The sequence below is a fragment of the Hyaena hyaena genome, unplaced genomic scaffold (genome assembly GCF_003009895.1).
Source record: "Hyaena hyaena isolate Hyena2069 unplaced genomic scaffold, ASM300989v1 scaffold_296, whole genome shotgun sequence".
Lineage (NCBI taxonomy): Eukaryota > Metazoa > Chordata > Mammalia > Carnivora > Hyaenidae > Hyaena > Hyaena hyaena.
This window is the reverse complement of record NW_024080931.1, coordinates 1,199,787-1,321,812: the sequence shown is the minus strand read 5'-3', so window position 1 is coordinate 1,321,812 and position 122,026 is coordinate 1,199,787. Positions and strand designations below refer to the sequence as shown.

General features: G+C 60.0%; 5 protein-coding genes, 2 long non-coding RNA genes and 1 other non-coding gene across 10 annotated transcripts in view; 3 read left to right on the top strand and 5 right to left on the bottom strand.

Moving 5' to 3' along the window:
- Window positions 1-5,639: 5,639 nt before the first annotated feature.
- Window positions 5,640-18,484, bottom strand: DAPK3 (death associated protein kinase 3). Of its 2 annotated transcripts, none has more exons than XM_039247640.1 (9): window positions 18,378-18,484; window positions 17,357-17,513; window positions 11,048-11,408; window positions 10,702-10,831; window positions 10,523-10,571; window positions 9,931-9,957; window positions 8,257-8,409; window positions 7,563-7,608; window positions 5,640-7,173 (listed from the first exon to the last, which is right to left on the bottom strand). In XM_039247640.1, exons 2-9 carry the CDS (start codon window positions 17,416-17,418, stop codon window positions 6,637-6,639), a joined length of 1,365 nt encoding a protein of 454 aa, XP_039103571.1. In that variant the 5' UTR covers window positions 17,419-17,513; window positions 18,378-18,484; the 3' UTR covers window positions 5,640-6,636. The 2 variants fall into 2 exon arrangements, with proteins under 2 accessions (XP_039103571.1, XP_039103572.1); XM_039247641.1 differs by lacking the exon at window positions 18,378-18,484 and adding an exon at window positions 18,161-18,246.
- A 3,453-nt stretch (window positions 18,485-21,937) lies between these two features.
- Window positions 21,938-30,722, bottom strand: EEF2 (eukaryotic translation elongation factor 2). Its single transcript, XM_039247566.1, has 15 exons — window positions 30,636-30,722; window positions 29,404-29,618; window positions 28,373-28,554; window positions 28,082-28,293; window positions 27,390-27,568; window positions 27,124-27,229; window positions 26,514-26,627; window positions 26,172-26,310; window positions 25,833-26,028; window positions 25,076-25,334; window positions 24,582-24,689; window positions 23,861-24,214; window positions 23,385-23,567; window positions 23,160-23,292; window positions 21,938-22,654 (listed from the first exon to the last, which is right to left on the bottom strand). Exons 1-15 carry the CDS (start codon window positions 30,636-30,638, stop codon window positions 22,461-22,463), a joined length of 2,577 nt encoding a protein of 858 aa, XP_039103497.1. The 5' UTR covers window positions 30,639-30,722; the 3' UTR covers window positions 21,938-22,460.
- LOC120242122 lies at window positions 27,645-27,709 on the bottom strand. Its single transcript, XR_005531015.1, has one exon. It is a non-coding gene; the product is annotated as a small nucleolar RNA SNORD37 (small nucleolar RNA).
- An 18,722-nt stretch (window positions 30,723-49,444) lies between the features above and the next one.
- On the top strand, window positions 49,445-71,610 carry PIAS4 (protein inhibitor of activated STAT 4). The gene is made up of 11 exons (XM_039247613.1): window positions 49,445-49,550; window positions 54,257-54,683; window positions 64,744-64,828; window positions 65,546-65,587; window positions 65,871-65,961; window positions 66,065-66,193; window positions 66,288-66,393; window positions 68,281-68,354; window positions 68,433-68,593; window positions 70,877-71,007; window positions 71,120-71,610. Exons 1-11 carry the CDS (start codon window positions 49,524-49,526, stop codon window positions 71,392-71,394), a joined length of 1,548 nt encoding a protein of 515 aa, XP_039103544.1. The 5' UTR covers window positions 49,445-49,523; the 3' UTR covers window positions 71,395-71,610.
- A 7,358-nt stretch (window positions 71,611-78,968) lies between these two features.
- ZBTB7A (zinc finger and BTB domain containing 7A) lies at window positions 78,969-93,732 on the bottom strand. Of its 2 annotated transcripts, none has more exons than XM_039247575.1 (3): window positions 93,587-93,732; window positions 83,050-84,323; window positions 78,969-79,537 (listed from the first exon to the last, which is right to left on the bottom strand). In XM_039247575.1, exons 2-3 carry the CDS (start codon window positions 84,306-84,308, stop codon window positions 79,039-79,041), a joined length of 1,758 nt encoding a protein of 585 aa, XP_039103506.1. In that variant the 5' UTR covers window positions 84,309-84,323; window positions 93,587-93,732; the 3' UTR covers window positions 78,969-79,038. The 2 variants fall into 2 exon arrangements, with proteins under 2 accessions (XP_039103506.1, XP_039103507.1); XM_039247576.1 differs by lacking the exon at window positions 93,587-93,732 and adding an exon at window positions 92,323-92,503.
- A 4,171-nt stretch (window positions 93,733-97,903) lies between these two features.
- Window positions 97,904-99,469, top strand: LOC120242115. Its single transcript, XR_005531013.1, has 3 exons — window positions 97,904-98,028; window positions 98,560-98,704; window positions 99,431-99,469. It is a non-coding gene; the product is annotated as an uncharacterized LOC120242115 (long non-coding RNA).
- Window positions 99,470-104,322: 4,853 nt separating this feature from the next.
- Window positions 104,323-111,920, top strand: LOC120242087. The gene is made up of 5 exons (XR_005531011.1): window positions 104,323-104,411; window positions 105,555-105,668; window positions 110,387-110,515; window positions 110,932-111,207; window positions 111,660-111,920. It is a non-coding gene; the product is annotated as an uncharacterized LOC120242087 (long non-coding RNA).
- Window positions 111,921-112,369: 449 nt separating this feature from the next.
- The window catches only part of MAP2K2 (mitogen-activated protein kinase kinase 2), a 19,527-nt gene continuing 9,870 nt past the window's right edge, over window positions 112,370-122,026 (bottom strand). The window contains exons 4-11 of the mRNA XM_039247593.1: window positions 119,366-119,443; window positions 118,904-118,955; window positions 118,691-118,815; window positions 117,914-118,127; window positions 116,165-116,229; window positions 115,178-115,239; window positions 114,146-114,191; window positions 112,370-112,597 (exon numbers count right to left, since the gene is read on the bottom strand). Of these exons, the coding sequence (XP_039103524.1) occupies window positions 112,487-112,597; window positions 114,146-114,191; window positions 115,178-115,239; window positions 116,165-116,229; window positions 117,914-118,127; window positions 118,691-118,815; window positions 118,904-118,955; window positions 119,366-119,443 (753 nt within the window). The 3' untranslated portion in view covers window positions 112,370-112,486. The remainder of the gene's footprint in view (window positions 112,598-114,145; window positions 114,192-115,177; window positions 115,240-116,164; window positions 116,230-117,913; window positions 118,128-118,690; window positions 118,816-118,903; window positions 118,956-119,365; window positions 119,444-122,026) is intronic.

Here is a 122,026-nt window from a genome sequence, read left to right as displayed (position 1 = left end):
GAGACAGGATCTAACTCAGGAATAGCCCGAAGAGGTGTGGGGGGCAGGGCGTGCGCAAGGTGCCCGGAGCCGTCCCTCGTGCAGGCCACCAGCCCGTGGCCCTCGGGACTTCCCAGAAGTCACCCCATCACATAAGCGCAGGTGTGGCTGACGGGCTCGTTACAAACAGCAAAAGGCACTGCTTGCTTTATCCCTCGGACCTGGTCGCCGGGAAGACCATTGTAACGGAAGATTCTCCCTCCCGTCGCCTGGAGGCCCCAAGGGCTTAGGACCGGTGTGTCAGGGAGCCAGATGGGGACCAAGTGCTCCTCTCCCGTCACATGTCACATAGCACGTACTAGGAACAAGAGCCCGTGCCCGTGTCCCCAAGGGAGAGACTGAGGCAGGGAGAGGTGACGGGGCTCGCCCAGGGTCACGGTCACACAGGACGGTCGGGGGCTGTATGGGGCCTCCAGTGCAGGTACAGGGTGAGGTGCACACAGGCTGCTGGGGACAGGAAGGTGTCCGTCCTGGCGCTGGCTTCGCTGGGCAGCACAGGGGCACGGCTGAGGTGGGGGGCACACCCTACCAGGGCTCTGATCACCCTAGGGGGTTTCTTGAAACCTCATTCATACCTTCATCCATACATTCATTCACTCATTCTTCATTCATTCATTCATATATACACTCATTCATTCACTCATTTGTTCATTCACCCATTCATTTGTTCACTCACTCATTTGTTCACTCATTCATTCACTCATTTGTTCATTCATGCATTCATTCATTCACTCATTCATTCACTCACTCCTTCATTCACTCATTCACCTGCTGGCACTCAGGGGTCCTCCAGGGTCCTGCTCCCAGCCTAGTGGGGAAGCTTGACCCCTGGGGACCAGGAGGAGAGGCCAGGTCCTGTCCTGGAAGGAAGGGTCCCCTCTGATCCGAGACCCAATGCAGAAGCAGCAGGGAGCTGGCCAGCGGGCGGACAGCCCAGCCCAGGCAAAGGCCCCAGGGGCCGGGCCAGCAGCAGTGGCTGTTCCAGTGGGACCTGAGCTCACTGAGGCCCCAGCCACACTCTCTCTTTCCCAAATTTACATCAGTGGCACTTAGTACATTCGCAACGATGTGGCAACCATCAGTACTATCTAGTTCCAGAACATTCCATCTCCAGCAGAGGGAAGCCCTATCCCCATGGGCAGCTCCCCAGGCCCTGGCACCCACGTACCTACCTTCTGTGTCTGTGGGTTTGCCCCTTCCGGACCTTTCCCTTAGAGGAGGAGGGAGTCCTGGCACGAAGGCACCGTCACAACACGACCCGCACGGGGTCTGGGGGCCTGGCTGGGAGCAGGTGGGACGGGTGGAGTCCTGGCCTCAGTTGCAGCTCACCCCTGTTCACCGCCGGAGGGGACCCAGCACATGGCCACGTCACCGCGAGACACAGGTGCATTCTGGGGTCGCCTGGCCCGGGGCAGGGGGCTACTGGCTCTGTCCTGTGTAGGACGAGGGGAATCAGGGAGAAGGGCCAGCCCCCCACTTTGCCTCTTCCTCCTCCTCACCGCCCTCTTTCCCGGGGACAGGCCCCCAAGCTTCCTGGGACAGTTTCGAGCCCTGAGGCTGTGTCTCACTTCTCAGGGGGCTGCGTGCGGAGACGAGACGGTTTGGGGCTGACTTTTCGTTTTCTCTCACAAGGGGGCGCTGAAGGCCTCGGGGGCTGACGGAGCATCTCGGGCTGGCAGGTGGCTGTCCAGAGGCCGTCTCCCCCCCCTCCCCCCCCCCCCCCCCCCCCCCCCCGGTATGAACAGCAGCACCTCGTGTGCGGGAGCCTGACAGCCATGGCTTGGCCGGCCCAGCCCTTCTCCCAGCACCTGCTCCCGACCACAGGGAGGTGGCGTGTTGGCCAAGAGCCGGAGCCCAATGGGGTGGCTCCCACTCACCCCCCCCTGCAGCCTCAGAATCGGTCCAACAAGCCAATCACATCCCCCGCCCCCGCCAGAACCAGGGCCGCCGCCGCCTCCCGCAGCCCCCGTGCCTCACTGTGTCCCCGAGCGTGCCCCCCTGAGTGGCCTGTGGCCCCATCTGCCCAGTGTCACGTGTCAGTTTGGCCACCACCCCTCCGACCCACGGCCAGACTCCCACCCTCTCTCACGGGGTGACAGGGAGTTGATTCAAACACAAGCCACTGACCCAATGGCTCTGGGGCCATCAGTCCAGCCACAGCCCACACTTCCGTCCCCACACCAGCCCGCTGGCCTTGACACCTGGCCTGGCTGACGACCCCCGGGGTTTTCTGCGTGGTCACCCCCAGCCGCCTGCCCGGCCCCACTCGGTAAGAGAGAGGGGGGTCTCTGGACGGCCCTGGGTGGAAACAAAACTGAAGTCCCCCGCCTTGCTCCGGGGGCAAGTCAGGCCGCTGCACCCCCGCACTGGGGCGCTGCCCTCCACAGGGACCCCCACGGCAAATCTGCTCAACAGGAGTCGCAGAGGCGTCCCCACCGCAGGACATCGCTGGGCAAGGCGGCAACCGGGCTTGCTCCACCCTGCGTATGCGCCTCCCCCCTACCCCGGGCCCTGGGGCCCCTCCTCTGCCCCGCCCAGGGTGCCAGCCCCTCCTGACCCTCTTCTCTGCTGCCCAGCGGCCTCTGCCCACCCACTGCCCGCCGTGCCGCATCCTGAAGGTGGGAACCAGATGGGCCATGTTCTGGGGGGCCAGCGAGACGGGGCCTCAGGCGAGGGCCAGACGGCAACGAAGTCTCCACCCGGGCACATCTCTGCCTGAGGGGGCCGAGGGGACCGAGGGGGCACAAACCGACTCGAGAGGCTCAAGGAACCATCAGCCCCAGCCCCGTGATCGTTTCCAGGCGTGGCCCGAACCAGCGACCTCACAGGTGCTTTAAACAACAGAAAGTGAGGCCCCAAGTCGGAAATCCAGGCCAGGGATGGGGGGTGGGGGGTGGGCCCATCTGGCTCCAGAGGACCCTCCTTGCAGCCTCTCCCGGCTCCTGGCGTGGCCTCAGCATCCGCGCCCTGGTCGCAGGTGCCGGCTCCGACCTCTCCGCCCTCACATGGTCAGCTCGGCTCCCTGAGTGTCTTCACGTGGCCTTCTTGCCCGGGCACCTGTTGCTGGGTCACCTGTCCGACCCCACCTATTGTGTCTGTGCAGACCTCGTCCTCAGCGAGGCTCCCGCCCCACGCTCCAGGGCTTCGCTCCTGCTCCTGGGGGGACACACTGCAGCCCACGGTAGCCATGCTGTGTGTATCCCCCCCCCCCCGTCTGCCAGCGGGCCCCGGGGTTCCCCCGCTGCTGACTGGGATCTAACCAGAACGTTCTGTTGTCTCCTTCCACCACCGTGTGTGGAGCCCTCTCATGAAGGGGACCTAACACCCCGCCCGGGGTCAGGGCTCAGCCCCACAGGCCTTCCCTGTCCCAAGTCCAAGTCCTGTCCTCCTGACTGGTTTTCAAACTGGGGCCCCCACCACCCCTCCTCCCCTCCTCGGGTTCAGTAATTTGCTAGCACAGCTCACAGGGAAATAGTTTGCATACTAGATCAACTACTTATGTTTTTAACGCTTCTTTAATTTTGAGAGAGAGACAGAGACAGAGAAAGAACAAGGGAGGGGCAGAGAGAGAGAGGGAGACACAGAATCTGAAGCAGCTCCAGGCTCCAAGCTGTCAGCACAGAGCCCGATGTGGGGCTCAAACCCACGAACCGTGAGATCATGACCTGAGCTGACGTCGGACGCTCAACCGACTGAGCCACCCAGGCGCCCAAACACACACAAGATTTAAACCCTTCCCTTCAATGAACTTCACACACTGCAGCCAAACTTGGAGCCAACCTATGGGCAGGTCTGGCTGGACTCCTGCCTGTGGGGGGAATGGGACCCAAGGCCCCCATAGCCCATCCCCCCAAACCACTTCAGGAAGCCGCATGACGACACCCGTACTTTGCACAGAGAACAGCCAGACGGCAGGGAGCCCTCACCCACCCGGTGGTCCACACTCCTCAGCAGAAGGAAGGTGATGGCCCAGCACACACACTTGTCCCAATCACAACCCCTCTGGGAAAAGGGGACGAAAGCGTGGCTAGTAGACAGTGGCCCCTCACACGCCGATGAGTCATCCAGTAACCCCACAAGTAGTTGTACTTCATCCTCCTCAGTGCATCTGTCAGCTACCACTGCGTAACAAAGGACCACAAGCAGTGGCTTAGCACACACATGGTACCTCCAGTCTCTGTGGGTCAGGAGTCCAGACATGGCTCACCGGGTCTGCTGCTCAGCACCACCCGGGAGGCCGCAATCCGGGTGCCAGCCAGGGCTGGGTTTTACCTGCCATCTCCACTGGGGAAGGGTCCGCGTCTAGGGCCACTCACGCGGTTGGTGGGCTTGCCACCTAGGCCACCAGCTGACCTCCATCGCCTCCACTGCGTTCTGGTGGTTGGAACCCACTTCTGGGCCAGCCCACCCTCAAGGACCGGCAGCAGGGAGCTGCGATCCCAGGGGCCATCTCGGCGCCTGCCAGCCAAGGTCAGGGTTGAGAACCATTAGCCCCGCACTGCCTGCTAAGTGCTTGCGTGGGCTGGACGCCCTGGCTAGGGGTGCTGTGACCCCAGAGTAGATCCCTGTGCCCTCGAACAGTAGAATGAGGCACGGGGCTGGGCGGCCCTCCCCAGGTAGGAGACGCTGGGAATCTAGGCCTGCAGCACAGCGGACCCTGGACAAGGTGAATTTTGGTTCCTACGTAGTCTTAGAGAGTACTCCCCCCTCTCCCACTCAAGACAGACCCCTCCACCTTCCACAGAACTCTCCAGGCGCCCGCCATGGTGCCCAGAACAGGTGAGAGCTGCTCAGCACTGGCTGGACGGTTCCATCCTCCGGTCCCTGCTCCCCCTGGGGGTCTGGAGGCACCTGGTGCCACGCGCAGACAGGTGCCGCCGACTGACCTTACATACACCCTCCCACAACCCGCTCTTTGCCACGTGACATATGGGGTCGTGCTGCTCAGTCATCATCTTGAACCCTAAAGGGCCAGGCTGGGTCCTGGGCTGGACGAGTCGGCCACAAGGACAGTCAGGGACGAATGGGGGAGACCCGACTGGGGGCTGAGCAGGCAGCAAGCCGGAATTTACAGAAATGCCAAAACTTGAGGTTGTTAACCACAAAGGGACTAAAAAGGAAAAATGGTAAGTCGGATCTCAATTTTTTTTTTTTTAAAGTAAAAACAGGACACAGCTGAGGAGAAACGTGCACCTCGGTGTACGGAAGGAACCAGGTAATGGAAGGATGGGGCACCACTGAACTCAGACCCCTGGCTCCTGGGAAGAAAGTAAAAGGATCTTCTCCTTGGAACCATGTTCTAGACCCAGAGGCCACACCGAGTGGACGGGGTGGCCGCTATGCCGGGGTCTACGCGCTGGGATGCAGCAGCATCTGAGGCCACACGGGGCACTGAAGACCCCTCTGACTTCACACTGCCTGTCTGGAAGCTTCCATTACAAGCAAGACCCGCCAACCCCCAAGATCAGGGCAGCCTCCGCAGCCCCCTCTTCCCAAAGAGCAGGGGGCAGCAGTGGAGGGGCGGAGACGCAAGGGCCGGGCAGTGGGTGGCCACGGGCTGGCCGCCCAGCCCGGGCCTGAGCACACAACACAGCCACGCGTGGGAGAAGTGGGGCTTTATTTCCTTGAGGCTTGCAGCAGAGATATGCGGGCGCAATGCGCAGAGCTCGAGGATGGGTGCACAGTGGGTCCCACCCCAGCCCGGGGGGAGGGCGCTTGCCAGACCCCACAGCCGTGTCCGGAGGTCCTGGCCAGTCCCAGTGGGTTCCTGCTGCACCCACCCAGGACGGCCTCTGTCCAGCACTCGCTTAACGCAACCTGCAGAGCACGCCGGCCAGGGGCCCTGGTTTTGGGGAGCCTGGGCCTTGGCCACTTTCCCTGGGATGCGCCGCTGCTGGAGGGCGGCACCTGGTGGCGGGCGGTGGCACGGCCCGCGGCGCCCCCTCCACCCTCTGTGGTCCAGGCAGCAGGGCGCCTCAGGGGCTCGCGGGACGCAGGGGCACTGGGCCTTCGCAGCGCGTTCTGGGGCGGCTACTCCTCAGTTGGGAAAGCGGCGCTGGGAGCGCGAGGCAAGGGTGTGACCGGGGCTGTGTGGGCCATCGTGGGCAGCCGGTGACAGGCGCCGCGGAGGAAGGAGCTCCTGACCCGGCACCGGGGCTCCCTGGGCCTCAGAGAGGGACAGACACAGCTTCTGATCGGGGTCCCATGTCCAGCCACACCCTCCCTCGCCGACCGCTCCACACCGACGCCTCGAGGGCTAGGTCATTTCCTAGCTCGGGCTCTGGAGCTCAGCCTGGGGGCGCAGTGAGGGCCGGGCCTGGGTCAGAGGCCGTCTCCACCGCTGGCCCCGCGGGGGCTGCCGCGGCCCGAGAAGAGGCGGGGCCTTGCTGTCCCGCAGAGGCAGGCGGGGCCCCTGCAGGTCCAAGCCCCGGGCGCTGGCTTTGCACGCAGGGGCCGCTCCCCACCGCCCGTCCGGCTCTGTCCCCGGTGCCCACCGATCGCGGGGCTCACGGGGCTCCCCAGGGGACGCTGACTGGGAAGCCGGGGACGGAGGGGCTCTGCCGGGGAAGGCGGCCTCGGCGCGGGCCCCCCACCGGCCTAGCGGAGGCCGCACTCCAGCGCCTGCAGCTTCTCCTGCTCCATGGCGCGCACCAGATCCTGCACGAAGCGCATCTCGGACGCCACCTGCTTGGCCAGGGCCTCGTAGCGGTTCTCCAGGCGGCTGAAGCGGCGCTTGAGCCCGCTGGCCCCCAGCAGGGCGCCCTGGGCCTCCTCCTGCGCCTGGCGCTGCAGCGCCTCGGTCTTGTGCAGCTCCTGGCGCAGCCGCCGCAGGTCCTGGCCGATGCTCTCGTTCTCCTCCCGGTACCAGGCCTCCTTCTCCTCGTAGATGGCCGTCAGCGCCTCGATGTCCTCGTGGAACAGGCGCCGGCTGTGCTCCAGGCCGCGCAGGCCCTCCTCGGCCGCCGCCACCTCCTCCAGCACCTTGGAGAAGCGCTCGAAGCTGACGTACGAGTTGTTGGGCGGCATGCTCGAGTGCGACTTGATGGTGTACTCCTTGAGGCGCGCCGTCTTCAGGCGCCGCCGCTCCGGCTTCCGGCCGCCGTCCTCCCGCCGCACGTTGCGCCGCCGGATGGCCTGCGGCGGGAGAGGCGGGGCCTGGGGCGGGGCCCGCATAGCTACCCCCCCCCCCACAGCCACGCCCTTTCACGGGCGCCAGGCCTAGTTCTGGCACTTTCCTGCTAGTGGCGGAGCTCATTGGCCGTGCCAGAACCCCCAGAGAAGAAAAGGCGGACTCTCTGGCCCTTTATACCGACAGGTCACCCAGTTCTGGAAGTTTCTGTGGGAGGGAGCCCTGCCGTGTGCAGAGGGGCTGAGGACCCCGCCGGGTATCAGAGGGAGATGGCTCCAACACCATCTCAATGCACACCCCTCTCGCCCGCCCCACCCCCCTGGGGACCCTGACCCCACACTCAGGCCTTGTCACGCCTCCCAACCCCGAGAGGGGGGAGCCCCGCCCACCTCACCTTGATCCAGGAATGTTCCAGGCTCTGGGCGATAGTCATTCTTCTCCTGGAAGAGACGGCCCACCCTGGTTAGGCCCACACACACCAAGTGGCCCCGCCTCCCACGAGGCTGTCGGGGAGAACGGAACAGGCAAGGGGTTTTCCAGGCCCTCCCCTCGCAGCTGGGCTCCCTGCACCCACCTGCGGCGCCTCACAGACTCTGGGCCCCTGGGGACTCCCCTCCAGCCCAGGGGCAAGTCCCTGAAATGACCCTGAAGGTGCCAGCACCCTCAAGGGCATCTGCTCCGCACAGCCAGCGAGGGGCCTGCCGCTCCGGGCTCCCCATGCTTTCTGAGCGGTTCTGTTAACGAGGGCCCACAGGAGAGACGAGGCAGGGGCAGGAACGGGCGGCCCGGCCAGGGGAGGACTCTGACCGAGAGGAGCACTTCTCTGGGAATGAGGGCTCGTGAAGCCAGAAGCTTTAGGTTCTCCCTTGGAGAACCCCGGGAGCCTGGAACTGCACACAACACCTTTCTTAAACGTCGACAACGAATCCACACTCCTAAGGACACAGCGGGGACTGAGCTGAGCTGTCCCCTGGTCCAGTGCCAGGCGGTGCCCGACTCCCAGAGACGAGGAGGGGGGCAGCATGAGGATGTGCTCTCGGGGACCTCGGCCTCCCCCGCCCACCCCTCTGCCCGGCCCGCGCTCCTACTTGGGGTCTTTGACGAGCAGCCGGCGGATGAAGTCCTTGGCCAGCTCGCTGGTGTTGCTGAAATACTCCTCGTCGAAGTCGTAGTTCACGGCCGAGATGTTGGTCAGCGTCTCCTGCTTCGTCTCCCCCAGGAACGGGGAGGCGCCGCTCAAGCTGGAAGTCAGACGGTCAGGGCTCAGCGGCTCCTGCACTCGCCCCGCGACACCCACCCCGACACCCACCCCGGGGGCGGCCGCAGAGGAAACCGGATGCGGGGCTCCGCCCCGTCCCCCGCCGTGCACCCACATTACCCTGGAACCTCCAGGCACCCGGCCCCTAGCCTCCAGCCAGCAGGCGCAAACGCTTCGTGCCCAGCCTCCGTCGGGGACTAAAAGGAGTGGGCGGCGGTCTCTAAGGAGGCTCAGAGCCTGTACCCCAAATGTCGAGTGACTACAGAGGGCTGGCGAGCTCCCGGGGGGAATGCCACATCCGCACGCGGCCAGGGCGCCCGGCACCAGAGACCACACAGGACGCCCTGGGGCTCTGGGTGGGTGGCACTGTGACCGACAGTAAGAAGTACACAGCTGGGGGCACCTGGTTGCCTCGGTCAGTCAGGCTCAGTCAGGCGTCTGACTCTTGATTTCAGCTCAGGTCGTGATCTCACCGTCGTGAGATCGAGCCCCAAGTTGGGCTCTGTGCTAACACAGTGTAGATTAGATTTTCTCTCTCCCTCTCTCTCTGCCCCTCAGGTGCTCGTACTCTTTCTCCCTCCCTCAGAATTAACTTAAAAAAAAAAAAAAAAAAAGAGGGGCGCCTGGTGGCTTAGTCGGTTAAGCGTCCGACTTTCGCTTAGGTCATGATCTCGCGGTTCGCGGGTTCGGGCCCCGCGTCGGGCTCTGTGCTGACTGCCAGCTCAGAGCCTGGAGCCTGTTTCAGTCTGTGACTCCCTCTCTCTCTGACCCTCCCCTGCTCACGCTGTCTCTCTCTCTCTCCTAGAAATAAATAAAACATTAAAAAAAAGAAGAAAAGAAAGATGCCAACATCAGGGGTGACTGGGTGAGGGGCATAGAAACTGCACTCTTTTTGCAACTGTTTCATTAAGTCTGATCTTTCTTCAATATTTAAGAAACTAATAAAAAAACCATCTTAAGGAAACTTCAGGGGGCGCCTGGGTGGCTCAGTCGGTTAAGCGTCCGACTTTGGCTCAGGTCATGGTCTCACGGTTCATGGGTTCGAGCTGTGCGCACAGCTCAGAGCCTAGAGCTGCTTCAGATTCTGTGATTCCCTCTCTCTCTGCCCCTCCCCTGTTCACAATGTCTCTCTCTTTCTCAGAAATAAATGAAACATTAAAAAAAATTAAAAAGGAAAAGAAAGGCACCTTCAGGGTGGATTGCTGTGCCACCTGACAAGGGAAGGGAACACAGGAGGTGCTTGCCCGGCGCAGGGGGAGGTGAGGACAACCCAACCGTGGCACCAAGGGACTGAGGGTAGAAGCCCCTTCTGTGCAGAGCAGGGAGGGAGGGCACACAGAGTCCGGTCCCCACTCAGGCCGCACCAGGGGGCGTAGGACCTTCTGAACTCACACTTTTCCCTCCTGCACAAATTCAATCACCCATCCAGCCACCCACCCTCCCGCCCAGCGTGCCGCCCCAGCAGGGCCCCCAGAGAAGCAGGAAGCACGGCGCAGGCACTCACAGGATGTAGGTGATGACGCCAATGCTCCTGGAGAGAACACACGAGAAGGACAATCAGCTCGGCGGGGGCGGTCAGCACCCGGATTCCCAGACTCTCTCAACAGCCCAGGATGCAGAGCCCGCGGCCCACTCTCCGTCCAGGACCTGCCAGGCCTCCACTGAGGGCGCCCCCTCTCCCGCGCTGGGGCCTCAGGGGGAGGTGACCTGAGCTCAACTGCCCACACCACCTATCGAGGCTCAAACTGGGGAGGGCAGGGAGGGAACGTGGAGGGCAAATGTGGCCTCGGAGGCGGGCTGGCAAACTTTCTAAGAACGGTGAGGCAGCCAACGTTTCAGGCTCTGAGGCTCCCAGCCTGTTTTTATTTTTGACAATGGCTTGAAAACAAGAAAACCGCTCAGGGCTCACAGACCTACCCCAGCCTCTGGGCCATCTTTTGCTGAGCCCTATTCTTAGGCAACTGTCTGTCCCGCCCGCAGCCAACAGTGGCATTCCCCCCACCCAGGACAGGCCACACCCCCGCCTGCGGCTGGCTGGGGGTTTCGGGGGCTTTGTCCCGGGGGCTGTGCCGGCACCCCCACTCCCTGCCACTCACCACATGTCGGCCTCCAGACCCAGGGGCTCATAGTTGACAATCTCCGGGGCTGCAGGGACAGGGAGACACGGTGCGGGGTCAGACGCTGGTGCACCTGAGGCGGCACCAGGGACAGGGCCACAGGGAGGGAGTGGCACAGCCCGCCCGCATGGGGCCCCCGGGGCCACGCAGAGCCGTACCCACGAACTCAGGGGTGCCGAAGATGTTCTTGAACTCATTCCCCGCTTCGATCTTGTGGGCGATGCCGAAGTCGATGAGCTTGATGCGCGGGTTGGGCACGTTCTTGTCCAACAGCATGATGTTCTCCGGCTGGGGGCGGAGGAGGGCGCTGATGTCCCGCCGGCCTCGCGTCCTCCCCCACCTCCCAGGCCGGGGCCGGGCGGCCCGCGGGCGGCAGCAGGCCGCACTCCCACTCAGGGCTAAGAGCCGGAGCCCCTTCCTGGACTCCGGGGCTCACCAGCCCCCCCAGGTACCCCCCTCCACCCCCAGGCTCCCCTGCCCCCCTCCAGTCCCCCCCCAGCTCACCTTGAGGTCAAAGTGGGCGATGCGCTTGGAGTGCAGGTAGTGGACGCCGTCTAGGATCTGCTTGAGGAACTGGGTGGCCTCGTCCTCCGTAAGCGACTCTTTCTCTGCCAGGAAGTCGAAGAGCTCCCCGCCCGAGACCAGCTCCAGGATGAGCACCACGTCCGTCTTGTTCTCGAAGATGTCGTGCAGCGTGATGATGTTGGGGTGCCGGATCTCCCGCAGGATGTTCACCTCCCGCTCGATCTCCTCCCGGCTGACCCCCCGGCGGCTGGACGACAGGCGGCGCTTCTTGATGAACTTGGCCGCGTACTCCTTCCCGGTGCCCTTCTGCCGGCACTTCCGCACAATGGCAAACTGGCCACTACGGGGACAGAGGAGTGAGCGGGTCCCGCGAGGGGGACTGGGAAGGGGGCAGGAAGGATGCAGGCTTCCAGAACCTTCTGGGACAGCACCTCCCAGCCCCGCCCCTCCAGGAGTCCACACCGCAGGTGCATCTGAGCACCACAGAAGGGAGGGACACAGCTCGGGGTATGGAAGGGGCGGGATCCACCAAGACCCAGGAGAAAGCGGTGACAGGAAGACATGCTGAGGACCTGCTCGGGGGGCCGATGCCGCTTAGATGCGTGGGCAGGGGGCCAAGGGCTCGCACCCGCCACGCACCACCCCGTACGCCACGTGTGTCGGAGGGCAGAGCGTCGGGGCGGCCAGGAGGGATCTTTATTTTCATGTGATACAATTCTATATGGTTTTGACTTTCTGGCCTATTTCATCATTTTTAAAAATCTAAGAAAAAAGAAATAAGCCACTGACTTCAAAGGAGCTTCTTGCACAACTGGCCGAGTAGAAGGAGCGCACCCATTTCCAAACTGACAGAGAGGGGACAGAGGACGGGAGCCCACGTCTGCAGAAACAGGCTGGTGGTTCCCTGAGAGGTTAAGCACCGTTTCCACGCGCCTCGGCAATTCCGCCAAGTGTCCACCCAGGACAAATGACAGCACGAATCCACCGAGAAGCGTGAACACAAATCTTCCACCAGCAGGATTCACAAGAGCCTAAAGGAGGAAACAACCAAGGGTCCATCGATACATGAATGGACACAGTGTGTCCACCGCGCACATCCCTCAGGTGCGTCCACCGCGCACGCACACGTCCCTCGTCCGCGAGCAGGAGCGAGGCGCCCACACCTGCTGCCCCGTGGACGGACCCTGAACACACGACACTCAGGGAGGGAACCAGACATGAGAGGCCACGCAGGGTGTGAGTCCACGTGCGTGACGCGTCCAGCACAGGCTCATCCACAGAGGGAGGGGGCTTGTGGGTGCTGGGGTGGGGGAGGATGGAGTGACTGCTGATGGGGATAGGGCTTCTTTTTAGGGTGCTGGAATGTTCTGGAATTTAGAGTGATGGTTGTAAAAGCCTGTGAATACACTAAGGATCACTAACTTGTACACTTGAAGTGGCTGAACTGTACCCTATGTGACTTACATCTCGAGACAGCTGTTGCTAAAAGAGACAGGAAGCCTATTTAGCGCCCTCCGGGGAGCTGTCCAATGTCCGGATTCTTTCGCTATCCAGGAACTTAGTTATATTAACTTACTTTAACTCAAGTGCTGACTGAAACAGGCCAGACAGTAAATATTTTTAGCCTTACGAGCCATGTGGTTTCTGTCATAATTCTTGTGTGTTTTTACAACCTTTTAAAAAAATAAAGAACCGTTCCAGGCTCCCAGGCAGGCAGGACCACACTCGGCTAGGGCCAGATTTGGCCCAGAGGCCATAGTTTGCTGACTCCATGTCAGCGGGGACTGATTCCAAGACAGACAGAAAACTTCACAGCACCTGCAGCTCAAGAGAAAGGAGGCTGTGTGAGACCTCAGGACCCGCGGAGAGAGGGAGGAGGAAGGACGGGCTGGCCACGCAGAACGACCCTGAGGACAGACAGACGTTGGGGCGCCCTTGCCAAGCCAACGGGGACCTCAAGAAAGCCGAGGGACCCAACTGGGTTTGTCCGGTAACGGGACCTACCCACGGTGGCGTCTCAGATGTGCTCCGCACACACGCAATTGGAAGATGGGCAGGTTCAAGGTGGGCCAGTGGGAGATGCAAAATTATTAATAACACGGAGGGCTGAACAACAGTCCCTCCAAAGACGCCCGAGTCCAGGCCCTCAGACCCCGTAAGTACAGCAGGGACTCGCAGGAGGGAGCATGTCCAGGCCCCCGAGGCGGGGGTGACCCTGGGTGCCCGGGGAGCCCAGGGTCCCCACAAGGTCCTCACAAGAGGGAGGCAGAGGGTCAGAGGCAGAGAGATGGGTGGACCCCGCGTTGCTGGCCAGGGATGTGGCGCCTCTGGAAGCCAGAAAAGGGGGGAGACAGGGCTCCCGGGGGCACCAGGCCCATGTTACACCCCCGACTCCCAGACCTTGCAGACTATCAATGACTGGAATCATGGCAAGTTGTTACAGTGCTGAGAGGAGACAAACGCTAATCTGAAAGCCAAGTGCACAGGTCAGCCGAGAAAGGCAGTGTTTCCGATCAGGCCTCACCCCCTCCATCGGCCACACGGTGCCCTGGGGACATCATGCTCCTGCCCCCTTCACGTCTCCACTAAGCACCCCCCCCACCTGCACCGGCCCAGCCTAATCCTCTGCCCAACGCCCCTCTGTCCCACAACCGCCCCCCATGGTAATGACATTGAACGCCGAACGTTCACCACAGGCCACCAGCGCTGTGCTAAGCGCTGGACATGTGGCCTCATTTTCAAATGTAAGGATTGTTTTTCCCTGTCTTATTTTTTTTATCTTAAGAGAAACTGTGAGCAGAGGAGGGGCGGGGGGAAGTGGGGAAGAGAGAGGGAGGGGGAGGGAGGGCGGGGAGAAAGGAGGGAGGAAGGGCGAACCCCAAGCAGGTTCCATTGGCAGCACAGAGCCTAATGTGGGGCTCGAACCCACAAACTGTGAGATCATGACCTGAGCCACAACCAATCTGGAAGCTTAACCGACTGAGGCACCTGGGCACCCTCCCCGCTGTACTGAAGCTGGGCCAACAGATGAAGATGAGTCAGGCAAGGATCAGGGAACAGGAGGGAAGACAGTATCAAAAGGTGAACCGTGTCCCCCAAAAATCCATGTTTCAGTCCCAACCCCCCAGCACGTCAGAATGGGACTATCCAGGGACAAGGTCTTTATAAAGAGATGATTAAGTTGAAATGAGCTCATAGTGGGGCGCCTGGGTGGCTCAGCGGTTAAGTGTCCAACTTTAGCTCAGGTCATGATCTCATCATTCACAAGTTCGAGCCCTGAGTCAGGCTCTGTGCTGACAGCTCAGAGCCTGGAACCTACTTCAGATTCTGTGTCTCCCTCTCTCTGCTCCTCCCCTGCTCGCTCTCTGTCTCTCTCAGAAATAAACATTAAAAAATTTAAAAAAATTAAAAAAAAAAAAAAGAGCTCAGAGGAGTGGGCCTGAATCCAATCTGACTGGTGTCCTCATAAGAGGGGAGTAGGACAGATGCACAGACGGACTGACAGCCCTGTGAGGCCATAGGGAGAGACACCTCGGAGGAAGCAGCCTGCCGACGCCTTGACCTTTGGACCCAGGCCTCCAGTGCTGGGAGAGCACGACTCTGCTGTTCCAGGCCCCCAGCCCGGCCCCCTGTGCTGTGGCAGCGCGAGCCGGAGGGCTACACACACTCTCCACGAGGCAGAGGCCAGAGCGACATCCACCCACAGACGAGGTTATTTCCCAAGACCGTCGACGCGAACTTCAGCTGGGAAGGAGGAATCCCTCAGCCCCTCCCCAACACACACACACACACCTGCCACACACACACACACCTGCCCCCCCCCCCACACACACACAAACTGCTTCCGGGTCATCCGGCCCCGTGGCCCCTGGGACAAGAAAGCGCAGCCTTGCTGTTTCCACGGCCCTTGTCCCCATGGCGATGCCGGGCAGCGAATTCCCCAAGCCCGTCAGCAAGGAGACCCGGAAGAAAGACCAAGAAGACCACAGTGTGCTGCGGACCCCGCCCTGAAACCCAGCCTGCGGTGGCAGGCGGCTTCAGGGGTGCAAGTCGGCAGAGGGCAGGGTGCTGTCGCGGGCACAAGGACGCACACTCTTCCCAACGTGCGGGGCCCCACGTCGCTGGGACGCTAAATGGGCCCATCCTGGGGTCGGCAGGCGGGAGCCGAACGCCCACCTCTGGATCCAACCCGCCTGGGCTCTGCAGCCAGCAGGCCCCGGTCTCCAGGCTCGAAGCCCACATGGCCACTTCTGGTCCCCACGGCCTTGGGTAAGTGGCTTCCCTCCTCTCAGCCTCCACTTCTGTGTGAAGTGGGGACGATAACGGCGCCAGCTTGTAAGCGACATCTGTAACTTACACAAACTGCACCATAGCCTGCGCAGCATCCTGTGCATTTAATCCTTCACTTCACGGATCTCCGAGAACGTTCTGGATCATTACGTGCCGCAGGGCCATCCCAGATGACAGGCACCAGCCATACGGTGGCCAGCACGCTGGTCCAAATGGAGACGGGGGGTGTAGCAGGGTGGGCTCAGTTGGTTGAGGTTCTGACTCTCGACTTTGGCTCAGGTCACCATATCCCGGTTTGTAAGATCGAGCCCCGTGTCCAGCTCTGCGCTGGCAGCGTGGGGCCTGCCTGGGATTCTGTTTCTCCTCCCCTTCCACCCTTCCTCTTCCAAAATAAACAAACATTTTAAATAAACAACTGAAATGTGTTGTCAGCTTATATCAACACACCAGATTTCAAAAGCTTCATATAAAGAAAAGTGGTAGGGGCGCCTGGGTGGCTCAGTTGGTTAAGCGTCCGACTTCGGCTCAGGTCATGATCTCACGGTTCATGGGTTCGAGCCCCGTGTTGGGCTCTGTGCTCACAGCTAGCTCAGAGCCTGGAGCCTGCTTTGGATTGTGTCTCTCTCTCTGACCCTCCCTTGCTCACGCTGTCTCTTTTTTTCTCCCTCTCTCAGAAAAAAAAGCAAGAACAAAAACATTAAGAAAAGTGGTAGAATTTTTCCTTTGTCCTTTTTATTGCACAAGCAAAAAGGTAAATACTTCAGTCTACTGGGTTAAATAAAATGTATTAAAATTATTAAAATGGACACAGCTACTGTCAAATTTCAGTACACTTCCTAGGTGTTGAACATTATACAGACTGCCTGGCTCTATTTTTTTTTTTAATGTTTTTAATTGTTTTTGAGAGAGAAAGAGACAGAGTGCAAGCAGGGGAGGGTCAGAGAGAGGAGAATTGGAAGACAGGCTCCAAGAGACGCAGGACTCGAACTCACAAACCAGGAGATCGTTACCTAAACTGAAGTTAGATGCTTAACTGACTGAGCCCCAGGCTCCCCTGCCTGGCTCTCTGTTAACGGCTGCATAATATTCCACCCACGGATATAGCGGTTGGTAGCAGTCACTGACGAGGCTTCCCATCCTCTGTTCATATAAATCCTTACACCAACTATCCTACACACCTACACATTCCCACTGAGTTAACTCCTAACGGTGGGGAAACGGTGGATTAAGGGGACTATACATAGGACATTTGCGACTCTTTCCAAGCCACCCTCCAGAGGAGGTCCTAACATGTTTTCAATGCTAAAGAATGACGTTTGCAAGGAGGGAGAGGGAGGGGGGAGCTCCATTTCTACCACTCTGTTAAGAAAATTCCTAAAGGAGGGACTTCAGAATCCCAAATGAGCCTGAAACACTTTCCCAGCCAAGGCCTGATGCACGACTCAGTTATTTACATTCCCTTTTGGTGACATCATGGGGCTGGTCAGCAGCAAACTCACCAAATAAGGTTGGAGACTCCGGGAAGGGAAAAAAAAAAAAAAAAAAAGGATGGTGCCCAGCTAGTCTGAGGCAGGGGTGCTCCCGGGGGGGACAGGAAATCAGCTGCCTGGGTGGAATGGGAAGCCGCCGCTCTTTCCCACAAGAATGCTAAACAATTGGCAGGCGTGTGGGCCCAGACAGAGGCCTCATCGGTCACCTCCCTCAAGAAAGGATTAAATAGAGGGACCGACCTTTACCACCTACCGCTCTCACGCCCCGTTAGGTGCTCCATGTGTTTAACTCTATTTTTTCCCGAAAGAAAGGCAGAGGGAGTGTTGGAGCAAGAATTTGCAGACAGGGCCACCCGACCCCAGAGCCTAAATTCCTTCTGCCAGCACATGACAGTGACTCATTCCGTCTTGGAGAGCGGGACGGGGGACCGGCGAGGAGAAGGCATCCAGAAAGCCCCTCAAGGCCTCCCTCCCGTCCCTGAAGCCCCCCGCACAGTGGCCTGCTCACCTGCCCAGCTCCTCCCCCATCTCATAGTAGTCTTCCACGTCTTCCTGCCTGAAAGTTGACATGGTGGTGGGCCAGCCTTCCGGTGCCTTCCCCTCCAGTGAAAGCCCAGCCGCTGAAGGCTGGGGACACGATCTCGGGGAGTCCCCCAGCTGTGACCCTGGAGGAGCCATGGAAATAGGGAAGAGGTGAGATGCCAGCCATTTCTCCTAGGGAAGAACAACCACTCCTCCCCCCCAAGATAAGTTCCACGCTCCTCACAAAGGGCACATGCATGTGGCGGGCGGGGTACTTTCCTGTGTTGGCACACTCATACACCCCCACCCCCCAGGCCCATGCCTCTGGCTCCCCACACACTGCCCCAGCCTCTCTCCCTCCTGGGCTTCTCCCAACCTGCTCAGCCAAAGCCCCCCTACATTCCTGGCAGTTCCCCCACTCTCACACCCCCAAACCCGGAGGCTCCTCACTTGCCCAACTTGCTAAGGTGCTCCAGTCCCAACACCCACCTCCCTGCCTATCAGCGACCGCAACCCCTCCTCGTCCTCACCCGTTGACCCCCAAACCCCCTGACCTCCACAGATCTAAGCCCCTCCGGGGCGGTGTGCTTGTCCCTAGTCCTGAATTCCTCAGGAACCGAACAAGACAAGCCCCTGCAAGCCCCCTACCCGCCCCTGCCCCCCGCTGACGTCCACCGCCCCAAGGAGACTCGCTCTTGCCGCCCCTCCAAGGCATCCCTCCGGGTACCAGAGGCCCCCTGGCCCGTCTCCCGGCCACATGTGAATCTCCTCCGTCGGTCTCTCCCCTAACCTTGCACACGCTCTGGGGCAGGCCCCTCCAAGGTCTCTCCCAGCCCCGACGACCCCGCTCCAGCGTCCTCCCCAGGCCGCCACGCCCCTCGCGAGCCGGGACCCAGCTCTTTCCCCGGCCCGCTTATCCCAGGAGTCTCCGGACTCCCCCAAGTGACCCCCGAAGCGCCGCCTCGGCCTCCCCCGCCCGCCGGCCACGGGCCGCGCCCGCTCCGCACCGTCCGCGGTTCCGCGCCCCGGGCCGGCCCTCTGCCGCGCTGGCCACCGCCGCCCTCTGCAGCCCAGCCGCCGCGGCCGCCGGGACGCGCCGACCCGCGTGACGTCACCGCGTCCGCCGGCGCCCGCCGTTGGGAGGCGTGGCCCGTCGCCCATTGGTCGGTGCGCCCGCCGCTCGTGACGCCCCTCCCCGCCCGCTAGCGTCCGGTCCCCCGAACCCGGATGCCGCTTCGCCACTGGCCGCCGGGTTCGCCGTCATGCAGCTCATTGGCTGGAGCGGACGTCGGTCACATTTAGGAAGTTGGAAGGCCAACTTCCGGCCCCAGGGCCGCCCCACCCGCTGTCCTCTGACCCGGGTCCTGAAGCTGAGGCGAGATGCTAAGCTCCTCGATCCCTCTCGTCTTCCTGCCCTTCGTTGAGCACAAGATACGCGAATGAAGGCCCAGCTCCCGCAAGGCCGCTCCTGGGGTGGACCTCCCGAGGCCGCTTTAGCTCCCGAATTGCAGCTTCCTTCTCTGTAAAATGTTACCCCCTTTCCTCCAAATACATAAAAATGCAAGATCGGTCGGGTGTGGCCGGTCATGCGATTCTTTTGACTCCCGATGTCTCCAGATAGGTGATAAAACAGCCAGTTAGTATGAGCCAGTCAACAATCCTAGGAGGTAAAGTGTATTACTATTTCCCCCATTCTGCATACGGGGAAGCTGAGACCCAGAGAGGTTAAGTAACCCACCCAAAGCCACACAGCTAGTAAATAGCATGGCTGACGTTCATTCCCGGAAAGACCCGAACCCAAAGCCACTGCAGATGCCATATGACAAAAGATCAAGTCTTTTGACTTTCACCAACCATCCTGACCGCATGGCACACCAGCCTCTCCCGATGTAATCGTTACATCCTACAGTAGTCTGGTACACCAACAGTAACACGTCATCATAGCCACGTCCACACTATTCAGATTTGTCTTCCCTAATGTCCTTTTTCTGTCTCAGAATCCCATCCAGGATCCCACGTGGCATTTAGTCCTTAGGGTCCTCTAGGCTATGAGAGCTTCTCACACTTTCCTGTTTTGAGGACTTTGGTGGCAGTTTCAGGGAGTACTGATCAAGTATTTTGTAGAATGTCCCTCAACTGGATTTGTCTGATGGTGTTCTTACACATGGGGTGATGGGTTTTAGGGAGGAAGACCACAGAGGTCAAGTGCCCTTCCCATGACACCCTATCAAGGGTCCAGAATATCAACATGATGTCACTGTTGATGTTGACCTTGGTTACCTGATCAGGTAGCTCCAGAATATTTCTCTGGTTCCCATAGTATATTCTTTGGGAGTTACGCACAGCCCATACTTCATGAGTTGGGACATTTTTTTTTTTTTTTTCCTAGGAGAGAGACAGCGTGAGCAGCGGAGGGTCAGAGAAAGAGGGAGTCACAGACTGAAGCAGGCTCCAGGCTCTGAGCTGGCAGTCAGCACAGAGCCCGACGCGGGGCTTGAACCCACGAACCGCGAGATCATGACCTAAGCGAGAAAGTCGGACTCTTAACCGACTAAGCCACCCAGGCGCCCCGGGACATCATTTTTCTTAAAAGAAAAACCTGACAAACTATAGTAAATTAGACTTGAGTTTGTGGAAGACATTTTCTCAAAAATGAACAAATCAAGCTCTCTGGGGCAGCTGGGTGGCTCAGCTGGATTGAGTCTGACTCTTGGGGCAGCTGGGTGGCTCAGTGAGTTAAGTGTCCGACTTCGGCTCAAGTCACGATCTCATGGTTCATGGGTTCGAGCCTTGTGTTGGGCTCTGAGCTGACAACTAGCTCAGAGCCTGGAGATAGTCTTTGGATTCTGTGTCTCCCTCTCTCTCAGAAATAAAACACGAAAGAAAAGTTACAAGCGTCCAACTCTTGATTTTGGCTCAGGTCATGATCTCACGGTTCGCAGGTCTAAGCCCCACGTCAGGGTCCATGCTGGCAGTGCAGAGCCTGCTTGGGACTCTCTCAGTAAATAAACTTAAAAAGAAATCAAACCTGTCACTTCAAGGGAAACAAGGGGCAGTATCTTGCCAATGGTAAGCTTTTAAGCTCTAAACTTGTTTCCTGATACATCAGCACTTCTCTGATGAAATCGCTGTTAACAAATGTGACCTTTTAATTTTTTTTGTTTTGTTTGTGAGAGAAAGACAAGAAAGGGAGCAGGGGAGGGGCAGAGAGGGAGGGAGACAGGCGCTGCCCTGTCAGCACAGAGCGGAAGCAGGGCTCAAGCTTGTGGAACTGTGAGATCATGACCTGAGGCAAAGTCAGAGGTTTACCCAGGCTCCCCGTTTAAAAATTTCTAAACATGGTAAATTACCAGTAGATAAAACCCAATTAAATAAAAAGGCCTTTGGGATCGTCAATAATGTTTTGGAGTGTGCAGGAGTCCTGAGACCAGAGAGGTTAAGTACCTGACCTAGAGCAACGAGAATAACACAAGGTCAGTAACAAGACAAATCTACACAGCCACACAATGTAATGGGTCAGCCCCTGCAAATGGAATGGGTATCTGACAGAAAATGCACAAAGTGGGGTTACCAAGTACCACAGGTGGCCTAGTTGTTTCTCATCGACTTTAAAGACTTCAGTTCTCAATTTACCATAGTCCTATCTTTGACAAAATTACTGGATTATTAAAAATGTGCAAAACTAAATGCCACGTGTTTCCTCGACTGGATCCTGAAACACAAGCACCACCAGATGGGCCACCACACTTAGTACAACTTTTCTGTAAAATGTGAACTTATTCAAAAACAAGCTTAGTTTCCTAAAGAGCACAAAATACTTGTATGCCTATCAAGCAAGGTTAGGTCTTGACATCCGCATTTCCCAGCGCGGATGACCTTCTGGTCATTCGATGCTGGGGGTCGGAGACCAGAGCAGTGCCCTCCCCTGCGGTCATGACATTGTCATCCCCGGCTCCTTCGAAGTGCTGAAGGGAGTCCCCTACACGGTGAAACACACGAAACGCCACCGCAAACTCCCACACATCCCCCCCCAGGGCTGCATCACGGTTGAAATGTTTGGGTGTTTGGGACGGTCCTTAAGCCAGCGAAAGGCACGAACTAGATGTTAATCCTCCACTGCCTAGAAGTTCACATCACATTTAAGGTTAAGTCTAATGCCCAATGTTAACTTTTCTGATAACCAGCTGGCTGGGTAAGACAACCCACCTGGCAGCTGACGGTTCTGTGACTCCCCCTCACGGACGGTCTAGTCCGAGCCACCATGATCGAGAAGGCACCTCCACAGAAGCAGACTTGCAAGCTTACAAACTTGGGGCCCATTTCCAGCACCAGCAGGGACAAAGGGGGGTGGCTGTCCCTCTGCACAGCCCAGTTGAACTGCCACCATCATGGTGGGTCCCGCCAGACAACAGGTGTGAGCAGGAGCCATGTGTGACTGCTGGCGGGGCCTCCGCATCTGGGCCCGGCCTCCCAAAGGGTACTTCAAGGTCAGGTGCAACCTTCAGCGTTGCAGCACTTGGAAGCCCGCCGCAGGCTGGCTGGACAAGAAAGTCACATGGACACACAGTCACCACCATATCGAATTTATTATTCCAATGGCACTGATACAGCTGGGGGCGCTCACGGTGGCACCGCACGCACCTTCCTGCCTCCTATTTTCTGTCCACAGAAGACGGTCTCCCCGCTTGTCCTTCCCCCTTTTCTGGGGAAAACCCACTACGGGCCATTTACCCAAATAAACCTCTTAATGCGTTAATTTCGTATTTTTTGGACATTTGAGTTTCTGAAATGGAAAAAAAACCCTGTTGAGTCCCACCCGCCTCCCCACCCCCAGCGGCCAAGCCTGTCCCGGCTGCCAGGGCATCTCCGTAGCCTCAGAAATCCTGAAATAAATACCGGAGGAAACGGCATCAAGCGTTCACGTTGAGCGATGGCACGGAGTGAGCCCCAGAACCGCCAGGTGGTCACTGGACAGTCTCGAGGTGTTGTGGACAATGCGAGGGCCGCTGTGGTCGATGTCAGCCGAGTGCAGGGGCTGTGCTGAGTCCCACGGGGGGTGGGGGGTGGGGGGGGGCTGCCAGGAGGGCAGCCTACAATTTGTCCAGGAAGTTGTCCAGAGCGGGGATGCCCTCCTTCAGGCCCTTGCGCTTACGCGTCTCGGCCACCACCTGGCTGGGACGGCTGGTGTTGTCAAAGGGATCCCCAGGCAGGATCTGCCAGTGATCAAAGACGCACTGGGGGAAGGCCTGGCCACCGGTGTTGGACCTCAGGTCAGCGGTGAAGCCTGTGGGGAGGGACAGGGCTCACCAGCTCACTCCAGAAACCGGCTCCTGCTGCCTCAGCAGCCAAGCCTGAGGGGACGGTGGGCACGCAGAGGTAACGAAGCCCAGCCACCCTGACCAGTTGAACTGCCGTTTAAGACCGTGCCTGTATGTGCCCCGGGCCTTGCACTATAGACCACTGCTAGGAAAGCAAACCACGCAGGCCACTACTGGGCCTCCACTGCTTGCCCACGGGCTGAACATGAGCTACAGCCCACCCGCTTGCTAACCTTGATCTGAACAGGTCACCAGATCGCATGTCTTCCTCCCCCAGAAATCCACCAGCTCTACATGGTGAGCAGACTACCTTCCCCCACAACTGTTCTAAGCCACCTCCAAACGGGCCATGGTTTGCACTCCATCAGGGCCTCTCAGACCTGCTCTAGGCCTTGCTAGAGGCAAAACCAGGCTGCCCGCAGACCCGTGGGCACTGCCCGGCACCAGCTGGCCGTCCCCAGCCCCACTCACCGAAGGACTCGTTCACAGGGAGATAGGCCTTCACGACAAACATGGGAGTGCCAGCCACCTGGGACTCCTCAAAGACGTGACCCCGCTTCCTGTTCAGGACACCATAGATGCCACCAACCACTTGCTCAGGACACTGTCAGGAAAGAAAGACTGTTTTTCAAGCATCTATTGAGTAAAACAAGACCCAGAAACGCCAAAGGAGCAGCCTCCACCCCCACCCCCAACCTGAATCTCCACAAGGTAGATGGGCTCCATGAGGCGGGGCTGGGCAGTCAGCACGCTGGCATAGAGGCAGCGCCGGGCGGTGGGGATGATCTGGCCGCCGCCGCGGTGGATGGCGTCCGCGTGCAAGGTCACGTCATGGACATCAAAGCGCACACCCCGCATGTTCTCTTCGCACAGGGCTCCCTGCAGAAAATGGCGAGAGCACCATCAAGGTCCCGCACCTACTGACCCTTTCGCTCTACAACAAGGGATAACGCAGCTCTGTGCCAATGCCCAAGGCCCCACCCCCAACATAAAGTGTCACACTACCCTACTTGGCCTGCCTAGGACGCTCCTCCCAGAAGGTAAGACTCCAAGCCTCACTTCCCCTCACGGAACACGTGACTCCCAATTCCCATTAGGTGTGAGCCTCGCTGGCCCGAGAACCCCACAGCGAACTGATCTGTCACCAGCCAGACAGTAAGGCGGCCCCGCACCTCTTTGGTGGCCCACTGGAAGCCAGCGACCACGCTGTCCTTGATCTCGTTGAGGTACTGCACGCCCTTGGTGATGTCCGTGAGGACGTTGGGGCCGGTGCCATCGGGCCCAAAGCACCAGATCTTGCGCGCCTCGGCCACGTCCCACTCGTACTTCTCGGCCAGGTAGCGGGCACGCTGCTTGAGCTCCTGGCGGGCCGACACCTCGCCCTTGTCGATGTCCTCGGCCAGGCCGTCGGGGAAGGGCCGCGCCTTCATGTACAGCCGGTTGTGCTTGTTCGGGGACTTGGACAGGCAGAGCACGTTCGACTCCTCGCTGACCGTCTCCCGGTAGGACACCACGGGGTCGGATTTCTGCCGGAGGAGCAGGAGGGTCAGGCCGGCCTCCGGGAACCAGGGGCCGCCCGCGAGGGACATCCAGACGCCCTTCCTGCAACAGGACTCGTGAGCGTCTCTCACACACGTGCGAGCTCAGGTCCTTGCGAAAGCAGAGCACCAGCAGCCGGGCTCGTGTTCACTAGCTTTCAGGAAGCACACCCCTCACGCCCCACCCTCCGGGGCGCGGAAAGCCTACACAGATGCCGCTGTGAACCTTGCAATTCACCCGCCAGGAACACGTCAAGGAAAAGGGAATGGAACGGCCGACCGGCAGAGCGCAGCCTGAACCCCGCACGACGCGACCGCTGGCTGCCCGCCGTGTCGGGACAACAGGCCTCCGCACCTTGATGGGGATGCACGCGTGGTCCTCCTCCAGGTCCTTCAGGCAGATCTCAAGGTGCAGCTCGCCAGCCCCCGCGATGATGTGCTCCCCCGACTCCTCGATGATGCACTGCAACCGATGGAGGGAGAGTCAGACCCCGACACTGACCCCAGGACACTCGGGGAGCCCAAGAAGTCCTAGGCTGACGGGCGGAAAGCAGGTTCCAGATATGCTCCCCGGCTGGAGACGGACCCCCAGAACTGAGGTCTTCAGGGAGGTAGGCTCCCGGAAAACAGCAAGAGCCCCCAGGCGCTTCGCTGGTTCTCAGCCTCAATCTTCTGGAATGACCTACCGTAGAGCCACACCACAGAGACCTCAGCAGCCTGAGACAGAAGTGGACGCGCACTGACTCTCAAGTACTTGCAACCCCGACTTGGCGTTTGGCCTCAATACACACACACCAGAAACTAACCGCTCCCACGAGGAGCGCTGCCTCTGCCAGGGCGCCCACCCACCTGCACCATGGGGTCCGACTTGGCCAGGCGCTTCAGGCCCTCCACCAGCTTGGGCAGGTCGGCCGGGTTCTTGGCCTCCACAGCGACCCGGACAACAGGGCTCACGCTGAACTTCATCACACGCATGTTGTGGGCGTGCTCAAAGGTGGTGATGGTGCCCGTCTTCACCAGGAACTGGTCCACACCCACCAGGCCCACAATGTTCCCACAAGGCACATCTTCGATGGGCTCCACGTAACGGCCCATCATCAGGATTGTTCTGGGGGAGACACCATCAGTGCCTCAGATCTCCTGCCATCTGAGCCCGTGGCCTGTCCACCCCCAGGGCCTGAGACCCACCAACTTCAGGACACTGAATCCTATTGGGACACCAACTTGCTCGTTCCTACCTCCCCCGGTTTAGGGCACCACACCCAGCCCAGGGCTGTCAAACGTCAGACCTGAGAGCCAAAGGAGCAGAGGCATGGGGACCCCAGGCCGCTGGCGGGACAGAGGGGCTGGGTCTTCCCCCTCCCCTTAGGTGCAGTGCTGGCGCAGACGCTACCACCAGGGAGGCCCCTAGAGGCCTCGCCAGCTCTCCAGGCACCAGCCCAAACTGTGGCACAGGCGTGTCCGAGGCAGAACGAGGGCTCTGCCCGCTGCGTCTGGAGCAGCCCATCAGCTTCACCAGTTCCTTCACCCTCTTGGGGCCGGAACACCTTCCGTCAGCCTATCGCAGGGCAGGGGGCCCGCAGAGGGCCGAATGGCAGCCCCTCACCTCTGGATGGGCTTCAGGTATAGGTCCTCCTTCTTCCCAGGCGTGTAGTTGGGCCCCATGATCCTGACCTTCAGGCCAGTAGACACAAGCCCCGAAAATACACGGCCGAAAGCATAAAACCGACCTTTGTCGGAGGTCGGCACCATTTTGGAAATGTACATCATAAGGGGGCCTTTGGGGTCACAGCTTTTAATGCCTGAAAAAGAAGAATCCCGAGAGTGTGTGTGACTCCCTTACCGCCACCATCCCAGAACCCTGACGCTGTGAGTGGCAAGGACCATCACCCCCAGCCACTTAGCCCCAGGCTGCTCCAGCCCTACGCTGGGGGACGTCCCGTACCCATGGCTGCCTCGTCATCCGGGGGCCCCTCGTACAGGAGCTCGCAGCGGTACTTCTGGGCTGTCACGGGGGAAGGCAGGTGGATGGTGATCATCTGCAGCAGGGCGTCCCCAGCAGGCAGCCAGCGGCGCATCACAGCCTATGGAAGGGGACAGGAGGCTCTAGATTGGTCCCTGCCCTCAGGATCCCGGGCTGAAAGTGGGTCTCAACTGGCTCAGGTGCGAGGCTGCCCCTCCCAGAGCAAGACCAACAGCGCAGGCCTCCACCTGCCCTGCCGAGGTGGGGCTGTGGTGTAGGTGTAGGTGTGGACGTGGTGTGGGTGGGACGCCCACCCACACTTGCCTTCAGAAGTGGTTTGCCTTCTTTATCTTTGTCCTCGCTGTCCAGCTTGATGTCCAGCTTCTCAATGAGTTTCGCGGTCTCCTCCTTCTTGAAATTCATGATCGCGACAAATACCTAACGTGCCAAAACACGGTTGGTTTGGAAACACGCTGGGAAGCCCGAGGCTTCTTCCTGCCACACAAACCAGAGCCTCACACAAGGCACGGGCAGTCCTGCAAAGTCCCACAGCACAGTCCCGGGAAAAGCAGAAAGGGCGATCACAAAACGCAAATCTGCTCTTCTGTGCCACAGATGTGTCCTAATTCACCCTCCACTCCCTAAACCAACAAAGCCCAAGCTGTCTCCTGTCTCCTACCTCTACACCCCCAGCCAGGGAGGTGAGCTCCCCTCCACCAGGAATGTCCGTGGCTTGCTTATCAGGGACCCCAGGGCCTGAACCTCTACCACTGTGCCCTCACCCTCCTCTGGCAGCCACCCTCCGGCCTGGCTGTGCCCAGCCCCAGACACCCCATCACCTGCCACAGCAGGTCGGGGAGCAGGTCCCCCAGGAGCCACCAGCCCCATGGACAGCCCAGGGGGTGCACATCTACGAAAACTCTCGGCTACTCACTTTGAAGATAGGGTCCAAGATGAGCTGGCAAAATGTCCGGGGCAGCTTCTTGCCATCAGGGCTGGTGGCTGACTTGCTGAATTTACCGTTGGCTGGATCGAAATACCTGGCAGATGAGACTCAGCTCAACCACAGCAGGACCCAGGGGGTGGGGAGGGTACCATCATGCAGGAGCCCACTCAACCCCCTCCCCACTGCCACCCAGGGACCCCCACCAGGCAAGCAGGGTGCTGCAGACGCCCCTGCTCCTCGCACGAGGCGCTCACCGGTCACCCCACAGCTTCTTCATCATGTCCTCCACCTTCTTGGCCCGCTCAGCAGGCCCCAGCTGGCCCTCGCCCTTGGCCGCAAACTTGGCCACATACATCTCTGCAAACTGCTTCAGGGTGAAGGCCCAACCGTGCAGTCCAGACCCAAAGCCAACAGTGCCAAGTACAGGGTCGATCTGCAAGGGCGAAAGGAGACAAAGCTGTGAGTGGAAACAGGTGGACAGAAAGCACAAAGGCCCCCCCCGCGGTGGGCCTCAGACATCAGATTTCTTCAGTAGCCATCAGGTCAAAGTGAAGAAATTTCAGTCATCATTGACAGGACCCAGCTCTGCTCATGGCCTTGGGGGCGGGGCAGACTCAAACCCGTGTCTACACAGAGAACAAACCACCCTACAGCTTCTCCACAAGTCACTGAGTGCAGCAGGAAGTTGGTTTCAGAAATGGTCCACCCCGTTCTTAGTTACCCTAACGCTCCTGGCCAGCCCACTGTCAGAGATGGCAAGAATCCAAGGCCCCCTAGACTCAACAGCACTTCCAGGGCCTGCAACCCCCCCCCCCCCGGAACAGTCACAGCCCCCACAACAGAAGGACCACGGCTCCCCCAGCAAGAGGTGGGATGAAGTACTGGGAACACAGGCAGACAGCAAGCCGGCCGAAGAACCCTGCATCTCAGCGGGCACACAACGCACCATGATGTTGCCCATGGGGCCGCTCTCGCCCTCCCCGTAGGTGGAAATGATGACGTTGACGTTCTCGACGATGCGCTGGAAAGTCTGGTAGAGCTCCTCTGGCTCCAGCTGCAGCTCAAGCAGGGCGCGGTCCATTTTGTTCATCATCAGCACGGGCTTGATGCGCTCGGCAATGGCCTGCCGCAGCACCGTCTCTGTCTGCACGCACACACCTGGGGACCAGTGGCCCAGTCAGCCAGGACCAGGACGGCCCCACGCTCCAAACCACACGTGAGGGAGTCCACTACTTACCAGACACACAGTCCACCACCACCAAGGCACCGTCGGTGACACGGAGGGCGGCGGTCACCTCCGAGGAGAAGTCTACGTGCCCAGGTGAGTCGATGAGGTTGATGAGAAAGCCAGAGCCATCCTTGCTCTGCTTGATAAAGTTCAAGTCGTTCTCCGAAAGCTCATAGAAAAGGGAGATGGCCCTAAGAGACCAGGGCAGGTTGAGATGGAGGGAAGCCACATCTACACCGCCCTCCCCATGACCCCTGGACTAAGGCCCAGGTTCCCTGACTAGGAGAGTCAGCAGAGCTTTCTTAATCCCTACGGGAATTCCTCATAAGTTAAGAAACCAGGTTCAAATCTAGAAAACGCGCTGCAATTTGTTTCCTCTCCCCCAATCACTCCTCCCTGGAGACTCCAGCCCCCCCCACACAGACGCCATCGCCCTCTACCAAGGAGGCCCGGCTCCCTAGTACCTGCTTTAAAGACCAACTCCTAGGGACCTCCCCATCCAGTCCCCTCTTCCTGGTTACTCCCAGGCTCAGCAACCCAGACTCCAAACATGGGCCAGGTGACCCCAGACCACCTTTCACTCTCTGCACCATCCACTCACAGCTGACACATTAAGTCCCAGAACCAACGCCCCAGAAACACCTCACAAATCACCAACTAATGACAGGCGGCGATCATGGGTAGTTTGCTCTGGGGCTCACTATGGACATCTAGGGCCACAAAGTCACTGGGGAGCCCTATGCAAAGCAGGTGGTGACAGCATGATCATCCAGAACCACCTGCCAGGACTTGACCAGGCAGCACCTGGAAATGAGGAAGCCCAGGGGCAAGCCCCTTCCTCTCTGATACTCCCCAGTCCCATCACCGACCTGTCACACTGGCTGCAGCCTCCCCTAGCTGGGAACCTCATTCTCCCTCGTCAATACCCAGCCCCCAGGGTGTTCATGTCATCCCCTAGCGGCCTTGGGGACAGGCTGGGGCCTGCTGTCCAGTCCGCCCCCCGCGGACCTGGGTGAGCACTGCCACCCCCCCCTCCTCACGTTGACTTGATGGTGATGCATCGCTCTTGCTCGTCCTTCCGGGTGTCAGTGAAGCGGGTCTCCCCAGCGCGGGCGGAGGCGATGATGCCAGCCTTGCACACCAGCGAGTCCGTCAGCGTGGACTTGCCATGGTCCACATGGGCGATGACAGACATGTTTCGGATGTTGGCCTTCTTGTCCATGATGGCCCGGATCTGATCTACTGTGAAGTTCACCTGAGGGGTGGGGAGAGGGAGGCTCAGGACGGCCTTGGGACTTCAATCAATTGTGACCTGGAGACCTCGGCCAAGAGTGAGCTGGATCTGGGTCAGCCCCAACTACCACCCGGACTGCGGTCTCTGTGCTGACGCCCTCCTAAAAACGCCACCTGCCCAGGTCCCAAAACCAAGCTCTGCTTATCACTTACAAGCAACGACTCCTAACGAGGGCTGCACAAGCAACAACAGATTTCCTGTAGCCGGGATGGACCCATCAGAAGGCTCCGCAGCCCCAGGAAGCCAAGGGGGAGACAATACTCCCCTCAAAACCCCAGCCCTGTACCGCGGGAGTCCTCCCAAGCGTCCCCCAAAGGGCATCTTTGAGATCCAAGGTCACCCGTGCACCTGGCGGTCAGACAGGGCCCCCCGCCCCTTGGGGTTTCCACCCACACCTCCCCCGGGACGCGGACAGCAAGCTCAGCCCCAGCAGACGCCAGCCTCCATTTCCCGGCTCTGTCAGCCTTTCACAGTCGAGACGCGCGGGGAGAGCAAGCCACCGAGCCAATGTCACACAGGCGTTAGGGGAGCTTTCAAGAGGTCGTCTTCAGCTCTCCCCGCTGTCCCACCTGCCTGCCACCCACGGCACCCGACGGAAAGCCAACTCGAGCTCGCGACCCGCAGGTTACATAAGGCGGCTCCCCTCGCCCCGCCGCACACAGCGCCCGCCATTACAGCGTCTGCCACATCATCATTACCCTCTCCGCTCCCCCCGCCCTCCCCCGCGCCCCGACTCGGCCCCAGATCCAGCCCGACCCGGGGTCCCGCGAGGCGGCGGCACCCCCCGGAAGCGCAGAAGGGGCTCAGCGAACGGCACGACGCGTAGACATGGCGGCGGCCGCTTTCCTGACCCGGGGCCCGCCGGCGCCGCCATGTCTCCCCCAGGTCCGGGCGACCCCAGTGCCCCAAACCCAGGAGCGCCGGTCCCGCGGAGGCCCCGCTGCCGTTCTGGGCCACCAGCCCGACGGCGTAGCTTACCATGGTGGCGGATGGCGGTGGATTCTCCCAAGCAGATCCGAGCGGGGCGAGTCGCGCCGAGGATGGCGGCGACGACGGCGGAAGAGAACGTTGACGTCAACACCCGACCTTTTATAGGCAGAAGCCGGTTGGGCGGATCATCTGACCGCGCTGCGGGGGCGGGGCGAGAAGGAACGCCCTGCGCAGGCGCAAGGAAGCACTCCTCCGGTTAACCCTTCAAACGCGGGTGCGGCTGCCAGAGTTCTCGGGGGCGGTGGTCTACCGGAGCTGGGCGTGAGCCTCCGGAATGCGATACTCAGGTGATAAAAGCGAAGAGCACCGTTTTAGCTGAGACTATTAATCGTGGTAACTATATCGGCTTGCGAAATGTCAAGCACTTCTGCTAAAAGCACTTAACAATGTGAAATGGGTCTGTGGATTGTACACGAGTCAGTTTTCTGGTTCGCTATTATGTAAGACGATGCCACTTGGGGGAAGGTGGAGGAAGGATACTCGGGGCCCCCAGTACTATTTTTGCGACTATGTGCCTATAATTATTTCAAAATAAAAACGTTTTTTGAAGGCAGGTATTAATTCATCATGAATTCCACCACTTTACCCGTTCGTACACTAGGTACTCGGATTTTTCTGTGCCTCTTTTTCTTCATCTGTAAAATGGGGTAATCACTACTAACTCACTGGGGGAGAGTAAGATTGACTACATACGTTCAAAGGGATTAGCACCGTGCCTGACACAGCACTCAATACATGTCAGCTATTTTAATTAGCTGTTATTGCTATTAATACAACATTTATTTCAAGGGCTTCGTTTGCTATGTCTCAGGCATGGGGCTCAACGCATTCCAGATGTAATCTCATTTTCTATTTCATTTCCTCTCTAGCGGGAGGTGCATAAGACTATTTTGCGTTTGTGTCCTAATCTGACCCTAACAAACTATTGCATTTCAGATCTTTGGCTCGAGGGAACAAACTGAATTCCATTCATTATCTTTATCCTTTATAAAGAGCCAAGCCCAATGCCTGGTATATAGTAGGCTCTTAGTATTTCTTATATCATCCATGAATGATATTTTCATTAGCACAAATAAACCCCCTGAGGAAAATCTTCCTACTCCCACGCTGTCAAAAGAAGAGGGATTACACTGCTTTTCCTCGGCTGGTAGAAGGGGAGATAAGCATCTGCAAAAAAAAACAATGCAAGTTGGAATCTGAACTCTGAGCCCGTGCACTCCTTCCCAGGAATGTTGTACGCATTTTGCTTGTAAAGCGTTGTCCAGTCCTGATTGCATTTACCCGAGGGTCAATCGGGGTCTTTAAACACCTACATCTGTGTTCATGACACGTTTTGATGTTAATTCTACAAGGCAAGTGCATGCGCCATTTGAAGGACACGTTTTCAGCACATGGGTCTCCAGTTTCCCTTTCTTGATAAATTTCAATCTTAAATGTATTGCGCACCCACTGTGTACTGGGCTCCGTATTAGGCACTTCGCAGCTCGCCCTTGCACGTTTGAGCATTTCAGAGATGAAAAGCAAAGGTTTTCGTTAAGGGGGGTTCAATTTGCTCTCAAGTGAACAGAATGCTTATTACGAAAATTTATGAAGAAGCGGGGGAGAGTGTAAGGAGAATAGTGAGATTGAAGCCCTTCCTCCGCTGTCACTCTTCATGGGGAGGGGTTCAGCCCCACAGCTGCCGGGATGGGACCAGGTGCCGTACCTGTCCCCACCGCTATTCCCAGACCCACGTCTAGCAGAAGCCTGGGGGAAGTACCGGGCTTCAGCAGAGAGCAAAAGCAGCTCCAGCCAGGTTCAGGGTCTGCAGTAATAAATACAGGCCGAGGTAAAGGGCGGGGAAGAACCATGAGAAAAAAGTCACCTCTGCAGGGAGGCTCAGCTGCGCATGCGCCAGCCAAGCCATCTGTACCTCCAGGAGGCGACGGCAGCGGCCCCTGCTGCCCAGCACCCGCCATTGCACGTCCCTCGTATCTGCCTTTTGATGCACTCGGATCGCTTATAGAATGCCATTCACCGCCCTTTAAATTAATTATTTCACTTAATCTTCCTCACACTCTGAGCTTTGACTGAGCTCCTTTGTGCTGAAGATAATTGACGCTCAGAGAAGTTAAAGGATTCGATCAAAGTCTCTCGGCTGATAAGAGAAGAACGCATTGACTGGTATATATGTACATATACTGATATATATATATGTGTATATACGTATATACACACATATACTGGAAGGTTCTTCAGCCTCAGGAAGGAAGGACAGCCAGCCACCTGCCACCACGTGGATGGACCTGAAGGACACCGGGAGCAGCGACAGAAGCCAGACACAGATGCACACATCCTGCATGACCCCACTCACAAGAGGTCCCTAGAGGAGTCCCGTCCTCAGAGACAGAGTAGACCATGGGAGCCCTGGGGAGGGGCGGCCACCCAGGGGGCAGGGAGTCAGTGTTTCATGAGGACGGAGTCTCAGTTTGGGGAGATGAAGAGTTCTGGAGACAATGAAGGGGTGACTGCACGACAGTGTGAGTGTGCTTAATGCTGCTGAGCTGTGCGCTTGGAAATAGTTGAGAGGGTGAATTTCATGTTATGTGAATTTTACCACCATAATTAAAAAAGGTAGAGTTTAATCAGGGAGCAATTCTGCCCCCTACATTGCCTGGATGTGTTTCAGATGTGGTTAAACTGAGGCCAGGCATCATGAGTTTAAATTTTCTTTCTTTCTTTCTTTCTTTCTTTCTTTCTTTCTTTCTTTCTTTCTTTCTTTCTTTCTTTCTTCCTTCCTTCCTTCCTTCCTTCCTTCCTTCCTTCCTTCCTTCCTTTCTTCCTTTCTTTCTTTCTTTCTTTCTTTCTTTCTTTCTTGAGAATACAAACAGAAGAAGGGCAGAGAGAGAGGGTAGAGAATTCCAGGCAGGCTCCACACGATCAGTGTAGAGCCCAATGCGGGATTCGAACCCATGAACCGTGAGATCAGGCCCTGAACCCAAATCAAAAGTCACTCAACTGACTGAGCCACCCAGGTGCCCCAAGATTAAATTCTCGTCCTGCCTTCACCGGCTGTATGATCTTGGGCATGTTACTTAACCTCTCTGAGCTCCAGATTTTGCATGGAAAATACTGAATACAGAACCTATTTTATTTTATTTTTTTAAATTTTTTTAATGTTTTATTTATTTCTAGGAGAGAGAGAGAGACAGCGTGAGCAGGAGAGGGTCAGAGAGAGGAGTCACAGACTCCGAAACAGGCTCCAGGCTCTGAGCTGGCAGTCAGTACAGAGCCCGACGCGGGGCTCGAACCCACGAACCGCGAGATCATGACCTAAGCAAAAGTCGGACGCTTAACCGACTAAGCCACCCAGGCGCCCCAGAGCCTATTTTATCAACGGTTCTTGTGAGGCTTGAAGAAAATAATGGCTGGTATATGGTATTTCTGTCTTAAATAGTTTACTCCTAGCTTGGGCTGAATTGCGTTGCATCCCCCCCCCATTCATATACTGAGTCCTAACCCCCAGTGCCTCAGAATTTGATTGTATTTGGAGATGGGGGTTTTTAAGGAGGTAACGAAGTTGAAATGAGGTCATCGCAGTGGGCTCTGATCCAATGTGACACCAGTGTTATTAGTGACACTGGGACACAGACGGGCCCAGAGCCAACCCTGTGAGGACACGGCAAGAAGTCCGCCATCTGCAAGCCCACAGAGAAGCCTCGGGAAAACCAGCCCTGCCAATCCCTCGATCTCGACTTCCAGCCTCCACAACTGGGAGACAGTGAACATCTGGGTTTATTTCAATATTTGTTAATTTTGGAGAGAATGCGCCTGCGCATAAGCAGAGTAGGGGCGTGGGGAGGGGGACAGAGGATCTGAAGCAGGCTCTGCACTGACGGCCGAGTCCAACACGGGGCTCGAACTCACAAGCTGCTTGCGAGACCATGACCCGAGCCAAAGTCGGACACTCAACCGACTGAGCCACGCAGGCGCCCAGGTGTCTGTCGTGTAAGCCCGGCAGTGTGTGGGGTTTTGCGAGGCCACAGCAAATGAACGCAGCTCCCATTATGGGACAGAAGCCCTAGACTTTATGCTCCACCTACTCCTTCTACAAGCATTTATTAGCACCTAACGGCTGTTGGGCAGCGCTGGAACCAGTAATAGGAAAGTGGATTGTTCCCGCCAGCATAACATTTAAGAGGGCGCAAAAAACCTCTGTCGCCGGGTGAATATTTTAACATGACTTTTTTTTTTTTTTAAATACCACTTAAAAAAAGAAAAACAAGGGCTCCTGGGCAGCTCAGTCGGTTAAGTGTCCGACTCTTGGTTTCAGCTCAGGTCATGATCTCACGGTTCATGAGTTCGAGCCCCACATTGGGCTCTGTGCTGACAGCTCAGAGCCTGAGGCCTGCTTCAGATTCTATGCCCCGCCCCCCTCTTTCTCTCTGCTCCTCGCCCTCACATTCTGTCTCTTTCTCTCTCTCAAAAATAAATACACATTGAAAAAATATTTGCGAGTAAAACATCAGAATGAATACAAAGAAGGCCATGATGAACAAGGCATCAAATTTCTTTTTATCATTTTAAATTATTTGTTTGTTTATCTATTTAGAGAGCACACAGGTGTGCCCAGAAGTGGGGGAGGGACAGAGCGAGAGAGAATCCCGACCAGGCTCTGCGCTGTCAGCACAGAGCCGGATGCAGGGCTCGATCCCACGACAGGACCGGAGTTACAGGCTTTTTCCTTCTGCCTGGGGTCCCGCATGGTTGCAAACAGCTCTTCAGTGGCCTCAAGCTGCCTTCCAGTCCTGGGAACACAGTGTTGCAGCACACTGAGCAGAAGCAGCCTTAGGCCGACTTGTGCTGCCCTCCAGGGAGGGTCGAGCAAGCAGGTTTAGGGAAGCCTGGCGAGGCTCTGGTGAGAACAATAGCTCTGGGAAACACCCATGGCCAAGGTCCCCGAACTAGGCGGAGGCTTTAAGGAAAAGACAGACGTGCTTCTCCCCTGCAGAGGGGTTTTGCCATGGCCGCCACCCCAGTTTACAGAGGCTTAAACCGACAATCCAGTCCGGGAGGGCAAGTAAAAGACTAGTCTTGTCTGGGGCTTCAAACACGCCCTGAAGGACTGGATCATAGCCCCAGGCAAACTGTTTTGCCTTTCTGTGTTTTTAAGCTGTCCCTAGGACCTCCAGCCCGGGCTTTCCAGGGCCTCACCCCTCCCCACCCACAAATACACCATCCTACTCCCTCTTTTTCCCTCCCTCAGGTGTAAGGCAAAGAGTCCCTGGCTTGGGGGAGCTGATTGGCTGGTGGAGGAAATAGTCAAATATTTGCACAAATTGAAACCTTTCTCGTTGGGCTGGGAGGGAGAGAGAGACTGAGCAAAGAAGAAGGGAGAACAGGTTGAGGGCTAGGATCTAGCCCCAGGGCATGAGGGAGGGCTGCCTGGAGGAGGTGATTCAAACTCTTCCGTGAAAGATGAGAAAGTTTCCAATGAGCAGAAGTGCAGAGTGTGGTCTAGGGAGAGGGAACAGCGAATCCAAAGGCCCTGACGTGGCAGGTGCACGGGCAGAAACAATGAAAGTCAGTGGCTCTAACCATGCGACCGAGAGGGTGGCTTCGGCTGGGCTGGCCAGGCATGACTCCTGGACAGCAGAAATGGGTAACTTTTTCTTAAAGGGCCAAGTAGGAAGCATTTCAGCTTTTTGGGCCCCACAGCTTCTCAGCTCTGCCGTGGTTGCTCATAAGCCTGCGCAGACTCACTACAAGAAAGGGCATGGCTGGGTTCCAATAAAACTTTTATCCTGAAATTTGACTTTCACACAACTTTCTTTTTTTTTTTTAAACGTTTATTTATTGTTGAGACAGAGAGAGCATGAGCTGGGGAGGGGCAGAGAGAGAGAGAGAGGGAGACACAGAATCTGAAACAGGCTCCAGGCTCTGAGCTGTCAGCACAGAGCCTGACATGGGGCTCAAACCCATGGATCGTGAGATCATGACCTGAGCTGAAGTTGGACGCTTAACCGACTGAGCCACCTGGGCGCCCCACTTTCATACAACTTTCAAAAGACACGGAATGTAGGGGCACCTGGGTGGCTCAGTCAATCCAAGTGTCCGACTTTGGTTCAGATCATGATCTCAAGGTTCGTGAGTTCAAGCCCCGCAATGGATTCTGCACTGTCAATGGGGAGCCTGCTTGGGATTCTCTCTCTCTGCCCCTCCCCCACTCGCTCAACTGTGGGCACTCACTCTCTCTGTCTCTCTCAAAATAAAGAAATAAACTTAAAAAAGACACGATCTATGATTCTTTTCATTCCTCCCCCCAACCATTTATGAATGTAAAAACCATTCTTAGCTCCTGGGGCATATAAAACCAGACAGGAGGGTGGATCGGGCCACGAGCTGCAGTTTGCCACCTCCTTGCACTAGGAGAAGGGTGGCCCTATAATTTATCACCCAAAGAAGAACACCTTATATTGGCAAAGTTGTGCTTGAAGTGTAACCGATATACAGAAAGGGCGTGAATCAAATGTAAAGAACAATGACTTTCAGAAACTTGACAGGCCACGGTAATCAACATGGAGATTAAAATGCAGATCGTGGGGCGCCTGAGTGGCTTAGTCGGTTAAGCGTCCGACTTTTGCATGGGTCATGATCTCGCGGTTCGTGGGTTCGTGCCCCGCGTCGGGCTCTGTGCTGTCAGCTCAGAGCCTGGAGCCTATTTCGGAGTCTGTGTCTCCCTCTCTCTCTGACCCTCCCCTGCTCGCGCTGTCTCTCTCTCTCTCTCCTAGAAATAAATAAAAAAATATTTAAAAAAAAAATGCAGATTGTGCCCAGAAATGCCTGGTGCTTCTTCCAGTCCCTGCCACCTCAAATAAACCGCATCCTGTCCTCCAACCACAGAGATGGGGGGCTCGCTATTTGTGAATTTTGTATACCTTGAGTCACGCAGCAGTGTGGTCTTTCCTCCGTGCTCTATTCTTCTCTTGCGACCCTGGTACAATGTATTTTTCTGTGTCCCTGTTGGTGGGCATTTGAGCTGTTTCCAGTTTGGGGCAGTTTCGACTAACGCTGCTCTGGAACATTCTAGCACATGTCCCAACAGCATTTCTGTTGGGGACGTCCCTTGGAGGGGAGTTGCTGAGTCATACAGCCATGCCTGATTTCATGTTCAGGGGACGCATCCCTTTGCCAAAGTGCAAACCAGGATGTTTTGAAAGTAAAGGGAATCCTAATTTAATCACACCAGAATCATGTTGTGAACTAGGCTTTCGGGGGCCCCTGGGAGGCACGCGTTTCCTTCCCCCAGAGAATCGGCTCCTGAATCTTCACAGTGTTGAGATTCAGGAAAAAAACCTATATGCGATCTTTTTATTTTGTTTTGTTTTAATAATATGCCCTGGGGGCACCTGGCTGGCTCACTCAGAGGAGCATGTGACTCTTGATCTTCTGGTCCTGGGTTCTAGTCCCACATTGGACATAGAAATTAATATAAATAAAAAATAACTACATAGATAAGTAAATAAAGAGATGCATAAGGAAATAAAATGCCCCACATTTTCCTGATGTGAATGATATTCATCTCTCGTGCACATCTCGAGCGGGCGCCTAGACACTGACCGAGGCGCTGGGGACACACAACAAGCATCCCTACCCTGGTAGGGCTTGTACGCTGTTGGGGGGGGGGAGGGAGAGGCGTGAATGCATGAACACAGTGTACGGTGCCCCTCGGATGGTGAGACAGCTGTGAAGGAACTAGGATCAGGGGCTGGGTGCAGGGGGGTCGATGTCAATACGTATTTTATGTGTATGAGGAGATACCAAGGCAGAGATCTGAAGATCAGGGAGAGAGCAATGTGGGTGCCTGAGGGAAAGGCATTCCAGGTAGGAAGAACACGTGCAAAAGCCCTGGGGCAGGACCGGGGCCTGGAGGCCCGAAGGAAAAGTAGGGAAGTGGGGAAGCCCCGTGCCTGGAGCAGAGTGAGGGAGAGGGTGGGAGGGGGGAGGGGAGGGGAGGGGAGGGAGGGAATGGGGCAGGTCACGCAGGACCTGGGGGCTGCTGAGGATTCGGGCTTTTACCCGAGGTGACTTTGGAGCCCCGGAGGACTGCAAGCAACAGAGGGCGGAGTCTGACTCGCGTGCTCACAGGCGCCCTCTGGTGGCCCCCGCGGGGAGGACGAACGGGGGCGGGGCGCAGGCAGCAGTGGGCCCTGGGCTGGTCCAGGCAGGGGAAGCTGGGGGCTGAGGATAAACAGGGGCGGGTGCGGTCCGGCCACACACGGGAATATTATTATGCCTTAGAGAGGAGTGAAGGGCTGACACGTGCTACAGTGTGGATGGACCTGAAAAACACAGTGCTCAGGGGCGCCTGGGTGGCTCAGTCAGTGAATCATTGAGATCAGGTCAGATCTCACAGTTGTGAGTTCGAGCCCCGCGTCGGGCTCTGTGCTGACAGCTCGGAGCCTGGAATCTGCTTCGGATTCTGTGTTCCTCTCTCTGTTCGCCTCCCCTGCTCGTGCTGTCTCTCTCTCCCTCCCTCTCTCTCTCTCGAAATAAAAAAGTAAACATTAAAAATTTTTTAAAATTAAAAGAAAACATGATGCTCAATGGCAGAAGCAACATAAAGTTCGTGTAGCGTATGACTCGCTTTATAAGAAGCATCCAGAACAGACAAATCCACAGAGATAGAAAGTGAGTTTCTCTGGGATTTCTTTTGGGGATGATAGAAATGTTTTAAAATCAGAATGTGATGATGTGAGAACTCATTATTCACGTAGACACCTTGATTCTATGTCCTTCGCTCCATCCCCTCTGCCCCCACCCTGCTCCAGGAGGGCGTCATCCCTTACCTGGCAATCCCCTCCTCCCTGCTCTGCTGCCTCCACTGTGCTCCCCACAATCCATCTCCACAGCTGCCCAAGGGATCTTCGTAAACACAAATCCCACCTTGCTCCACGTGCCAGTTAATTTTCTGCGTCCCTTTTCACTGGGCCATGGTGCCATATTTTGCCCAGCATTATTCTAGATGTTTCTGTGAAAGTGTTTTTGGATGAGATTAACACTTAAGGCAGCGGACTGTTATTGTGTTTGTTTTAAGCAGGCTCCACGCTCAGTCTGGAGCCCAACCCAATGTGGGGCTTAAATGCATGACTCCAAGATCCAGACCAGAACTTAGATCAACAGTTGGACACTTAACCAACTGAGCCACCCAGGCACCTCAAAGTCAGTGGACTGTTTAGTAAAGCAGGTTGCCCTCCCTAACATGGTGGGCCTCATCCAATCAGTGGAAGGCCTCAATAAATCAAAAAGATTGACGTCCCCCAAGCAACAGGAATTCCACCAGCACATGGTCTTTGGACCTGTCATTTTAGCTCTTCTTGCAGATTTTGGACTTGCACTTGCCACAGTTGCTTAAATAAACTCCTTAAAGTAAATCTTCCCTCCTTCTCTCCCTCCCCCTTTCTCTCTGTCTATACATATATGTAAATATGTGTGTCCTTCTATACATGCACAGACACACATGTGTATGCAAATGCACACGTACAGTGTATGTGCATATATGTACGTGTGTGCGCAAACATGCATATATTACATATATACCTGCACGTATGTACTAGTGTGTACGTGTAGTGTATTTTACTTAGCACATGCTGCACGTATATAGCCCGTATTATACTCTATATATATCACATCTGTAAAATACATATATAACGTATATGTTGCCATCAAGATCTCAAGATTTTTCTTTTTGCTTCATCCCCCCTAGAGTATTGCCTTCACCCTCAGAGCGCAAGATGGTGCACCGCGTGTCCATGTTGCATCCAATAGGAAGAGGGGGAGAGGACAAGGGAAAGGAAGTGTACATATCACTACCGTCATTGGCCAGAATTTAGTCACATGACCAAACCTAGCTGTAAAGGAATCTGGGAAATGTAGTCTTTATTCTGGGAGGCTGTCCCCAGCTTACAATAGGAAGTCTTTTTTTTTTTTTTTTTAATAGGAAGTCTTACTACTGGCAGAGAGAACAGGTATCGGGGCACAGTTCATCTTTACCACCCTGTGATAATGCTAAGAATTCGGTGAGTCTTGCCACCTCTTGGAACACCCAGCAGAAATTTTTCTGCAAATCACACATTTCCTAATTTACCAGTGCAGGGCTTGGGACATATACGAGAATTCATCTCTGTGGAATACATTCCTAAAAGTGAAATTGCCTGGCCAAATCGTATGGCTACTTTTACTTTTAAATAGCAATGTGAATGTCTAGGGGCGCCTGGGTGGGTCAGTGGGTTAAGTGTCCGACTCTTGATTTCAGCTCAGCTCATGATCTCACAGTTGTGAGACTGAGCCCCCTGTCAGGCTCCACGCTGAGCTGACAGCACAGAGCCTGTTGCATAATCCCTTCAAGGTTATTTTGTCCTTTCTCAATTAGTGGTATAAGAATACATCACAATTCTAGGGGCACCTGGGTGGTTCAGTCAGGTAAGCCTCCGACTTGGGATCAGGCGGTTGGATGATCTTGCAGTTTGTGGGTTTGAGCCCTGCATCGGGCTCTGTGCTGACAGATTCTGTGTGTGTGTGTCTCTCTCTCTGTACTCTCTTGGTCTTTTTCAAAAATAAATAAACATTAAAAATTTTTAAAAAATGAATTCATCAGAATTCTAGGGGCACCTGGGTGGCTTAGTCAGTTAAGCATCTGACTTTGGCTCAGATTTCATGGTTCATGTGTTCAAGCCCCGCGTCGGGATCTGTGCTGATAGTTCAGGGCCTGGAGTCTGCTTTGGATTCTGTGTCTCCCTCTCTCTCTGCCCCTCCCCTGCTCTCTCTCTCAAAAATAAATAAACATTTAAAAAAATTTTTTAAAGGATACATCACAATTCTGGAGTGCTTACTGAGTCCCAGGCAATGGGCTAGGTGTCCGGCAGCACTACAGTCATCCATGAAGCAGATGCTGTTGTGGTGGCCATTTACAGGTGCTGTTCGGAGATGGCCACAGCAATCCTCACGCCCTGGCAGCCAAGCTCGCCTTTCAGGGGCCCCCACCCACATTGAATAGGGCTGAGCTTCGATACCCACGGGATACTGTGAAGATAGTTGAGAGTGACTTCTGAGGCTTGATGAGAAAAGACAGTGTGGGTCCCTCCTTGCTCCAGCTCTGGGATCACCCACTTGGGAAAGCCAGCTGCCATGTTGTGGGGAGGCTCAACCAGCACTGTGGACAGATCCACTGTGAGGAACCACCTTGGAAGCAGACCATCCATGCCCAGTCAAGCCTTCAGATGATACTAGCTCTGTTCAACATCCCATCTACAATCTCACGAGAGACCCTCAGCCAGAACCACCCGGCTATGCTGCCCCCAAATTCCTGACCCACAGAAATGGGGTGGGATAACAAATATTGACTGTTACTTTCAGCTGCCAAATTTTGGGAATATTCGTTACACAGCTGTTGGTAACTGATACATAATTTCCTTCCTCTTTCGTGGCTGAAGAAAATGAGGCTCTGACAAGTTAAGTAATCTGCCCAGAGTCAAATAGAACACAGGTCCTAAAGTTGGTATTCAAACCCAGGATAGCAGGTCTGGAGGTTTGCTTTTCCACCATACAGATAGGAACATGGTTTACCAAACCGACCCTGTACAGTTGAGCAATTTGCTTATTTACAGATGGCCACATGTAAATAAAAATTTACAGTTGTAAATACATATGCTGTAATGAATATTCAGGTGTGTATCTTTTTATGCATTACTTTTCCTAGAGTGACCCTGACAAGTCACTTCACTGCTCTTGACCTCCATTTTCTCATCTGTACATTGGAATCGATACTACTGGTACCTATTTCATGGGGTTCTCTTGAGGGCGAAATGACGTAACATATCTTAGGTGCTTAACGCAGGGCTCAGCACCTAATAAATATTAGCCAGTATCATTATTACCACCATCATCATCATTGTTATTCCCTGGGGAAGCGGCATTGGTGTATCAAAGGTTAATTAACTTCCTTTTGCCGGAAGACAATCAACTCAGCCATTTTACACATTGGCTCATTGAAATGTTATCATCTTCTCTTTCCTCTCTCTTTTTTTTTTTTTTTTTTTAATAAAATACTAAGGGCGCCTGGGTGGCTCAGTCAGATAAGCGTCTGACTTTGGCTCAGGTCATGAGCTCATGGTTCAAGTTCGAGCCCTGCATCAGGTTCTGCGCTGAAAGTGTGGAGCCTGCTAGGGATTTTCACTTTCTCCTCTCTCTCTACTTCTCCCCTGCTTGTATTTTCTCTCTCAAAATAAATAAATAAAAACTTAAAAAAAGAAAGGCAGAGATCATTTTTTTCTTTTTTATACTTAAAAATATATAATAAAATGTACATAACCCAAAATGTACGATCAATTCTAATCCATTAGTCAATATGTCTGTGTAAAATCCAGCATCACACTGTTTTTTTTTTAAATGTGGTTTTTTGCTTTTTGTTTTTTTTCTAGGAGAGAGAGAGACAGCGTGAGCAGGGGAGGGTCAGAGAGAGAGGGAGTGACAGACTCTGAAACAGGCTCCAGGCTCCGAGCTGGCAGTCAGCACAGAGCCCGACGCGGGGCTCGAACCCACGAACCGCGAGATCATGACCCAAGCGAAAGTCGGACGCTTAACTGACTAAGCCACCCAGGCGCCCCAGCACCACACTGTTTTAATCACATACCTTTATAGTACATTTTTTAAATTTAATTTTTTTTAACTTTTTAAAATGTTGGGGCCCCTGGGTGGCTTAGTTGGTTAAGCGTCCGACTTTCGCTTGGGTCATGATCTCGCGGTTCGTGGGTTCAAGCCCCGCGTCGGGCTCTGTGCTGACTGCCAGCTCGGAGCCTGGAGCCTGTTTCAGAGTCTGTCACTCCCTCTCTCTCTGACCCCCCCCTGCTCACGCTGTCTCTCTCTCTCCTAGAAATAAATAAAACATTAAAAAAATTATAAAATGTTTATTTCCAAGAGAGAAAGAGAATGAGCAAGTGTGAGCAGGGGAGGAGCAGAGAGAGAGGGAGACACAGAATCTGAAACAGGCTCCAGGATCTGAGCTGTCAGTACAGAGCCCAATGTGGGGCTCGAACCCACTAACCGTGAGATCATGACCTGAGCCGAAGTCGGACACTCAACCCACTGAGCCCCCCAGGCGCCCCTACAGTAAATTTGAAATCAGGAAATGTGAGTCCGCAAATCCATTCTTTTTGTTTGTTTGCTTTTGTAAAGATTGTATTGGCTGTTTGGGGTTCCTTGAGATTCAATATTAATTTTAGGATGGATTTTTCTCTCTGCAAAGAAAGTTGTTGGGATTTTAACAGGGATTGCATTCAATCTGTAGATTAATCATTTTGGGCAGTATTGAAATTTTAATAATATTAAGTCAGGCACACACAAGGAACAGGAGAAAATATTTGAAAACCATGTATCTGATGGAAGGTTATTGTCCACCATATATAATGAACTCCTACAGCCCAACAACATAAAACACAAACAACCCCATTAAAAAGGGGACAGAACAGGGGCGCCTGGGTGGCTTAGTCGGTTAAGCGTCCGACTTCAGCTCAGGTCATGATCTCGCGGTTCGTGGGTTCGAGCCCCGCGTCGGGCTCTGTGCTGACTGCCAGCTCAGAGCCTCGAGCCTGTTTCAGTCTGTGACTCCCTCTCTCTCTGACCCTCCCCTGCTCATGCTCTCTCTCTCTCCTAGAAATAAAAAAAAAGGGGGGTGGATAGAACAAAAGACTTGAACAGATATTTCTCCAAAAAAGATATACATATGGCCAATAAACGCATGAAGAGATGAGAAACTTGGCTATGAATGTTTAGGAAATGCAAACCAAAACCCCAGTGAGATACTACATCATCTCCATTAGGATGGCTATCGTTAAAACAAAAAGAAATAGGGGCGCCTCGGTGCTCAGTCGGTTAAACGTTCAACTCTTGGTCTGGGCTCTGGTCATGACCTCACGGTTCGTGGGTTCGAGCCCTTCCATCAGGGCTAACGGCATGGAGCCTGCCTGGGATTCTCTCTCTCACTGCCCCTCCCCTGCTCTCTCTGTCTTTCAAAATAAATAAATGTAAAATAATTTTAAAAATTTAAAACAAGGGGCGCCTGGGTAGCTTAGTCGGTTAAGCGTCCGACTTTCGCTTAGGTCATGATCTCGCGGTTCGTGGGTTCGAGCCCCGCGTCGGGCTCTGTGCTGACTGCCAGCTCAGAGCCTGGAGCCTGTTTCGGTCTGTGACTCCCTCTCTCTCTGACCCTCCCCTGCTCACGCTCTCTCTCTCTCTCTCCTAGAAATAAATAAAAACATTTTAAAAAAGATAAAAAATAAAAAATAAAAATTTAAAACAAAATGAAACAAAAAGCAGAAAGTAGCACGTGTTGTTGAAGATACAGAGAATCAGAGCCTTTGTGCACTGTTGACGGGGATGCAGCAAACAGTGAGGCAGCTCCTTCTAAGTTAAACACAGAGCTACCCCATGACCAACAATTCCGCCTCTGGGTATTTACCCAAAAGAGTTGAAAGCGTGTTCTCAAAGAGCTATTTGTACATCTGTGTTCATACCAGAATTATTCAAAATAGCCAAGACGTGGAAGCAACCCAAGTGTCCATCGAGGGAAGAATAGACAAACAATCTGTGGTCTATCCGTACAACAGAATATGATCCAGCCTGGAAACGGAAGGACATTCTAGCACCTGCTACAACATGGATGGACCTGGGGGACGTCACGCTCATCAAATAAGCCAGACAAGGGGCGCCTGTGGGGCTCAGTCAGTTAAACATCTGACTCTAGCTCAGGTCATGATCTCACAGTTCGTGGGTTCGAGCCCCGTGTCAGGCTCTGTGCTGACAGCTCAGAGCCTGGAGCTGCTTCGGATCCTGTGTCTCCCTCCCTCTCTGCCCCTCCCCTGCTCACGCTCTGTCTCTCTCTCTCTCTCTCTCTCAAATATAAACAAACATTGAAAAACAATTTTTTTTAATTAAACATGTTTTAACAGTGACAATGGTACCTTTTACGTGTTGTGTATTTTATCACGATTAGAAATTAAGGAAGAAAAAGAAAAAATGAATGGACGGAAAGATGAGGGAGAGAGGGAGAGAGGATGAGCCAAACCTTGCCTCAACTGTTTCCATACACAGCCCTTGAGCTGAAGATAGTTTCTTTTTTAAATGTTTGAAGAAAACAAAAGCATAATTCATAACCCATGAAATGACATCAAATTCAAATGTCATTATTAATAAAGTTTTATTGGCACAGAGCCATGCCTGTTTACGTATAGTCCATAGCCGATTCTGCCCCGGGATGGCGGAGCTGACTGGTTACTAGAGGCACTGTATGCAGGTTACAAACCCAAATGTATTTATCATCTTGACCTTTATGGAAAATGTTTGCTCACCCATGACCCAAAACAGTGTCTGGCATTTAGGAGGTGCTCAGTGTACGGAGAGCTTATTATTAAATGTCTTATGGAAGCATCTGACATGGTTTATGACGCTCGTCTTGGGAGACGATCGAACCAGGGTTGTTTCTGCCCTCTGCCCAAATCAGGCTGGTTCCCTTCTCTAAGCCTGGGTTTCTGCAGCAGGAACAGGAATGTGCAAAGAGCTTCATCCGTTCTGGGAGAGCAAGGGCACAGCAGCCTTAGCTACTGATTGTCACCGTCCCTCGTGAATCCACGCCCCAGCCTCAACAATGAGCGATTCACAGTCCATTCCGTTTCGTCTACTCTCCTCCCTCACCGCCCGCTCGCTCTTATTTTACAGCATAACTTGTATCATGTCTTCTGTAAATATGCCCAAAGTATTTTTCAAAAAGACTATTCTGATTTTTTTTTTATGCCAAAAGAGTGGTTTTATTAAAGCATGGGACAGTACCCACGGGCAGAAAGAGGTGCTCTGTTTTTTAAATTTTTTAAACATTTATGTATTTTCTGAGTGACAGAGACAGTATGAGTAGGGGAGGGGCAGAGAGAGAGAGAGGGAGACACAGAATCCGCTCTCAGCTGTCAGCACAGAGCCCGATGTGGGGCTCGAACTCACCAACTGTGAGCTCATGACCTGAGCTGAAGTTGGATGCCAAACCAACCGAGCCCCTCAGGCGCCCCCAAAGACTATTCTTCAAACTCAGCCATCACACCACGATCGCGCCTTAAACCTTCAGAACCATAATGGTTGTTAAGAACCTACAAGTATGATCAGATTTCATAGCACTATAGCCCCCCCCACCGCCCATGCCAGTAAAAGTACATGTAAAATCTGGAGAAATCTGAACGTGTACCTGGCTGATTGTGTTGTATGTACCAGTATTGCTTTACTGGTTTTGACGACACACAGTGTTTACAGAAGTTGTTATCGTTGGGAGAAGCTGGGTGAAGGTTACCCAAAGCTCACTGCACTATCTTTGCAATTTCTTGCAAATCTGAAAACTGTTTCAAAAATTTCAAAATTGTAATGAAAATTAAACCCTGTAAAATTAGGGTTTGAGCGAGAAGTGAGGTCACATGCAATTGCAGAGTTAGACTCTACCTTGACTTAAACATTTTGGTACTTTTGTCATCATGGATTTTTTTCTGCATTCTTATTTTTTTTAATGTTTATTTTTTTATTTCGAGAGGGGGAGGGAGAGAGAGTGCACGCGTAGGCAGAGCCAGAATCCTAAGCAGGCTCCACGCTGTCAGAACAGAGGCCAATCAGGGCCTTGATCGGTGAGCTCACAGCCTGAGCAGAAATCAAGAATGGATGTTCAAGGGGTGCCTGGGTGGCTCAGTAGGTTAAGCTACCGGCTTCGGCTCAGGTCACGATCTCACGGTTCATGGGTTGGAGCCCCGTGTCAGACTCTGTGCTGACCTCTAGCTCAGAGCCTGGAGCCTGTTTCAGATTCTGTGTCTCCCTCTCTCTCTGACCCTCCCCTGCTCACGCAGTCTCTCTCTCTCTCCCTCTCTCTCTTTCTTAGGAAAAAAAAAAAGAATGGATGTTCAAGCAATTGAGCCACCCAGGTACCCCTTTTTCATTCTTCTTCTTCACTTTTTGTGATTTTTTTAATGTTTTTTTTTTTAATTTATTTCTAGGACAGAGAGAGAGAGAGAGAGCGTGAGCAGGGGAGGGTCAGAGAGAGAGGGAGTCACAGACTGAGCTGGCAGTCAGCACAGAGCCCGACGCGGGGCTCGAACCCACAAACCGTGAGATCATGACCTAAGCGAAAGTCAGACGCTTAACCGACTAAGCCACCCAGGCGCCCCATCACATTCTTATTATTTTTAAAAATCACAATAACATATTTAATAACTGAGTGATTTGGGATGCTTCCTTAAATTTCCNCAGAGCCCGACGCGGGGCTCGAACCCACAAACCGTGAGATCATGACCTAAGCGAAAGTCAGACGCTTAACCGACTAAGCCACCCAGGCGCCCCTGTGATTTTTTTTTTTAAAGAGAGAGAGCACAAGCAGGAAAGAGGGGCAGAGGGGAAAAGGGAGACAGAGAGAGAAGAGAGAATCTCAACCAGGTTCCACACTCAGCAAGGAGCTTGGGGGCTTGATCCCAGGACTCTGGGATCATAACCAGAGCAGAAATCAAGAGTCAGTTGTTCAACTACCCAGTCACTCAGGTGCCTCGCATTTAAAAAAAATTTTTTTTTAACGGTTATTTACTTTTGAGAGACAGAGTGTGAGCAGGGGAGGGTCAGAGAGAGAGGGAGACACAGAATCCGAAGCAGCTCCAGGCTCTGAGCTGTCAGCACAGAGCCCGACGCGAGGCTCAAATTCATGAACCGCGAGATCATGACCTGAGCCACCCAGGCGCCCCATCACATTCTTATTATTTTTAAAAATCACAATAACATATTTAATAACTGAGTGATTTGGGATGCTTCCTTAAATTTCCCTTCATTCCTGCCCCGAGAATCACGAACTCAAGGTATGAGCCTTGGAACATACGTTTTTGGAATTTATTTTTATTTTTATTATTTTAAGACTAAGTAAACTTAACCTCTAAGGTGGGGCTGGAACTCACGAGTCCAACACCCAGAGTCTCACGCTCTCCCGGCACAGCCAGCTGGGCGCCCTGGGAACACACAGTTTTGCTCTCTGGCCTCCCGCTTTTAACACAACCAAGTTTAAGCTGCGCTGTCCCGGGCGCTGGGGAGCCGAGGAGGGCTCTAGAGCAGGGGAGGCTCCAGTTGGCGCAGATTCCAAAGGTTACTGTGGGTGGGAAGGCGGGACCTGCGGGAGGGTCGCTAGCAGGGGCGGAGCAGCGCGGGCTGCAGGGAAGTGGGGGGTGGAGAGGGGGTGCAGTTGGCCCTTCGCGGGTCCCGGGCCAGCAGGGGAGCGTCGCGCCCCCTCGTCCCCGGCCGCGCCAGGCCCCGGATGTGCCGCACGCGGGGCGCCTGGCCGCCGGGGCCGCGCCGTGGGGGCGACACCGGGCGCCCTCCTGCAGGCGCCGGCAGCCGCTGCGCCTGGCGCACCCGTCCGCTCCCCCGAGGCCGCCGGGCTTCAGGGCTCGCACCTGGCGTCCGCCCCGCGCGGGGCCGCGGCACCTGGCGGCATTGTTGTCGCCTCCGGCCCCTCCCACCCACCTTCTCTCCCCAGACAGGACCCAGCACTGAACCCCACCTGCGCAGGGCCTGTATCCCTTTAAGAAGCCAGACGCCGCCAGGGGTGGGCGTGGTTGCCGCGGGCGAAGGGAGGGTGGCGGCGTCGGGCCTCCCTGATTGGCCCGAGGCCCGGGCGGCGGTCGCAGGCGCCTGCGCACTGCGAGGCACTGCGCGCCGGCCGTGGGGGAGGAGGGCGCGCGGGTGTTAATTGGCCGCCATGGCGGCCCCGCCCGCGAGTGGCGGGCGGTCACGTGACGCGACGGCTGGGGGCTCCCGGCGCGGGGGACGCTGGTGGCCAAGATGGCGGCGGAGCTGGTGGAGGCCAAAGTGAGTGAGCGGCGGCGGCGCCGGCCCGGGCGGGCGGGAGAGGGGGCGGGGGCCGGGCGGCGGGCGGAGGTCTGCGCCTTCCGCCTGGGGCCCCACCGCGCGGCCCGCTCGCGGTTCGCTGCCCAGCCCCCTCGCCCGCCCCTGGCCCTGGCGCGCCGGGTGCGGGCGGGGGGCGGGGAGGCCGGGGGCGGGGCCCCCCAAACCTTGCCCCAGCTTTCGGGCTGGGGCAAGGTTCCCGGGCTTGAGGCGGGGTCGCCCCCCAACTAGCCCAAGGTTAGGGTGCAGTCTTCCTAAGCACAGGGACAGGGCCGCGCCTCCCAGCTAGAGGCACAGTCTCCCGGATAGCATGACGGGCTGGGCTGCTTGTCCCCTCTTCTCCCTGAGCCGGGGTCCTACTCTTTGGCCTGGGGTGGGGGTGTCTTCGCCTCTCCGCTCCCCTCGGCACCGAGGGCTGGCATCTGGGTCTCAGCCTCCCCGCCCTGCAGACCAGCTGGGGTTGGCGACTCCCTGGTAAGAAGAGCCCTTTGACCCAGCCGCCACCGTTTCCACCATCCGGGTTGATGACCCAGGGTCTTGAAGCGCCCCGAAACACAGTGTTCTCTTGGGGTCTGTACCCCAGCGTGGAGTTTGGACCCCAAGTTCCGCTCCCGCGTTGGTCCCAGAGCCCCGCCCCCCTCCCGACACCATGTCTCTCACCCTCCGAGTGGGCACGGAGTCCCTTGAGTTTGCGCTCCCGCCTGGGACAGAGCCCCGATCCCTGCTCTCTGTTCAAAGCCTTCCTAACTCTCTCCTCGGTCTTGGGTGCTGGGCTCTGCCTTCCTCTCCCGTTTTGCCCCGGGGACCGCATCTGCGAGGCTTGGACTCTGCTCCTGGGGTCTCCAGGATCAGGCCCTGTTCTGGCTGTTTCTCCCGTAGTCCCTGGTGAGCCCACTGCGTCCCGCTCCCTCCACACAGCTCCCAAACCCCTGCTTTGGAACCAGCACCCCAACTCTGTCTTCTACAGCTCCCTCTCCCTTTCTGCCGGTTTTTTTGTGATCCATGGAGAGCCCCCCACCTCTTTCTTTAGTGCTCCTGGTGCTGCGCCCCCATACTCCATTTTGGGATCCAGGTTCCACATCTCATCGATGCTAGCCCCGTTCTAGGGATGTACCTTCTTCCGGGTACCCGCCCCACGGCAGGGCTCCAGAGGCCCTGTCCCCAACTACACTGGGGTTGTTTGCTGCCGCCTCCTCCTCCTGGAGAAGTTTATTCTAGGCCTTTGGTGGCAGGGAAGTGGGGCACCTGAGCTTTGCTGGACAGAGGCTCCGCCCCCACCCCCAGCCTCCCCTCCCCAGGGTCCTGACCTGTGAGTTTTCTCTCTCTTGTTCCTCTTTCTTCTTCCATCTCCCTTCCTTTTCACTGAGATCTGAAATGTAGCCCCCCCCCCGAGTGTTCCCCCTCCCCCCGCCATGCCTGCACTGCACGCCCTACCCTTCTCTAGGGTTTTGAGAAATTGGAGATTCGCTCTGGGGGTGTGGAAGCCTGAACTCTGCAGGCCCAACCAAGGTGGCAGCAAAGTCCCCCGGAGCCCTGAAATTCAGCCGTCCTGTGGGGCTGGGATTCTGGGCCCCTGGGCCCCTGCCCCCTGCCAGAGGGTGGGGACTAGATTCTTCTATACCATCCCAGGGCCTTGAAATATGATCTGATGAACTCTCCTTGACCCTCCGGTGGCTGGGGCCCCCCACCCCAATTAAATCAAGCTGACCCTCCTTTGAAGCTGTGTGAGACAGGAGCCTCTGTTGAGTGGCACAGCTTGCTCCGACCTTCCAGAACTTTCTTTAGTCCCTTGTCACCGTGGAGCACCTTATGTGTAATTGAAACGTGCTCTTCTTTTAGGTGCTTCCCGAACCTTTCCTAGTAAGAGCTGAGGGGCTTGTCTCTCTGGGCGCAAAACAGGCTGGGCCACGGGGAGAGCGACAGGGTCTTGTTGATAAACTTGGAAGTCAGACTCTTAACCCGAGGCCCCAGAGAGGGTTCATGGGGAGAGACGGCCTGCACAGGTCTCCCATTTCCCGGCCATGAGAACCTTAATCCCCCCCACCCCCCCGCCGCGCCCCGAGGGACCTGTCCCCTGGCAGGTTGATGAACCAGAGCGATGTTTTCCCCGCTGCCCCAAACCAGCCCAGCGTGGAGGCTGTGGAGGCCGCCGGGCCCGGCGCTGTTTGTAAACACAGATCTGCGGGCCAGGCGGGTGAGGGCGAAGCCATGGCAGGAAGTGATCTGCAGAGCGCTTGGGGCGTCTTCCTGAGCGTTTGTGCCCCTGTCACGCTGTCCCCCGCCCCCCCCCCGGCTCCCCTCCCAGTGTCAAGGGCAGGCTTCATGGTGGTGGCAGCTGCTGAGAAATCCTAGTTGTGAACATATGGCAGCTTGAGGGACGTGCCCAGGATGCGCGGCAGCTCCGGATGTCCAGCCTGGTGAAGGGGCTGCTGGGCGGGGGCGCCTTAGGAGATGCGTGGTGGTCAGACGCCCACAAGCCCACCTGCCTTTAGCTCCGTGGTGGGCGGTCAGCCTCCACACGACATCCACTTCTCCCCTCCGAGGCCTTGGGCCTCTTCCAGAAGAAACATCTTGTCCGCAATCCTATTTTCTCTGCTCAAGGTGGGAAGCCAGGCTACGGAAGGTGAAGTCTTTGGGCTCTCTGAGGGCCAGCACGGTGCTCAGGCCCCGAGGCAGGGGCTGTGCTGGGATGTGAGGGTCCCCAGGACCCCAGACAGCTGGGTGCGGGCGGAGGGCTGTGCCCTCGGGAGTCGGATGCCTCCCGCCACCCACTACGCAGGGAGGCTCTGGGCCAGCCGCTCCCTTCACGGAGCCCTGGCTTTCTCAGCAGCCCGGTGGGCACGGCCCCCTGGGAGATGCGTGTCCAGGAAGAGGCCCCGTGGCGGGCACCGTGCATCGGTGCTGCACGACTAGGGAGAAGGCCCTGCAGCAGGAAAAGGCCCCCCTGGAGATTTTGCAGGCAGGACAGGGCAGCCCCACACGCCTGCGTCTGTGGCTTCGGCCCCGACAGCCCCTCTGCCGTCAGCAGGCACCTGGCATACACCTGGGAGGGGGTGCCCAGAGGACAGAGGTACCAGGGTCGTCGGGGAGCCCAGGGCTGCCGTCAGACACCACGGCTCACGCTTAAACAGCCAGGAAAAGGGAAACCTCCGGGCACTGTGGCCACCGTGTCAGCGCCCTGGCCCAGCTCCCATCCCCTGCCGACCATCAGACTCTTACGTTGAATTTACGGACTTTATTGGTTTCCTGGGGGGCTGCCCTGCCCCGTGCTCGCCAGCTCTCCGTACCCATTCTCGTCGCTTGTACCCGTTTTCCCCGTTCCCCCCGGAAGTTTCTTTTTTCCACCATGTTTCATTCATCACAGGCCAGTTTTTGGGGCTCGGTGTGGGTGGCCCATCCTTCAAGGATATTTAGCTCACATAGCCTGTTGGGGACCCTCCCACCCCTCACTCCCCTTGGTGTCCCAGGGTCTCACAGAGGCCAGGCCACCCCAGAGAAGATGTTGGCATCAACTGAGCTCTTGTGTTTGGTTTGATTCAGTTGGAGGGACCGTGCCTGGTCCCCCAGGCCCTCCCTGTAGACCCGTGGTTCTCAGTGGGCTGGTGCTGTCCCCACAGGACGCTTCGCAGAGTCCGGGGGACGTTGGCGATGGTCACTGCTGGGGTTTGGGGGCTCCTGGCGTTGCGTGGGCGGAGACCAGGGAGACTGCTGAGTGCCCCGCGGGGCCCGGGACGGCCCCGCCCCAGAGGACAGTCCAGCCCCCACATCCACAGTGCTGAGGCGGAGAAGGCCTGCTGGGATACGGCGGACATTTGATGCTTGCCCGCGGTCGGCCTGTGTGGACACCTGTGGTGGGTGCAGCAGAAGGAGATTGCCCCTGGCTTCGGAGCCAGGTCCAGGCCTGGGTTTGGATCTCACCCCAGCCGGGCAGGGTTGTTACAAGAATCAGAGTTAAGTGTATATAATCACATGTGCAGCCCGGTTCCCAGTAGGTGATTAGTATTAAGTTGTGGCTGCCGTTCTCCAGACGGAAGGGAAATGTGTTTGTGGCCGACGTTGACTTACTCTGCTTTCCGTGTACGTTACCTACCTCTGGTCCTTCCCACATCCCGACGGAGTGGATCTTGCCATCCTGACGAAGAGACTGAGGATCAGAGAGGCCATTAGTGTCCTTGGCTAGGGAGTGTCTGAGGCTGTTTACGGGTAAAGCAAGATCCCCAGTTCCTGCCCTGGGGATGCTCTCAGGCTCGAAGACGGGAAAAGAGAACCTAAAATAGAAGGTAGTGGTGTGTGTCGGGGGAGGGGGGCAGTCAGAAGCTTTTGCTGCGTTGGCAAAGCTGAGGAAGATTGGAGGAGGGGGAGGAGGGGAGCACGGCTGAGCTGGGGGGGCATGACGAGGAAGGGTGAGCTGGCAGCCTGAGCAAAGGCACGGCGGTGGGACGGAGCCTGGGCTAGTGGCCTGCCGCTAGAGCCGCCTCCTCCCCCTGGGCTCCTGCCGGCTAGAGCGAAGGGAGCTGGGGGCAGGGCCAGGCAGCACCTGATGGGCTCTCACTTCCCTGTCCCCTCACAGTTAGCGCCCAGGTGGCCCCAGGAAGCCCCTTGGCCCGTCGGCACCCCGAGTGTGGCAGCTTCCCCTCTGAGCATGTGTGTCTGTGGTTGCTCTTCCCCAGAACATGGTGATGAGTTTCCGAGTCTCCGACCTTCAGATGCTCCTGGGTTTTGTTGGCCGGAGTAAGAGTGGACTTAAACACGAACTTGTCACCCGGGCCCTTCAGCTGGTCCAGTTTGACTGTAGCCCTGAGCTGTTCAAGAAGATCAAAGAGCTGTACGAGACGCGCTACGCCAAGAAGAGCTCGGAACCTGTCCCCCAGCCCCACCGGCCCCTGGACCCCCTGACCATGCACTCGACCTACGACCGGGCGGGCACGGTGCCCAGGACTCCCCTCTCGGGCCCCAACATTGACTACCCCGTGCTCTATGGGAAGTACTTGAATGGACTTGGACGCTTGCCCACCAAGACCCTCAAGCCAGAAGTGCGCCTGGTGAAGCTGCCCTTCTTTAACATGCTGGATGAATTGCTGAAGCCCACAGAGCTGGGTGAGTCTGCCCGCCCCGGGGGTCTCGCCCTCTGCACTGGCCCAGAGCCCGCGGCCTGCCACGTCGCCGACCCGGAGCGTTTTCTGGGGAGCAGCAGGGGCCGTGGGCTTGTGGAGGGCTTTCCCTCTCTGGAAGCCCAGCGGCCACCTTTGAGTATTTATATTAGCCCTGTAGCATCATCTTAGAAATAACTCTACAGTTTTGTAGCTTAAAACCACAGACGCTCATTTGCTGCCAGTTTGTGAGAATCAGAGCTTGGGAGTGGCTTCGCTGGGTGGTCCTGGCTCGGGGTCTCGTGGGTCTCAGTAAAGTGGGGTCTGTCTCATCGGAAGGCCCAACTGGGGCTGGGGGCCACCTACTCACCTGGCTGCTGGCAGGGCTTGGTTTCTTGCTGGCTGTTGGCTGGAGACCCCAGTTTTTGCCTTGCGGGCTCCATAGACTCTGCTTGAGGGTCCTTGCGGTGTGGAACGGAGCCTGGCTTCCTCTGGAACCAGTGTGGTGGGGGGTGGGGGGGCACGCGTTAGCGTGCGCCCGTGTGTGTAGGATCAGCCAGAACCACATCCTTTCAACGACCTGAGCTTGGAAGTGGCATGACCTTGTGTTCTCTACACTGCGTTGCATCCGTCACACAGACCAGCTCTGCACGCTGTGGGTGGGGACTGTCCAGAGGCAGGGTTCGCAGGGGGCCCCCTGGATGCCGGTGGGTGGCAGAGGGGCTGGAAGTCGGATCCGAACATTCCTCTGCGGAAAGCTGGTTTCCTGGTGGGCGGCCCACGGGAGCAGCTTGGCCAGGGGGCAGGCCGATGAGCAGGGGCCAGGGGCGTAGGGGATGGCTCGCCACGCCCCCAAGACGTAGGGCACCGCCCTGGCTTCAGGGGACCTGGGCCTGGGCTCGGGGGCTCCTCCCCACTCGTCCCTCCACCTGCTGGTGGACAGGCCCCCGGCCCCTCACAGGCGGCTGTGATGATGGGGCACAGCGGCGGGGGGGGGGCGTGTCAGCCTGGTCTCGGCCTCACATCCTGCCCCCACCTCAGGGTGGGGAGGGCCCACCAGCCACAGCTCCCTGCACCCCCAGGGCTCTAGATAGCGAGTCCAGTGCGACGGGGTTCTTGGCGCCCCTCACATTTGACTGGGTCCTCACGTGGCCCTGGAGACCCCTCTCGGTGTCATTCTCCCTGCCTCTTCCGTCTCCTCGCCTTCCTTCATTCCCTCATCATCTCAGCAGATACGTGAGGGTCTGCATGTGGGTGCCCGGGGGACGCACCCTGGGGACGCGGCCGGGGACAGGCAGAGCCCCCACCCTTGCAAAGGTCCCCTTTCCGCCATCCTAGTTTAGGGCCCAGAGGTGCTGCCAGCCCATGTCGGCGCCCCTGCGGCCCGGTCTCCACACCTGTCTTCCAGCCCCCGCGTCCTCACCGCACCCCTGCTGCACACTGGGCCCTGGTCGTGAGGCGGTCCCTGTGCGCCGTGGCAGAGGCCGTAGTCCCTCCGGGCCCCCATCCGCCATGCCCCTCACTGTGTGGTTCGCTCCCGCCCACCCTGCTGAGCCAGCGTCCTGTCTGGCCCGGCCAGGGGCCCCTCTGCACACGGCCCGCCCGCTCTGTCCGCCCCCTCCTCGCCGGAGCCCTTGAGCTTTGTGAGGTTGGGCCGTGGGTCCAGGTAGGGCTGCGGGAGGTGGAGGAAGGGGTTGCTGGTGGCCCAGTCTGGGGGTCCCCAGGCTCTGCCCCCCCTTGGGTGCTTGTCAGCAGCCCCTGGGTAGGGAGCAGGTTGGCTGAGCAGCACCTGTCGTGGGGGTGACACGGCAGCACACGGGGCCCCGAGGCCCTTTCCTGAGTTTCTCCAGGACAGCCTTCCGTGTCTCTGCTCCCCCAGCTTCTCTGTGCCCCACCCCGGGCACTCCAGCAGGCCGTGCGAGCCTTGGCACTGCTGGCTCTGAAGGTCCGGCCGACGTTACAGGTTCCTAAGGACTCGAGGATGATCTTCGTAACAGGGAGGCCGGGTTTTCACCGGGAAGCAGTAAGTCAGGCCTGGCACTGGGCGGGGGACGGAGATGACTTTGAACTCAAGGGCCAGCAGCCTTCCCCTTCCCCTGCCTGGACCATGGGTTTCCTTCCTGCATGGCCCACTCCCGCCCCCGTCCCACAATGCATTACTTTGCCCCGAGCCCCCGGGGACCCCGGTCACCTGATCTCCGGGAGAGTCTGCTCCCCTGTCTGCACCAGGAATCAGTCTGCTGGCGGCTCAGAACAAAGAGGCCGACCCCGCCCCACCCCTGTTCCCACCCACGGCCCCACCCCATCCCCAGCGCACCCCTCCCCTGGGACTACCATCCTTGGGGACCCGCAGGGGCTGCCAGGCTCACAGGCAGAGTCCTGGTGGGCCCAGCTGTGGCCCCGAAGCAGGCTGGTGCCCCCGTCCCAGGACCAGCGGTGTCCACCCAGCCCCCCACCTGGGCGCCTCCCTGTGGCAGCTTCGGGGCGCTGGCCCTACCCCGGAGCCACTTCACCAGGCTCTCGCTAAGCCAGTCTTCCCCTCCCCCTCGCTCCTGACCGTGACCTGCTGACCAGAACGAGGTTCATACACACTGGTCTGTTTCCCCGGAAGAGCCGCCGGCCGGCCCCAGCTTCAGGACAGAGACCGTGCCGGGCGCAGAGGGGACATAAATCACAGAGAGTGGAATGTTTGGGTTGGGGGAGGGGAGGAGAATAATGGAGTCACAGACCGAGAGCTGGAAGGACCTTAGGAGACAGATGATCTGCCGCTGTGGGGCTGGCACCTAGGGAGGTCGGGAAACCGGCCTGAGGTCATATGCCATCCTGAGGATGGGGCCCAGGGTCTGTGCGTTCGCCCATCTTCTCGACGCTGACCCCTCCCCAAGTGGTCTGTGCCCGCGCCCCTGCGGGGAGGTGCCCATCTTGAACCACGTGAAGGATCTGGTCACCAGGCCTCCTCTTAGCTCAAAGAGCCTGGATGTCTTCCCTGTCCCAGCCGGGAGAGGGGCACCTGACTCCCGACCACAGCCGAGTTCGGCAGAGGGGGGCAGGGGACACCGTCTCGGTCGTGGCCCTGCAGCTTGGTGCTCCCTGGGCGTCTCACAGCCTGAAGGCTCCCCCAGCCTGGCCACTCGGGGTGTCAGCGGCCAGTCTGACGGGAGAGGCCCATACCCGTCGGGCATGGGGAGAGAGGAGAGGCCGTTGTGAGGCCTGAGGGCAGAAGGAAGGAAATGTGTTGGGCCGATGCGGTGCTGCTCCGTGAGGCTCTGGTGTCCTGGGGCCAGCGCCTCAGGCTGTGGGGCCATCACATCCCTGCTGCCCTGGAGCAACGGAGCCCCCTGCCAAGACAGTGCCCGGGCTCCCCTGGCTCCCCGAGTGCCCCTAGACATGGGCGGCACCAACGTGGGCCAAGGTGTGCTGCCCAGCACCTGCCCTGTAGTGTGGGGCCCATGTGCGTCCCTCATCCAGCCTCTAAGGCTCCACGTGGTATCGTCCAGGCAGCAGGCCGGCGTGGGGTGCCCAGCCTGGTGTGTTCTGCCCAGAAGGTGCACACACGTGATCAGCCTGGCCCGGGGGTGGGTGAGTGAGGAGTCCAGACTTCCCAGGGGGCAGTCAGTGCCAGGAGCGCCTTATCAGGCATTTCTGAGGGAGTGCAGTCCCGAGGCTTCCTGGAGGAGGTCGCATTCTGGACCTGAGGGGTGAGTAGTCATAGCCAAGTCATGACCAAGAGGAAGGAGCAGGGCAGGCCTGGCAGCTAGCGAGCGACGCTGAGGGACGGGAGGCATTGGGACTGGAGCTGTGTGGCAGTGGAGGGGGCCAGGCCACAGGATGAGCGGGCCGCAGGCATGTGGGGACCGACGGCACTGTCCCCAGGCCTCGGGGTCGCTGAAGGTCCGGCAGGCTTCTCCAGGCATCCTTCCGTTGGGTCCTTTCTGAGGTGGGGGTTCCCCCTGAGGTGCAGAGCCCCCTCCCTGGTTCCTCAGCTCCATTCCAGGTCCGGTCTCACGGCGTCGGGCAGGTGGCCTGACCCAGCGCCAGGCCTGCTCACCCGGCCGCCTCGCCAGGGTCTTCCCCGGTGGTCAGAGGAAACTGCAGATAGGGGGCCAGTCGTGTCCCGCCTCTGCTCGGAACACGCCCGTGACCCGCTGGCTTTTCTGCCTGGTCCCCTCCCTGCCCTCCCTTCCTCTTTCTGTCTCCCTTGCCCACTCTGCGCAGCCACACAGACCTCACTGTCCTCTGAAACATGAGGCCTGGTGCTGCCCTGGGGCCTTTGCACGTGCTGTTTCTGCGGTTTTATACTTTCCCAGGCCCTACGTGGGCTTTCCGTCCCCGATCACCTAAGCTAAAGCTTATCTTCCTTCCTATTTTTTTTCCCCTCACCTCATTACTACCCTTTGATCCTCCATGGCCCTGTCCCCAACCCCGACATCGCTCATGAATCTGTACGTGTTCTCTGACGCGTGGGCCTGGGCCTGGTTTGTTCTCGCGCTGCAGCCACGGTGTGGAGCGGGTCAGGGGGCGCTCTGTGTGAGCAGAGGCTCGTTGCTGGAAGCAGTCTGGGGGCTGCAGTGAGGCGACCCCGAGCGAACATTCTCCAGCTCTCCTTCTGTGTCTGAGCCCCTTCCAGCTGCGTAACTGCATGGGCAGTGAGTCACGAGCCCACCGGTTACGTGTGGCCGCCCCTGTGAGTGGCGGGGTGGGTGTAGGCCCTCTGCACTCAACCCGGGGCTCCTGGCTTCCTGTCTCTGAGACCTTGACCTCTCCGTTGGGGACTAGGGCTAGTTTGTGGCGGGGCAGACTCTGTGGGTCCAGGGACGTTGGCTTAGAGGACACGCCTTCATCCTCCTCTGAGGTTCTAGGGTGCAGGAGGCTGTAGGCCAGTGGGAGGGAGACTGGGCCTATCTGATGGACTGTTTTTTAAGTTTACTTGTTTATTTTGAGAGGGAGGGAGAAATTGTGAGTGGGGGAGTATCAGAGAGAGGGAGGGAGAGCGAGAATCCCCAGCAGGCTCTGCACCGCCAGCGCAGAGCCCACCTCGGGGCTCGAACTCACAAACCACACGATCATGACCTGAGCCAAGACCAAGAGTTGGACGCTTGACTGACTGAGCCCCCCAGGCGGCCTCCGATTGACTTATTAAGATCCCCCCCCAACCCCCAGCCCCGTGTATCCTGTGAGCATCTGCTCGGGTCATTAAGCCTTCACTGCTGGTGGTGGTTCACAAGGCGCCTGGCAGCTGGGGGGTCATGCCAGGCCCTCTGTTGGCGTCTAGCGTTGAACCAGAGGCTGGTTCCAGCCCTCCTGGGCATCCTGGGAGCAGGGTGTTCCCTCCCTTTAGTCTCTGGGGGGTACTGGGCCCTGAGGTGGGCACCTCACCCCAGCCCGCGCTCCACATGGCGGGGCTTCCCACCACCTGGCGGCAGCCCGTGTCACCACACACACACCTCCAGGTTTATTCAGAGACACTGGGAAGTTACTGTGATTCTTCAGAGGTAAAAGTCCAGGAGAAAACGTGAGCTGCGAAGGAGACCGGGAGACCAGGATTGCGGGAGGTGGTTGGGGAGCTATCATGTTTCAGATTTTTTTGTTTTAAAGCTTACTTATTTTGAGAGAGCGCACATGTGAGTGGGGAAGGGCAGAGAGAGGGAGGGAGACTCCCAAGCAGGCTCCTGGCTGTCAGCACGGAGCCTGATGCTGGGCTTTACCCCGTGAACTTTGAGATCCTGACCAAGAGTCAGACCTAACCAACTGAGGCACCTGGGTGCCCCCAGGGGAGTTGCAGTTTCAATGTTTGTTTATTTCTGAAAGAGAGAGGGAGGCAGAGCGTGAGCAGGGAGGGGCAGAGAGAGGGAGACACAGAATCCAAAGCAGGCTCCAAGCTCCCAGCTGTCAGCACAGAGCCCGACGCGGGGCTTGAACTCCCAAACCATGAGATCATCACCTAAGTTGAAGTTGGCCGCTTAACTGACTGAGCCACCCAGGCACTCCTGGGGGGAGCAGTTTATAAATCAAGGTGCTCAGGGACCTCTGTCATTCTGGTGGCATTTGAGCAGACTTCAGGGACATCAGGCCCACCTAAATAGCTGGGGGAGGAATGTTTTAGAAGAGGGGGTGTCAAGTGCAAAGGCCCCGAGGCAGGATGTTCTTGGCACATGGACAACACGAGGAAGTGGCCAAGGTGGCTGCTGTGGAATCGAGGCCACTAGGGGTGGGTACAGCGTCCCCCAAGGGGCAGAGGGTGACCTGGGGGGACGGTGGGCAGCGAGGGGTCTGTGTGGAACAAGGACCTTGCTGTTGCGTTTTGAAATTGGAGCCAGCTGGGGATTGACATTGGGGGTAGGGGTGCCGTGAGTGCGGCCCGCGTCTCTGCTCGGAGCGGCTGGAGGGGTGGAGCCGCCCCTGTTTTCAGTGGATGACGAAGGCTGGGGTTTGGGGGACCCCCTCCCACCGTGCAGGACATGCTGCGCCCCGGCCGAGGTGGCAGTGAGCCTCCCACCTGCCTCTGGGCCTCCTGGGGTGGCAGAAAACCCCAGCACGGTCCCCGCAATGGCGTCATCCAGAAGTAGGAGCTCCGGAAGGGACCCCAGGCTCTGGCTCTCCTGTGACGAGGCCACCTGCCTGCCTTGTACTGTTGGCCGTGTCTCCTGAGCAGCCCCCCTGAGGACGTGGGGTCGAGGTGGTCCTCTGGGCTTTCCCCTCAGCCTTAGGTACGTCGAACCCCCGCCCCCAAGAAATAATTGCCCCTTGGCCCTTTGGGCAGGTCTGGGCACGTCTGCAGGCGGGCTGTGTGCACCTCACCCCTCAATCAGAGGCCCTCTGCCAGGGCCCGAAGCAGGACTCCGCGGGGACCAGCCAGGCCCTCGGCGGACAGGCACAGATCGGCAGGGACGGGCGTGTGCCCCAGGCAGAGCTGGGGTACCGACCCCAGTGGTCTGGCTTCGGAGCCCAAGCTGGTTTTAAATTCCGGTCGTGTTTGCTTTTAAATAGGTTGCCTGTTGTGGTTTGGAACTCAGAAGGTTCTGGAGCAGGGCTTGGCCGACTAGGGCCCGGGGGCCAACTGCACTGACTGTTCTCCCGCAGCCGCGCTCACCCGCAGCAGCGCCCGTTTGTGTGCCGGGTCTGGTGGCTCTGGTGGTATGAGGCCACCTGGGGACATGGAGGCAGAGGCCGTGCGGCCCACAGAAACCAAGGTGTTGGCACTGCAGCCCCTCGGCAGATAGTCTGTTCGCCACCTGGGGAGGGCTGGGGCAGCACGAGGAACGCGGACTCCTTGGGGTGCCCGGGGGCTCAGTCACCTGAGCGTCTGACTCTTGATCTCGGCTCAGGTCGATCTCACGGTTTGTGAGTTCAAGCCCCTCATCGGGCTCTGTGCTGACGGCGAGGAGCCTGCTTGGGATCCTGTCTCTGCCCTGCTCTCTCTGCCCCTCCTCTGCTTGTGTGCTTCTCCCCTCCCTCCTCCTCTCTCTTTCTCTCAGAATAAATAAACTTAAAAAAGCGCTGACGCCTTATGTGTCCCAGTCACTGGGAGGCGGTGACTGTGACCAGTTCTCGGAGCCCCTTCCGCAGAGATGTCTTTGGCGCAGCTCACTCCCTGTGCTGGTGACGCAGATCCGGGCGTGACACACACCTGCTTGCACCAGCTGCTTTCGCCCCACAGAAGCGTCTCGGAGTTAACTCCTTCTCGGACCTTGAAGCGCTTCCAGATTCTGGCCCGTTTCAGGGCCGCATGGTATTCCTCGTAAGCCGCCCTGGAGCGTAGGTAACGTCTGCGCCCCGTGTGGGGCTCGAACTCACACCCCGAGATCAGGAGCCACCGCTCCACCAACGGAGCTGGCCAGGCCCCCTTCCGGTGAAGCTTCACACGCGCTTCGGCCGAGGTGTAATTTCCACGCGACACGGTCCCCAGATACTCAGCGTGTGGTCGAGTCTCCCCACAGGCACATCCCCGGTGCCCCAGCCGCCGTAGGCACAGCGGGTTGCCGCCGTCCCTGCGCCGGGGCTGTGGATTTGCCGCGCGGTCGCCTTGGTCGCATCGGTTTTGTGGTTGTCCTGTTTCTGCACCGGCAGCACCCGGCTGGTTCCCGGGTCAGGGCCCGTGTGCAAGTCTTTCCCGGGGCCTGTTTCTGTGGGAACGGGGCGCGAGTTTCTCTTCGTCAGAGACTGGCCGGCCGCCCCCACAGGAGGGGCTGTGCCCGCACCCCCGTCAGCACTCAAGGTTGTCGCTCTGGGCTGTAGCCAGTGGGCGTGTCAAGGTTGAAGCCTGGGCCAAACCCCAAGGGCCTGCGTGTTTGCCGGTATTTGCTGAAGGACTTTTGCGTCTGTGTTCGAGAGGGATGTGCAGTGTTGCTTTTTCTTTAAACGTTTGTTTAATTGGAGACCGAGAGTGCATGTGGCGTGGGGGTGGGGGGGCAGGGGGGGAGAGTCCGAAGCAGGCTGCGCACTGTCCACACAGACCCCGACGTGGGGCCCAAACCCACCAACTGTGAGTTCGTGACCCGAGCCAGACACTAACCGACAGCCACGCAGGTGCCCCGACAGCGTTTGTGAAGCGCCTGAGAGAATTCCCCGATTGCGTCTGCAGTTTTCGTTTGTGGAAAAGTTTTCAGTTATGAGCTCAGCTTCCCTGACTGATAAAGGGCTTTTCACACTTCCTCTATGTTTTGGTGTCAGTTTGATAACTTGCGTGTTTGGAAGAATCAGTCTATTTCGTCTGCGTCATCAGATGTATTGGCATAAAGTTGTTCATCTCGTTCCTGTATTAAACTAAGAGGCTGCGGGCTCTGTGCTCTTGTCCGTGTTTCATCCCGACAGCCTGTGTTCCCACGATCTTCTCTTCCTGTTTGTTATAGCCAGTTGATGGAAGAACTCCAGCTTGAGTAGTTTTCTTTCTTGCTGTTTTTGTTTTTAATTTTCTTTCTTCTGATGACTTTGGTTGGGTGTCTTGTGGAGGAAGTGTTAAGTCATTCATTTGAAACCTTTTTCTGTCTTTCTTTAATAGAAGCATTTAAAGCTATGAGTTTGCGGGGCGCCTGGGTGGCTTAGTCGGTTAAGCGTCCAACTTTCGCTTAGGTCATGATCTCACGGTTCATGGGTTCGAGCCCCGCGTCAGGCTCTGTGCTGACTGCTAGCTCAGAGCCTGGAGCCTGTTTCAGTCTGTGACTCCCTCTCTCTCTGATCCTCCCCTGCTCACGCTGTCTCTCTCTCTCCTAGAAATAAATAAAACATTTAAAAAAATAAAAATAAAAAAATAAAGCTATGAGTTTGCCCCTAACGACGGTGTTAGCTGCTTCCCCCAAGTTTCAGGGCATGGTATGTTCTCATTCGATTCAGAGCATTTTCTGATCCCCCTGGTTCTCAACGCAGCTGTGGTTGAAGGCGCAGAGCCAGTTTGTCACCGCCCTGTCCCTGTCCCCGGAACACACTCCCCCACTTCTGCACCCAGCGCCTTGTAATGACTGGTGTGGCCCCATATGTGCTGGCCCTGCTGTGAGCTGGGCCGCTCCGTGACTCTTGGCCGTGAATGCCCAAGGCAGGACCTGTGCCCGGCTTGTCCCCGTCCCCTCCAGCAGTGCGTGCAGGGCCTCAGCCGAGCACCGCACAGACAGGTACGCACTCGGCGGGGTCCAGAACAGCTGCGTGAGGTAGGCGCACAGTTGTTGCTGGCGAGTTACAGTCATGGAGAAAGCAGGCTCCCAGTGCCGGGGCTGTGGCCCAAGGGCATGCCGTCAGGCCCACGGCATCCTGCCAGCCCGCAGCCCCCTTTCCCTGAGCCTGGTGCTTCTCAGTCTTCCTTAGTGACACCTGAACCCTGAGGGCTAAGAAGCCTGCTGCTTCTCAAGGGGGCCCTTCATGGGGAGGTGGGAGGAGGTGTCCCCTGAATCACACGCTGCCATGTGACAGCAGGAAGGGCTGGGCCCCCACCCTGTCGCTAGAGGCCCTGCTTCCTTCCCACATGCCTGGCTGCCCGGGTGGGGCTCAGCCTCCCGGCCCCTGCTCCCCATGGAGGTAGGTACGGTTGGCTCCCTCACTGGGGATCACACGGGACCCTGACCCCGAGTTTGTTTTAGTCCCACAGAATAACGAGAAGCTTCAGGAGAGCCCCTGCATCTTCGCCCTGACGCCAAGGCAAGTGGAGCTGATCCGCAACTCCAGGTGCGCTGTGCCCCGCACCCCTGCTGACCTCCGTGGCGGGCGGTGGACTGGCTTGTACGGGGGCGAACCGGCCTTGGGGTGGGTAAAGCCTCCGGCCGACCCTGTGGAGACCCATCACTCTGCCCCTCCCCTGTCTCCCCCCCCGCCCCCCGCCGTGCTGGACAGTGTGCTCAGTCTGCCTGCTTTCCCTGCCTTTGAGCCGTGGCCCCAAGGCGGGGCAGTGTCCCCTCCCACAGGGCTCCCCTCGGCGCTTTTTTCTTCAGAGACCGGTGCCCCGCGCACTGTGGGGGGCTGAGCAGCACCCCTGGCCCCCACCCACTTGATGGTAGGAGCCCCCCTAGTTGTGAGGAACACGACATCCCTGAGACACTGCCTGGGGTCCTGCAGGGGCCCCGAGCGGGAACAGGTCGGGGACAGAGGCCGCCCCCCAGTCTCTGCTGTCTGAGGCCCTTACCTCCGTGGCTGAGACCAAAGTCCCGGCTGGAGCGGCCACATGTTGGCCACTTGGCACGTGCTGGGCCTGTCTAGCCTACTTAATATCCATGTGGGTGCCCCCTCCTGAATTGTCCAGAGACGGGGGTCACTGGTCCCGGTCAGCAGGGAGCAGTCGGGGGGTGGCTTCAGTCAGCACCCGTGGACTTCGTTACCAGGGCAGGGGGCTAGTCCATCCGGCTCCCGCCTCTCTGACCCCTCTCCTCTCACCCCCTCGGCGCCCAGAGAGCTGCAGCCCGGGATCAAGGCCGTGCAGGTGGTCCTCAGGTAAGCCACCGCCGTTGTGTCCCCCCGGGGCCCCCCCACCCCCACAGCATCTCTTGGACGCCCTGCTTGTGGGCAGGGCCCTGCCCTCCTCTTCCCGCGGTGTTCTCGCCTGTGCACGTGTCCCCAGTAGCCTTGCTCAGCCCCGATCCCGGGTCCTGGGCCCCCCTCGTGTGGTCCAGAGCCACAATCCGCCTGCTGGGCACACAGGCCCCCGTGGCCTCCCCCGTGGCCCACGTCCGCCCTCCCGCCCCTTCCCTGCCTGACGGCCGCGCCGTCCTTGCAGAATTTGCTACTCAGACACCAGCGGCCCCCAGGAGGACCAGTACCCGCCCAACATCGCCGTGAAGGTCAACCACAGCTACTGCTCGGTCCCGGTGAGCGGGGCGCCCGGGCAGCCCCGGGCCTGCTCTAGGGGGTGGGCCACAGGGTGTGGAAGGAACGTCTTTCTGTGGCCTGAGCCCGCGTGTCCGCTTCCAGGGCTACTACCCATCCAACAAGCCCGGAGTGGAGCCCAAGAGGCCGTGCCGCCCCATCAACCTCACTCACCTCATGTACCTTTCCTCGGCCACCAACCGCATCACCGTCACCTGGGGGAACTATGGCAAGGTGAGCAGGGCCGGGATGCTGCCTGCCCGCCCCCCAACGCCCCGGGGGCTCCCCTGTCCGGGCCTGACAGCCCCTCCCCTGCCTCTACCCCCAGAGCTACTCCGTGGCCTTGTACTTGGTGCGACAGTTGACCTCTTCGGAGCTGCTGCAGAGGTTGAAAACCATCGGGGTGAAGCATCCAGAGCTGTGCAAGGCCCTGGGTGAGCTTGCGGTGGGGGTGCTCCCCGGGGGATGGCGGGGGAGGGCAGCCAGTCACAGCGGCCCCCGGCTGGGGCCCAGCGCAGTGAGCCAGGGTCCCGGGCAGGGTGAGCCCCTGGGGGTCGTTCGCACAGTGCCAACGCGGGGCACAGCCTGGAGTTTCAGCCGGAGGCGGGGGCCGGGGACACGGAGGGCAGGCGCAGACCCGGTTTGCAGGTCCCAGATGGTGATACAGTCTGATCCCAGACAGCAGAACGGTCATGTTAAGGGAGCAGGGACACGACACATGGAGCGTTGAGAGTCAGCCACTACCCAGATGGGCAGGTGGAGCGGGTCCTGTCCCTCCTCTCGTGTCCCGGGACCCAGGACTGCCTGGCACACAGCAAAGACTTCGTCTGTTTGACGGCTGTGTAGCCTTAGGCAGGTCACTGGCCTTCACTGATTGCTGTAGCTTCTGACCAGATCCGCACGGTAGCCCTGGGTCAGGGGACTTGGCAATGTCCCCATCCAACCGTTGGGGACACTGAGGCGCAGAGCGGCAGGGCCTCAGCCTGTGTGCTCCACCCGCCACCTCCCACTTCCCCGAAAGAGCCCTTTGTTTGAAAGCGCCCCCCTACCTGCCCATCTCCCTGTGGGGACAATGGCCAGCTTGACCACAGCAGGCAGCTCGACCAGCATTCCGGCTAGTGTGGCGCCTGTAGGCCAGGGGTGAGGGGTGGGGAGGGGGCTGGGCGGCATTCGTGTCGGGGTGGCCCACAGGGCGAGGATGGGGGCTTGGGTGTCTGCTGACCTCAGTGGGTAGCAGGGGGTCCCGGGGCCCAGTGCGTGTGGGGCCGCCTCAGCCGCTGCCTGGATCCCATGTCAGGTTTCCTCTCTGAGGGCAGCCCCAGGCGGGGCCTCGGGCCGCTGGCTGTGTGGTTGCAGGGGGGAGGGGGGCCTGTACTTGGTCTCGCCTGGGGCCTCCTTCCTGTACCCAGTTTTGTGTCTCGGGTCAGGTGGGGGGAGGGGGCCTTGTTTCAAAACCCGATGCGGCTCTGAGGCGAGATTCAGGCGGCGGGAGGGACCCGCGTGGCCTTCGGGACACTCAGGGAGAGCGGAGTGGGGACGAGTACCCTCCCCCTGTGTGGGCGGGAAGGGGCCGCTCCTGGAGGAGGGGGCAGCTCCGGGCCCTCAAGGGCTGGCGTCCTTCAGCCAGTCTGGCCAGTCCCTCCGGTCCCGGAACAGACGGTGCCGCAAAGCCGGAGGGAGGGAGGGAGGAGGGAGCCCGCGGACCACCGGGGTTTCCGCCGGGGTTTCCGCCAGGGTTCGCCGTGCCTCAGTGTCCTTCCAGCGCCTTCAGTCCCACGTTCACAGGCGAGGAGGCGCCTCCCCGGCGCCCGGCTGCCTTTTCCTCTCTCGAGAAATAGCCTTCTCGTTCCTGCCCCCGGGAGTGGGGTGGGTGCGTGGGGGTGGGGCATCGGTGCCTCCCCCCACCCTGAGTGGCTAGCGGCTCCCGCCACCCCCTCGTGTGACTGCCCTCCTCGATGGCTCCATGGGGACCCCCGGTCACACTGACCGCCCTGTCGGCAGCTGTCTGTTGCCCCCACTTTTCTCCCTAGAGAAGCCAGTGGGCCGCAGACCCCGCAGCAGGGGCGGCACACCGGCTTATCCGGGGTAGCCGGCCGCTGCCCAGGGCCCTTCGCAGGTGACCGTCGCAGCCCTGGGCCCCACAGCCGAAACGGGCACCGCATCATCCTGGGGGGTGCTCAGTGCGGGGGCCGTTCTCCCCAAGGTGGGGGCGTGGGCTGCCCTCCCCAGCCTTAGTGGGTGCGGGAGGACCGCGCCCTCGGCCCCGACCCTGCACACACCCGCGTCCCTTCCCCTCACCCCGGCCACCCCCTTGTCCGCAGTCAAAGAGAAGCTGCGCCTGGACCCCGACAGCGAGATCGCCACCACCGGCGTGCGGGTCTCTCTCATCTGCCCGGTGAGTTGGGGCGCGCGCCCCGCGGGGTGAGGGCGGCGCCTGTCCGCGTGGCCTGCTCACCCCGAGGCCTCCCCGCAGCTGGTGAAGATGCGGCTGTCCGTGCCCTGCCGGGCGGAGACCTGCGCCCACCTGCAGTGCTTCGACGCCGTCTTCTACCTCCAGATGAACGAGAAGAAGCCCACCTGGATGTGCCCCGTGTGCGACAAGCCGGCCCCTTATGACCAGCTCATCATCGACGGGTAAGGCGCCGGGGAGCACGGGGTGGCGGGGGGTGGCGGTGACTGAGGAACTGAGCCACGCAGCGTGAGGGGCCCTTCTGGGTGGTTCCAGGCGCCCTTGGAAGGCCTGTGCCCTCCTGGGGGTACTCGTCGGGGCCCATGCTGTGCACGCGGTGGCAGTGGCACCGAGATTGCCCGGGCGCAGGACATCTGCTTGTGACCTCGCGGGTCTGGAGTCCATTCTCCCCCACACCAAGCAGGGACCTTGAGAAGCCCCCACCTCACGGCCGCTGCACAAGACAAAGAGCTGCTTCTGAGGCAGAGAGTTTAGCATGGCCTCCGGCTCCCTACAGGGAAGGTGGGGAAGGACATGTGTCCCCCGAACTCGGGTATGGGCTCTGCTGTGCCCTTTCCTGGGCGGCGCAGCCAGGCCGTGCCTACGACCTAATCAGCAGGACCTCCCCCAGCCACGGGGGACAAGGGAAAAAGGCCGTTCTCCCCAGAAGGGAAACTTTGCTCAGGACTTAGGTTTCCAGAAACTGAGCCCAGCACCTGACTGACCAGCTCGTGCCAGGAGCCCGCCACACCCGTCTGTCCCCAGAGCTGGGGGTGGGGCGAGGGGGAGAGGCTGTGGTCAGGTGGGGTTGGGTCTGAGGGCCAGGCTGCACGGGAGGTCTGTGAGGGCACCTGTGTGTGCCCCACGCCTGGCTGTGGCTCCCAGCCTGTAGGGTTGGGGCTCGGGTGTGTCGCCACATTCTAGTGCTTCTGTCTGGTCACCACACTTAGGGTCTCGCCAGTCCATCTCTCCCAACCATGCCGGGAGGTGAGCCTCATCGTCCCCACCTTACAGATGAGGAAACTGAGGCTCAGGTGGGGTGGTTACCTGCTCCGGGCGCCCCCAGCTCACAGGAGGCCAGGCCAGGATTCAAGCCCAGGTCCAGCCAGCTCTGAATCGGGTCCCCTCTCTGGAGGTCCGAGCCGCCGCGCCCCAGTGCCCCCACGCTGTCTGGCCTCAGGGTGGAGTGCGGAGGCCCCTGGGGCCGGGCACAAGGTCCAGGGCTGAATGGCCGCTCTGTTCCTGGCCTGGCAGCAGCGCGGCCCCGTGCCTGCCTCCCCCCACCCCCACAGGCCCGGAGCCGGTCACCCAGGCTCAAGTGGCAGCAGCTCTGACGGCTCCAGGGGCGGATGGGTCTGGGGCTTGGGGGTGTGGCTGTGCCTCACGAGGACCACTGTCCCAGCATCCCATGGGGACCTGGGCATAGCCAGGGAGGCTTCCTGGAGGCAGGGTCCTTGATTCATGCTTCTCCTCGAGGGTTTGTCATTTTGTCTCATCCCCGGCCTTGCGCTGGGTGATTCCCGGGTCCCTGTGAGGACTGTGTTGCAGACTCTGGGCCGAGTGTGGGGGACTAGGCCAGACAGATAACCCCTATGGCGTGGGCTCTGCCCAGAGGAGGGGGGGAGTGGCGGGAGACGGAGACGTACGTGGCAGGCAGAGGTGTGTGGATGCCAGGGCCACCCTGGGATGGGGGGTGGTCAGTGAGCATGACGATGGGGCTTCCTCTTGTGTGATGGTGGGTGTGGCTGGGGCCCATGACAGCCGTTGCCACCACAGCAATCACACCCCTGTCCCTGACCTGGTCCTTGGCCTGGACCCGGCCTGCGTGGGCCCTCGGCTGCCAGAGATGGTGGGTACCTGTCGGTGGGGAGACTGAGGCCTGGTGGCCAGGAAGTGGCAGGGCAGGAGTGGAACCCAGGCCTGCTGCTTTCTGGCCACATTGGGGTCAGGGAGCTCACCAACCCTCCTCGGGCCTCAGTGTCTCCATTTGTAAAATGGGTGCACCTGGCAGTAGCTCAGTGAAGCTGTGTCTGGGCCGTTATGCTGGGCCTGGCTCGCTGTGGGTGCTGCGTGCGGGGTACTGTTGTCTGTGCGGGGTGCTGTGGCCCCGCTTCTGCCCCAGCTCCCCTCCAGGGCCTCTCTTGGGGGGCTTGTGAGCAGCACCAGCCTTCTGCCCAAGCCCATCTCCTCCTCTGGAAACGGGCAGCGCGGGGTGGGACGGGAGGGAGGCGGCGGCTCGTGTTGGGGGCCAGAGCCCCAGGCTCACGCCGTGTGGCAGTGAGAGCCAGGGCCACCACTGTGCGGTGAGCCGGTGGGGACACCGAGCCCTGGCCACCGCGCTCCCGAAGCCACTTGTGCAGAGGAGAAGCAGGCTGCTTAGCACGCTTCCCCCCCACCCCCTTCCCGAGTTCCGGGCTGGGGGCGGCGGGGACGCTGCCGGCCTGGGAGTCAGCCCCTCGCCCCTCCAGGCTCCTGTCCAAGATCCTGAGCGAGTGCGAGGACGCCGACGAGATTGAGTACCTGGAGGACGGCTCGTGGTGCCCGATCCGCGCCGAGAAGGAGCGCAGCTGCAGCCCGCAGTGCTCCATCCTGGTGCTCGGTGAGTCCCGCCGCTGCGAGTGCGGGCTGCCGGGCGCCGCCGCGTCCCCGGGCGCTCCGCCCCTCGCCGGCCTCCGTTCCCCCCCCTGAGCCCCTGTCCCTGTCGCCCTCAGGCACCTCGGACGCCGGTGGGCTCCTGTCCACCCCTAACCTCAACGGTGGTGGTGGCGGGGGCGGGGGCGCCGCGCTCGCAGGCGCTGCGGGCGGGGGCGGCGCGGCGGGCGGCGCGGAGAACGGGAAGCCGGGAGCCGACGTGGTGGACCTCACGCTGGACAGCTCGTCCTCGTCGGAGGAGGACGAGGAGGAGGAGGATGAGGACGAGGACGAGGAGGGGCCCCGGCCCAAGCGCCGCTGTCCCTTCCAGAAGGGCCTGGTGTCGGCCTGCTGACCGCTCACCGCCGCCGGCGGCCGGACGCTCGACTTTCCTGGTGCTCACCCACGCGGACGGGGCGCAGGCGGGCCTCGGGGTGCAGAGGGAGGGGTGGTTTTGTTTTCTTTATATCGTTCATTTTGTTTTTCCACCCCTTTCCCTGGCTCCTGGCACCTGTACCTCTGGACTCTCCAATCGGAGGATTAAAAAGAAGTAAAATGACAAAAAAAAAAAGTACAAAAAAAGAAAAACGAAACAAAAAAAAGTCAAACTTTAAAAAACGAGGCAAGCCACCCACGCGAGCTGCTTCCCGGCCGGAGCCCGAGCCCCGGGACACCCCGCCCCGCCTCTCCCAGTGACCATTCCAGCTGGTGCAGGGGGCCGGGCCGCGTGGGGTGGGGGGCAGCGGGGGACACCGACGGGCGCCTGCCCCTGCCCCTGGCGGCAGCCGCAACTTTGACATTCGTCTTGTTCCTTTGCTTTTTTTTCTCTGCAAACACGTTCTCTCGCCCAGAGACCCTGGAGCGCACCGCCGAGCAGGGAGCATTTTAGCCAAGAAGCCATGGAGTGGGTTGGGGCTGGGAGGGGGGCGGGGGGCGCAGGGAGAGGGGTGGGGTGGGGTTTGGGGGGGGCCAGGGAGGGTTTAGCCACAGATGTGTTGTATTTTTTGAAAGTGCAATAACTTGGTATTTTGAAGACCCAGCATGTGGCCAGGACCCCCTGTGGAAGGCGGGGGCCCCAGGGTGCGGCGGCGTGTGGCGTGGGGGGGTCTCCGTTTTCTAGCCAGCTACCTCGGTAACTCCAATTCAGGTTAACTTCCCTACGGAACAGCGCAGATGTCCGCAGATGCCGCCACCAGGCCCCTCCTCGGCGGGGCGGGGCGGGGCGGCGGCCGGCCACTCCCCCCGGGGCAGCAGGGACCCCAGCCCCGCCCTCTCCACTTGGGGTGGCTCCTCCCCTCCCCTTTCTTGCTCTTGGGCTTTCTGACGGGTAGAGGCCCGCCGGGCCCGCCTCCCGCGGGAGCCTCACTCTCGTCTTCCAACAGGGCCGGGCCAAGGGCCCCCGGGGACGCCCGGCCTCCCGCCCGGTGTCCCGGTCCCCTGGAGGCCACGCGTGGTTCTCCCACCGCCTCTGCCCTGTTCTGTCTTTGCTTCTTTTCTTCCTTGCTGCCCAGCCCCAGCCCCAGAATAATTTCCTTTGTATAAACAGAACTCTTGTAGTCAGGAAGCAATATCATTTCAGGTCTAAAGAAGAAAGGGACATCAATCTGGCCGAGGGCAAATTCAGTTTTACTGTATAAACTCGGCTGTGCAGCGCGGCCCCCTCCGTCTGCACCGGCCGCTGAGGGCCACAGTTTTCTAATATTTGTATTCTAATTTAATTGTTTTTAAAAAACACAAATAAAAAAGGTCAAGGTGAAGCCACTGAGGCGTCTTCTCTGTGTGTTGGGGCGATGGCTGGGGGCGAGGGCAGCGGAGAACAAAACCTCTGCGTCGACCGCCCCCTTCCACCGCGTCATGTTCAGGATCCACGGCGTGACATTCGTCCAGCGAGGAGGGTTTCGCTTCGACCTGCTGGGCCTGGCATCTGACCGCGTGGTCGGTTGGGGGAGGAGCCGAGCCGGAGCCGCCAGCCCCCAGAACTGTCCCTGCCCGCCTGGGTGGCAAGTGGCCAGCAGGCTCGTAGAAAGGTGCTCGGCCTCCTCACTGGTCACCGGGGAGATGCAGACCGCAGCCGCGAGGCTCGTGGGCGTGGAGAGTGGGGCAGCCGCTCCGGAAGACGGGACGGCAGGCCCTCCCGAGGCCAGACACCGAGTGACCAGCTGACAGCCGTGCCGGCCCCGTCCTCGGCACCCACCCGGAGGTAAAGGGGACAGGCTGTCACGGGAACTCGGACATGCACCTGCACTGCAGCTCAAAGGAGGAAACGCCCAGCGTCCACCTGCGGCCAGCAGGTAGGGAAACGCGCACTCCACGCGCAGACACGGGATCTGGCCACGAGCAGGAGCGAGGCGCCCACACCCGCCACCCCCAGACAGACCCCGAACACACGACGCTAGGGGAGGGAACCAGACACGAGAGGCCACATGTGTGTGATGCGTCCAGAACAGGCTCCTCCATGGACAGGAAGGGGGTTCGGGGGGGAATGTGGCAGTGACTGCTAATGGGGGATGGGGCTTCTGGGGGTCATAGAATGTTCCGGAGCTAGATGAGGTGATGGTTCCATAGTTCCTGGAATGTGCTAAAGCCTCTGGTTTCAGCGGGGAGACCTGTGTGAACACTTTCAATTAAAAACAAGCCTCTCCCAGTGGACTTGGGGCACGTGTGACAGGCCCTCGTGGGGCCGGTGGCCGTCCCAGCCCCCTGCTGGCCCCGCGCTCGCTCAGCCGAGCCGGAGGCCTAGGTTCCCGCTCCACGTGTGCAGCCACGTGACCCCTGGAGCCGTCGCCCTGTGTCCCCCCGCCATGCCCCCTCCAGTGCTCTCCCAGGCCAGGGCCCTTCGGTCCTGTCTGTCACCCACGCCTACCCCCCCCCCCCACAGCCTGGGCCCTGCTGGCCCGACCCCAGCTGGGGAGCAGAAGGGAGGGGCTCTCTCCAGGGCCCTGAAAGTGGCTGTTTGGGAACCCCAACCCAGACGTGGGGGCTGCAGTCCAGGGTCCTTCATCCGTGGGTGGGCTTGGCCCCACTTCCTCCTGGGGGTGCCTGGGGAGCAGCCAGCTCTGTGTCGTGGGGCCGCACTGGGTGGGGGGTTAACAGACTTGGGGTTCCCCAGCCAGCCCCTCCAGAAACCCTGGAGCTGCCCGTCCAGCCACTTCTCCCTGCCCACCCCCGGCCCCCTTCCCGGCGCGGCTGTGGGTCGCCGCCTCGGTGGGGACCCTGACCCTGGGCCTGCCATGCAGGAGACACCCACCTGCCCCAAGAGCCCAGAGGCCAGGTCACCGCAGGGGCCCCTGCTGGTGTGGGTGCGTGAGGCCATACCCTCAGGGAAGGGGGCCCCCAAGCTCCCACCCACCGTCCCCTGCCCCCCCACCTCCCCGACACGAAACACAAAGAACGTCAAAATCAGGCAAATGAGGCAGCAGCGGTCGTAACAGGCTGCGTTTAGTGGTTTTTTTATGTACAAGAAAAATGATTTTTTTTGTCTGGTTTTTCATCTTTTGTCTTTTTGTTTTTATTACTTTTAAAGCTTCTCCCCCCTCCCCCAAAAGTGCATTTTTATCAATTGATTTTTTTTAAATCTCCCACACTTTATAAAGACTCTCAAATACAGTCTATGGAATGTCTGCTCTGTGCTCTGTGCCCCTGGGCACCGCCCCTGCCCCCCCACCCCATTCACCAGGCCCGGCCCCCCAAAGTCCAAGGCACCTCGAATCTGGGCCTGGGAGGGGCGGGGGGGGGACCCCTGGGCCTCAGGAACCCTGGCCACGGCCTCCAGGCAGCCCCGGCATCAGGAGAGGAATCTCCCCAGCCCCTCCACCTCCTGGCCCTGCTCGCCCACCCCCTGTCTAAATCTATGTACTTAGCGCGAGCTAGTCTGAACTCTGAAGTTATGGCTCCTGGGGCGCCCGAGCCCCCGGGCCCTGACCCGTCCTGTGCCAGCCGCCCTCCACCAGGAAGGCTGCTTCCTCAGCTTAAATAATTTTTTAAAATAAAATTGCAAATATAAATATCTTTCTTTCTCAAAAAATAGGATTTTTGCTTTTTTTTTTTTTGTTGGTTTTAAATTTTTTGTCCTGCTTTTCCTTTCACTCTGTCTGCCTCCTACAATCCCGGCTGCCTGGACTGCCTCGGTCCTGGGGGGGCCACCCCAGCCCCAGCCTCGACCCCACCACGTGCGACATGTCCGACGCTGCTCCCCCTTGGCTCCCGCCACCGTCGATGGGTCTCAGTAGTGCAAAGACTCCCCAGAAGGCCCTGGAAGGGGCTGGGGACCCTCCCCTCCCACCTGAGACCCGCCCCTCCCCCCAACCCAGAAGGAAGCATAGGGACAGCCAGGTACAAACGGTGACAAGATGAGATGGCCACATGGAGTCTCCTGGGCAAGCCACCCAAGTGGGGGCCGACTTTGGTATGGCCTGCTGGAGCCCGGCTAGGCGCAGGCCCACACCCGTGCCAGGCTGGGCCTGGTCCGGAACTTTACATTCACTGGGTTTTAAGGGGTTTTTTTTGTTTTGTAGGTTTTTTTTGCCTTTTTTTTTTTTTTTTTTCTCAATCTCAAAAGGCAGGGTCAGGGTTGGGGTCGGGGGCTAGGCAGGGAGCGGTAGCAAGGGTGTTAGCCTCTCTCTCCCAGGTCCCACAGGCCAGGTGACTGCTCCGGGGTGGGGGCGGGTATGAGTGGGAGCCCTCCGGCGCACACACACACCCCGCAGCACACCCCGGAGCTCCCCCTCAACCCTGCTCGGAGCCCCTGGCTCGGACCTCACTCTCGCACACACGCACACACGCACATCCACGCAACTTCACCAAGATGATGGAAATAACAATTTCGCTTTGTTTTTCTTTTCTTTTTTTTTTTTTTTGTACCAGGCAGTTAAAAAAAAAAAACACCCCAAAAAAAGAAAACACAAAAAAAAAACCCCAAACAACCAAACAAAAAAACGTTTTGCTGTGTCCCTTCTGACCAGTCAGCACGCTCCCCCTCAAACACTTTTTTTTGTTTGTTTGTTTCCTGAAACGCGAGAACTCAGCAGTATCTTTGGCAACACTTGATCACGACCTTAATTTAAAGAATAAAAATAAAATCGATCCACGTCTATGTACAGTATGTGATTGCGCGGGGTCAGGGGCCGGGGTCCCGGCGCTGGGCCCATGCGGACGCTGCGGCCCCTGGGACGGGCGGGCGGGCCAGGGGTTAAGGCGGAGTGGGGGACAGGGTGATCAGAAGCGGAGCTCAGAGCTAGGGGCAGGGGTTTAGTGCAATTCCCGAGGAAGTCTGTTAAAAGTGTGCTCGGCGGGGATTCGGCCCTTGCCCCCGCCAGAGTCCCAGAGGCCTTGTCCCCCACCCCCCGTCCAGCCGCCCCCACTGGCCAGGACGACAGCTGTAATTTTTCAGTTGGTTTTATTGCGAAGGGGTGTATGGTGGGGGGGCGCAGGTAGGGGAGAGGTCTGTCCCCTCAGGGAACCTCTCAGCCGGGGTGGGGTGGGGGGGTGGGGTCCCTGGCCTGGGCGCTCGAGCTCTCTGCTTGGCCTCCGAACTCCATGACACCGGGGTGTGAGGGAGGCCACCCGGCCCTGGGCTCCCCTGCCACCCCCCCTCAGGAGGGGGGTCCTGAGACATTTGGGGGGCTGACGGGCTGGGGGGGGGAAGGGGTGATGAATAGTATCCTGTAGAAACAATGATGAAAGTTGCCTTCTTAAAAAGCTTCCCTTTAAAAAAAAAAAAAAAAAAGACAAGACGACGGGGTCCGTCACAGAGCAAAGGGGCACGGGGACACCGGCCAGCAGCTGGGGGGGGGGACAGGGGCACCCCTAACCTTGGGCTTTGATGGGGGAAGGGTCTCGGCTTGGCAGAGCGTCTATTTACAGGGTCCCACGCTAGGCATTGCATATGCGAGAGGGCGTCGGGGGGAGGGTGCCCTGGCCTCTGGCAACATGGTCTCCCCAGCCCTGGCCCCCGTCCGTGGCCTGTGGCTCGGTCAACACCGGGCCTTTGGGGAGCCAGAGGCTGGGGGGAGGCAGGTGCCGGCCCCCAGATTACAGTCAGTGCCTTTGAATAAAAAGAGGGGGTGCCTGGGGGGGGGTATAAGGCCCTGGAGGCGGGGCCCCGCCACCCACCTCGGCGGGGATGGCATGTCCCAGACGGCGGCTCCTTGGTGGCCACAAGGAAGGGCGGCCACGCCGGAGGGCGGGGAGCCCCGAAGTGGGCGAGGGGCGAGGGCAGGGGGCGGCGGGGCGTGGGGGGGACTGGATTGCTCTGGCTGGTTGGAAGGCCAGCCCTCTCTCGGGCCCATCCCTGAGCTGGGGAGTCAGTAAGGAGGGTCCCCGCAGACACGGGTGGCCATCGTATGGCTGGCGGGTGATGAGACACCTCCGAATCAGAACCAAAACGGGACAGAATGGGGGGGGCGGGGGGGGGGACACGGCAGAAACACAAAAACCCCACGGTCCTGCCTGCAAGGCAAGCCCCCGGGGCGAAGCACGAAGAAAACCTCAGAAGACCTCGCCCGGGGCTTCCTGACCCCTTCTCACCTCGGGGAACACAAGTGGATTCTGCATCTGCGGTGGGTTTTTTTTTTTATTATTTTGTACAAAAATAAATTGACTTTTAGGAATTTCTTTTTGCTCTCTCTCTCTCGCTCTCTCTCGCTCGCTCGCTCTCTTGTATTTTTTATTTTTATTTTTTTTTGTCTTTTCGACTTTTCATAGAAGTTGGTTGCAACTTGTAAACATGTTTTTAAATTAAGAATTAAGATAAAGTGTAGTACCCGTTCTGTTACAAAGTGCCAAGACTTCTATTTGTGGTTGGTTGTCTTTTTTTTGTGTTTTTTTGAGTTTTTTGTTTTTTTCCTTTCATTTTGGAAAATCTTGTTTTTTATTGCTTTTGTGACACTAGAACGCCTGGACTCTTCTCCCCTCCTCCCTGCCACCGTGAGACCCTGGGCTCCCTCGGCTCTGGCCTCGTCCACCCCACACTGTCGCCTGCTCCTCTGAGGAAAGTATATTTTATATATATATATCTATATATATCTATATATAAATTTCGTTTTTAAGGAGGAAAAGAAAACAAAAATCTAAAAAGTGCTTTAAAAACTTGGGAGAGGGCTGGAGGGGGGTGGCGGGGAGGGTGAAGACAGAAAAGTTTCGAATCTCCAAACGTCTCGTGGGGTCCGGGCGGCCTGGGTCGGGGAGCACGGCCTGGAGGTGGGGGGGAAGGGGCGGGGCGCCCTGAGCGGCGGTCCGAGGGGGTGTCCGCCAGGGTGTAAGTGCCGTGAAGGGAGGCGGCAGGAGCCCCCCCAGGGAGCCACCCTGGCGCCCCCACCCCCGGCTCCCCTCTCCGGGCCTGGCAATAAATAGATTTGTGTCACAGCGGTCAGGAGACACACAGGACCACAGGCAAGAGTGTGAGGCGGGGAGGCCATCGGGGAGGCGGGGGGAGGGGGAGACCCCCACTTAGTAAGTGCCCTGAGGAAGGAGGGTGGGGGTGGGGACGGGGTGCGTTTTAACGTCCGCTCACAGCGGACAGAGATCATTTAAGGTCTTGTCTGAAAGACTCATAGAAACCAGCGAGGGGATGAAAACAAAAGCCCACCCCAGTGCCCAGCCCCCGCGGCCACCCTCACCCCCGCCTGGGGCCGGGGAGCCCCCAGACTCCGTGCCGGGTGTGCCCGGGGAGGGCCTCAGCATCTAGATGTCCCACAAAAGCCCCAAGCCGAGCCCCGGAACCCGTCGGCGGGGTGGGGGTACGGGGAGCCGGAGCAGGGGGCGGGGTCCCCGCGGAGGGAGAGAGCATCATGAAGGAGAAGAATCTCAGAAAAGCACTACCCTAGATTCTGTGGCGCTTCATATATATATATCTGTATATATATATATAGATATAGATATCTGTATATAGATAGATTTTCTTTTTTTGTGTTTTTGGGGGGGTGGTGGGTGATTCTCTCTCTCTCTCTCTCTCTCTCTCTGTCTCTCTCTCTCTCGGGTTTCTGTTTTCTCTTTTTGGTTTTCAGGCAAGTCCGGCCGCGAAGCTGCCGTCGGCGGTGGCCCCGGCGCCCCCGGCGCCTCCCCCTCCGCCGGCACCCGCTACATTCAACCTGCTCAGGCCGTCGGCGCCCGCCTCCTCCTCGTCCTCGTCCTCGTCCTTAAAGTGCTTCTCCTGGCCGTTGCGGCGGCCGTCGGGGGAGCCGGCCGGGGCCGCGGCGCCGGGGGGGGCGGCGGCCCCCGGGGAGGGGTCGGGCCCCCCGAGCGCCCCGCCCCGCACGCGGGGCTTGCGGCCGCGGCGCGAGGGGACGCCGTTGCAGCCGTCCTTCTTGAGGTGTCTGTGCAGGTGGTCGGAGCGCACGAAGGTCTTGCAGCAGCTGTCACACTGGTAAGGGCGCAGGCCGGTGTGCACGCGCATGTGGTTCTTCAGGTCGTAGTTGTGTGCGAAGGCCGCCCCGCACTGCTGACACAGGTACGGCTTCTCGCCCGTGTGCTTCCTCATGTGCACCTTGAGCTTGTCCTGCCTGGGGGGGGGGGCGGGGGGGGCGGGGGGGGGCGTCAGCGGGCGCCGGGACCACCCAGCGCCATGCGCGCGCGCCCGATGGCCGTGGGCCGGGGCCGTGGGCCCTCCGTGCCGGGGTAGGGACAGTCCCGGGACACCTGGCACCCACAGGGGCTAGAAAACACCTGGCACCCCCCCCACCCCGACTCAAGTGGCAGAACCTCTCCAAACCCTTTCTCTTACCCACAGAAGGAGGAGAATGACGGGCTTTCGTCTCAGGGCTCTGCCTGCGGCACCTGCATTCCCCTGCAACACTAGGCATTTACGGAGTGCCTGCTGAATACCAGACTCTATTTCCAGTGCTGAGAAATACTACAGGGCACGCGGGTGTTTGGTAACAGAGAGGGTGGCCAGCTGTCCTGGTCGCTTAAGACTGAAACGTCCTGCATCCTGGGGCAGCGGGTCTCCACCCCACGGCCCCCCATCTCCGTCAACTCTCCCAGCACCCCTGCCTTTCTCTGCTCCGGCCACACTGGCGTCCTGGCTGTCACCACAGGCGGAGCGCAAGCCTACTTCAGGACCTTTGCACATGCAGTTCGTGCTGCCTGGAGCGCTGTCTAACCAGATCTTCATATCTGAATTCCAGCTCAGAGGCCACTTCCTCAGAGAGGCCCCTCCCCACCTCGCGCTCCGCCCGACCCCACCCCACGGCCCTCCCGCCACCACCATCTTATTCTCAGTCCTGTGCCGGTTTCCTTGTTCCTCATCTGTCTGCCTGACCGGACTGTGCGCCCCCAGACAGCAAGGTCCGGGTGATCGCGGGGCCCCTCCCTGCCCCTCCTGCCCCACCGGGAACAGTGTGGAGCGCGCAGAGCTGACCAACGTAATCAGCCGGAAGGCAACTAAAGTCCAGGCACCAGTCTGTCCGCCACACGGCAGCCACTGCTCACTCGCGGCCCTGAATCCTCGAGACGTGGCCCGTCCAAACCGAGACGGGCCACAAGGCACCCTAGATTCTGAGCGCTTCCTTCGCTTAACGCGTAAGTCTTTGCTTAACGTGTAACATAAAGCGGCTCACTTAGAAGGTTGTGAGTCGATTACACGTTAAACGTTAAGAAAGATGGATGTAAAATATGGCTCAAATTACTTTCACCTGTTCCTTCCTTTCACTTTCTTTTGGAAAATGCGCCTGCCAGAAAATGTAAAATCACAGAGGTGACTCACATGAGCTCATGGCAGAGGATTCCTGCCTGAAACCCCAGGGCAGGGGCAGAGACCGGGGCCTCCAGAACCCTGGCCGGCATCTGACTGGCTCCTTGCTGCGGCCTCTTGCACCTCTACGGCTCAGCCATCCTGGGGCTCTCGCTTTTCACACCCAGCACAGTGGTCAGCGCCAGGACCGACAAACTCCTATTCACTCGTCAAAGCCCCAGCTCAAATGTCCCTCCTCCTCCAGGAAGCCTTTCTCACTCCTCAGAGGCTTGGTCTCTCCAAGGCTCTTCTAGCCCCAGGTGTCCTGCCTCTGGCACCACCCACAGATCGCTAACCCTTTCAAGCCTCCCTACTGCTCTGAAGTTCAAGGCCTGGCCCTTTGCAACCAGACCCCTGCCTCCTCTCCAGCCTTCTTACCCCCATGTGAGTCGACAGAACTCAGGACACAATGAACTAACTCCTCATTCCCTGGACTAACCGGGTCTGTTAGCCCTGGGGGGGTGCAATGGTCAGGAGCTCCCTCCCCTCCACCTCCCTCAGAGTCCACGAACGTGGGCTCCCGCTTGCCCTGTCCAGATCCCAGCACCAGGCCGGGTCCACAGGGAACAGCAGGGACTCAGACTGTTTGAGCAGTGTAGAGATTTCCCCTGGTAAGGCTCAGAGAGGCCAAGTGACTTGCCCCAGGTTGCACAGCAGGTCAGGGGCCACACGGTGGTGGGGTGGGGGTGGAAGCAGCCTGTTTCGTCACCCCGAGCCCTGGCCCGGGTAATTATAGCCCCGGCTGCCACAGGCCCCGCTTACTCAACTCTCTAGTGTGAGTCAGAGGGGCCCCTGGCCTGGAGGAAGGCGTGGGGGCTGGGGCCCTGGGTTGGGGGCAAAGAGGAGCCAGGTGGGCACGCAGGAGTAGAGGCCCAGCCTGGTGCCCCTCTCCCTGCCTCAGTTTCCCTGCCTGGCAAACAGGATCAGCCTGAGTCAGGGTGGGGTGGCCAAAACTCCAGGTCAGAATGAAGCCACCTCAGGCCTGTGATTAGGGGTGTGGGACTCGGGGCGGGCGGGGGGGTGGATTCCGGGGCCCTGCTCAGCCTGGTCACCTCTCCAGACCCTGGCTTGCTGAGCCTCTACAAAGCTGTCCGCGCCCCCACCCCCCTCCGGGCCCAGAGACCCCTGAGGGCAGGGCCCACAGCCACCTTAGGACCCCTGTCTGGAGAAAGAGGGAGCCCCCAAGACTAACAGCCCCCCAATCGCACTAAATGGGGGAGTGGGGGCAGGCCCCCTACTAGAACCCTACCTCCCAGCTGGCACCCTTTACCCGTTGCTTGGGGTCCTGGGCCCTGCACTCTGGGCCACACCCTCTTCTCCTGGCCTGGTGGGGAGGGGTCTGGGGGTCAGCCCCTAGATCCTGTCCCCATGGGGCAGGGCCGGGAAGCTGGGACAATGGCCTCTTTCTTCAGCCTGGGTGGGCGTGGCTGGGGGAACCCCAGGGCGGGTGGGGGTAGGGGGTGATGCTGAGTCACCCAGCCTGGCCAGGCCCCTGCACGCCAGCCCCCCACCCCCACTGGGCTGGCCCACGAGACCCAGCCAGCCAGCTCTGGACTCTTAAGATCCAATCACAAATTCCCCGAGCCCGGCCTCCAGCTCCTCCTGCCTGGGGACCAAGCCCAGTGGCTCCCATGCCCATTTCCCTCCAGCTGCTGCGGGGACCCCCAAGCTGAACTGGCCTCAAGGCCTTTGCTGTGGCGCCACCCTCGCCCTCCTCTGGACTCGGCTCTCTGTGTAAAACAGCTGCCACCGCCCCCCGCCCCGCCAACCTGGTTCTCTGCTCCCAACTCGTGGTGTCGCCTCTGGTTTTAGCTCACACACGCCCCATCGCTTGCGTGGGGATTCTGGCACGCCTCCCTGCTTCTGGGCCCCGGGTGCCTAGGACAGGGCTGGGCACCCAGCAGGAGCTCCATAAATGCTGGCCGAGTAGAGCTAGTCCCCAGGGCTCATGCCAGACTCCAGGAGACGGCCCAGGTCCCTGTGCCCTGTGGGGCAGCGGCCGGCTCCCCAGGCAAACATCGGCCTCCTCTGGTCCGTCCTCCGGTCTGGAGGGGAAGAATGCCCCCCCGTCCCCCCAACCCCTGCGACCCCCGGGGCCTTCCCTGAGCCAGAGCCACCCGGGGTTTGCCCCGAGGCCTACGCGCTGAGCCCAGTGACCGCCCGAAACGGAGAAAGCACCATCCCCGGAGGGTCCAGTGGTGCTGTGGGGGCGGGGGGGGTCCCAGCACACCTGGCCTGCCCCCCCCGCCCCCCCCCCGCCCTGCCTGCGGCGCACCGGCTCACCTGGTGAAGCGGACTTTGCAGATGTTACACTCATAGGGCTTCTCTCCAGTGTGGGTCCGGATGTGCCGCGGCAGCTTGCCGGCGCCCTGGATGACCTTCTCACAGATGGGACACTTCTGGAAGGCCTTGGCCCGGATTTTCTTCTCCACCTTCTGCGACCAGGCTGGGTAAACATCCCCGTCGTGGGCGCCACTGAAGTACTTCAGGTAGTAGTCCACGACGCCCTTGTCGTCCGCCCGCGACTCGTCGTCGCTGTCCCCTCCGGCCGCCGCCCCCGCCCGGCCCACCGATGACATCATCTGCTGCAGCAGCGTGCTGGCCGCCAGCCCGTCCGCGTCGGGCCCGTCCCCGTCCCCGTCCTCGGCCGCACCCGACAGGAAGCCCGGAGAGTCGCCGGGCTCGGGGGCCGCCTCCGACAGCGAGGCCGCTTCCTCCTCCCCGCCCCGGCCGTAGTGGCCGTTCTGCGTGGCAGCGGCCGGCGGGGCCACGGGCGCCGGGAAGAGGCCCCCAGCAGGGCCGTCCTCGTCCCGCTCCGGCCACAGGGCCGGGTTGCTGTCGCCCTCGTCCGCATCCCCGGCCGATGGCCGGTCGGCCGGCGGTCCCGGCCCGTAGAAGTCCAAGCCGTTGCAGTCGCCGGCGGCCACGGCGGCCACGGCCGCAGCCACAGCCTCCTTGGTGGCGTCCAGGTCATCGTCGGACGTGCCGAAGGCGGACCAGGGGAAGGCGGCGGCGGCGGGGGGAGGCAGGCTGTTCATGGGGTTGCTCTGGAAGAACTCGAGGTACTCCTTGGCCCGGAGGAGGTTCCGCTGGTCGGTCTGATCCACAAGGTCCAGCTGCCCGGCGTCGGCGCCCGCGTCGGCCGCCAGGATCTGCCGGTCGAGGAGGTCGGCGCACACGTGGCTCACGGCGGGGATCTCCAGCAGGCGGGCGGCACTGAGGATGTCGCCCACGTTGGCTGTGCTGACGGTGAGCGTGGCCGTGTAGGCGAAGTCCATGAGCGCCGTGAGCGCCTCCGCGCTGACGAAGTCGATCTCGTATACGTTCTGCTGGTCCACCACGGCGCCCGACGTGAAGAGCTTCTTGAAGTACTGGCTGCAGGCCGCCAGCACGGAGCGGTGCGTGGGGAACTCGCGGCCCTCCACCAGGATCACCACGTCGCAGAGCAGGCCCTGCGTCCGCTGCTCGTTCAGCCCGCTCAGGATATCGCTGCTGTGGTCAGGGAACGGGATCCCGATGGGGCCGTCCACACCGCCGGCCATCTTCCGCGCCGAGACCTGCAGTGCCGGGGGAGGGAGTGGCGCTTGCGAGGGTGCAGGGTGGCGGGCACACCGCCCGGGGCCCCTCGGAGAGCAGTGCCCCCGCACTCTGCCCCCAGCCTCAGTTTCCCAGCTGCGCGCCAGGGCAGACGGATGTACAGTGCCGCCTGATCAACGGGAGGCTGGGTAGGCAAAACCCACGCTGGGGGCCCGAGAGACAGACCCGGACGCCCTCCCCTCCACCAGAGGGCCCGGCCAAGGGATGACTGGAAGAGGTACGGGAGCACACAGCAGGCGCTCAATAAATGTCTCACAGGCCTTGCTCCCCCATGGAACCGGAGCGCTGGCTTCTGCCCGCACCCCGTCTAGGAGGCAGTGATACAAGGAACCCACTGTGCTTTCATGCCCAGGCCCCTGGCAGTCCCTGCGGGCGGCACCGTCTAGGCTGTGGTGAGAACGGCTGTGGAGGTGAGAATGCGGGGCTCCGGGAACCACACCCACGGCCCCACGTACCGACTCAAACCTAGGATGTGTGACCTGAGGGACAGACTGGTCGTCCATCCCTGCCTGGCCCCTTGGCCTCCCTGACCCTCACTCCTGCCTCCCAATGAGGCCCAGTTCTCGCATGGGGGGGGGGGGCGCGCTCCGAGTCAGGAGGAAAGGGCAAGGCCAAGACCCAGGGAGCGGGCTGTGGGCGTGCCCTGGAGGGGCGGAGACAGTGGCCACACAACAAGCCACTTCCCGCCCCACCGAGCCCCCAGGACCCAGTTGGGCCCTGGAAGCAGTGATGGGGGAAGCTGCCTGACACTCCCCCCCTGCCCCCCCAGACGTAGCCCTTGGAAGCAGAGCAGGGGCCCCCTGTCCAACTCATGACCACCCAACTCCCCCCCAGTTCTGGGCCACCCTGTTTGGCCCGGGGCCTCAGTCTCCCCATCTGTCCCGTGGACAGAGGCCTTTGGAAGACTTGTGGCCGTAGCAGTGGGGGGACACTGTGTCTGTCCTGCCCCTCTCCCCCACTCCCTTTTTCCGCCTTCCCCTGGGCTGTGACTCATCCACCCACTCGGGCGTTTGTGCAACCCTCTGGCTCCCGTCCCCACCCCTCCACCCTCTCTGGGGAGCCCCCAGCTGCCCCAAGCCACCCAACACAACCCACATTCCTTTGGTTGCCCAGCTCTCAGGACAGAGCCCCCCGGACGTCTCCCGGGAGAGGGGCAGGGCGGTGCCTTCCATGGCCTCCTAAGGACCTCGGGACCCCTCTGGCCCCCTAGCCCCACTCAGCTGGAACCCTCCCCCCCCCCCGAGTGGACCACCCTGGCAAGGGATCCCAGGGTTGGCCTGACCCAACCCAAGGGCCTGCCGGGACTGTCCCGACCCAGGGCCGCGCTGGAGCAGGGTCCAGGCCCCTGGGCTGACACAGACGCCTTTGTGTGGCCGCTCAGGCAGGCACTACACTTCCCAGGACGCCTCTCTCTGTGGCCCGCCCTCTTTCCCGCTGACCACACCAGCTGCTCCGCTCCCCCTCGGCTCTGCCGGCCATGCTGGGTGGGGGGAGGCTCCGATGTGTATGCTGGGGCAGGAGATGGAGGGGGCAGGCCCGACCCCGTCTGAGGCTCAGCCACGGGATGCCTCAGAGGAGCCCTATGGCAGCCGCCACCCCCTGCCACCATCTGCCGTCTGGCCCCAGGCCCCAGGGAGCAAGTGGGCAGATGGGCTCCAGATCAGACTGGCTTCGGCCCTCCTCACCCCCTCCTGATCCAGGCCACCAGCGCCTCAAGATGGCCACCCTGGCCCTGCGTGCCATCGCCCCCCACCCCCCGCCAGGTGCTTCAAGGTTGGGACCTGAAATGGTTCAGAGGGTTCACCAGCACCCTCCCCCCGCCCCCACCATGGCTGCTCCACCCCTGCCCTCACTGTGTAGATGTCCCCCTGGCTGGGGGAGCACGCTGGGGCCCCAGACCTGGCGCGGGGACAGGGGCCAAGCCCACAGGGCTCCACGCCTCCGTCCTCTCCAGCTAGCGCCTCAATTTCCCCCACGTAATCCCAGGAGACCCCCCCCCCCGCCCCAGCCCAGCAAGCACTGCTGCCTCATCCCTCACCGTGGAAACCAAACTGGGTCTGCAGACACCTGGCCCCGCCCTCCCTCCAGGACCACAAGCCACCTGCCAGCGGCACCTCAGGTCAAGGCCCCACCTCCCAGGGCCCCTCCCTCTAAGAGGGCAGCAGAAGACCCTGTGAGGGTCAGGCGGTGCCCCGGCAGTAAGAGGCACCTGTTTGCTGAACACCCAGGGTCAGGTGGTGTCCCGGCAGTAAAAGGTGCCTGTTTGCCGAACACCCACTGTGCGCCAGCCGCCACATCTTCTCACCAGTGTGGCTTCCTGCACTCTAAGAGCCCCGGCTGGCACCTGACACCTAGTAGGTGCCCCCACATGAGGCCGTTTCCTCAGTACTAATGACCCAATGAAGCTTCTCTCCTCCAGGAAGCCCCACCCCCACGCAGGCCAGGTCCCCACCCTCAACGGCCAGGGTCCCTGGAGCTCAGGCCCACACCCACCCAGCCCATCTTTCATCAGAGCCCCACCCCCACCTCCATGCGATTTCCGGGGTGCTCAGTGCTGACTTGGCGGCGGCGGCCGAGGGGCAGGCCTCAGCAGGCTCCTCCCGGAGCAGAGGTGGAGCACCCTCTCCCTCTGTGCTCCCCCCCGCCCCCCACCCCCGCCCCCAGCGCACAGTAGGGGCGCAGCACACCGGATGAACCAAAGACCACAGAGCTATGCGCTGGAGTGAGCCCACACCCAGCCCCGCCCACCTAGCTGGCACGCTCCCCGCTCCCACCTCTGAGCTAACCCAGGGTCATCTGCTGCGCTTTTCCCAAGGCGGCAGAACGCAGGCCTGTTGAGCCGTCCCAGGGCCTCCTGCGCACCCTGGGCGACTCGGGAACTAACTGGGTACCTTTATTTCATCCTTCCCGCTGGAAGCCCTGGGCTTTACAGACAAGGAGAGACTCAGAGAGGTGGGGAGGCCTGGGCAAGGGCACACAGCCGACCACAGGTCAGGCCACGGTGAGGTCGGGAGTGCCTTCACCTGGTCCCAGGAGCAAGCGGGTATCACCCTGGAAGGACCCTGGGATTGTGGGAAGAGCATCCTGAGCATGGGGACCAGTAGAGGCAAAGGCCCGGTGGTGGGCACCCGGAAAAGGGACGGAGGAGGAGGCTGCATTTACCAAGCTTCCCAAGGTCAGGTGCAAGGTGAGGGTTGGGGCGGGCCTCCTCCTCCTCCCCCCATAGTCTTCAGGAAAGAGAGGGGGCGGCCAGCAGGGGGTGGGCAGGTAACTGCCACCTGCTGTCTTCCAGAAGGGGGGGGGCAGGGGACAGCTTAATGAGGGGTTTAGGCCTCTCTACCCACCCCTCCACAGAGTAGGGCAGGAAACCAAAGAAGGGACCTCTAACACCCACTATGTACCATGCATGACGGTCTGGGCCCAAATCCCAGCTCCTCCACTTCCAAGCTGTAGGACACTGGACAAGAGGCAGAACCCCTCTGTGCCTCAGTTTCCTCAGAGGTCACAAGGGCCAAGGGGACTGGGGCTGCTCCAGGCCCAGGGTCCCACCCCCCACCTATTCAGCAAACTGCCTGAGGACCTACTGTGTACCACTGCCAGTCCCCAAAGGCCCAGTGAGGCTGTTCACTGACCAGCTTCCTTGCAGAGGGGGGGCTCCGAACTTAACCTCTGAACATTACTCCAGGAGCTCAGCCCCCTCCCCACCTACTGCCTGTGGTGGTAGGCCCCAGGAGCATGTGGTGAGGCCCCAGGAGGAAGCCAGGGGGGAGGAGCCCTCACCTGGAGGGGAAAACCAGGCCCAGAGAGGGTGGGTGGCCAGCCCAAGGTCACACAGCAAGTCTGGTGCCCAGGTGCGGTCGCCAGGCCCACACCCAGCCGCCCCCGCCCCCTCCCAGGCCAGCAGCCTGTGTTGCGAGGTTGGTCCCAACGGGTAACCCCGCCCTGACCTGGTGCCAATCCCTGCCTGGCCCGGTCCCCGGCTTGGGGTTTAATGGGACAGGAATGCAGCGTCCCGATTAGGGAGTGGGGGGCACCAATGGCTCAGGGTGGCTGCCGGGCTGCCAGCCCGCCTGTCCTCACAGGCCTCGCGCCAGGCCAGACACCAGCAAACAAGCCCTCGGCCATTTTATGTGTCCATTTATTGCCCTAAATGGGGAGGGGCTTCCTGCCCAGGCCTTAAAGGGCCAGAGGCAGGAAGGCTGCGGGCCAGTGGGAAGTGGGGGGGGGGCAATGAAGAGGTCATGGGGTTCCCCATCTGACCCCCCAACTCATGGGTGGGGGTGAGGCTCACCCTATTCCCACGCTCTCGAGGGCTGTCACGGGTCAGGAAGTAACAGGCCTGACACCAGTACCGGGTTCCAAGAGGAAGCCCTGGGAAGACAGAGCCACTCGTGGCTCTGGAGTTAGAAGGAATGAGCTGACCATCACCTGGGGGTAAGTAAAGCCAGGCTTCTCAGAATCCCTTCACCATCTAACCCACCCTCGCTCAGGCTGTACCTGCTGGTTCAAAATGCCCAGAAGGGGGCTGGCTGGCCTCTGGGACCCATCCTGTCTCCAAACCTCTCCCTCCCTCCCCCGAGGCCTGACTGCTCCCAGGAGCTGCCTGCACCCGGCCCCCACCCCGGGCAGGTGGAGGGCTAAGCCCGGCCCGCTGGGGCCTAGTGTCCTGTGCCCACAAACCCGCCAGCACCCCCCCACCCCCCTGGTCAAACACATCCTGACGGGAGGTGGGACGGGACTGGTTCTCCAGTTCAACCAGAAAGGCGTGGGTGGGGACACTTCCACCGAGTGGCCGTTCACAGCCTGCTGGGGGGACAGATGGAGGGGCCGGTCCTCTGGCCAGGCTCCTCGCGAGCGCCAGATTCTCCGCAGGGCGCCTTCCGCGCTTTGGGGCGCCGCGCTCAGGACTTGGGCCCCGAGGGCAGGGGCTGCCCGACCCGGGCCGACCTCGATCTGCACGTGGGTCCTCACGGGTCTCCAATCACTGCCCCATTTACATGCAGGTCAGGAAACTGAGGCTCAGGGAGGGGGAAGTGACTTGCCCAGGGTCACACAGTGGAGCCCACTGGCTCTGTACCGCCTGCCTGGTCCTTTGAAGGCTCCTTCCCTCCTCCTCCACACTGCCCTCGGGTACCCGCAAGGGACTGTGTCCCCCTACCCTGGGGGCCCTGGGGCTGAGGACAGCTTATTCCCACGCCCCCTCAGAGCTGCCTCTGCCTCAGAAACTGGAGAGGTTTACCTGAGGTCACACAGGGAGCCTGGGGCACGACCAGAGTCCCGCTGACATCTGTGAACTCAGGGGCCCTGACCCCTGGTCACCAGAATAGGGACCCAGGACTCTCCCAGGCCCTGACACCGCTCGACAGTCACCCAGCAAACTCCTGGGGAGTCATGGGCTAAACCCTCAGGACCACAGATCTGGGCTGATGGCAGAGACGGAGGCTGGCAGAGGGGCGGTGACCTCCCCAAGGAGACCTCAGGCGGAGGTGAGGGCTGGGCTGGGGCTGGACGGCACCGGCCCCCACCCAAGCCTGTTCCTCTGGTCCCCGCTGCCCAGGGCTGTTGCAAGGCAGTTTATGGTCCATCAGGTGCCTGGAGCACAAGGTGACAGGTGGGGGGCTCTGCGTGTCTCAAGTGGCCGGGCTGGCGACACACTCCGGCAGAATCCCCGCGGAGCCCTGAGCTGACCCAGGTGCTCGCTCCATGAGGGAGGGAAGGAGAGGCCACAGGCACCACCCGGGGAGAACCCTACACTCCCGATTTACAACAGGGAGGCGCCGCGGCTCCAAAAGGCCGAGGGGCTTGTCCAAGGTCACGCAGCAGCTAGCGGGTCGTTCGCAACCCCAGACCTCGCGCCAGCTCTGCTGCAGAGGGGCGGCTGGCCCTGAGACTCTTCGAGAGGTGACCTCAGTCATCTTGGGTATGATGGGTCATAAAACCCAGAGCCCTGCCCGTCTCCAGGGGCCAAGGTGCCAAGGTGCAGGACTGTGGCTCAGAGCGGGCAGGGAAGGCCTTAGCGAGCCATAAAAGTGCCTGCCACAGAAGGCTGGGAGGTGAGAGGACAAGGGGCTCGCGCTGTGTGACCTTGGGCACCTTGCTGGCCCTCTCTGAGCCTCGCTGTCCTTTCTGGACAAAGGGTTTCATAAGCCCCAGGAAATCTCTATTTGGCCTCAACCCCCAGACCCCCTGGAAGACAAGGGGGTGGGCGCCCCTCAGCCGCGAGGAAGGAAGGCTTGGGCCTCAACTGGAGCCCGGAGGCGGGACCCCCAGGGTCAGACCCAGCTCCAGCTACGTGACCTTGGGCTGCTCTCTGCTTCCCCCTGGACCTCAGTCTCCCCTGCCCAACACGGCACCTGCTCCGAGGATGGCCATAAGCCACCCCCACCCCCACCCCCACCCCGGGTCCCCACACGCGTGTCTAGCCTCCCCTCCCAGCCTTGGTTTCCTCCTGTGGCAAAGGGGACTGCCACCAGCCTGACCCAGCTATAGGTCAGAGGGCCCCAAGGAAGAGAAAGGAAGGGAAGAAGCAAACGCGAGTACTTGCGACGGCCTCAGGAACCTTCCCCTCTGGAGGGGACGGGGCTCTGCCAGGCCTCAGTCTCCCACACAGAGAAAAGGGCACATCAGCTCCCTGCGGCCACCCCTGCTGCTGCTCCGAGGGCCTGCGAGGAGAGTTTCTCGTGGCTCCCGGCCCGGCTGGGCCAGGGTGCTGACTGGCCACCACGCAGCCAATCAGAACTGAATAATAAACACCCCCCCAAAGTGACCCACGAATTAAAATTTCAGTGTCCCCGTTGGCTCCTCTTTCCCTCATTAGGCATGCGGATCCCAGGCCTCCGCTCTTCCAGTCACCGGCTTCTGCCCCCCCTTCTCCCCTAGGCTCCGTCTCCACAGCGATGGCTGGCGGTAAACAGAGCCCCGAGCCCAGCCGACAAGTGCCAGGCCCCGTGCACTCTAGGGGCCCCACTGGGGAGTGGCCCCCAGGGGAAAATGCCCCCAGCACGGAGCCCAGCCCGGACTCCCCGGACCTCTCCCAAGACCAGCTCTGCCAATAGGAAGTGATCGGCCGGTCCTGCGGAGGCCCCCCCAGTGTGGGAGCGGCACACTCAGGGTTACGCCCTGGCCGTGTTGTGGTGGGGGGGGTCTGACACGGCATCCCGGATGCCCTCTCCAGCCGGCCCTGCTCCCGGAGGCAGCTGGCAGTGACGGGGGGTAGTAAACCGAGCCTGCCACCCATGGGTGAACCAGGTGGGCACTCCCGGGGAAGGGGCACTAGCACTTCTCTCACTTCCGCCGCCTGGCTGGGGGTTGGGGGGGAGGAGTTGTCTGCCTTCCCCTACCGCTCACTCTGCTGGCTGCATTCCCCAAACATTTAGTGGGCGCCCACTGGGTGCCCCAGCCCGGCTGGACAGCAGTCTCTTGCTGCGGTCCACCAGGCACCCCAGCCAGCCAGCCAGCACGGGCAGTGCCACCCAGAACCCGCAAAGGCCTGTGCCCGGGAGGTGGGGGGGGTGCACTGGCCCCGGCGCTCAGCTCAGGCCCCTGCCTGGTTCCCAGGCCCCGGGCTGGGGGAGGGGGCCTGGTTCCCAAGCCAGGGAGGGAGGAAGGGCGAGGGAGGGGGCCGGATCCCACCAGCTCACCCCCTCCTCTGCCTAGGCTCAGGGTTCGCACGTGGTGGTGGCGTCAAGGGGAAGGAGGGGGGTCTGGGCCAGAGGAGACGGGGTCACGCGCTTTGGGGGCGCGGACGGGAGGAGAGGGGTGCTCTCCACCCCCTCCCCGGGGGCCGGAGCCGCGCGGCCGCGCGGGCGGGGCAAGGGGCCAGGCCTGTCCCCCCACCCAAGGCTGAGTCAGGCCCGGGCGGGGGCAGGAAGCGGCCCCCTCCCCCGCCCCGGCCGCAGCGCGCGGCCCCCGCCCCGGCCCGCGGGCCCCCGCCGCGCCGCCCGCGTGGGGGGCTCCTACCTCCTTCCCGGGGCAGCGGCGAGGGGGCCCGGCCCCGGCGGCGGCGGTGGCGGCGGCTGCGGCTGGGCTGGCTCCCTCCGAGGGGCCGGGAGGCGGCAGTGAGCCTGGCCCCGCGCCACCCCCCGCCGCCGGCGGCCAATCCCCACCCGGGCTGGGGGGAGGGCGATGCAAATTACCCCGGATCTGGGTCCGCCCGCCCGCCTCCCCCACGCCCGGGCCGGGCCTGCACTAGGCCGCGCATCCCCGGGCTCGCTTGCGCCGCGCGGCCGCTCGGGCCGCCGCCCTCCCCGGGGAGCGCCGGGTGGGTGACCCCCCCCCGTACCGGGGCGGGGGGCCGAGAGGAGGGGGGCTGGGGACGGTTACACAACCAGGCGGGGAGGGGCCCCGGGGCGGGGAGGGGGCCGGCCCGCGGGCCGCGCAGCCGGAAGCCGGGGACCGCCACCGGCCCCCGGCGAGGGGAGCCCGGCTTCAGGCCCCGCCTCCGGGCCGGCTCGGCCCGCCCCCGCGCCGCGCCGCGCGATCGGTCCGCGCCCATTGGTTCGCCGGCCCGCCGCTCACCGCCCCTCCTCCGCACCGCCCCTACCCGCGGACCGCGGCGGGCAGCCGGCGCGAGGCACCCTGGGACTTGTAGTCCGAACCGCCTGCCACCTGCCAGCCGCAAGCATGGGGGGACTACGATGTCCAGAAGCCCCCGCGGCCGCGCCCGCCCCCCGGGACACTCCACCCCTTCCCTCTCCTTTGCAAAGCCCCCCTCCCTGTTTTTTCAGCCCCCTCCCCCCCATCCCCCATGGAGCTCAATCCTGACCAACTCCAACGTATGCACGCAGTACCGAATAGGCCCCCGGGGGGCGAAAGCACCCCCAGTACCTAGCTGCAAACTTAGCACGCGTCGCGCCCCCCTATCTCCCCACGCCGGTTCCCCCCCACCCTCAATGCGGCCCCGCTTCCCCTCCCCCGCTCCCCGCGCGTCTGGGATCCCCGAAAAGCCATGCACTGGTTGGCGGGGGGGGGGGGGGCGGCTGGGGCATAAGCCCATGCACTTCGCCCCCAATCCCCCTTCCCGGGCGGCGCCCCCTCCCCGCGGTCGGGATCCAGGGAGCTTCCAGCCTCCGGGCAGCTGCCAACCACCCCCTCCTCTGAAACTTGCGGAACGTCCGCGGCTTCCCGGATCTCCCCTTCCCGAGAGGGCAGAGGTGGGCACAGCGCCCCCGGCCCGTCCCCGCCCTGCACCCCGTGCTGGGGGCCGCGCCGGGCACTGACTTACCTCGCGCGGCCGGGCCGGGGCCGGGCCGGGCCGGGGCGCGAGGGGCCGGGGCCCGGAGTTGGGACTGGGCTCCTCGGCCGCTCGCCTCCGGGGTCCGCGTCTCTCGCTCTCCGCCTCTCGCGCTCTCCACTCGTCGCTCCCTCGCTCCGGCGGCAGCGGCGGCGTCACTGCCCCTACAGTAACTGTACAGTACAGCCAAAGCCCCGTATGATGCTCGCGACTCCCTTCCTGGTTTCTCCGAGGGCAAGAGGGGTCCTCCCTTGTCTTAAAGGTGCCGCAGCCGCCGGCCCCCCCCCCACGCCCAGCCCGCCCCCCCCACCCCGGCCTCGGAGGCCAGAACAGGCTCGGCAGGTCCCCTCTTGCCACGTCTCTGCCCTCCCGTGGGGCTTCGCCCGCTGCGCCGGGGAGACCGGGCTGTTATTAGGTTTTGTCAAGTTGGTGGGGGGGGTCCAACCCGCCCCCGGCGCGCCCCCCCTCCTCTGACCTCTCCGCCCCGCTGCGCGGCGCCGTGCCAGCTTGCCAGCTTATCTGGCCCCAGAGCTCCCCGGGGCGCGGGGGGAGCGGGCCCCTCGGGGTGGAGGGGGTGGGGGCCTCCAGATAAACAGGCCCCCAGCCTCTGCGCAGAGGCGGGTGCGGGGGGGCGCGGGCTTTGCCCCCGACGCCCGGGGCGTGGCAGGATGGCAGCGGGGGCGGGGAGGGCTGTGCGCACTGCGAGGACCGACGCGGGCGTGGGTCGCGGCGGCCCGGGCAGCTGGGGGTGGGTGGGGGGCGAGGGAATGGGGACCCTGGGCCCGGCGCCGGCCCACCCGGGGCCTCAGTTTGCCCAGCCGCAGAAGGGACCCGGGGGCGGATTTTCGGATGACGGCTTGGGTCCGCTGGGCTCCCGGGTCCCTAAATGAAACAGCCAACCTGCCTGCCCGCGATTATATAAAAGAGTCGCCTCCGCCCGCTGCGCCAGGGGCGTAGCGGGGGAAGGGGTTGGCGAGGGGCGGGCTGGGCGGTTGTTTTCCCGGCCTTCCGAGTTCCCCCACCCAACTACGGGCCGCTGGGCTGGACGGGGACCGGGCCCCGGACGTCTGGGTCCTGCGGGCCGCTCGCGCAAGGGTCTGCGTGGCTCCGGAGGGGCAGAGATGGGAGTGGGGAGGCGTTGGCTCAGCCCAACTTTTTTCCTTGTCCATTTCTCCCACTTCCTCCCCGGTCGTGGGAGAGGTCCGGCGGGGCACGGGGGAGGGGAGGAGGGGACGCGCGGTGAGAACAGCCTGACCCGGCCCGGCCGGCTGCCCGCTGCACATAGTAGGTGCCTGGGGAGGGCTGGCCGGCGCGATCAGCCGCGTGAGGGGCTCTGGGCCTCAGTTTCCCCTTCCTCCTTCCTTCGAACGGAGAGGGCTGGCACCTGCTTTATAGCTGCCTTTTACTGAGCGCTTCTCGAGTGGCTGGCTCTGTCCCGGGTCCTGTTTACCTCCACTCTAACATCCAATCGCGTTATAATCATTATTATTTACTGTTATTATCATTATTACCACCATTACTTGCCTTGCCATGTGTGAAGTGGACTCGGTCTGTCCTTCTCGGACTTCAAAGCCTCCCACCGCCCCTGGTACTTTATTGCCTCTTCATACAACATATTAAAGGCGCCTTTCAACTCCCAAACGGGTTGAATCGGCTTTTGTAATAATAATTTGGCTTCTAGGGGAAACCCGGGAGGCCCCCAGAGGGGAAGTGCCAGCCCCAGGACTGAAACCAGCCCCTGGTAGGTAGGAAGGGACTGAGGGAGGGGCCACGTGGGTCCCGGTGAGGGCGGCACCCAGGGACTTTGCTCTAACGACCCTGCCTGGGATATAAGCCCTTTTTCCTTCCTTAAACCACTCTGCCATCAGTCTTAGGATTACAGGGGCCAAGCAGACTGACAAGCTGCAGGTCTCGGGCTGAGCTTGGACTGCAGATAACTGGAGCTCGGGCCTTGCTGCTAAATGGCCTCACCCCCTTCACCCCAAGCTCCACCCACTGGGTGACTCAGTTTCCCTTCCTGCACCAGGCAGCTCCGAATATCCTGCACCGTTTCTCCACAGAGGATAAACTGCTCCAGAAGGGGCAGGGAATGCATATAGATGCCTATAGAAGATTGGCATTGAATCTAAACCTCATCACGCCCGGAGAAGCAGGTGTTATATAATTTCCATCTTATATAGGAGAAAACTGAGGCCGGGAGAGGGACAATGGGCAAGGACGTCAAATCCAGCACTCACCTGACTCTGGACCCTGCCAGAAAGGCCGGGGGTGGCTCCTTCAAGGATATGCCAGGATGGCATACCCCGCCCCCACCCGCCATGCTCACTCCTGTCCCTGCAGTGAAAACAGGGAAGGAGGCAAAGCTTTGTCCTGAGCTCCATTCCTCAGATCCTACTCCCTTCACCTCCTCCAACATACCCAAGTAGATACTATTTTTAGAGTTAATACAGTATAAAAGATTGAGTTACTGTGTGACCTTGGGCAGATTACTTAACCTCTCTGATCCTCAGTGTCCTTTAGAAAATAATGATTCTGACTTCTTACAGTGGTAACACGGGGGAGACAACGTGGTACAGGTAACATTCTTCAACAGCACAGTGTGGCAGAACTCCTCAATACACCATAATGTCATTCCGTCGCTGTCATTACTACTACCCCCTCCCCCCGTCCCTGGCCAGGGCAGCGCTGAAACCCACATTTCAAAGCTGAAAACTCCACACACACACTCAAAGCATGTTTTACTTGATCAGCAGGACACTCCTCCCCTCCCCCAGGATGCTTGGAGAAGGGTCCTTGGAGTGTGTCACCTGACCAGCTCCGTGTTAGCAATAGAGCGACACAAAAATTAACAAGTACCTGGCACTTGTCTCAAAACAAATTCATTCCACGCTAAGTAGTAATATCAGCTTTCCTTTTCTGACTTCTGCCTTTGCATGCAGGGTTCATCCCTCCGTGTAGCTGCAATTATCATCCCTGAGGTACAGAATGAAGGCGCGAGACCCAGAGAAGAAATTAAATAATTTCCAAAGACACATGGCGAGTCAATGGGTGGACTTGACTTCAGGTTCTGTTGACTAGGCTGCAAATTTGTATATTTTGAGCAGATAGTTCTTGTCACCATAAGCAGGGATTGCTTCTTTTTTTAATTTTTTTAACGTTTATTTATTTTTGAGACAGAGAGAGACAGACCATGAGCTGGGGAGGGGCAGAGAGAGGGAGACACAGAATCTGAAACAGGCTGCAGGCTCTGAGCTGGCTGCACAGAGCCCGATGCGGGGCTTGAACCCACCGATCGCAAGATCATGACCTGAGCCTAAGTCAGACGCTTAACTGACTGAGCCCCCCAGGCGCCCCAAGCAGGAATTGTTTCTGGGGTGAGGAAACAGGAGGGCGGGGGGCAGGGTCAGAGACCTGTTCACTGTGTTTGATTTTTTGAATTCTGGATCATGTGTATATTATTTTTGTAAGTACTCTCTATGCTCCGCGTGGGGCTCGAACTCAAAACCCCAAGATCAACAATCGCACGCTCTACTGACTGACCCGGCCAGGCGCCCCAAAGCATACATTATTTATCAAGAAACTTAAAGTATTTTTCAAGGAACATTCCTCAACTTTTGTGCTTCAGAGAACACCGTCAAGAAAGTGAAAGAAAAACCCACAGGAGGGGAGAGAATATTTGCACATCATAGATAAGGGTTGACTAGTCAGAATATATAAAGAAGTCTTAAACTCAACAATAAAAGCAGAGTGAGCAAATTGTTCTAAGTGGGCAAAGGATTTTAGTAGCCATTTCTCCAAAAAAGATATACAAATGGGCCGTAAAGTTCATGAAAAGTTGCCCAACATCATTAGTCATCAGGGAAATGCAAATCAAAACCACGATGAGACACCACCTCACCCACCCCTGCTGGGATGGGTAGCCTCAGAAAGACAGTAGCAAGTGTTGATGGGGTTGGGGAGAAGCCGGAACCCCCACCCCACCCCGACCGCCGGTGGGAATGCACAGTGGCGCAGCTGTGGTGTTTCTTCCAGAAATTAACAGAGCGAGTCTAGGTGTGTATCCAAGAGAAATGACAACATCTGGTCCACACAGCAACTTTGTGCACAAAAATCCACAACAGCGTTATTCGTAACAAGCCAAGACTAGACACAGTCCAAACGTCCATGGACTGACGCATACAGAAACACTTCGCGTCCGTCTATACACGCGCACCTCACTCGGTGCGTCCACCGCGCATGCGCCCGTCCACAGAGGGCCGTGTCCACTGCGCACGCGCACGGCCACGGATGAACGTGTCCACCGCGCACGCGCACGTCCCTCGGCCCGGAGCAGGAGCGAGGCGTCCACCTCCGCTGTCCCGCGGTTGGACCCTGAGCACACGACGCTCAGGGAGGGAACCAGACACGGGAGGCCACGCGGGGTGTGAGTCCACGTGCGTGAAACATCTAGAACAGGCTCATGGACGAACAGGAAGGGGCTCGTGGGGGCGGGGGGCTGGGGAGGGACAGTGACTGCTAAGGGGGATGGCGTTTCCTTTAGGGGTGATGAAAATGTTCTAAGATTAGATTGTGGTGATGATTGTACAGCTTTTGAATACACTGAAAACCACTGAATTATATAGTTTAAGGAGTGAATCTTTTGGTACATGGATGACATAAATTTTTAAAAAGCAAGGCAGAACCAATATTCACAGCAGCATTAGTCACGATACTAAAATGTAGAAACAACCAGAGCGCCTGGGCGGCTCAGTCAGTTAAGCATCTGACTTTGGCTCAGGTCATGATCTCCTGGTTTGTGAGTTCAAGCCCCGCTTCGGGCTCTGTGCTGACAGCCTGGAGCCTGCTTCGGATTCTGTGTCTCCCCCTCTCTGCCCCTCCCCTGCTCCTACTCTGTCTCTCAGAAATAAATAAACATTAAAAAAATTTTTTTTCAATGTGGAAACAACCAAAATGTCCATTGATAGGCAAATGGATTAACCAAGTGCGGTCCATCCACACGCTGGAATATTACTCGGCTTTAAAAAGGAAAGACGTCCTGCTACCTGCCACCGGGTGGACAGATCCAGAGGACACCATGTACAGTGACAGAGGCCAGACACAGAAGGACAGGTCTTGCATGACCCCAGTCCCTAGAGGCGTCCCATCCAGAGAGACAGAGAGTAGACGGTGGGAGCCGGGGGTGGGGCAGGGGACAGGGAGTCAGTGCTTCATGGGGACAGAGTCTCAGTGTAGGGAGCTGGAAAGTTCTGGAGCCCATGGTGGGGACGGCTGCACGACAGTGTGGGTGTGCTTGATGTCAGTGACACACGCAGGTAAAAATGGTTGAGATGGTAAATTTCATGCCATATATATTTTATCACAATAAAAAAGTAAAAAGTAAAAAAATTAATTGACCCGGAAGAAGATGCGAGGGTGGCTGTGCTCTGTCTCATTCCAAGCCTGGGGGACGTGCGTGGAGCCCAGTGCCATTAGTACAGAAGTGTGGTTATTTAGGAATGTAATTAAAATTTTTTCCTTCCAAAAAATTAAAATTGAAAAATAGAAAAGTGTCCCAAAACAGTATGATGGGGAGACGTTAGTGTTGTTTTGAGCACATAGCTGCCCTGCTCTATGCTCCATTGGTCACGCTGACGACTGTGTGAGAGCCCAACGCAGGCCACGGAGAGGCCAGCGGGGATCTGTGGGCATCTGGGGAACATAGATGGAGACCACAGTGGCAGAAGGAAGAACGAGTCTATTTTGTATTTTGAATGTGTTTATTTATTTTGAGAGAGAGAGAGCACAAGCAGAGGAGGGGCAGAGAGAAACAATCTCAAACAGGCTCCACGCCTTCAGCACAGAGCCTGATGTGGGCCTCGAACTCACAAACTGCAAGATCACGACCTGAGCTGAGATCAAGAGTTGGACGCTTAACCGACGGAGCCACCCAGACGCCACAGAATGGCGTCTGTTGTGAAGGTCAGGTGGAGAAGAGCTGTTGCTGGGTCAGATGTCGGGGGGCGGGGGGATGGCAGACAACCCAAAGGGCTTGCCAGGTTTCCTGGGGGTCAGGGACCACGATGATGGGCGGGTTTGGGGAAGACAGGTAGCGGCGAAGTTGAACAGGCAGTGGACGGTTGAATAAGGAGCATCAGGGAGAGGGTGGCCTCGGCTCGGGGGTTTGGACCTCCCACGTTCTAAGGCTGCGTGACCTCCCCCAAGGGAACGTGGACAGAGAGGGTGTCCCTGGGCTGGGGTATCCCAATGCTGGAGTCCGGCAAAGGGGGCTGAAAAGGAGGCCAGCGGGGTACCAGGGGAATTAGGACACTGTCAAGTCATGGACACCAGTTTCCAGCCAATGGGCCTAATCCCAGGGCTCAAGATACCGCCATGCAGAGCAGGACCCGGTAGAAATTTGCTTAAAGAATGAACATTTCTCTCTAAACATGAGGACAAGACAGACGCCAAGCACCAGGAGCCCTTGGGCTCTCCCCCGGAACAGGCCACACCAAGGGGGTCTTTATTGGCTTCTTAGATCAAATAATAGAAGCAGACAGGCAGACGGGGCGCCTGGGTGGCTTAGTTGGTTAAGCGTCCAACTTTCGCTTAGGTCATGATCTCGCGGTTCGTGGGTTCGAGCCCCGCGTCGGGCTCTGTGCTGACTGCCAGCTCAGAGCCTGGAGCCTGTTTCAGAGTCTGTGACTCCCTCTCTCTCTGACCCTCCCCTGCTCACGCTCTCTCTCTCTCTCCTAGAAATAAATAAAACATTAAAAAAAATTAAAAAAAAAAAAAAAAAAAAAGAAGCAGACAGGCAGAGGGTACCCTAATTTCAGCAAAGTCGTGAGCTGCATGGTACATGGGAGCATGGAAGAATTTCTCTAAGGCTCACTGATTAGCAAATAGATCATGGTAAACACGGCCTGTCCCCAGACCTGCCTGTGTGTGTGCACAAGTGTATGTATACACTTACGTTTATTGTCGATCTCAAATACATGTAAATAACGTAATTATTTTTATTTTTATTTTATTATTTTTTAAAAATGTTTTATTTATTTCTAGGAAAGAGAGAGAGAGAGAGAGACAGCGTGAGCAGGGGAGGGTCAGAGAGAGAGGGAGACACAGACTCTGAAACAGGCTCCAGGCTTCGAGCTGGCAGTCAGCACAGAGCCCGACGCGGGGCTCGAACCCACGAACCGCGAGATCATGACCTGAGCGAAAGTCGGACGCTTAACCGTCTAAGCCACCCGGGCACACCCGTAATTATTTTTAAAGACTTTTTTTTCTTTAATGATTATTTTTGAGAGAGAGAGAGAGCACGAACAGGGGAGGGGCAGTGAGAGAGGGGGAACAGAGGATCTGAAGCGGGCTCTGTGCTGACAGCAGAGAGCTCCATGTGGGACTTGAGCCCACAACCTGTGAGATTGTGATGCAAGCGAAGTCGGGTGCTTAACTGACTGAGCCACCCAGGTGTCCCTATTTATTAAAATTTTTTTTAATGTTTATTTATTTTTGAGAGAGAGCAGGGGAGGGGAAGAGAGAGGGGGAGACACAGAATCCGAAGCAGGCTCCAGGCTCTGTGGCTGACAGCGGGGAGCCCAAGACAGGGCTCGAACTAACGAGCTATGAGATCGCGACCTGAGCTGAAGTTGGACACTTAACTGACTGAGCCACCGGGCGCCCCTAAGATTATTATTATTTTTTTTTAATATTTTTTTTTTATTTTTATTTCTAGGAGAGAGAGACAGCGTGAACAGGGGAGGGTCAGAGAGAGAGAGAGAGACACAGACTGTGAAACAGGCTCCAGGCTCTGAGCTGGCAGGCAGCACAGAGCCCGACGCGGGGCTCGAACCCACAAACCGCGAGATCATGACCTAAGCGAAAGTCGGATGCTCAACCGACTAAGCCACCCAGGCGCCCCATATTTTTAAAAAGATTCCTGATCTCCTCCCTCCATTCAGAACCAGCAGGATAGCATTCTTCCAATGTATCTCTGACCCCTCCCCTTATAACGACCCTATAAAATACTAAGTTTTTATAGCAGAGAACCCCAGACTGGGTGGCACAGACTCGGAGGTATATACTCTCTCCGTTCTGGAGACCATATGTCCAAAGTCAAGGTGTCAGCGAGGCCCGGCTCCCTTCAGAGGCTCCAGGGAAGGATGTATTCCTGGCCTCTCTCCTCACTTCCAGGAACCTCAGGGGCTCCTTGGCTTGTAGACCGAAGGCCTTCTCCCTGGATCGCTTCACCCTGCCTCCCCCCTGTGCAAGGCTGCCTCCGTCTCCAAACGCCCCCTTCTTATACGGACAGCGATCGAATCGGAGTAGGGCCCCACCCTACTCCAGGGTGACCTCACGGTCACTTTACTAACGTCATCTTCTTTAATAACTGTATTTGCAAGAAGGTCACATTCTAGGGTCCTGGAGATTAGGACTTGACCATGATGTGTGTGTGCATGCATATAAACATATCGATCTACCTAGCTAGCTAGGTATCACCTGCCCCTCTTACCAGTGACCCCAGTAAAGATGCTGAGGTGCTGAAGGCTAGCTAATCAGCCATTTGGGAGACACGCAGGCATCGGCAGACAGGTAGGGAGGATCTGAAGTGGACCATAGAAAACACCCAAATAAACAGCACGTCTCCTGGGAGGGCCGTAAGGTCTGCTCACGTTCTCAAAAGCCCGCTGAGCAAATGGAGACAGACGTTCAGTCTGGGCAGATAAGAACGTTCTGGAGACGGCTGGTGGGCATGGTTACATCCTTGTGGGAGTATCTGACGCCACTGAACTGTACCCTTAAAATAGGTTAAAAATGTGGGGGCACCTGGGGGACTCCGTCGGTTGAATGTCTGACTTCAGCTCAGGTCATGATCTCATGATTCGTGGGGCTCAGACCCACGTCACGCTCCGTGCTGACAGCTCAGAACCTGGGGGGAGGGGCGCGGAGGTTGGTGCCGCTGAGCTGTGCACTTTACGATGTTTAAGATGGTGACTTAGGTAGATTTTACACAATTAAAATATCAGAGTTCTGCTCTCTCTCTCTCTTTTTCTATTAAGACTGAAATAAAGGAAAGCAAACTATCTCAGGGTCCAGCTCCACAGATTCCGGCCTTTTCTGTCTGGCCAGTAAGGATGTTAGAAAGAAAAGGGCACAAATTGCTTCCTCTGACCACAGGGACGAGGGGCCCGGGCTCTGGCGCCAGACTTCAAGTGTCCTGCTGGGGCCACGGCGCTGATGCTGTGGGCAGGGGCTCTGCGTGTCAGAGGTGCCCGTGGACCCGGGATCGTGTGCGGGCACCAGGGAGGCTGGGCCGCTCCACTCCCCTCCTCTGGTAGCTGGTAAAGCTGCCTTCCACTCAGGCTCCTCCCAGATCTCCGGGCTCCGCCCAGCTGTGCTCCCAGGCAGAGCTAACATTTAACCAGCACGCCTAGGGGTGGCCAAACCAGGTGTGCAAGTACTGGGAACACTTCAGTACTCGTTGGCAAATCGCCGCGGCATGGAGCCCTCAACTGCCCCCGGCGCCCAGAGGCCTTCCCCAGCACCAGCACAGCCCCGGAACCTCGCAGGAGAAATATTTTCAGAGCTGCAGGCCTGCAGCCTCTGAATCCTCAGTGGCAGAGGAGATACCTGGCGCGTTTGTACCTGGGGGCGGGGAGAAGGGGGGCAGTGCACCTCACTTAGGCTGTTTAGACTCAGTCCAGGAGGTAGAGGAAGGCGAGTTATTCTGGCCCTACTCCACCTCGCAGCTCAGTGTTCCTATCTGTGCAGTGGGCCCTTGCAGCCTGCTGCTGCCAGTTTGCACCTAGCTCTGGGCCCTCTCCACCTGCGTACTGGCCTCCTGGGTGCCCCCTCACTCCCAGGATGGATGAGCACCCCCCCCCCCCCCGGGGTCTCTCAGAACCTCGGCAGAGCTCTCCAGTGCTCGGTGTGGCCAGCCCGCCTGCCCTTGGGGCCTGGCTCATGGCTCTGTCTCTGCCTCCCTCTCTACCTGGCCTGGCCCCACGCAGTAAGAATTTGCTTAGGGCGGTGGGTCACGTGAGAGAGGCTGCTACCCTCTCCACCTACCCCCACCCCACTCCCTTCCGCCCAGGGGACATCGGTGGTTGTGACACCACAGGGGTGGCTCCTGGCATCCAGGGCTGGGGCAGGGATGCTGCTAAGCCGCCTCATAAGTGCTCAGGACAGCCCCCCACCCCAGAGAATGACGCGGCCCCAAATAGCCACAGTGCCGATGGGGAGAAGCTCTGGCCTGGGTCTCACTTCCGTCCTGCCTGCTGGCCTCTCCCTGTCTGGGCTCTGCAGGAGGGAACAACGCTGCCCCCTGGCTCTAGGCGGCCCGGGACTCGAGCTGCTGGCTGTGGCCTGCCCCCACCGCCCCGGGCAGCGGGAGGCTCTGGGGGCCTCTGCTCTGTCTGTGCAAAGGGCCTGAAGGCGGGTAGTAACAGAAGCCTCAGAGAGGGGTCCCGTGGGTCAGCTTCACCTCTGTGACCCCAAAGGGACAAGGCAGGTCCTGGCCATGTCCCCCCCACCCCCACCCCCTGGGAGGCAGAGAGCAGAGGAGACCAGGCCTCAGGCGTGGGGGCGGGCGGGAGAACGAGGCTGCCTTTCTGGTCCGAGTTCTTTCTTTTTTTAAAATCAGCGCAGTTGAACGCCAGGCTCCGCCCTCCATCCGGCGCCTGCCACGTGGGCCACCCAGCAGCCGCCCCTCTCCCCCGGCCCTCCTGGGGCTGGCCCGCCAGGCTGAGGCTTCGGTTTCACTTTGGTGTCACGGGTTTCACTTTCGGGCAGAGCCAGAGCGGCGGAAGGAGGGATGGAGAGAGCACGGGGCGGCGGTCAGGTACAGGGTCCCACCGGCACGCCACCTGCGGCCCCTCCTCCCGCCTGGGGATTCTTGCAGTCAAGGTCAAGGGGTCAAGGTCAAGTTCTCCACGTGCCCTCGGGCGGGGCAGGCAACCTCCTCCCTCTGGGCTCCAGCCCCAATGGCCCACCGCCTTGGAGGGAGGCCAAGAGTCACGTCCACCAGAGAACGCCAAGGACGGCCCCGCCATGTCCCCAGTGGGAGCGGGTGGGGCGCGGTGCTAGGCAGAACAGGATGTCATGTCAGCTGACGTCACCCGGCAAGGGACCCTTGGCCCAGAAACCACTAGGAAGGAGGCTCCATGTGGTCTGAGTCTGAGCCTGGGTGTGTGTGCTGGTGGCGGAGGCCAGTGTCCCCGAGGCCACCTGCCGCGGCATCTGTCTGGTAGACTCAGGCTGGTGGCCCAGCTGCTCTGCTTGCTTTACGGCACACCTGCCTGTCTCTGGGACTCAGTGTTTTCATCTGTGGAGTGGGCGTGGCCTTGTTCCTCAGCCCCTCCCGCCCCACCCAGGACCCTGCTGCCCTTTTGTGGAGTCCGGGTGGGGGTGGGGGGTCCACGGCCCGGAACAGAGCCACTGCCTTCCCAGCCAGGGCAGGAACCGGCCCGTCACCTTGCTCCCCAGCTCAGGGCCCAGGGCCTCGTAGAGGACTCGCCAGACAGGACCGGGGAGTCACCTGAGGCACAGGCAAGATAGAGAATGTGTGTACCAATGGGAGAGGGTGGTTTGTTTTTTTAATAACAGCTTTATTGAGATATAATTCACATACTGTACAGTTCACCCACTTCAAGTGTACAATCCACTGGTTGTTAGTACGTTCACACATTCACAGAGCTGTGCACCCGCCACCACTAATTCTGGAACATTCCATCACTCCCAAAGCACCTCCACCCCCTGCCAACCCCCCGCACCCGCAAGCCCCCCCCTCTGTGGATGAGCCTGTTCTGGACATTTCACGCACACAGACTCACACCCCGTGTGGCCTCCCGTGTCTGGTTCCCTCCCTGAGCATCATGTGTTTGGGGTCCGGCAATGAGGTGGCGGGTGTGGGCACCTCACTCCCGCTCGTGGGCAAGGGACGTGCGCGTGCGCAGTGGACATGCTGTGTGCCTTTGTTTTTCAGCTGACGGATGTCTGGACAGTTTTCCACTCCGGCTGCTGTAAATCATGCAGCTGTGAATGAAGACAGGTGTTAAGGTGACCAAAACAAGTGTCGACTAGAGTGTGTCCACCCACAGTAAGTGATGTCCGGGGACCCTGCGTGTTGTGGGGTGAGGAGCGCCCAGCGGAGGTGCCCTGGCACCCAGGCTCTCCAGGTCTCTGCTGGGCTCCGGTGAACCCCTTTCCCGCCCCCTTGGTTGGCCCAACTATGAACCCGGAAGGTGCCCACTGAGGACCGCAGAGGGGCTCCCAGGACCTCAGGGGCTGGCGGACACAGGGCAGGGGCCAGGCCGGCTGGGGACACCGGCCTGGAAAGCAGTCCCTTCCCTTTCAGGCAGAGGGTTGCAGGGCTGAGGTGGGCTGGGCAGACCAAAGGGAGAAGTGGGACGGGAGGGGAGGGGAGGGGAGGGGAGGGGAGGGGAGGGGAGGGGAGGGGAGGGGAGAGGCCTGGAGAGGAAGGAGGGTGACAGAGGGGTTTCTTCCTCCCACACTGGGCTGGTGCCCCCCTGCACCCTCCCCTTGGGCAGGGCGTCCCCAGGCAGGGAAGGGGAAGGAGGAGTCACAGTCACAGGGTCTGACTCCCGTCACCCAGGAGCCACTGCTACTCTTTTCGTGTTATTTTTTTTTGATGTTTATTTATTTTTGTTTCAGAATTTTTTTAACGTTTATTTTTGACAGAGAGAGTCAGAGCGCAAGCGGGGGAGGGGCAGAGAGAGAGGGAGACGCAGAATCCGAAGCAGCTCCAGGCTCCGAGCTGTCAGCACAGAGCCCGACGCGGGGCTCGAACTCCCGAACCGTGAGATCATGACCTGAACCGAAGTCAGACACTTCATTGACTGAGCCCCCCAGACATCCCGCCACCGGCTACTCTGTGATGTGGGGTAACGCAGGGAACAGCACACCTAGGCATTGCTGCCTCGCCACCCCCACCCTCAGGACCCCGGGCCTCGGCCTTGCTGACCCCCCTCCCGGGTCCTGGCGCTGAGACCCCACCCTCTGGGGACCAGCCAGAAATCCAGCCCCAATCCAGGGGTCGTCGGTGGGGAAACTGAGTCCGGTGTCTGTTCATGTGCTCAGTGGCCACTGGTCCGTCATCTCTGGGGAGATGTCGTTTCAAATCCTCTGCCCAGTGTTTAGGTGGCAAAGGTGCCTTTTGGCTGTCCCGGTGAAGGGACCCTCACACACCCTGGGCACCTGACCCGCCTCCTGTGAACAACACTTGCAGATATTTCCTCCCCCTCTGGGTTGTCTGATGGTGTCCTTTCATGCTCCAAGTTAATGGTGATCAGTCCAAGCTCAGCTACTTTTTTTTCTTCTGCTGCTCGCACTCGTGCTTACGTGTCTATCCTAAGAGCCATCCCCCCGCCCCCAGCAAGTCCCAGGCTTGGCGGCCCTTGGCAGGGGGAGGGGAAGGAAGAAGGCCGCCCTGAGTTGGGGGGGTGTTTGTTCAGAGCCTGAAGTTTGAGCAGGACTTGGGGGTGGAGAGGGGCAATGGAAGAGAGAACCTTCCAGAACAGGGGAACAGCAGGTGCAAAGATAGGGAGGCAAGAGTGAGGGAGAGATTTGCACTTCCTCTCCCCCCTCCCCTCCTCACCCTCAGGACCCCTGGGGAGCCCCTGTGCCTGCCTGCACCCTGGGTCCCCACCTGCACCCTGAATCCCTGGGGGCCACCTGGCATGAGGGTGCTGACCTGGCTGTGCTTAGAAATCTTCCGGGTCCCCGTGGAAAAGTCCAAGCCTGTCAGTGGGAGAAAGGAGATGGGTTTGAGGACCGGGGTGTGGTGACTGATGGTGACTGACCCCCATATGAGCAGAGGGGAGTGCAGCCCCACGGGGTGGGGGTTGCAGAAACCAGGGAAGTGGGGGGCGCCTGGGTGGCTTAGTCGGTTAAGCGTCCGACTTTCGCTTAGGTCATGATCTCGCGGTTCGTGGGTTCGAGCCCCGCGTCGGGCTCTGTGCTGACTGCCAGCTCAGAGCCTGGAGCCTGTTTCAGTCTGTGACTCCCTCTCTCTCTGACCCTCCCCTGCTCACGCTGTCTGTCTCTCTCTCTCTCTCTCCCTCCTAGAAATAAAAATAAAACATTAAAAAAAAAAAAATTAAAAAAAAAAAAAGAAACCAGGGAAGTGGGGGAAGCCCCCTTGAGAAGGTGAATTCTGAGCAGATGCCGACCAGTCAGTGAGCAGGAACCAGGCGGGGGCAGAGGGAACGGAGTGTGAGGAGGCTCAGAGGTGAGAATGGGTGTGTGTAGGCAGCGGACAGCGGTGCCAGGGGGGCTTGGCCTTCTGGGGGAGCGGGGGGACGGGACAGCTTCTCAGCAAGGCCTTGGACTGGAGACCCCCCCACGTCCTCCTCTGGGGTCCAGACCTGGACCGGGGTGTTTGTGGAGTGACGGATCTAAGGGCTGGACCCCAGGGGAAGACGTGGGGGGTGGTGTCTCCAGTCCAAGGCCTTGCCCCTGACCCGGCTCTCTGGGACTTGTTTTGCGCTTGGAGGTCTGGCCCCCCATCGATCCTTGAATGTCCACTCCGGCATGGCTGGCAGGGTCCCCGCAGGGACAGCCGCCCTTGGGACCAGACCCCCGTGCTGGTCTCTGTCATCGTGCTCCCCACGAACCCCTCTTCCTGAACCCTTTGTCTGGCATGACTGCCTGGCACGCGGGCAGCACAAAATACCGGTTTGGTTTCTTAGCCTGACGCCCAAGTGACCCGCCCCCCCACCCCCCGCTCGGCCCCCCGCCCAGTCCCGTGCCCAAGGCCAGTGGGGGTTGAAATGGCAGCCAATGTCCTGGCCCCCTTGCTTCCCACCACAGTGACGGAGATTAAAGGGTCAACTCCAGGCACAGTGGGGGCCCCTGACCCTAGGTCCCTTCCCACATCTACTGGGGGGTGGTCACTGCTCTGCTGGACGGTCACTAAATATTTTGAACCCCGTCTCCCTGCCACGTGCCCAGCCAGGCTCATCGTCCCCAGGGCCGTGCTCCAGGGCCCCACTGCCCGGCCTCTGCTTCCCCAGCTTGGGAGGCCCTCTGCCCCCAGGGGCCCTTGGTGACCCTCCTGGGGCCGGGCCGCAGACCCCGCTGGCAGAGCAGCCCCAACTGTCCGTGGGTCGGAAAGACGGTGACCGAGTACAGAGAAGGCAGGATGGCCGGCATTTGTCCCGGGAGAGGTTGGACTCTCCTGATGGGTCCCAAGTCACCTTGGGCAAGTCGCCCAGCTTCTGCGGGGGTCAGAGAGGGGGACAGGGGTCCCCAGACCTGCTGTATGTGCTGCCCACATTATGGGGTGTGGCCGGGGGGAGGGGAGAGGGGCTGGACTTTCCTGGGGGAGCGGCAGCCTGGGCTGACCCCCTGTGTGGGCGGGGCGGGGAGTGAGGGGCGCTGGCGGGGGGGGGGGGGAAAGGACCCTTCCAGAGGCCACAGAGCCGGGGGGGAGGGGCAGCAGTGCAGCCGGGCTCTCAAGTCTGTGGCCGAGGTCCCACCGTGGGTGTCTCATGCAGGAGCCAGGGCTGCAGGCCGAGGTCCCTCCCTCACCTGAGGCCTCTGGTTCTACAAGTCCTTCCCTCCTCCGCGCCCCCCCCCCCCCACCAGCGTCCCCTGGGAAGGCCGGGCAGAAACCCGAGACTGAGCCTCTGCCGGGTTCAGGCTGCCTCTCCCTCAGGCCTCCTCCCCCCTCCACGTTGCCATGGGGATGGCAGGCCCGCAGGCCCGCCGCCCACCTGGCCCACACCTGGTCAGCTCGGCCTGGGAGGGGGCCAGGGCCCCGCCCGCCCCCTCCCCCCCCACTCTGCGGCGGACCCCGCTTTCTGGGAAACCCTGTCACGGTTTCCTCTGACCTCTGTTAACCCGGAGTCCATGGCCCACAGAGTTCCGCCTCTGACCTGAGGCTTCCTGCCCCGCATACACCTCCACCCCAGCCACTGCTGAGCGCTCTCCCCAGGGCTCCCCACCTTCCAGAAGGTTCTGGGCCACCTCTGCCCACTTGCCTCCTGCCACACGGCATCCCAGGATGTGGACACAGGAAGGCCCCTGGTTCAGGCAGGACTGCCGGGACCCAGAGGAGGCAGGGGCTGACCGCTGGCTGGGCGGCTTGGACCGTCAAAGCAGGGAAGGGGTTGGGGCAGAATCAGGCTCTCCCCCTCACCGTTGTCCCCTGCAGAGGCCGGCCTGGGTGCTCGGGGCCAAGCAGCATCCCTGGCCCCCCCAACCCCCGTACCAGTCATGACAGCCATAGCTGTCCCCAGACATTGCCCTGTGTCTGTTGGGGGCAGGATTGCCCTGGGCGAGACCCCTTGGGTTAGGGGGTTCCGCTGACCCCCAGGAGACTGTCTTCCATGATCATCTGACCACTGAGGTTCTGGGACACTGCACACACCGAGCGGCTCAGTCGGTGAGGCACAAGGCTCTTGGTCTCAGGGTGGAGAGTTCGAGGCCCACGTGGAACTGGCTTAAAAATAAATGATAAATACACACACACGCTGAGGGGGAGGGGACTGCTGGGCTCCCCTGGCTTGTGCCCTCTGACCTCTCCGGGGATTCACTCTGACGTCTAGTGTGAGCAGGGACAGGACTCAACTTCTTTTTCAAATAATTAATGGGGGGTCTCCCCTCACCCGCCACTGGCCACTGTGGCCATTTGAGACCGTTCTCTGTGGGGCGTCCCGGGCACCTGGGCAGCAGCGGCCCTGGCCCCACCCCCAGCGTGACAACCACAGGTGTCCCAGGCGTGGCCCCAGGGGGAGGGGGTAGGGGTCACCCCCGTGATCTATCTGGGCCTGTGCTGCCTGATACCGCTCCCAGGTTGCATGGGACCGGGCACCCGAGATGTGACGGGCGTGAGATGCGTTGTGAGGGCAAAATACGTACTGATGCCAAAGACTTCGTGGGGATGTAGAAGCCACTCTGCTAATTCTTCATATTGATTACAAGGTAAAACGGGCACATTATGCCTACGGTGGGAGCAATAAAACAGACCCTCCCATCACCTTCCTCTGTTTTCCGGGCCTTAAGCACGGCTGCGAGGATAGATCTTGGGCCCCAGTGACGCGTGGGGGGGGCCCCCAGACCCTGCACACCTGTCCGCTCTGCCCTGCTGGCCCTGGTGCGCTCCTCACACCAGGAAGGGGACGCGGGCCCCTGAGCTGGACGGAGCCGGCGCGGGGGGGCCCTGGGCTGCGGGCTAAGCCACATGGGACTCGGGGGCACAGACGCCATGGGAAAGAACCCGGCTCTCGGGGACGCAGGGGACCGTGCGTGTGCTCGTGTAAAGTACTGCTCAAGAGGATGGAGACCTTGAGCTGGAAGCAGCCCGCACCAACAGGGTGCTCGGAATAACCTCCCTCCAGACCAAGCACAAAAAACAGAGGAGAAAACACAAAACCAACGAAGGGAACACCCAACGCGCAAGACCCCGGAACTGATCTTCCGTGATTGTTTTCGGACCACGAGGTCAGAAAACGGGGTGTCTTCGTGCCGCTCCCGTACCGGGCGGTGCCAGGATTCCTCAGGAGCTGAGGCCGCGGCCACCACCTTCCGCCCGCACCCCCGTGTCAGGAGACCTCAGAACCAGCGGCTCTCTGTGCTCGAGGAGCCTGCCCCCTTGCCACAGGAACTGTCAGCAGGTCTGTCTGGTGGCCGGTGAGGGGTGCCGGGTGGCTGCAGGGGACACCAGTCAGGGAGGGGACACCTAGGAGGTCCCCCAACTTGCCAGGAGCTTGGTCTGGCTCGGATGGAAGTGCCAAGTTCTCTGGTTCCGCCCTGGGTGCCCGGGGAGGGGGGGGCCCTCGGGGCGGCGTCCACCCCTCTGAGGCCCTGACCTCAGGGGCCTCGCCCCAGATTCCCAATCCTCCCTAAGCCCTCGGGACCCAGTCACCGCAGTCTCTTACCCCTTGAAAACAGCAAGCCCGTTAATGGGGTCGGGCGTGTGTGAGACCAGCCCACAGATGCAGCCCGTCGGTGGCCGGGACCAGGCACCCAGCGCCAGGCACCCAGCAGCGAGCAAGCTGCTCCCGGGCCCCCGACAGAGCGACACTGGTGGACGTCCAGTTATCTTCTTTATTCTCTGTCCGACCAGGTGAGACTCTGGGGGCCTAGGAAGCGGCAGGACCCTGGAAAGCCGGTGAAGGAGCCGCAGGAGCAAGCACAGCAGGGAGGGCTCCTTCTGCGAAGCTGCAGGCTGTGCGCCACCTCCGGGGCTCCGGGGACGGGGAGCCTTGGTCACGGCCCCCCGCCCGATGGGGAGCTAGGACCACAGCCCCCTTGCCATTTCCCTCAGCACCTGCGGCTGACCTGCTGGCCGGCCCTAGTGACACGCCCTGGGCAGTTGCTCCCGAGTCTGGGCAACCGGAGGGCACGCGAGGAGCCACCTGCCGCATCTGTCGGCCCGCAGGTCGGGGTGACTGCAGGCCTCGTCTGCTGGCCCCGCTGACAGCTTGGAAACCCATCACTTCCTTTCTGCCGGGTGCCAGCTTGCCTGAGCACAGGGCAGGGCTGAGCCGGTCCCCCCGGGGTGCAGGTCACAGGCTGAGTGACATGAGGTGGTGGGGAGGGCAGAGGAGCGGCCCCCACGGCCACCTCCAGGGGAGGGGGGGGAACGCGCCGCTCCCTGTGTGTTGAAGGATGGGGGCGTCCAGAGGTCCCCTCCGACGCAGCATCCCTTGGAAACAGTGAAGCTGGCTCTTGACGCTACCCCCACGCAGTCTCCCCCCCCCCCGGGGCTGGGCTGCCCCCTCCCCCCAGAGCCAGAGGCTGACCCTCCAGAACAAATGGAACAAGTACAATGGACACAGTTTGCGTTTTCTTTCCCTGTTTTGTTTTGAACCTAAGGAAGCAGGTCTGAGAAGATGCTGGGAGCAGGGACAGGTGGCGGGCGGGGGAGGCCGGGGCGCGAGCGGGACCCCGTCACACGGCCGTGCGCGTGGGCGTGCTGGGCTGGTTCAGCCGCAGCGTCCGACACAGCCAGCCGGCGAAGTCCACTTCTTCCACCTCGGAGCGCTTGATGAAGGTGTGGTTCTGGAAGTGGGAAGAGGCCGTCAGCAACCTGGGGGGCGGCAGCACTCAGGGCGGGGGGGGGGGGGCAAGTGGGAGGCCTGGGTCTCCCCCAGCGCTGCAGGTTGGTGCCTGGCACCCTCTGGCGGGGGGGGGGGGGAGTTGAGGAGCATCCCTGCCCCTCCCCCCCCAGGTGGTGAAGCCCGTGTCCCCTGGGGACGAGGCATCCCTGGGTGAGAATGTCTGATGTCTGATCTGGAGCAACAGAGGCCTCCGTGATGACAGTTAAGTTCCCAACACGGTCTATCTGCTGCGGCAGCCACCGGCCACGTGAGGCTCTGAAGCCTGTGGCGTGTGGCTCCTGTGGCAGGACACGGAGCTGTGCTGCTGTTTCGGTTCAAGTAACTCAGAGCCGCGCGCTGCTGCCAGTTCCTACGAGGAGCAGCTCAGGGCCAGGGGTCCCAGGCGTGCAGGGGGGAGCGGGGTGCAGCTCAGGGCCAGGGGTCCCCGGCGTGCGGGGGGGCGGGGGAGGGTGGCCCCGGGGGCAGGGGGTCCCTGGCAGCGGGTCTAGTCTCCTCACATGACACCCCAGCCCCAGCTGCCCCCCCCCACCCCGGGCAGGGGGTGGCCCCCCGGCAGGGTTTAGCTGGGACCGAGAGCCCCGGGGCCCCACGGGGGCCTCGATATCCAGGAGTTTCTCTATTTCACAGACTTTTGCGTATTTTACAACGAACAGGCGCCTGTGACGTCACACGTGCCTCTAACACGCGTCACCAGGAAAGCTCCCTCGTAGGACCGTGAAGCCTCCCCAAGTCCGCGCACGCACAGCCGTCCCGCCTGCTACGGTCAGCGGTGCCCACAAGCACGAGATGCCGGCCGTCACCGGAGCTCACAGAGGTGAGACGGGACAAGGAGTCTGGGGGCACCTCAGAGAGAGGAGGTGCCCAGGCGGAGACCCAAGGAAGCAGGCAGGCCGGCTGGGCGGGGCCCGGGGCGTGTCCCCCGGGGAGGAGGGCCTGAGGCGGCGGCTGCCTGGAGAAAGCAGGAAGGCTGGGCCCCTTACTGGAAAGACTGTCCCGGTAACTACGAGAGGCTGGATCCCACACACAGAACCAGCACGTTGTGGCCGTCACCAGCAAGTGCTTATGTGTGACAGGTGGGCCGCCCCAGGCTTGGCGGCTGAGGAGACCCGGCAGCGGACGGCGAGTGCAGAGACAAACACCGAGTCTCTCGGAGGCCACAGGTCACAACACGCTGCCCCGCCCCCACCCTGCTGGGGGGAGGGGAGTGGACGTCCCCCCTGGATTCTCAAGGACGCCACACACCGGGTCTCCCGGATCTGCGGGGCCGGCCAGCCCAGCACTTTGCAGGGACACCCTGACCACGGGCACATCGGGCCACTCTGTCCCGTGAGGAGCCGAGGGGTCCACGGCTGCTCTAAGCCACCCCCGCCAGTGGAGCAAGGAGACCTGAGGGGACCCAAGCACCCCAGGACACCAGAGCTGGCCGAGGAGGGCTGGGCCAGGAGGTGAGCCAGTGCCCCCTGGGGCCCAGAATCAGCGGGTCACTCACCATGAGCATCTTGAGATCTGCTCGCTCCGCTGGGTTCTTAATTAGGCTGGAGGGGAAGACGGGGGAAGGCGGTTAGCTGGTGGCCACGGGGACATGCGAGCGGAGCCATGGTGGGTCAGCGCATCCCCTATCCGAGGCCAGGCACGGAATCCGCTCCGCCACCCCCTGCCATAAGGGCACGACCCCTGGGGAGCAAAGGGCAAGAGGGACGGTGCGAGGCTGGGGCCCCAATCTGAGGCCCAGAAGCAACTGCAGTTACACTGCTAATGAATCCCCCCAATCCGGGAGTACGGCCAGATGTCAGATGCAAGTTTTTCCTTCAAAGCAGCAGCACCGCCCCTGAAGACAGCTGCTCAAACACAGAAGAAATCAGCGGGCGTAAAGCATTTATAGATCACCAGGTCAGAGCCGCAGCAAGCTAGCCGGAGGCTATGCAAAGGGCCAGGGGCGCCTTCGCCACCAGGGGCAGGTTTGCCCGTGTGAGATACAGGCCCCAGGCACAGCCCACTCCTCCCGATGAGCAGGGCTGCCCTCGGGGTGAGGGGGCGGCCCTGAGCCCCCTTCCTACTCTGGGGCCTGCTCACCCCAGGCCCAGACTGATGCAGCAAGAAAAGTTGGCCACTTGCCAGAAAGCAACTCGGAAGGCTCATTCAGAAGATGGGGTTACAGGGCTTGAGAGATTAGGAAACTGGGGTGCCTGCTGGCAGAAGGCAAGGCAGGAATGGCATGATTTCCAAATGGCCTGAGATCCTGGTCTGCTCTGGGCTCTGGGGACAAGCTGGGGACACTCGCTGGAGCCCACAACTCAGCGGCCTCAAGGGAACCTATCTGGGTTCTGGGGTGCTGGTGCCCCCCAGGCACCAGCACCCCCAGGCAGTGCCCCATCAGCCCCAGCAGAGGGGCCCAGCCCCGGACCAGGAAGGAAGTGCGCATCTGGGTCGGCTGCCGGGGCGTAGGCAGGCGGGGCCTCTGGTGGCCTGGCACCCGGCCCTGACCCGCCCCGAGACTGCGCTGGGGGCGGGTGCACCTTACCATTTATTTACAAACTCCTGGAAGTCCTGGGTGAAGACACCGCTGGGCAGCTTGGGAGGTGGCTGTGGGGGACACAGAGGTGGGGATCAGACGCCCAAGGATGGTTCTGGAATCACGGGGAAGGCGCCTCCTAGCCCGTGGGGACAGCACAGTACTTTTCGGGGCCCCTCGGAAGGCACCTCTCTTGACCCCAATCCCTTCACGCTGCTAGAGGGGAGCCCCTCCCCATCCAATCCTCTGGCCACTTCCCCACCGCCCTGCCAACTCGGCCATGCTCCTCCAGGGTTCTCTTTGGCAAGGTCTGGTTTCGGGAGCACAGCTGGCTGTAGGGGGGAGGACGGGACCCACCCCTTCACAGATGTGTGTCATGTTATCTGGGACACTCGTCGCTGGGGGGGGGGGGTTGGGACCACTGGGGGGCACCTAGTTCCAGGTTTGGGCCTAGAAGCTGGGAAGCCAAGGTAAGCGCGCCTGGGCGGGGTGGGCTGTGCGCGGGCCGGGCAATCGGGGAAGGCTGCAGGCCCGCTGTCCCCGCGACAACCACAGCGCCTTCTTCCCAGCAGGGGTGGGAGGGGCCGGGTATCCCCAGGAGGACAGACGTGCTCACTGGGCCCGGGCGTGGCTGCAGGTGCAGGACTGTGTCAGCAGAGCCAGCCCGTCCTGTTCTGTCATCGCAGACCCTGCCCACTCAACGCCCCGTGTCTCTGCCCTGACTCAAAAGGGCCACTGAGAACACGCTGCGGCCCACGGGACGCCCAGGAAGGGTGATCGGACTGAGCCCGGAGGGCGGGCTTTGGGCTCTGGTCCTACTCTGCCCCTTTCTGGCGGCAGGCCCGCGGCTTACTCGCGTGTACGAGGGCAATGCCCCCCCCCCCGGCAACCAGCTCCAGCCGCGTCAGGAACTCCCTTCTGGGCAACGTGGGCAAGGTCAGGTCAAACGGCCTAACCAGCGCCCGGGCAGCCGCGCTGGGGGCTCCGGGTACGCACCTCATTCACAATATAGTCGAGCAGCTCGAAGATGGCCATGGCCGGCCGGCTGTCCGTCCCGTGGCCTGCAGGGGCAGACACAGACGCAGGGGTGAGGCAGGCGTCCGCTGAGCGCTCGTCCCCCCTCACAGGCCTGGCCCAGAGGCGCCTGGGCCGTGCTCCTCGCTGTGGAGCCTGCCTCCCTGGGAAAGCAGCCTCTCCTCCGAACCTCCGGTGACAAAACAAAACGCCAAAACGAACAGGAGCCATTTTTGAGAAGTCACACATTTGGCACAGTGCTGCCTCCAGGCTGTGCCAAAGTCACAACCCCTGCTTTCTGGTGCGCAGGCGGGGGGTGGGGGGTGGTGCTGACCACGAGCCAGGACAGCAGCGTGACCTTGCACAGAGCCACGGGCGAAGGCAGCATCAGGCCCCAAACGCTGCCCAGATGGATAGGCGGCTGGGGGCAGCTGATCCTCGTCTTCGGCCCTGCTGGCCAGGGCTGGGTTTGGCCACTGGACTTTTGCCTCCTGTCCCCTGTCCCGAAATGGGCACGTGAGCTGGGGCTGGGCCTCAGCGGAACGCCCGCGATGCCATCTGGGAGTTGGTGCTGGGAGGGACAGAGCCAGGGCCCGAGGACACATGGCGGCGGGAGGAAACCACGACACTGGACCCCATGGTGGCGCCAGGAAAGGAGAGGAGCCAGGCTTGCAAGTACTGCGCCAATCGCCCTTGGGCTGCTCGTGTCCATGAGCAGTGAGGGGACACAACGCGGTCCCCCAGCCGTGAGCAGGAGCGAGGCGCCCACAACTGCCGCCCCACGGACGGACCCTGAACACACGACGCTTGGGGAAAGAACCAGACACGAGAGGCCACGCGGGGTGAGTCCACGTGTGTGAAACGTCCAGGACAGGCTCCTCCACGGACGGGAAGGGGCTCGTGGGGGCGAGGGTGGGATGGGGTGACGGCTGATGGGGACAGGGTTTCTTTTTGACATAACAGGATGTTCTGGAACTAGACAGTAGTGATGGCTGCACAGCCTTGTGAAGACACAAAGAGCCACTGAATCGCACGCCTTAAGCCAGTGAGTCACGTGGCGTGTGACGTCTCTCTCCGTAAAGCTGGGGTCAAGCAAGTGCACAGGCCATTGCCGTCCCCGGCACGTTCCTTCAGACTCACTCCACTCCCTTCCTGTCACTTGACTTAAAGACAGCAGAGCCCTGAGCGCTGCTTCCTAGTTACGCCGCCATGACCCTCCCCCTCCCCCCTCCAAAATGGTCGAAGGGTCAGCCTGAAGCTCTCTGGCCCTGGGGAGCCCCCCTACCACACAGGTGACCACCGCGGGCACGGAGAGTCCTCTGGGGCCCCAGCACCCCCAGCCTCCCGTCCTCTCCCGCACCGTGTGTGGGGACTGAACCAGACAGGCCACCCGGGGAAGTCTGAGCCGAGTCAGTTTCGGTTTCTGAAGGCCTGGCCCAAACACAGCAGAGTGTCCGCCACAGTCCAGGCGGGGGGTCGCTGGGTGTTCGCCAGCCACTCCTCGTGGGCCCCTCTCTGTGTTTGAGCGCTTCTGAGTAAAGTGCCAGAAAAACACCCAACCAGCAGCTTGCCCGAAAGGTTAGTTGCTAGATGCCCCGCAGCTGGTAACACATGCAGCTGCCCCCGGACAGGCCCGGGTCCGGGGGGCCGTCCCCACAGCCTCAGGTGCCCGGGATCCCCCGTGCCGGTAACGCTGCCTGTCCAGTCCAAAGTTCCAGATTCAGGCCATACCACTGATGGGGCGTCCAGGGGGTCTCGGCCGTGGTGAGATGCTGTGAGGCTCTCCTTCTGCCCCGTCAACCACGGGCCGGCCGAATATGGCCTCTAGCTCCTTGGCATCCGGCGGGGGGATGGGGTACCTTCCGATGGACAGCTCCACCAGGGACAGGCCCATGCTCCAGATGTCCGACTGCACCGAGTAGTGCGTGCCTTGCAACCGCTCCGGCTGTCGGGGGAGAAAGCAAGGAAACGCCCAGAGGGCAGCTGGACCCCGGCGTCCCCCTCCCGGCCCCTGTCCACGGCCCCCCCACCCCGAGACCTGGCAATGGAGAGAAAGCAATCCCGTCCCCCTCTCCACCACCTTGGGACGGCGAGCCTCATGGCCGGCGCCGAAATAGTGCTCGAGGCCCGAATCTTTGGCGCCCTCGGGAAAGGATGATCAGCCCAGGAAAAGCCAAAGCGATGCCTCCCTTTCCACTGCCATCCCAAGACTAACTTCTCAGAATCTGCTCCTTAGATCCCCCAGAAGTTTCCAGAAACATCCGAGGGCCAGTTTCTGATCACAGCCCTGCACTAGCCTCTTACTACTGATAGAAGGAATGAGGCAGGTATTTCCAGAAAAGACCCCGAATGACGAGACAAAGACACAATTCGAACGGAAAATAAAAATCCAGTGAAGTGTGTTACCAAGAACTACAAGCAGAAATTCTGAGAAGCTTCTGGAAGACGGGGAAGAGCTGACAGGAGAGGGGAGGGTACGGACGCCCTTAGGCTCCGAGACAGACTTACAGACATGTAGGACCGAGTTCCCACGAAGGAGTTGGCCATGGAGTCGATGAGCTGGCCGCTAACCCCGAAATCGCACAGCTTGATCTCCCCTCGGGAGTTGACGAGGATGTTGGACGGTTTCACATCTGAGGGCCAACCAGCAGCAGGTGAGGGGGTCTGGCCCGGCCCTCAGGCCCCCGTCCTCCCCCCCGGCCCCCCCATACACCCGCTCACCTCGGTGCATGATCTGGTGCTTTTCCCGGAGATACGCCAAACCCCGGAGGACCTGCGAGGAGGGGGGCCCAGGAGGGGTGAGCAGACCCAAGGGGCCACTTGTCTGAGACAAGTTTAGGGAGCCCACGTGAGGTGGGGACAAGTGAGATGAGTGGCAGGGACGGCCATGAGGCCCCGCCCCCGCCCGGCATGAGGGGCACTGTCTGCTGAGAGCCTGCGAGCTGGGCTGCACTGAGGCCCCGCACACTGACGGCTACTTCACCGAGCGAGGACGGCGCTGGGGCAGCGCCCAAGGGGCACCGGGGCCGTGCGGGGCAGGAAACACCCCTCCGTCTAATGCGCAAAGATGCCCTTGCTCTGCCCGCAGCCGCCGGAACCAGCACCTCCCACTCCAGCCACGGGGAGGGGGCAGGACCGTGTAAGTCAGCGGCAAGCCCAGGCCCGCGGCGCCCGCACACTTACCGCGATGCTGACCTTCCCCAGGATCTCCTCGGGAATTCTCTTGGCTTCTTTCAACACCTGGTCCAGAGAGCCGCCGTCCTAGGGTCGGCACAGGGGAAGAGAGCAGCCGCTCTCAGCAGTGGGCCGGGCGGGGCCTGCAGCGCGGAGGAGGCGTCCCCGAGGGACCCCGGGCAGCAGGCAGGACAGCAAAGCGCCTCCCCGCTTCCTGCTGAACTGGGGCTCAGTCTCCTCCACGGGACACAGAGGCCAGACCACAGCCAGACGCCACCCTCTGGCCAAGAGCCAGGATGCCCTTGGGCCCCTGCCTCCTCGGGGGGCTCAGGACAGCCCCGTCCTTCTAGGCAGCGAGGGCGGCGGCACATGGAGTGGGGCTGCCAACTTTGGGATCTAGGCCCCTCCCTCAAGCTGGGGCAGCCCCAGCAGCAGGGCAGTGGGGGCCCGGGGTGCCAGCGCAGGAGACGCACAGCTGCCCACGGTCCCCCCCCCCCCCCCCCCCCCCCCCCCCCCCCCCCCCCCCCCCCGCCCTCCCCGTGCCCCNCCCCCCCCCCCCCCCCCCAAGGCCTCATCTCGTGCTCGGATCCTACCTGGCTGAGCCCCATCTCACCCCGCCCTGGTCATGGCCTTAAATCCGCAGGCTGCCGGACAGCAAACCTGGAGAGCAAACCTAGATGGGGCTCCGAGGACATGCCCACTGCGTCCCCTGCGACGCAAGGTGGACCCACTAAGTGCCAAGCGTTGGGGGCCAGCATCTGAGCTCAAGGCAGGGAAGCCTCTGGGCCGATGCATTCTCCACCAAACGGCTCCGGGCCACCTACAGCCAAATGGCTTCCTCAAAGCAAGAGGAAGGGGTGCAGGGAGGAGAGCCTGAAGTCCAGGGATGCCGGGGCCTCCCATCTCCAGCACTTCTACCTGAGCTGTGCTCCGTGAGAAAGACCGAGGGTGGGAAGTTCTAGAAAACTCGATGCACGCTGACGCTTCTACAACCTGTATGTGACTCCTGACTAGCTCCAGACCCAGCATGCAGGCCGGTGCCCAGATGGCCGTGGCCAAGGAGAAACCCCCAGGGCCGGACGCCCTGGCTGAGCCGTCTTGGCCTGCAGGCGGGGCCTCCTTCCAGCCCTCCTGGGCTTTGTGCTAGCGACCAATCTTAAAATATAACCCTGGTTCTAACACAGCTTCTTTCGTTTTTAATTTTCACGGACCTGCCACAGGTTTATAAACGAGGACGTCCAGGGGATGCATCCCCAGAGGCCACGGGAGGCCCGGCCCTGCCCAGTCCTGCAGACCACACACGTCCCCCGGACGTGGCTCAGAGTCCCCTGGGGCAGGAGCAGTCACAGATGAGACCTCCCTGGTCTGCGCTCAGCTAAGCTGTTCAGGTCACATCGACAGGAAGTGGTGGAGAGAGCACAACTGGGCGTCTGACCCCGAATCTCACGCCGCACGTGGGCAGGTGTTGTACACGCTCTGGACACGGTACCCTCATCAAGCAGGAGCCACGGGACTACTTTCCTCATAGAGCCCCCAACTGCAAGTAAGTAAGCCCCCAGTCCCCTGGAGAGTGGGCCGGCCTCCCCTGATGTGTGACTTCTATTCTTCCAGATCTTTCTGCATGCTTACATGGGCATCCACACTCGTAGGGAACCGCAGAGTCTAAGGAACGCACCTAAGCAAGCTCCCGTTACCTCTGGGACCTGCCCGCTCAGGGCCCACATGCCACGTCAGCCATGTCCTCCCTCCTCGGCCTGGGCGGGGGTCCCCCTTTGCTTCTCCCTTCCAGGAGGTGGGACTTTTCAGTGCTGAACCACGTGGGCACACATCCTTCAGACCCCAAGAAACACCAAGAGGTGTGTCTGAATGGTCAGCAAGCTGCCTTCACGCCTCCCACTGTCCGTGGGCTCCATGCCCGGGGTGGCCCCAGCGACAGCTTCAGGCCACTGGGAAACCACAGGCCTGCTGTTTCTAAGCCCCAGACGCCCACCCCAGCCGGCCAGGTGAGGCCACGCCTGTATGCTCGTCGCCAGGCAGGGCTCCGCTCCCGCGAGCTGGGGCCGCCGTCTACCCAGCTGGACACAGGAGACGGCTCGCCCTCTGCCCAGGGCTCCAGGCGCCAGCGAGAAGCCGGCCTCCCTCCCCTCAGCCCTACAGGAGAAGGGGGAAGAAGCTCGTCCGCACTCACGCCAATAAGAGGTGAGTGGTAGCGTGGACGCCTGACCCCAGGCTGTCGCCCAATGTGGCACACGAGTGACTGATCTAGAGACAGGAAGCCCTGGGGGGGATCATGTGACATGAAAACAGCAGGAGGGCGGTGGGCTAGGCCCCCCTGCTACTATCCCCTGCCTCTCCCCTCGCCTTCCCTGCCTACAGGGCCCCTCCTGCAGGCTCCTCCGAAACCGTAAAACCAGTGGCCGCCTTCCTCCAAGCACGCAGCCCCGAGGCAGGCGGAGCAGGAGCCTCGCTGGGCGCTGCACGCTCGCTCTACCGCCCGCCTACTCTTGTAAGGAAATCAAGCCAAACCCCAACCAGGACCATATAGAGGGAGAGGATGAGCACAGGCAGTCAGGGTCCCCGGCCCGGCCCTGTCCTCCGAGCTGCCGGCGTGCAGGTGCCTGGGCAGGAAACCGAGAACAGAAGCGGGGGCCGGGGGGCCACTGGGCCTCT

Excerpts from the sequence above, each read along its gene's own strand:
- DAPK3 (XM_039247640.1), bottom strand. The coding sequence starts at position 17,418 with ATGTCAACTTTCAGGCAGGAAGACGTGGAAGACTACTATGAGATGGGG. Across the intron at positions 9,958-10,522 it reads GGTCTGGAGGCCGACATGTG|GAGCATTGGCGTCATCACCT; the intron begins GTGAGTGGCAGG and ends TGTTCTCTCCAG. Across the intron at positions 7,609-8,256 it reads CTGCTCGTCAAAGACCCCAA|GAGAAGAATGACTATCGCCC; the intron begins GTAGGAGCGCGG and ends CGTCTCTTCCAG.
- EEF2 (XM_039247566.1), bottom strand. Across the intron at positions 27,569-28,081 it reads GCCCCATGGGCAACATCATG|ATCGACCCTGTACTTGGCAC; the intron begins GTGCGTTGTGTG and ends TCGCCCTTGCAG. Across the intron at positions 24,215-24,581 it reads ACGCGTGCATCCCCATCAAG|AAATCCGACCCCGTGGTGTC; the intron begins GTGCGGAGGCCT and ends CTCCTCCGGCAG.
- PIAS4 (XM_039247613.1), top strand. The coding sequence starts at position 49,524 with ATGGCGGCGGAGCTGGTGGAGGCCAAA. Across the intron at positions 54,684-64,743 it reads GCTGAAGCCCACAGAGCTGG|TCCCACAGAATAACGAGAAG; the intron begins GTGAGTCTGCCC and ends AGTTTGTTTTAG. Across the intron at positions 68,355-68,432 it reads GGGTCTCTCTCATCTGCCCG|CTGGTGAAGATGCGGCTGTC; the intron begins GTGAGTTGGGGC and ends GCCTCCCCGCAG.
- ZBTB7A (XM_039247575.1), bottom strand. The coding sequence starts at position 84,308 with ATGGCCGGCGGTGTGGACGGCCCCATCGGGATCCCGTTCCCTGACCAC. Across the intron at positions 79,538-83,049 it reads TGCAAAGTCCGCTTCACCAG|GCAGGACAAGCTCAAGGTGC; the intron begins GTGAGCCGGTGC and ends CCCCCCCCCCAG.